Source organism: Molothrus aeneus, chromosome 25 (genome assembly GCF_037042795.1).
Source record: "Molothrus aeneus isolate 106 chromosome 25, BPBGC_Maene_1.0, whole genome shotgun sequence".
Classification (NCBI taxonomy): Eukaryota; Metazoa; Chordata; class Aves; order Passeriformes; family Icteridae; genus Molothrus; species Molothrus aeneus.
Genome location: NC_089670.1, coordinates 2,286,572 through 2,415,746, shown reverse-complemented (window position 1 = coordinate 2,415,746; position 129,175 = coordinate 2,286,572). Strand labels below are relative to the sequence as shown.

Below are 129,175 nucleotides of genomic sequence, written 5' to 3'. Positions count from 1 at the left end.
CAATGACAGCTCCCGTTCCACCCAAATCCTCCATTGATCCCAATAATCTCCTGGGCTTTCCCCCCCTTGAAATCAGACAGAAAGTTCAAGGGCTTTTTGCTTTCAGATTGTAGGAACAGGCATTGTTCTGGAGAGCCATTGAGGTGTGCTGGGAGAGCCCTGGGGCAGGCTGAGGCCAGGGAGGAGCTGCTGCTGTGCCCTGCCGTGTCCCAAACCCTGGGAGGAGCTGCTGCTGCTGTGCCCTGCCATGTCCCCAGCCCTGGGAGGAGCTGCTGCTGTGCCCTGCCATGTCCCAAACCCTGGGAGCTGCTGCTGTGCCCTGCCATGTCCCAAACCCTGGGGGCTGCTGCTGTGCCCTGCCATGTCCCAAACCCTGGGGGCTGCTGCTGTGCCCTGCCATGTCCCCAGCCCTGGGAGCTGCTGCTGTGCCCTGCCATGTCCCCAGCCCTGGGAGCTGCTGCTGTGCCCTGCCATGTCCCCAGTCCTGGGAGGAGCTGCTGCTGTGCCCTGCCATGTCCCAAACCCTGGGGGCTGCTGCTGTGCCCTGCCATGTCCCCAGCCCTGGGAGCTGCTGCTGTGCCCTGCCATGTCCCCAGCCCTGGGAGCTGCTGCTGTGCCCTGCCATGTCCCAAACCCTGGGAGCTGCTGCTGTGCCCTGCCGTGTCCCAAACCCTGGGAGGAGCTGCTGCTGCTGTCCCCTGCCATGTCCCCAGCCCTGGGAGCTGCTGCTGTGCCCTGCCATGTCCCCAGCCCTGGGAGCTGCTGCTGTGCCCTGCTGTGTCCCCAGCCTGGGAGCTGCTGCTGTGCCCTGCCATGTCCCCAGCCCTGGGCTGCCAGTGCTGGCAGGAGCACCCTGGCTGCTGCCCTGCTCCCAGAGCTGCCAAGGGGCTTCCAAACCCACTGGGATTTCTGGGGCATCTCAGATTTTTTCTTGGTCAGAGTGACCCTGAGATGGGTACAAGTCTCTTTTCCCAGCCCGGCAGTTGAAGAAGGAGTCAGGATTCCTCTGTTCTCATTCTCAAGGTTGTTTATTATTTCTTATCTATAACATTCTTTCTCTGACCTGCTGAGGTCTGTCCAGCAGGTCAGTTTGTGGCACAGTCCCTGCCCTTGGGGTGGTGTGTGACCGTGTTCACAGGGGTCTGAGGATGAGGGAAGAGATGAGGATCTGACTCCATGTTTCACGAGGCTTGATTTATTATTTTATGATATATATTACATTAAAACTATACTAAAAGAATAGAAGAAAGGATTTCATCAGAAGGCTGGCTAAGAATAGAAAAAGAAAGAATGATAACAAAGGTTTGTGGCTCAGACTCTCTGTCTGAGCCAGCTGGGCTGTGATTGGCCATTAATTAGAAACAACCACATGAGCCCAATCCCAGATGCACCTGTTGCATTCCACAGCAGCAGATAACCATTGGTTACATTTTGTTCCTGAGGCCTCTCAGCTTCTCAGGAGGAAAAATCCTAAGGAAAGGATTTTCCATAAAAGATGTCTGTGACAGTGGTGTTAGCTTTTTATACTAAAAACTACGTGTACTTTATTTACCATAACTTCCCAATACCTATCACCTATGTTAGTGAGTTTCTACCTTAAACCAATCCAAAAGTGCCAGCATCACCCAAAAGATGGAGGCTAGGAAGAAGAAAGAAGAAGGACAAGGCACACCCAGATTCCTCTATCATGGGACCCTGAGCCCCCATTTTAAAAACCTCAAAAATCTATTTTTCACTCTGTGATAAACTAACTGTCATTCTACTTGAACTTTGATGGCTTGCAGATCCTCATATAAGGTTGGTAGTTATTTCCATGGGTCAAAATCAAAGGCACAGGGGTCTTGGGCTCTGTGCTGGGGTCTCTGAGGCCCCTGGCAGGGTCTGGAGTCCTCCAGGGCAGCCAGAGGGATGTCCTGGGCTCCAGCAGGGGCAGACAAGGTGTGGATGCCCAGAGCCTGGCAGAGTCAAATGCTGCCAAATCATGAAAAATAGGAATTGTGGGGGCACAGGGGGCAGCAGGGGCTCCTTGGGCACAGCACGTGCTGAGGGTGTTCAGGGCAGCAGCAGAGCCATGGGGGCACTGGGAACAGGAGCTGCATCCCCAAGGAGCATCCACAGAGTCCAAGCAGATGGGACAGGTGATGGAGAAGTGCTGGAGACCTGATCATCAACCCAGGCCTGGTAGTTTTGTTGGAAAGGTACCTTGAAATATTGAGGGAGAGACACTAAAAATGTAGGGATGGGATTTTGCTTTGTTTTTTAATATTTTTTTTTCTTTTGGAAGGACAAAAGTACTCACAGGAAATACCATGTAAACCAGGGAAAAAAGAAAAGTTTTGAGAGACTGTTTTCACTCTGCGTTCTCCTAACCTGAGAGAATGACTTGGTCTGCTGTATAATTTGCAATGCCTGTGCCCAAAAGCAAGCAGGGCTGTGAGCAGAAAGCCAGTGAAATCTGAGTCCTGCTGGGGCTGGGGGCCACATATCCCTGTACCTGCTGCCTGCCATGGCACAGAGTGAATGCACCTTGTCCTGACACCTCCTGGCCAGCTGGGACTGGGCCAGCTTGATTAGAGAGCTGGCACAGGGCACGAGGACATCTGGGAGGCCTCAGAGCAGGAACATGAATTAATAAGAACCAGAAAGAGGAGGAGGCTGGACTGGCCTCAGAGCCATGGCAGGAGCCGCACGGTGTCTGGCTGCTGTGGATGGGCTCCTGCCCTTCCCAAGGTGCCCATCCTGCTCAGGGGATGCCTGTGCCATGCAGGAGGGCAGAGCCTGGCTGAGGGCTCAGCCTGCCATGCCAGCAGCAGAGCTTCCCAAAGGCTGGAGAGGGCTATGGAGCCCTGGGGCCAGCAGGACCATGGTCTGTGTTCTGTGTTCTCCCCTCTTGACTGAGCCCAGCTGTGGCTTTGGTGGCCCTCACTGCTGGCATGTGGCACAGCCAGGCAGGGCAGCCTTGTGCTGGGGAAGATGAAACAGCCTTATAAATATGATTATATCTATATCTATATCTATATTTATATTTATATCTATATCTATATCTATATCTATATCTATATCTATATCTATATCTATATCTATATTTATATTTATATCTATATCTATATCTATATCTATATCTATATCTATATCTATTTCGATAAATAGATATATCTATATCTATATCGATATATAGATATAGATATAGACATATATAGATATATAGATATATAGATATAGAGATATATAGATATAGATATATAGATATAGATATAGATATATTAGATATATAGATATATTAGATAGATATATATAGATAGATACATATAGATGTATAGATATATGATTATATATAATCATATATAGATATAAATAATAAATATAAATATAAATAATAAATAATCATATATATAAATATAGATGTAGATATAGAGATATAGATATAGATATATATAGATGTATAGATATATGATTATATATATTATGATTATATATATGATTATAAATATGAAATATAAAAAGCCTCACAGATATGATTGCCTGGCAAAAGATTTTGAGAACATAGAAACTATAAGTGAGATTGAAATGAAAGCAAGCTGTGAGACCCCTCAGTTACTGAACAACAGGAAAACAAGGGTGTGGCCTCTGAAGGTGATCCCCTGCTCTGGACACCCCAAGCTGTGGGGTTCTTGTGGGGCTGGCAGCCTGGAATGTTCCCAACAGCCCTCAGCCACTGCAGGAAAATATTTCCAGGAGCTCTCCAAGGGGAACCTATGAAGTGCTGCCTGGTGTAGCTTGCTGGGGATCACTGCAGACAGCTATATTAGCTGGAACATGAAGTAGTTACACTCCTGCTGCTCTTCTAGTGCTCTGGAAACAGATACTTGTCTCTTTTATTACCTTTGTTTGTGTCTCGTTTTATTTGTGCTTTGCGTGCTTCCTTGTGCTGGGGTTGATACACTTGTGAGTGGAACAACAATAAATACCTTCCAGGCCTTTTGTGCTTTTTAATATTATTCTCCATTAAAAAAAAAAAAAAAAAAAAAACCAAAAAAAACCCCAAAAAATCCAAGTCAGGCAATGAAAACAATACAAGGAAAATTAAACCCTAAATCTGCATTTATGGTTTTTCATTAAACACACAGGGAAGGCTGGCTACTAGCTGCTGATAAAATGTTTTGGTTCTGTTAAAAATGTGCTTTTGGGCAAAGTGGTGTGTTCTGTGGACTGGGGTTGGCTTGGATGAAGATATATACTTGGTAAGGTCTCTCCAGGCCAGGATGGACATTCCAGCTGGAAAAAATGACCCCAACAACTGGAAAGGTGTGCCTTGCATGGGGGTGAGAGCTGCTGACTCCCAGCTTCACTTTGCTCCTCCATAAAATGCTTTGTCTCTCTATGAAGCCTCAACCAAGCAGCTCTGAAGTTAAGGGCAGTCTTTAAATGGATTTAATTTGGTATCAGGTCACGCTTGGAGAGCACTGAGGGCTGAATCAGGCTTCCACAAGGCTGGAAAAAACAGCCAGGGATGCACCAACGAGGGCCTGGGTGGAAAACCCTTCCCAGCAGGTTGGACAAAGAAGGGAAAAGGGAAGCTCAGATGGGAAAAGGGAAGCTCAGGATGTGTGCTGCCAAGGGATTCTCCTCTCTCTGTGTAAATATTTGTGTTCCAGTGCACTCAGGAGCACAGGCAGAGGTGTGGGTGTGTGTTTTGCTGTGGGGGACACCCACGTGGTTGCACTGTGTGAGCTCTGAGCACGTCAGGCATGTTCTCACTGAGGGCTCTGCTTCTTCAGGGGTTTCTCTGCATGGATATCCGCAGAAAAAGAGCCTCACTCTCACTGAAAACACATTTATATCTGAGTGGGCAGCTCAGTGACTACAGCTCCACGATGAAGAACATCTCAGGGAGGATGGAGCCTCACCGCACACCGTGTCACTCTGGGTAGCCATTATATTTTCTGAAAAATCCCTTTGGCCAGGATTTTTCTCCTAAGAAGCTGAGAAGCCTCAGAGGAAAATGTAACCAATGGTTATCTGCTGCTGTGGAATGCAACAGGTGCATCTGGGATTGGTCCACGTTGGTTGTTTCTAATTAATGGCCAATCACAGCCCAGCTGTCTCGGACTGTCCAGTCAGTCACAAGATTTTGTAATCATTCTTTTTTTTTCCTTTCAAGCCTTCTGATGAAACCTTTCTTCTATTCTTTTAGTATCGCTTATATAATATATATAATATATATAATATACAATATATAATATAATATAATATTAATAATGTAATATAATATATAAATGTATATAATATATATAAAATAAATAATAAATTTATGATATATATTATATATATCATATGTATATGATCTATATTATATATATATTCTGAAACATATATGAAATAACTAAATAAATATATGTGTATATATATATATATATGTGTATATATATATATATATATATTCTGAAACATGGAGTCAACATTCTCATCTCTTCCCTCGTCCTGGGAGCCCTGTGAACACCACCCCAGCAGCTCTGGGGTTTTTCTCCTCAGCCTGGTTTCCCCAAGCCCTGCCCTGAGCAATGCAGTGGCAGGGAGGTGATGGGCACCCCCCTCAGGAGTGCCATCAGGTCAGCTCTGCTTTCCAGCCGCCTGTCTCTTTGCTTCAATGGATTTTACTTCTTTCTGGCTGCAAATATCAACAAAACCTGCCAGGGCACCTCGTCGCTGCTGCTCCCCAGGAGCAGACACGGAATACTTGGAGCATGCAGTCAGCTTTTCCAGCCTGTCCACACAGCTGCTGTAAACTGCCTAAGCACCATCAAAAACCACTTTATAAACTGAGGATGGGAAGGGGATGACTGATGGCTCCACACTGGATATGACACAGCTTCCACACTTCCCTGTATTTATAATATTTGTGTATTGCCCCTACCTCAAAGCCCGGCTGGGCTGGTCCAATTCACTCAGAGATAGGAATTTGGCACAGCCTGACATAAACTCCATCACTTTGGGCCACCAAGGGAGAACCATTGTTATAAACTTTCTCCCTCACACCCTGCTTGGCCCCCTTTTTAACCCCATTCCAGTTGCATTATTTCTTTACAAGCCAGCAAGAACAGAAACAAACGTTTCACATCTGTTCTTGCAGCCTGGCCCATTTGCATGAGAATCATGGCCAGGGATTCACTGAGCACAGCTCATGGCCAGCAGTGGGACAGAGCTGGCCACCAGTGGCCCCTCGAGCTTCTGCACAAACCAGACACACCCACAGCATTAGGAAATCACCTTCTTTTGGGGTTTAATCACTCTAGAGATCTGCCAGGTAGTTCTTCTTTCTGGATGGTGCTGTGCAGCTGATCCTCACTCTTGTGTGAACCCTTTGGAATCTTCAGTTTAAGGGGTTTGGTGGAGTTAAGGGGTTAAAACCTCCTGTTTAATGGGTTTGGTGGAGCTAAAGGGGTTAAAACCCCCTGTTTAGGGGGTTTTGGTGGAGTTCAGGGGTTAAAACCTCCAGTTCAAGGATTTGGTGGAAATAAGGGGCTAAAACCTCCTGTTTAAGGGGTTTGGTAGAGTTAAGGGGTTAAAACTCTTGGGTGAGCCCTTTGGAACCTCCTGTTTAAGGGGTTTTGGTGGAGTTAAGGGGTTAAAACCTCCTGTTTAAGGGGTTTGGTGGAGCTAAAGGGGTTAAAACCTCCTGTTTAATGGGTTTGGTGGAGTTAAGGGGTTAAAACCTCCTATTAAATGGGTTTGGTGGAGTTAAAGGGGTTAAAACCCCCTGTTCAAGGGGTTTGGTGGAGTTAAGGTTAATACCTTCATTGGCTGAGGTACTTGAGAGGTTCAGACTTCCCCAAACACCTGATACCAGAGGTTCCCCCCTAATGCACAACCCTCCCTTTTCATTTTTAATTCTTATGGAATTTAGAGGTTTTTCTTCCTCATTGTTTCGTTCATCTTTCACTACCCAGTTTCATTTATCAGCAAAACTAAAGTTTATCTGTAAAAACAAATATCTTTTTCCATTCACCACTCAGTGGAATCCTTCCCATTGTTTCTTTTATCTCCCAGTGCTGGTTTTATCCACCAGCAGCCCCACAGCTGGTTTGGAAAGACAAATCTGCCATTCCTCTCAAGGGCTTGGGGCTGGGATCACACTGAGGGTGAAGATTATTCCAGTTTGGAGCTGCTGGCTCTGTACAGGTGGCTGTGCTGCCTCAGGATGGTAAACTGATATCCCTGTGCTGGCATCCCAGCCCTGCTGTGCCCCTCAATCCTTCCCAAGGGCTGGGAGTCACCCCTGGGGTTACTGGGGACAGGCAGGGTGGCCTCAGAGGAGCAGGCATCTGCCAGGGTCATGAACCCCAGCTGCAGCATCCTCCTTTGGGCCTGGCCCAGCGCTGAACTGGTTTTTGAAGGATTCCCAGGCACAAAGGAGAGACAGATTGTGTATTGATCCAGTCCCTTCATCGATGGCTGCAAACCTCCCCAGCCATGGAGAGCACCCTGCAGGCAGAGGGGGCTGATCTGGGCTGTGAGAGACGCTACTCACTTCCAAAAATGTAAAAGGTTTGTTAAACCTTATCAAAAATACAACAGAAGAGTGAATAGAGGAAATATTATGGCACCAGGAGCAAAGGATTTTCCCCACCACGTGCTCACACACACCATGGAGGTTTTGCCTTTTAACCCTTTAACCCCTCCCAAAGTTCTCTCCATCAGCTCCTCCTTCCCTGCCCTGGGGTGGAGATCATTCCTTAAATCCTGACTGGAGCTCAGGTGTTCCACAGTGACAATCTGACCCTCCCAAATGTCCCAAACCAGGGCACCCCTGACAGCAACACAAGGGGGGTAAAACACAACTAGCAATGTCTAAAACTGCTCTTAACATATATCCATGATATTTGCCTTTTGTGATAAAACATAACTATAAATCTATAAAACAACAACTATAAATCTATACAGCTTCTCTTAACATATGTACATTATATTTGCCATTTAATTGTGATAAAACATAACTATAAATGTATAAAACTTCTCCTAACATCTATACATGAATTTTGCCTTTAAATTGTGATAAAGCATAACTATAAATCCATAAAACTTTTCCTAACATATATACATGATATTTTCCTTTGAATTGTGACAAAACATAACTATACATCTCTAAAACAATAACTATAAATGTATAAAACTCCTCCTAACATATATACATAATATTTAGCTTTAAATTGGGATAAAACATAATTCTAAATCTATACAACAATAACTATGCATCTTTAAAACTTTTCTTAATATATATACATGATATTTGCCTTTTAATTGTGATAAAATATAACTATAAATCTATAAAACTTCTCCTAACAAGTTTTATTGTTTGGGCTCTCTGGTCCCACCTGACAATTCAGAGTTTATTTCTGTGCAATCACAGGATGGATTGAATTGAAATAGCTTTTAAAGGTCATCCAGTGCCATGGGCAGGGACACTTTCCTTTAGACCAGGTTGCTCCAAGTCCACCCTGGCCTTGGATTCTTCCAGCAATGGGGCAGCCACAGCTTCTCCAGGCAGCCAGAGCCAGTGCTTTACCCCTCTGGGTTTGTCACAGAGCAGTTTGGGCATTTGGAGAGAGGAGGGTGATGAGTCTGCAACCCAAAGGGACCTCAGACAGCTCCATCCCCTCCACCTGCCCCAGCTCCTTCCCCTTCAGATGCATTGCAGAAATCCTCCCCGCTCAGAAATAAAGCAGCTGCAAGAGTCACCAACTCCATATTCATGCTGATGGTGATGCTTGAAGTGGCCTTCTGGTACCCAAATTCTCCTCTCTTTCATCCAGTGAAAATAAATCCATCACACTGGGAGGCTGCTGAATATCCTGGTAAGGTCTGAACTCCTATTGAACAAACAAACAAACAAACAAACAAATAAAGAAAGAAGGTGGGCTCATTGTAATGGTGCTGGCTGGAGGCAGGAGAGAGGATGTGCAGTATGTGTTTGTGAGCACAAGAGGGAGAGCAAGGAAGGAGGAGAGAGGAAGGACAGGAGTGAAGGAAATGGACTTGATACCTGTTTGTAAACTAGGCCAGGATTAATAATGGTTTGGGCAGTCTTGGCTCCAGGTCCAGTTTTACAAGTTTTGTGTTGGGATCTCCAGCCGGTCAGAGTGACCCTGGGAAAGTTGGAAAGTCTCTGTTCTTAGCTCGATGCTCGAAGGAGGAGTCAGGGCTCTTCATTTCTCGGTCTCAAGGTTGTTTATTGTTTCTTATCTATAAAATATTTTCTCCTGCCCTGCTGAGGTCCATCCAGCAGGACAGACAGAGGCACTGTGCCTGCCCCAGGGCGGTGTTATGTCTTTACACTAAAAACTACCTGTACAATATTTACCATAGCTTTCCAACACCTATCACCTGTGTTAGACAGTGAGCTTCTACTCTAAACCAATCCAAAAGTGCCAACAGCACAGCAGAAGATGGAGGCCAAGAAGAAGAAGGAGAAAGGCTGGGCACACCCAGTTCCCTCCATCTTGCCTCCTGAACCCTCATGCCAAAAACCCCAAAATCTATTTTTCCACCCCATGATAACTTCACTATTATTCTACCTAAACTGTTGTGGCTTGCTGATCTCCATCTAAGGTTGGTAATTTGCTCCACGGGTCATAATCAAACCCCCAGGTGTTTTGGGCTCTGTGCCAGGGTCTCTGAGCCCCCTGGCAGGGGTCCTGGCCATCCTGGACAGCCAGAGGGATGTGCTGGGTTCCCACAGTTTTGCAAAGACATAGAAAGAAATGACAATTCCTGCCTGGAAGGATGAGCTGTGATTCACACATTCTTCACCTCACACATGCCAGGACCCCAGCACAAACTCCAGCACACGAGCGAGGATCTGCAGGCTCTGGGCAGGGCAGGTTAAATCAGTGCTCTGGTTTAATCCTGCTTATGTCAGTCAGGAAAAGTCTTACCCAAGGAATAAAAAACAACAAACCAAACCCTGCTTGTGAAGTGATGACTTTTATTTCACTGCTTTTTAGTTTATCTGCTTAGCTCTGCCATTCCCTCTCATCGCTGCATCCGAGCAGACGTGGGAGTGACTGTGCCAACAGTTTCACTGACTTAAGGGAAGTGATACCAAAAAATAATAAAGAAAAACTGAATGCTGAGGTTGGTATTTTGCAAGACCAGCTCGGTGTTTGTTCCCTGGACACAAGGTTGAGTAACTGAGCAAAAAAGTCCTCTAGAAAAGAGGGAGTGATGGTGCAAACAGTGCCTGGCATGGGGTGCAAGCCCAGTCCCAGGGCAGCATTCCTGCAGTGCTGGAGAGCCTGATGAGAGGCCTTGAGAGCTATTTAGCACCACTGAATTGGGACTTGAAGCAGAATTAATTGAGCTCAAATTGCATCCTCCCAGCAATCCGCTAATCTGCTGCAGCAGGAGGATAATGACATCTTGAGAAACCGCCTTCAAAAACCAAACTTGCCCAGCTTTCATAAACGGGCTGCTTGAAGAGGGGATTAATGCTTGCATATCAAATATTGCCATTTCAAGTCTTATGTTCGTGTAGGAGTCTTTTCCTTCCAAAAGGAGGGGGCTCTCAAGAGAATTTGTGAGCTGCAGGCACTTGCATACACACACCCAGGAGCACGCAGAACCAAGCTGCTGTCATGTCCCCAAATCACTTTCTTTAAACCCTGTTTATTAGTTTTAGGCAGTTCTTAGCATGCAGGAAGTTTAATAAAAGCTCCTTTCAAACAAAGACCTCAAAATGCTCTGGAAGCAGCAACAAATCAAGTGTCACATCATCCCTGGTGACATGGGGACAGCTCTGCAGCCTCTGGAAATGAGTGGAGTGTGGCAAATACATGGAGCCCAGGAACAGAAGCCTCTTTGAATCCTGCACCTTCTCCCCCTTCATTTCATATCTCCTCTTTGCTGACATCTCTGTCACTGAGAAAGAGTTAAGAAAATGGGATTTTTGCTGTGATTGCAGCAGGATCCCTTTCAGAAAACACCCTGTTGGTTCAGGATGTGCACTCAGACAGCACATGGGTCAGAATCCTGGAAATTATCCCTTTCCTCACTCCATGGTGCCTGCTTGGCTCCAGCAAATGCAAAGTGACTCCTGCCCGTGTCCTCCCAGCAGTTCCCTGCATCCCCTCACTCTCCATCCTTCCTTAGGTTTCTGTGTTAATTCAATGAGACACAACAGAAGTTCCCAACTCCTATGCATCACCCTCAATCTACATTTTATTACCAGGGGTATCCTCAGCAAAGCAAATCCACACCAGCAGGCTGTTCTCTCTGCTGCTGTCAGTAACATTGTCACTGCCACAGACCCAATTAAAAGCATTTGTTGGCATTCAGTAATTAGCTGGGAGCGGGGCTGAGGTCTCTGTCTTTCACCAAAGGGCTCACAGGCTGCTATCAAATATTTATGAATGATCTTGGATGACATCTGTTTGCTATTTTGCTGGTGATGTTCCCGGTGAGTGGCTGACCTGGGGAGCACATGCTGGTCGTGGCAGTGGAGCACTCACTGGTGGGTCAGCAGGAAAAAAAATAAAATAAAATAAAATAAAATAAAATAAAATAAAATAAAATAAAATAAAATAAAATAAAATAAAATAAAATAGAAAAAAGAATAAATATATATATATAAATAAAATAAGAATAAATATATATAAAAATAAAATAAGAAGAAATATATATATATAAATAAAATAAGAATAAATATATATATATAAATAAAATAAAATAAGAATATATATAATAAAATAGAAAAAAGAAGAAATATATATAAAACAAAATAAAATAGAAAAAAAAGAAGAAATATAAATATAAAATAAAATAAAATAGAAAAAAGAAGAAATATAAAAATAAAATAAAATAAAATAAAATAAAATAAAATAAAATAAAATAAAATAAAATAAAATAAAATAAAATAAAATAAAATAAAATAAACCAGGGCTCAGCTGCTCCATCCTCCAGCAGGTCCCAGCTGCTGCCTGGCAGCATGGCCCTGAGCTGGTCCAGACACATCAGGAGCCTCACCCAGGATGAGGTGTCTGAGGCTAAACAAACCTTAAACCTGGATTTGCCAAGATTTCAACTGAACCTGGGGCTGATTTCTTGCACAGAATCACAGAATTAATTAATTAATTCCACAGGCTGGAAAAGACCTTTGAGATCATCAAGTCCAAAATATGACCCAACACCTCCTCATCAACTAAACCCTGGCACTGAGTGTCACATCCAGGCCTTTTTTAAACACCTCAGGGGTGGTGACTCCACCACCCCCCAGGCAGATGATTCCAGTGCCAGTTGCTCTTTCAGGGAAGAATTCTTTCCTGGTGTCCAACCTGAACTTCCCGTGAGCTTTAGACTTTGATGGGCTCAGAAACTTGTGTAGATCCCAGGAGGCTTCCCCTGGAAAGCTTTTGGTGATGCTTCTGGAGGCTTTGTGTTTTGAGCACCCACTGCAAGCTCTGGGTGCCATTCCAGAAGTCAGGAACAGAGAAACAAAAGGAGAAAGGTGTTGTGAGGGTCCCCAGGATGAGGTGAGAGATGAGAATTGATTCTGAGTTCTCAGAAGGCTGATATAATATTATTATATCACATTACATTATATCACATTTCATTATATTATTATATTCTAAAACTATACTAAAGAAAGAGAAAGGAGACATTAGAAGGCTTAAAAAAAAGAATAATAAAAGCTCATGATAGACTCAGAGAGTCTGACACAACTGGACTGTGATTGGTCATTAAATAAAAACAATTCACATGTTGAGGTAAACAATCTCTAAACCACATTCCAGAAGAACAAAACATGGAGAAGCTGAGGCTTCTCATCTTGCCAGGAGAAGAAATCCTGGCGAAGGAATTTTTCATAAAATATCATGGGTGACAGCAAGGAGCAAAGCCCTTCCAGCAGCACCACTCCAGGTGCTCTCCAGGCTTGGCAGAAGGAGCCTCTTCCCACTCCCCCAGCCACCCCATGGAGCTGTTTTAACTGAACCCAGCACAGACAGACAGACAGACAGACCTCTTCACATCTGTTTGCCAGCCAGGCCCTTCCTCATGGTGACTTTGGTGGAGGGTGCTGCCCTCAACACTTTGTTCCAGCTGAAGCCTGTGAGGATGAAAGATAAGCAGAAATCATTTTCCACTGAGGGATATCAGTGAAATGAGTGAAAACTGCCTGTCCCTGCACCATCTGGCTGCCAATAATACAATATTAACAAGCAGAGCCAATGAAGCTGAGCCTCCCTCGGGGAGCAGGGTTTCACTTGGGCAATGTCACAGGAATTGATGTGATCCAAGTTCTGATGCCATTGATAGCAGCTGGCCTGGAAGCCAGAGTGCCCAGGGAGGGGTCCAGGCACAGCCTCAGCTCTCCCAGGAGATGCTTTGCAAGGATCCTGGAAGGAAAAAGTGTTCAAGGTGAGCTGCAGGTGCTCTGGGAGCCCAAGCTGGGCTTCAAAGCCTCCTGTTGTAAGGAAAACCCCTGGAGGTGATGCTGGACACTCTGTGAGGTGCTGGGGGGAGCCTGGGTAGGTCCACAGGCAAAAGGGAAGAGTGTTGCATTACTCACTGGGACTACAGGAGCTGAAAGGGGAGACAGAACTTCCCCTCCTACCTTCCTATCACCTGTAAAACCCTTCTCTTCCAATCCAATGGAACAATCACCTGTGGGTAAGCAATCTCCAAACACATTCCACACGTGAGCAAAACACCGGAGAAGCAAATGAGATAAGAATTGTTTTCCCTGTCTCTGAGGCTTCTCAGCTTCCCAGGAGAAAAATTCTGGGCGAAGGGATTTTTTCAGAAAATGTGAATGAGACACAACTCTTCTTGTTGCTTCTACCCATGGAGTTGGAAGTGGAGTGGAGCTGCAGAGGAGGAGCTGGAACAACCAGGATTTATGGCAGGGGTGACCACTCCCAACATTCTCCATTGGGCAGCAAAGGGAGACCCTGTTTTGGGAAGAGCCAGACGCCCTCAGAGGAGGTGCCCAGCCCCAAAGTGACCTCATTCAGGTCACCCTCTTGCCTAATGAGGCTCTAATTAAACCCTCCCTAACAAAGGTGCCTTCGTGTGAGGATGTGCAGCACCCACAGCAAGGAATCTCTGTGTGATAAAAGGCATTTCAGTAATCCAGAGGAGGAAACAAATGAGTGCAAGCAATTCAGGTGAGTCTTCACACCCCCCAGCTCCTCAGCAGCACCTTCCAAGGGAGCTGAACCTCCTGCTGAAGTCAGGCCAAAGAGCTGTTAAGGAGGGGAAAAAAAGAAAATTGCTTGCATTGAAAATGTATTGTGTGGCTCATTTCACAATGGTTAAAGCAATTTAGAGCCATCAGCAGGATCAGAGAGAGGGATTTGCTCTGTTTGATCAGACAAATCAGCCGTGGCAGGAGATGTCTCTGCCTGCAGAGGTTCAAACACTGGGGCTTCCTCTGTGAATCCCTGCTCTGCTGAGAACCTGGACACATCCCATGCTGGGACAAGCCTTTCTTTCCCAGCCACCCCAGGCAGTCTGTTTCTCTGTTTCCACCATGCTGTTCCTCTAAAGCATAAGATTGGATTAGGCTTTTCTTAGCTTGCACTCACTCTGAATGTAGTGTTGCCAATTTGTACAATTTTCTGCCAAGCTTTGTGATGTTTGGGATTTTTCTTAGAGTGCCAGTTCCTGGAATAAAGTGATTACAGAAGAACCTCTTTAAAAGTAAATTCCTGCCCCATGTTGTTACCAGAAGGGTTGAAATGGGGAAGGAAGATCTTACTTGGGGGAGGTAAAGAGGCCTTTTCCACCGCCCAGCTTTGGGGATTAAAGATTCTGCATGTTGTAAGGAGTGTTCTCTGATCCCCAAGAACCAGAAACACTTCTGCTCAAATTTACCTTGGATTCGCAGCCAAATTTTCTACTTCTCCAGCACATTCAAAAGGGAATTTTCTGGAGCAGTGAGAGAAGATGATCAGAACCCTCTGCTCCTGAGCCACCCCATGTCCTGTGTCTGGGCAAAATGCACCCACAGCCTGGATGCTCTCTGACTCAGAGCCAACCTGATGGACAATGGAACCCATCTCGAGAGGAGATGTCATTTTTACTATGTTATTTTAAGAGGAGATGTTATTTTTTATTTTTCTTTTATTGTTTTATTTATCCACTAGGAGGCCATGGATGGGGATGGAGGGTGTTTAACATGCTGTAATATCCAGGCACACTTGGCCCTGGTGTTTATTGGGGGCTGTTTGCAGCAACATGTAAGATGTGCTCACTGTGGAAATATGTGGCACAAACACAAACCCAGCCCAGATGTGCTGGGAAGTCTTGGGTTTTCTGTGCTTGAAATGGCTCCCAAAGTATTAAAAAGTCTTTTTTCCCAGCCCTGTGACCAAAGAAGAAGTTGAGATTTGTCAGTTCTGCTTTTCAAGGTTATTGTCTCTTATCTGTTCCATTCTTTCTCTGACCTGCTGAGATCTGTCCAGCAGGTTGGGTTGTGGCACAGTCCCTGCCCTTGGGGTGGTGTTGGCTTTTTATACTAATAAATAATTAGAACTACTGCTTTTTATACTAAGAAATAATTTTAACTACGTGTACTTCATTTACAATAATTTTCCAATACCTATCACCTATGTTAGACAGTCTGTCTCTGCTCCAAACCAATCCAAAAGTGTCACCATCCCAGCAGAAGATGGAGGATGAGAAGGACAGGACACACCCAGATTCCTCCATCTTGCCTCTTGAACCTCCATTCTAAAAAACCCAAAAAATCTATTTTTCACCCTGTGACAAGCTAACTATTGTTCTACTTAGACTCTCGTGGCTATAGATCCTCATATAAGGTTGGTCATTTTTTCCATGGGTCATAATCAAAGTCACAGGGGTCCTGGGCTCTGTGCCAGGGTCTCTGAGCCCCCTGGCAGGGGTTTGGGCAATCCAGGACAGCCAGAGGGATGTCCTGAACTCTGACAAAGGACAGGACACACCCAGATTCCTCCATCTTCCTCTTGAACCCCCATTCTAAAACCCCACAATTCTACTTTTTCACCCTGTGACAAATTCACTGTCATTCTACTCAAACTCTTGTGGCTTGTAACTCTTCACACAAAGTTGGGAATTGTTTCTATGGGTTACAATCAAAGGCACAGGTGGTTTTGACTCCGTGCCAAGGTCTCTGAGCCCCTGCCAGGGTCTGGAGCCCTCCAGGGCAGCCAGAGCAATGTCCTGGTTTCTGACAAATCACACAAAATGGTTTTTAATAGCACCAAAAAGCAGCACCAGGGAAGCTGGGCTGGCCCAGGGCATGGGGAGCAGGAGCTGCTGCCTGCAGCCAGGGTGGAGGGAGGGCTGGGAGAGGAGAGGGTTTATCTCCTGATAAACCCTCACCTGCTGGGCTGGCTCTGCTCAGCTGCATCCTGCTTTAATTCCCTGTTTTCTTCTGAGGTTTGGAAATCCCATTGCACAATATTGTAAAAATGCCATAAAATATTTTATTGCAGCGTGCCACTGAAATGCTGCCAAGAGCCTTAACCCTTGCAATGCCTCCTTCCTGGGGGTGCCAAGCATGTTCCCCAGTCAGGAACTGGCTCCCTTTGTTTGGGGGTTGGACTTTGAGGATGGGGAGGGTTTTGGGGGCTCAGATCTGCCAGATCACTGCTCCAGTGAATCTCTCAGACTGGTTTTAACTATTTTTGGGCCTTCCCACACCTCTGTCTGGGGGTTTCAGCTTGATGACAATTAATCTAATCAAATTAAAATTATTAATCATAATTTTAGCTGATTGGTTTTAATCAGCCTATTAATCCAGTTGAAGGTGAGGCTGGTCCTGATGCTTTTGTTCCTCACCTTCACCCCCGGTGAATATCAGTGGAAAAGCAGTCAGTGCCCTGCAGGTTCCCTGAGTGCATCCCAACTGCCTCATGTCATGCTGATCAGCTATAAAATGACTTTTGGAATCATTTGGGGTCAAATCCTAAGGGTAAGGAGGTGAAGGACCAGCCCTAAAGAAGGCAATGGTGGTGCTCATGATCATGCTCAGGATGGATGAACACCAGGATGCTTCAGCCCCCACCCAGGCCACCCATGACATCCACAGGAATCCAGGATTTGTGTGTGTGAGCAGGACAATGCCCAGGTTCCACCAGCAGCTCCCAGGGAATTGTTCTGTGGCTTGTGAGGAGTCTGAGGTGTCACTTTGGGAAGCTCCTCTGCCATGGAGCATGGTGTTTCCCAGCAGAACATTCCTCCAGGATTTTCCAATCAGAGATTCTTTTCTCAAATTTGACTTGAAAAGCAGAGACATTGAGCATTTTAAGGGAAACATAGCTAGGTATGGCTAGGAATTTATTTTTTCCTCAACATTTTGTGAAAAATTTGAATTGGGAACCATTTGACTGGAAAATTCACACTATGAGGAAATTTTGTGCTTTCAAATAACTTTCCCAGTAGCAAAAAAATTCATTTTGGGCTTTCAAATAATAACTTTCCCAGTAGCAAAAAAATTCATTTTGGGCTTTCAAATAATATCTTTCCCAGCAGCAAACAAACACACCAGGACACTTCAGCCCCCAGGCCACCCATGACACCCACAGGTATCCAGGATTTGTGTGTGTGAGCAGGACACTGCCCAGGTTCCACCAGCAGCTCCCAGGGAATTGTTGTGTGGCTTGTGAGGAGTCTGAGGTGTCACTCTGGGAAGCTCCTCTGCCATGGAGCATGGTGTTTTCCAGCAGAACATTCCTCCAGGATTTTCCAATCAGAGATTCTTTTCTCAAATTTGACTTGAAAAGCAGACACATTCAGCATTTTAAGGGAAACATAGCCAGGTATGGCTAGGATATTTTTTATTTTCCTTGACATTTTATGGATGAGCTGGAGAAGCCACTTAACACTAGACCCTGTCCTCCTCAGCTGTGGGGACAAACTGATTTACTGACCTGCTGCACAAAAACTTCTGGGGTCTTTGCTGCTGAGAAAAACCAAAAATCAGTGTTTCTGGTAGATCTTTGTAGGGCAGTGGGGACATGGCAGTGACACCAGACCCTTCCCACAAATCATGGAGCAAACTTGACACATCCAACATGAGACAAGGAGGATTTTGTTCCTTGAACAGACCCAGAAAGAAAACCTGGCTCCTTGGAGCATGATTGTGGAGTCCATCTCTGCACCAGGTTGGGTTTTCCCTCAATCACTTGCCCTGTGACACCCAGCTGTGCATCCAAAAAATGACCACTGGTCACCCGGTCCCCACCTCAACAGCCTGACATTAACTGGGGAATTATCTCCCATTTAGCTGGGGAAATATCTCCCATTAACTGAGTAATTATCCCCCATTAACTGGAGAAATATCTGCCTTTTTCTAGAAAATTCCAGCAAGCTGGGGAGGGCAGAGGCCTCTCCTCCTGCAGATGTTGGGGCTCTGCTTGCCAGGAATCAGATGTTGACCTGAGTTGTTATAAATAAAGAGCAAAAATTAGCCAGCTGCTCTCAGTGGAGATCTTCATCCCTTCTTGTAGCCCTTTAATGAAAGGAATAATAACTGCACAAAAGGCTTGGGCAGAACTGATTTAGACCCAGGGGAAATTCACCCTGCTCAGAGGTACAGATACCAATTAATTCTCACTTAAAGCCTATTTTGAGTGGTACAACACGGGTATAAGTCTTTTTTTCTGGTGTTCATGTAGAAATGAATTATCAACCTGCCCTGAAGGGCAGAACTGGAAACTCTTTCTTATTTTATAGTTCTTGAGGACACAGTGCAAACAATCTCAGCTTTTCTAACCTTCTGAGCTGTAGGCAGGCTGTGGGTTTGAGATATGGGCAAGAAGAGTCCTTCAAAGAGGAATTTCTGCTGTCATGGATCTCCGGGTAACTTTGGTTTGCAGGCTGCAAACTCTTATTTTGTATTCTTGGGGACACAGTGGAAGCAATCTCAGCTTTTGGGTGGGTTTGAGTCCTTCAAAGAGGAATTTCTGCTGTCATGGATCTCCGGGTAACCTTGGTTTGCAGGCTGCAAACTCTTATTTTGTATTCTTGAGGACACAGTGGAAGCAATCTCAGCTTTTGGGTGGGTTCAAGTCCTTCAAATAGGAATTTCTGCCGTGATGGATCTCAGGATAACCTTGGTTTGCAGGCTGCAAACCCTTATTTTGTATTCTTGGGGACACAGTGGAAGCAATCTCAGCTTTTGGGTGGGTTTGAGTCCTTCAAATAGGAATTTCTGCCGTGATGGATCTCAGGATAACCTTGGTTTGCAGGCTGCAGACTCTTATTTCACAGTTCTTGAGGACACAATGCAAGCAATCTCAGCTTTTTGAGATTGAGTCCTCAAACCCACCCAAGTCTGCTGTCATGGATCTCAGGGTAACTCTTGGTTTGCAGGCTCCAAACTCTTATTTTGTATTCTTGGGGACACAGTGTAAGCAATCTCAGCTTTTCTAACCTTCTGAGCTGTAGGCAGGCTGTGGGTCTGAGTCCTTCAAAGAGGAATTTCTGCTGTCATGGATCTCAGGGTAACTCTTGGTTTGCAGGCTGCAAACCCTTATTTTGTATTCTTGAGGACACAGTGGAAGCAATCTCAGCTTTTGGGTGGGTTTGAGTCCTTCAAAGAGGAATTTCTGCTGTGATGGATCTCAGGATAACCTTGGTTTGCAGGCTGCACCACCCTCTCCCACCACCCAAACCAGGCTGTGCTGCCTCTGCCCCACACACACACAGCCAGGGGGTAATAAAGGATTAATAATGCAAATTTCCCTCGATTTTGTGCTAAATCTCCATCCCAGGGGCTGGCTGAGATGTGCCAGAGAGGAATGTGGGGATTTGCTTATTTGATTTTTATCTAAACAAAATGCTTTCCCATAAACAGGGAGGAGGAAACCCCACTTGGCTGAGCCCCTTGGAAGAAGTGTCTTCACTGGGAATGTTTACATGTTGCCTTTGAAACTTAAACTAAATCAAACTGAGGCTTTGAGCAGCAGCTGCCCCAGCTGTGAGCAGCACCAGGGCTCTGCTGCAGGCCTCAGCTGGGCTTTTCATACATTGATTTCATAAATGTAAATACGATCTGAGATATAGAAAGTTACAAATTATGAAATAGAAAATAGTTATAAAGTGTCACACTGAAATGGTGTGATGAATATAAAATTACAAATTATAAAATATAAAATAATTATGGAATATCACACTGAAATGGAGTGATAAATAATGTTTTTATCACACAAAGTGGGTTTTTATCACATCAAAATTGTGTGATAACTTATGAAATATCAAATAATCATTATATATAATTATAAATATAAAAATATATAAAAATTATAAATTATAAATAATTATAAAATATCACAATGAAATAGCATAAATAATGTGGTTTTTATCACAATAAAATGGTGTGATAAATATAAAATTATTATTAAATAATTTAAAAATACTATATTTCAATATAATAAATAAATATTATTATATTTAATATTATTATAAAATATTTATAAAATATCACGTGATACAGACAGAAGGCTAAAATATACTAATGAATCTTGTGATTCTTTTTTCCAGAGTCCCAACACAGCTTGGCCCCAATTGGCCAATAAGTCAAAATAATTCACAGCAGAAACCAATGAATCAACCACCAGTTGGTAAACGATGTCCAAACACATTCCAAAGCAGCAAAACACAGGAGAAGCAAATGAGATAATTATTGTTTCCATTTTTCTCTGGGGCTTCCCAGGAGAAGAATCCTGGGCGAAGAGATTTTTCAGAAAATGTGACAGTGCCACAAAGGGCCAGCTGCTCTGAAAGGTGAGCAAGGAGAGGATAAAGCTGCTCCAGGAGTGCAAAGCTCCTCCACATCAAACACTGATGGGGGGAGATGCTGCAGTCAGTGCCAGCTCCCATCGCCTTTTTTTTGTAAGGTTTATTTATGAAATCTGGGAGTGAAAGCAGAGTCCAAGATGGGATGCACAGCACAACTCACAGAGGTGAAAGCAGATGGTGGCAGTTAACAGGGGAAGAGCAAACAGAAATATAAATAAACTCATGGCTCTCAGGGATTCAGCAGAGATTCACGTAGGCACGAGAAGATGGATCTTCAAGGGGAGGCTAAAGCAAAAAGCAACACAGATTTTATGGTCTCTTGCTGTTAACTGCTATGAAATTGCAGCGCTTTACAGCACTCAGGTCTTTATGTTCTCTCTGGAGGTGCTGCCACGTGGAAGCAAAGCTGATCAGCCAGCTCTGCTGAGCCTGGCAATCCAAAGCTGCTCTCTGAGTAAAGCCCTGCTGCACCCTGCTCTGCCTCTGTCTCGCTCTCTGCTCACATTGATGCTGCACCAACACAAAACCTGAGCTTGTCTGCCATGAAGAATTGCCTCTCCCCTTGGGGCCAGCACTGTGTTACTGGTGAGCAGTTCCCATCTTCCATCATGTGAAGGGAAATGATTAAAAGAGAATTACCCGAATTCCCTGTATCTCCATCAGATATCAGACTTGGTCAGTTGGAAAATTAGCAGCGAAGATCATTTGTTAATGTCACTATTAAGTGATGAAGTTTTTTATGTTTAACATGCCAGGGTTATTTTCTCTTCATTTCCACCTTTGTTTTTGAACTTGCTAATTTAATTAAATCTCTCCTGTTGAGCAGCCATTAAAGGTGACCAACCATGCAAGATCCCTGCTGTGGTGCAGGTAAATTAAACAGCAGATAATTAAAGTGAATGGGAGGCAGCTTGGGGGAGAGAAGGAGATCCCTGAGTTCTACCAGGGGAACACCTGGGTTTATGGGATCATGCCCTGCAGAAGGAGTTATAGGATATTTCATCACATTGCACAGGATATTCTAATTCCCTTCTGGTCCTAAGGCAATGCTCTAAAAATCCCCCCCGGAGGGTTTTGGCCCTAAACAGTCAGCATTTTGTTTAATATGTAAGATCACTTGTGTCTCACTGTGTGAAAAGGCTTTTTTATCTTTCCATCCAAAGGAAAAAACACCTGGAATGAAACAAATATATATTTGTATATTTTGCTTTGAGCATCCCCTCCATGCAAAGTCAGGGAAAAAAAAAAGGGAAGGAAGGGGAGGCACCAGATACAACCCCAGAGTGCCCTTTTCCTCCTCCCCTGACCTTCTCAATTACCTGCAGCTTCAAGGAATTAACAGAATTATTCTGTTATTAGCAGAAATCAGAATGCTCTGAGATTCCAAAACCAGCCTCAGCAGCCTCACATATTTTATATTTTGTGACAAGGAAAGTGTTAACCCTGTGGACAGCACTCCTTGTAACCCACACCCATGAGCTTCAGCACTGCATTTGTGGGGTCCCAGATGAAGGCAGGAATGATGCATCTGACCCCATGTTCTCAGAAGGCTAATTAAGTATTTTAAGATACTAAATTATATTAAAGAATACTAAACTAAACTATACTAAAGAATACATAAAGGATAATTACAGAAGGCTAAAAAGATAATAATGAAAACTTGTGACTCTTTCCAGAGCCCAGCATGGGCTGGATGGCAATTTCTCTCCTCCCAGCCTTTGGTAGCTCCATTAATTCCTAGAAGGAGCTGGTGAGAACCGTGCTGAGCAGAAAGCCAGGCTGTTTCCTGCATCCTTTGTGATGCTCTTTGCTGAAGCCACCACAATTTCTCCAGCTCTAAAAATCTCTGAACTTCTGTGAGTGCCTGTGCTCAGTTTGAAAGCAGAGGAGCTGCAGTGCTGCTGGTGAAAATGGGATGTCCAAGGTGGTTTTCCTTGGCTCTCAGCCTTCCATGGTGTGCAATGTTCCCTCAGCAGCATCCCTGCCTGCTGGGCAGAGCCCAGGGACCTCAGGTGGTACCACGAGTGGCCCCAAATAATGTTTTTATCACACAAAATGGTTTTTCTCGCACCAAAACGGTGTGATAAATTATAAAATAGAAAATAATAATAAAATATATTAAAAATGTAAATATATTAGGTACCAGTCCAGCACAGACCACAGCTTGGACACTTCAGTAAGGCTGCCAAGTGCCAGTGCCTTTTTAGAAAAGGACAACTGATGCCTTTTTTGCTGGTTCTAGAATTATGAGCCAGACACAGTTAGGGTGATAGAAGGGGTTACCTTTATATAAGGATTCTCAGATGCATCATTTGTGAGGTGGAAAACACCAAAAATGCACACCCTGCATAACACATATGCAATTTTTATATTATATATTTAGATTTTGCAAATGATCATATCTGACAATAATCCCCAATTAGAAGCACACTCAGTGAAGTCATCCCCCGGTTCTAAATCTTCCTCCCTCTGCTAAGGACTAAATGTTGTTTATAAAAAAGATGCCTTGAAGAGCTGGTGTTAACCTTGATTTCTAAGGAGAGCCAAGATAGGACAGGGGTTTTGGAATGTGTTTTGTCTTTCTGCCTTGGGAAACAAGGCTAAGCTACAATAATAGACTACAAAGCTACAAATCTATGTGAAATAAAGAATATATAAAATATATAAAAAAGAATATATAAAATATTTATATATAATATACATTATATAAATATATATTATATATATAATTTATATATTCTAAAGAATATATAAAATATATTAAAAAGTATATATAAAATATTTATATATAATATATATATTATAAAACCATATATATTTTATATAGAATTTATATATTCTAAAGAATCTATAAAATATTTTTAAAAGTATACATAAAATATTTATATATATAATATATATTACATAAAAATATATATTGTATATATATTGTTATATATTCTAAAGTATATATAACAATATAAAAAGTATATATAAAATATTTATATATATAATATAGATATTATATAAAAATATATATCTTATATATAGAATTTATATATTCTAAAGAACATGTAAAAATATTAAAAAAGTATAAATAAAATATTTATATATTATATAAATAAATACGTATTAGATATAGAATTTATATATTCTAAAGAATATATAAAATATATAAAAAAGTGTATATAAAATATTTATATATTAGATATAGAATTTATATATTCTAAAGAATACATAAAATATATTAAAAATCCACTCAGTGCCACAAGCAAAGCAGGAGGTGCAGGTGTGTGTCCTGCAAAAAGACCCCAGGTCCCCCCTCTGCCAGGGCAATGCACCTTCTTTGTACCAGGCCTGGAGCTGGCCAAATCTCCTCAGGAAGCCAAAACTGAAAATGTAAATAGCTGCTTTAAAAGCACTGGAATATACACAAGCTGCAGCAGGAATGTGGGGAGCAGCTGCCGTGGTTCTCCCTGGCTCTCTGCTGATGTACACAGGCACATTTTGTTGTTGTAAATGTTTAGAGAAAACAGCTACTATTGGATTGTTTGAGGAACGCTTTGAATCAGCTGGGCACATGTAGGAGGACAGTGCTGGTGATGAGCTGCACATGTAGAGCTCAGAGCTTTTACCCAAAGCAGGCTCAGCCCAGCTCCTTTTGTGTCACTGCTACTTCAGCATCACTGACCAGGAGCAAACAGAAATCAAGCTGTTAAAATGATTGCCCTTACCCTAAGAGGGCGTCCCTAAGCTCTGTCTGAATTGAGTGATCATCCCACAGAGTTGGGGAGATGATCACTGAATCAGCAGTGATCCAGCATCAGAATTCTGAGAATTCAGGAGAATTCTGCTGGCCCAGTGGGCAGCTTGTTCTGCTTACCCTTATCCTGCTTATGGCCCAGAAGCATAAATGGGCTGAAAGCAAAATCTCTGGGTCCAGGCAGCCTTGGATGCTGTTGGCAAAACTCTTCTCTGTCCATCCCTTAGATCCTTCTCACCCATTCAAGAATTGCCAGCCAACTCAGGATGTGCAGCACCTCAAGGAGTGAGTTATGGAGAAAGGGTGGGTTTGTGAGAACATTGATGGGTTGATGTCCTTAAGGGTAATGCAGAGAGGCAGGAACACCCTTAACCCTCATTTAGACTCCCTTGTTTCCACACTGGCCTTTCCTAGACACCTCACATGCCTGGAGATACAGGAGGGCATCCAGTGAACTGAAAGTGACTGAAGATGAGAATTTGGGCCAAAGGGAAAGGAGAGAAGCAAGAGGAAAGAGAAAAATAAAAAATCTCCAGGAGCTGTTGCAGAGCCCAGCTGAAAACCTGTGCAGCCTTCCCTTCCTGTGCAGCAAGTTCTTCATCCCTTTGGGCTCTCTGCAAAGCCTTCCCAGCTCACCCTGGCCAAGGCTGGAGCTCTCTCTCTCTCTTTTTCCAGCTGGGAAAAAGTCAGGCAAAGCAGAAAAAGCCCCTCCTAATTGCAAGTGGCACCTCCTGCTGCGGGTGGTCTCCAGGCAGAGAAGTGTGACATTGTCTGGGAGCCCCTGCTCCGAGTGGAGCCCAGCCTGTCCCAGGCCCTGGGCTCCATCCTGCTGCTGGATAATAGGGGTTTAATGCTGGAAAGGATGCACTGGACTGTGCAGCAATCAGCCAGGGGCTGGCTGGCTGCAGTGGGCATCATTAGATGTGCACAACTGTCTCCTGGAGAACAAAACCCTGTCTCTCCCCATCCCAGCCCTCCCAGCACAGTTCTGGTGTTGGGCCAGGGCAGTGCAATTGTTGCTTTGATGGACACTGATTCAAAACAAGCCCTCAGTCAGTAATGAGGCTTCTTCAAATTGCCTGGAACTTCATTTGTTCTCCTCTCAATTAACGCTTTCAGAGGAATAATGCAAATTCTTTCCTGATTTGGGGGACAAAGTGGGGGGGGGGTGAGATGCAGATAGTGCTGAGAGAAGGTGGCCGGTTCATCAGAGGGAAGCACAAACCTCTAACTCTTTGTGTCCAACCCAGCTTTGCCTCTTGGACACTGAAACTGCTTCATGTCGACAAGTGAGCTCATAATTAATAACATTTGAACGCAATTAACGAGAAAAGTTATGGCAAATTCCAACCCCAGCATTCATCAGCCCCCAACCATGTGAGTGCTGCTCCCTGCTGCAGCTCTCAGCCTCTGCACAGGGCAGGCAGAAAGCTCTGGGAGGACAACTGTGACATCTGTGACACTGAGATGCCTTGGGTGTGTCAGCAGAGAGGCCAGCTAGCTCTGACACTCAAGTGGGTCACAGCAGACAGTTTTTTGTGCTTAGGCAAGGTCTGAAATAAGCCAAGGTTGGGTTTCCCCTGACAGAGTTCAGCCTAGAGTGAACTGGGAGAAGTCTGGATGTTCCCACCAAGGACTGTTCAGGTGGGTGCCCAAGGGTTGTTGGAGTTGAGACAGTCACAATACAAACCAACACTCCATTTTCAGAAGGCTTCAAACTGTTTTTATTCTAGCATGCATGCTTTTTATACATTCTTAAAAAAACTCCTAAGTTTACTGTCAGTTTCTCTGGGTCTGGAGTGAAGACATATGAGACAGTAGTTCATGTTGGGACTCAGGTGTTTATTATTTCCTATCAGTAAAACAGCCTCACTACTGTGAGTTCTGCAGCTTTTCATTAGAAGGCACAAAATGGCCAACAATCTCTTGGTACAAGGTCTTTTAAAACTAAACTATCCAATTAAGAACTGACACCTGGATTATTTCCCCTTTTAACCCAATAACTGATCCCAAAGAGCCCCCAATGAGGACTTTTCTGCCCAATTACAAAATGCCACCCAAACCCATGGAGAAGAAGGAAGAAGCAGCATGAAGAAGAAGCCCAGGATGACACCCTGTGCCCTCCATCTTGCTGCCATCCACAGCACACTAAAAATCCCAAAACCTCAATTTCTCACCAAGTGATTCACCTACACTGCTCTCTATAATCTATTGCACACTTTTGTGGGTTCCAGTCTATTCTGGAGTTCAGGAAACTTTCTCCATGGATGAGGGTCAGACTCAGTGTTTCCCTGGGGGTCAGGGCACCCCAGAGCAGACACAGAAATATTCCTGTGGTGCCCTGGGTTTGCACAGTTCACCCTTCACTCATTGGTCAGGAAAGACAAACAAAGTGCTCATTGGAACAGGCAGTTGCAGGTTTCTCTTATTTATCCTTCTTTCTTTCTGGGTTTCTGTGTCAACGACCTTGGTAGGAAATTCTTTCAGGGTAAACATGGATCCTCTTATTAAACATGGATCCTCTCATCAAACACTGATCCTCCTATCAAACATGGATCCTCTGATCAAACACGGATCCTCTTATTGAACATGGATCCTCTCATCAAACACGGATCCTCTTATCAAACATGGATCCTCTCATCAAACATGGATCCTCTGATCAAACATGGATCCTCTCATCAAACATGGATCCTCTGATCAAACACGGATCCTCTGATCAAACATGGATCCTCTCATCAAACATGGATCCTCTCATCAAACACGGATCCTCTCATCAAACACGGATCCTCTTCTCAAACACGGATCCTCTCATCAAACATGGATCCTCTCATTGAACATGGATCCTCTTCTCAAACATGGATCCTCTTCTCAAACATGGATCCTCTTATCAAACATGGATCCTCTCATCAAACACGGATCCTCTCATCAAACATGGATCCTCTTCTCAAACATGGATCCTCTCATCAAACATGGATCCTCTGATCAAACACGGATCCTCTCATTGAACATGGATCCTCTCATCAAACATGGATCCTCTGATCAAACACGGATCCTCTCATTGAACATGGATCCTCTCATCAAACAAGGATCCTCTGATCAAACATGGATCCTCTGATCAAACACAGATCCTCTGATCAAGTTTCTCTCTGGCTCACAGAGGTTGCTGTAAAACCTCTTCCACCAAGAGCCACCTGCTGCCCCTCCCTGGTGTCCCCTGTGTCCACATCTGCCCCATCCCTCCTTCCCTTTTCCTGGGGTGGAAATTCCCATCTGCTGTTTGCCCATCCTTTACACTTGTGCCAAGGCAAACCACAACCTGCTCCAGCTCTGATTTGTCATATGAGAAAACCTAGAATTGGGGTTTTATTGTTGGAATCCAAAATGCAGGGAACTCTCAGAACTTGGCCAAAGCTTAGAATTAAACCCAGGATTTGATCTGAGACCTTGGAAAACCTTCCAAGAAGCCAGAATGCGGATTTGTGGTTTAAAGCAGAGACAGGTAAAGCTAAGTAAAAGAAAGTTTAGGCTTTTAGTGTTTAAAATATAGAAAAAATAAAGTAGTTATGGAGGCAAACAAGGAGTTTAGAATGCAGTGCTGTAGGTTTATGTGCTGTAACAAGATTGGCTAGGAAAGTTTACACTGCAGCATGGGTCCATAAGACAAAATATTTAAAAATTGGGTAAAAAGCATAAATATCCTTGTTTGCAGTGTTTTATTGGTCAATAACTCCTTAAAAGGTCTTGTAACTGAGGGTCTTGTGGCCTTCTGAGCCGTGCTGTGAAGATGTGAGCCAAACTCACCCCTCCTGCCTAGGTAGAAAATAAGAAAAATAAACCCCATCATCAAAAACAACTCCGAGATCCCATCTCAAATTCCTTCCAAAATTCCCCACGAGTGACTTATCACATTTTACCTGTTTTCTGGTGGCTTCACTCTGATAAAACACATCTCCTTTCTCTCAACCCCTCTCCCCTTCCCTTCTGCCTGACCCAAGGCACCTGGAGCTCCCCAGAGGACTCGGTGCTCTGGCACTGACAGAGATTTCTGAGCTTTCACATCACACAAAAACCAATATTTTGGGGGCTGCAAGGTCTGAATGGACAATCCTGGGATTCCAGCCTAAATTTGGGCCCTCAAATTCCTGCTGGCCCTGGGCTGAACCAGGCAGAGAAATGCTGTGGAGCGTGGTGGGATGAAGGCACATGGGGAGCCAGGAGGGGCTCGGTGCCCAGCAAGGAGGGCTCAGAGAGGGAAGCGGTATGGAAAGGAAAGAAGGAAAAGCACTGCTTTGCTTTTGGGGTGAAATACAAAGGAGTCTAAATTAACTGCAGCCTGCTCAGTTCTTAAAGCTGATCCTCTCTGCAGGAAAAACAAACAGTTCTGATTTTTTTTTAGTCTGTGCTCGGTTCCTTCTGTGCTCAGTTCTCTCCATCCAAAATGCTCTTTGCACCCTGTGCTTGATGGTCATTTTTTAATTAGGAAAACGCCTTTTGGGATTTTTATTTTCCCCCAAAATGAAAACTCAGTTCTCCTGGATAATTTAACTTCTTATAAAATATTGAGAATTAGGACCTAATGGGAAAAAATAAAAACTAAAATAAATACTTCATGGCTCTGAAAAGCTCCCTGACTCCAGCATGGAAAGCTCTTAGATACTGCTGTTTCTTTTTTCCATTTTTGTGTTTTTTTCAAAGAAGAAAGTTTACTGCTTGGAAAAACTCATAACTAATTTATTTACGTCCCTGGTGGTCAGGGACAGCAGACTGTGATGAGGGAAGGCAATGGGCATTGGGTGGATTTTAGGAAAAAAACATAAAGAATTTTGATATTTTAAAATATCAAATGTTGATCTGTCTCGATTGACACTTTTGTCACACAAAAAAATTTTAAAAATCCTGATGCTGGGAAAGCCCAAGCTTTGTCTTTGAGATGTTTGAAGGATCTCAGTCTCCTTGTAGGAGAGAGCTGAGTGCTGGTCATGGGTCAGGAGAGCTGCTGCTTGCACTGATGAGGCCTCAGGTTTTGGCTTTTCTATTTTTCACATTCTGTGCTGCTTTAGTGTGTGGGCGTGGGTTCACATCAGGGGATGCTGAGCTCTGTGCACAGAGCAGGGAGACAAAACAATTCCTGCTCCAGCTGGGGACCAAGGACAAATGATCCAAATCTCAGCCCAGGAGCACAAACCCCGTGGGCTGGAGAGAGAAAAACAAGGATGGGACTGGATGGGCTAAAGCTGGAATGGGACAATGAACTGCAAGATGCAAATGAAGCAGAACTGATCACAGTGAGAGACCTCGTGTCCATTTTGTGACCATTTTGGTTCATCTTGGGTGCAGCCCTGGCTGGGCTCTTGTGCTGCCCAAGGTGGATCCATGGAGGAGATGCTTTGAATAAATCCCTGCTTTATTCTGGAGCTCTGCCCAGCCTCTGCTCCAGCTCAGCCTGCACAAGGCTGGGAATCACTGAACACCTCTGAATTCCTGCTGGGGACAGGGAGTGAAGGTCACACTCATGGCCTTGGGTTGTGCAGGGAAATTCCTACACCCATGTGGTGTGAATCCATCCAGCTGCTTTTGAATGCAAAGATTTAGGAATGTTTTCCTGCATGAGCTGCTCAGTGTTCATCCTGCTTTTGCACTAGAGTTTGAAAAATGGAAGAAGTGCAGATTTTGTGGAAAATCCCCTTTTCTGCACAACCTCTTGGCTAAGGGCAGCCCTGCCTTTCCCTGATCCCTGTCACAGGCTGGCCAAGGAAGAGGATCTGAGAGGTGATGGTGTCAGGGAGAGGTCAAGGAAAGTTTAAAAAGTGCTTTAATTAAGATTAGCCCATTTTTCTTTCTACCCAATCAATGAGGTTCTCTGTGTGGATGGACACAAAGGCATTTTCTAGGCAGGAGGCTGGGTCTGTGTGAGGAATGTGGGTCTGGACAGATCATCCTGAACAAGGATGGCCCCAGAGCATCCCAAGGAATGGCAGCTGATGGGAGGGCAGCCAGGAGAGCCCTGGAGAGGGAAAGTGAAGGATATTCCCATTATCTGCAGGCATGCTCTGGAGACAGGATTCCCTTTTGTTTTTAATTATTATTTTGAATCTCTAGCCAGAGAGAGCTGGGTATAAAAGGGAAAACTGTTCAGTTCATTATCGCTTAATTATTGAAGTGAATGATTTGGGTAAAATGGAAGAAATTGAAAACATGGAGATGATATTCCAGTCCATTAGGCAACCTTGGCTTCCTAAATCAGGATCTTTAGACTGGCAGAAGTTTTTTTAATTTATTCTGTCTTCTGCAAACAGAGAGAACTGTGTCATTACAGAAAGGACTTTTCAAAAGCTGCACATTTTATCCTCCTGTTCTTCTCTCCTTAACAATAATCTTCCTGTGGTTCCCACCCCTGAGCTGCTGGTTTCTGTTTTAGTTGGGGGTTTAATTTAAAGAAAAAAGACCAGCCTGGCATTTTAAAGGATTGCTCTGCTAATCATTGTACCTCACCTCCCCAGAAATGGGAAACACTAAAAGCCCAGCAGCACAAAAAGAAAGAAAAGCTTTCACTGTGGTTAGAAAATACTCAATAAGAAACAATATTATCACAAAGAAACAAACATTTGCGCTAAAAATAAATTGGTATAATGAAAATGCTCCAGATGAAGAATCCTAGAATCAGAAAACCATTAAGTTTTGTGATTAAGACAAAAGTGGTGGACAGACATTAAGTGGTGGCACTGCCCAGTCCTTGCTGGGACCTTTGCTGCCAGGGCCAGAGCCAGGAGAGCATCCCCACATCTCCCTGCTGCCCACCTGGGAACGGCACCAGGAGCTTCTCCAAGGAGTTTTCCAGAGAAAGGGAAGAGATTCAGCCCCTCCACTGCCCCACCAGGCTGCAGACCCCCAGCAATTAACATTGGTTAATTAGTGCCTGCAGGGTGAGGGCACCACTTGGGCACCGACCTCCCCCAGCCCCTCTTTGTGTCACAGTCCCCTCCTGCCCCTCTCTGAGCCAAACCTTGACCTTCCTCATCTGCCCCTCCTGCACTTCACAGCTCTCCTGAGCTCAGCCTGGAGCTCCCCTCCTGCAGCTGTGCTGGGTTCAGAGCGGGATGTGGTGTTTGGGATGAGCCTCTGTGGAAGGGGCTGGCAGCAGGCCTGTTAGCTAAAGGAGCCAGAAGAAGCTGAGAAGCAAGAAGAAGCTGATGAGGAGCTCTCTCCAAGGCTGTAAGCAAAGAGACCAAGAGAAGTGAAGAACTGAAGAAAAAGATAAGAGAACCTTGCAGCTGGACAAAGCATTTTCAGAAAGTTAGTTGAAGTCACTGTAACTTTTCACCAATAGTGTTATGTTGACTTATTGTGGCCAATAGTTAAGGTAGAAGAAGCATAAACAACTGGAAAGTTTATAAAAGTCAGCCATGTTTGATAATAAAGAGTTGACATCCGAGACTGCTTGTGGTCTCTGCTTTGTGTCGTGCCCACCTCAACAGCAACAAGCCTCAAACACACTCAGGAGCAAAGAAGTTTTCTTCATCCATCCCTGACTGAGATTTCACTGAGGATTTGCATTATATTGCGATTTTGGCCCATGTTTAACTTGTGATCCATTTTTATGCCAGGCCATTTTTCAGTCAATTAGTTTTGATGTGGTACTTGTGCATTTGTGTTCTTTTAAAATGTCCTGTTTTACACTTCTCACTAAATGCTGCATTGCTGGGTTCCTAATCAGCCACATGGCTTGTTAAGATCATTTTTGTTCTTGTGAGCTGTTTTCAACCAAGTGTATACTGAAATTCCATCTTTCACTTGGTCTTTTCCTCCAGACAGAACTGCCCTGAGTTAGGAGAGCATCAATCCAAACACTGCCAAAAGCCTCCTTATTCCAAAGCCATCACTTGGCTCTCATTCCCAAGGAGGAAATGAAATTAATTTGACATGTCAGCATAGATTTAGGTAAAACTGAGGGCTATTTTTAGCGTGGGAGAGTTGTTGAGTTGTTTAGGAGGTTTTTAGCACAGAGCACAACTCCTTAAGTAGATTTACTTGACAAGACTCCAGAAGAATGTGATAACAGACTGTTGATACACCAGTGATTTTGTCTGATGAAGATAAGATCTCAATGTGTCTTAAATAAAGATATGAGTTCTTGGTAAAACTCATCTGCCTTCAGAGTCCATTAGACTCAAACACCAGAAAAATTTTAAACCTCTTCAGCTGCTCTCCCTCTGTGGTTTACCTTGTTCCTTTCTATTCTTCTCTAAAACCACAAACAGCTTGATAATTTTCTCATGCAAAAGCCAACACAGAGCCTACATTTTTTTTCCTGAGAGAGACAAAAATTCATCAATTGTGTTGCTCTTTTTCAGACACTCGTTTTCTGAAGTGGCTTCAATAACAGAGATGAGCTGTGGACATAATGTCACTGTGTTTGTGGCTGCCCCACAGTGTACATTGCTGATGTTTGGCCTTATTTTCCTTTCTTTTTTCTTCATCTGCAGTAAACACCACGTCCTTCTAATTTCTGTTCATTGCCTCTTACACGATTACCCCCAACTCACACACACATTTGTGAAGGTGTTTTTTTCTTTTTTTTCCATGTCTAGTCTGAGTCAAATCCAGTCTGGAGCAAGTTTTGTTACATCTTTGGAAGCCCATGAAAGATTTCTGAAAGCCAGACTTGTGCCTTATTGGCTGGATCAAACATATTGACACCAAAAATAAAAATCTGGTTTTAAATGAGTGGTTGAAGATTGAAAGCATAAAAGAGCTTCCTCTCAACATCTACTTTTTATGGATGCTTTTGCCTTTTGCTGCAAACAGCTCCTGGAGCTGCCTCTACCATCATACCTGAGAAATTTCACATTAAAAAAAACCCCAAAAAACTATTTCTCTGCAAAGACACAATGCAGTGTCCCCAGGATTTTGTTTCTATCAACAGTAAATTACGTGTTACAACCTTAAGAAGTATTTTTACAAAGTAAATATAAAAAAAAAATATGATGGACCAGCTCCAAAAGTTGTGAAAGGACCCTTAGTTTGCCTTGTGCTTGTAAACCACCTTAAAAATATATACAGGGTTGAGACAAAGTTGACAGTTTTTCCTAACAAGTAAAGAAAACATGCTGCACTCAGACCCTGCAATAAGAAACACATAAAGGTTTTGGGTCTGATCCACAGCTGGTAAATTAAAATAAAATATTTCAAACCTACTCCTTCCCACAAGAAGGTACAGACTTTTAAGATCTATTTTTACCCAGCTAAATCAGGATGATAATAGTTTGACAACAGTTTCCCATGAAGGGTGACTGACAGTGAGTCCCCCAAAAATACCAGTTCAAGTGCTGCAAGCTCCAAATTTAGGTGCAAATGACCTTCTTCTCATAAAGGGAAAAAAAAAACTGGGGGGAGGTTTCTAGCACATCTTTCAAACAATGTCAGCCTGCCAGTTTTCAGGCTGTAATTTTTTCCAGCTGTAAATCAATCATTTTATTAACTCTTCTCTCAAGTCTCCCACTGAGTTATCTGGGGCTGGCAGCTCGAGGAGCCCTTCTGGAGGAGCTGTGAGAATAAAGTTTCTCTTGTGCACTGCTGTGATGTCATGAGCACTCACTCCTGGCTCTCCCTGATCCTCCCTCACAAAAGCCTCTTTCTTTGCTCACAGCAATTATTCAGCCATTAAAGCACATTACATGAAGTTTCTTATTTTAAGAGTGATATCACTCCTTGCTTTAATGTCCAGCCCATGGAGCAATTTGTACTGACTTCCCCTGACACTGTGCTGCTGCTCCAGCCCCCAGGTTCTGCTCCTGCCTGCATAAAGCTGCCATTGATGGGCTCTACATGTGGGGAAGGCATGGAGAGCGACTGATTTAAACATGTAAACATGGAATATGAGGTGCTCACTCCACTGAAGCAGCGTTGCCAGAGTCACCACTGAGCTCTGCTTGACAAAGCTTTGAGCCTTTCCTCCACGTCTCTCCATCCTGGATGCTCCAGAGGACGAAGCTTTGAGCCTTTCTTCCATCTCTCTCCATCCTGGCTGTTCTACAGGATGAAGCTTTGAGCCTTTCCTCCATTCTCTCCATCCTGGATGCTCTGGAGGATGAAGCTTTGAGCCTTTCCTCCATGTCTCTCCATTCTGGATGCTCCAGAGGACGAAGCTTTGAGCTTTTCCTCCACGTCTCTCCATCCTGGATGCTCTGGAGGATGAAGCTTTGAGCCTTTCCTCCACATCTCTCCATCCTGGGTGCTCCAGAGGATGAAGCTTTGAGCCTTTCCTCCATGTCTCTCCATCCTGGATGCTCTAGAGAATGAAGCTTTGAGCCTTTCCTCCATGCCTCTCCATCCTGGGTGCTCTAGAGGATGAGGCTCAGGAGCTTTCCTGTGTGTGTGGATGTCTCCTCTCCACTTCTGGGCCATCATCTCTTCCAGACTGGCCCAGGCCATTGCTGCTACAGGTCTGCAGCTCCCACCAGCTCTGCAAAACCAGAGAGAAACAAGCAAAGAGAAGCTCAGCCCTCCTAGCAGGGAGCTGCCATGAAAGGGGAGATGCAGAGGGAGTTTCCCCTGAGCCTGCAGCTCCTTATGAACCACAACCTCTGCACACAGTGCTGTGCTGATCTGACACTTGCCTCCCTCCAGCCCATCACCATCCAAACTGCAGGCAGTGATTTTCTCTCCTGATGGAAGCAGAAACAAGTGAGCACTGGGTTAGTGGGGCCAGCAGAGCACTCCCTGTGATGGAGTCCCTGCAGCTCCATGGAGCCACAGCAAAGTACATTTACATATTTATTTAAATCAGTCACAAGCTCCATGGCCTGAGCCCCAGTGCTCTGAGGACCAGCTGCTCATGTCCTCACTGCTTTGTTGCACTCCCTCTTCCTCCTTCCCTGCAAAGTCAGCTTCCTCCCTCCACCTGACATATTAATCTCTGGTTTTTCAACTTTCCATCAAAGCTCCTCTTCCCTTCTCCCCTTTGTGGCATTCACATTTTCTGAAAAAATCCCCTCACCCAGGATTTTTCTCCTGGGAATCTGAAAAGCCTCAGAGAAAAAGGAAAACAATTCTTATCTCATTTGCTTCTCCTGTGTTGTGCTCACATGTGGAATGTGTTTGGAGATTGTTTACCCACAGGTGATTGTTCCATTGGATTCTGCTGGGAGTTGTTTTCACTCTTTGGCCAATCAGGGCCAACTCTGGAAAGAGTCACAAGTTTTCATTGTTATCTTTTTGGCATTTGATAAGTATCCTTTCTGTATTCTTCAGTGTAGTATAGTATTCTTTAATATAGTATCATAAAATACTAAATTAGCCTTCTGAGAACATGGGGCTCAGATTCATCATTCCTGCCATGGGGCACCCCACAAATCCAACACCTGTGCACCCTCCTGCCTGGGAGCTGCAGCTGCATCCCAAGGGGCAGCCCCCAGCCCCTGCCTGTCCATGAGGGCACACTCAGCTCTTTCTGCCCCCTGGGAGGGAGCTCTGCCTGCTCTGCTCACAGCCACAGGGGCTGGAGCTGCTCAGCTCTGCTTTCCTTGCAGGTGGTCCATGCTCAGCAGGCCCAGGTGTAAATATAAGACTTGCTATTTATAGGAGTCCTTAATTTCCCAGTTCCACTGTGAATTAACCACAAATCAAGCAAAACATGCAGCAATCTGTTATTTCTGCTACGTCTTACTCACAAGGTGTGGAGCTCAGAGGCCACTGAAGGACTTTGCACTGAAAAATGCCTGTCAAGAGCAGCAGGGTTTAAAGAGCCAGCAAGGGTTTAAAAACTGTTTGCATGACCAGCTGCAAATGCCAGATGAAGACAGATATACTGATGGTTTGACACTGAGTTTTGCATGGCATAACCAGGGAAGAAATGCCTACCTGGTAATTCAACTTTCCAGTCCCTCTCAAAAGCCTGAGCTTGTGATCTGATCAGACTAAATTTAAATGATCAGCTGATGAGATCACCTTGTGATCAGCCTAAGTGCAGCACTGCTATCTTGTCTAGTCTGAATTAAGAGTTAGCAAGATGTTATCATCACTATTAACATCACTGTTCAAAGTGCAACTCATGATGTCCAGGAAAATGTCAAATGGAGGTGTCAGTGGTTAAACATTACACTGAATTCTTAAGTCCCAGCAGGCTGGAAATAGCAGGAGCTGAAAAGAAATAAGCACTTTTCAGAAAGTGTTTCATCCAGACCTAAACCATTTGGAGTGAATTGCTCTCTGGACAACCCTTTTCACAACTGAATGAAAGAAAATAAATGATCATTAAAGTCCACTAGCCCCTGCTAAGCTGCACAGGCCAGTTTAATGCAATATCATACAACCATTTTTTTTCCAGACTATATTGGCATGCAACAGGACAGTGAAGAGAGAAAAAAGTTTAAAAAGTAAAAGGCTTCTTTCAAGTATGTAGCTGAGAAGAAGTAGGTGCTATTAAATGCTTGGACAATATAGTTAGTGAGAAAAACAGCCCAAAATTTCCAGGAAATAGAACGGAAGCAGCAGAAAGGATGAGGAAGCCTTGGGAAGGATTTGGTTGTGGTTTCATGTAAAAGAAGCTCAGAAAGCTCAGAAATCACAAAAAGGGAAAAGGTGTTGTAGGGGAAAGTGGCAAAGAAAAACTTGACAAGCTGCAAGAACAGGAGTTGGAAAGGGGCTCGTGGGACAAGATGTTATGAAGCAGCTCTGGGATAACAGGATTATAAAGCATAACCTGGAGATTGGAGCAATCACACAGCAGCAGAAATCCAAGCAGAGGACTGGGGTTTGGGTTAGCTCCCAGCAAAACACCCCAGACAATGATCTGAAACCTGAAGATCTGTGTTGTGTGGGTTTGCAGGGGTCCCAGGACGAGGGAAGAGGTGAGAATCTTGACTCCGTGTTTCAGAAGGCTGATTTATTATTTTATGATATATATTCTATTAAAAGAAAATTATATATTAAAACTATACTAAAAGAAGAAAGGATTTCATCAGAAGGCTTGAAAGGAATAATAATAAAATCTTGTGACTGCTCACAGCCTCGACACAGGTGGCTGTCATTGGTCATCAAGTAAAAAACAATTTCACATGCTGGGTAAACAATTCTCCAAATCACATTCCAAAGCAGCAAAACAAAAAAGAAGCTTCTCCAAAGCAGTAAAAACAAAAATGAAGCTTCTCAGCTTCTCAGGAGAAAAGATGCTGGCAAAAGGATTTTTCATCGAATATGTCTGTGACACTGTGTCACTGGTTCCCCCTGGGCTGTGACACGGGGCAGCCACTCAGCAGCACAGGCCAGTGCTGCAGGAAGGATTTGAAGAGGCTGGAAAGTCCAGAATGGGCTCAGCTGTAACTGCATGGAAAACGTGGAGCACGTTCCTGCTGCCCTGGGAATGCTGCTCTGGTGGGAACACACACGGGCAGGCATGGCAGCCAGCTCCCAGAAATGAAATTAAATGGAATGAAGGGGTGCATCGACATTATTGACTTAATTTTGGCCAAAAAAACCCCAAATCCTGAAGGATTTTAGGTTGCAGAGTCTTCTCTGAGGTTTCCACCTGCATGATGTGCTGTGGGATTGTTTCTGTGTGGCAGATTCTGGATTCTGTCACCTCTGGGACCAACAGACCCTCTGCAGGACTCACCTTCCCTCCCCTGAACATCTGACTCACCTAATGGAGAGTGAGCCCTGCAAATTCACATAAATATTCATGTGAGAAGGGTCTATCAAGGATGAGAAGCCTCCTGCCAGACTGGTTCTGATGGCTCTGGGCAACAGTCAGACCTGCCAGTGGAAAGAAAATGAAAAAGGGAAAGGGAAGAGGAAGGAAAGAAAGAGAAGGAAAAAAAAAAAGAGAAGGAAAAGAGAAGGGAAGGAAAAGAGAAGAGAAGGAAAAGAGAAGGAAGGAAAAGAGAAGGAAGGAAAAGAGAAGGAAGGAAAAGAGAAGGAAGGAAAAGAGAAGGAAAAGATAAGGAAGGAAAAGAGAAGGAAAAGAGAAGGGAAGGAAAAGAGAAGGGAAGGAAAAGAGAAGGGAAGGAAAAGAGAAGGGAAGGAAAAGAGAAGAGAAGGAAAAGAGAAGAGAAGGAAAAGAGAAGAGAAGGAAAAGAGAAGGAAGGAAAAGAGAAGGAAGGAAAAGAGAAGGAAAAGATAAGGAAGGAAAAGAGAAGGGAAGGAAAAGAGAAGGAAAAAAGAAGGGAAGGAAAAGAGAAGGAAAAGAGAAGGGAAGGAAAAGAGAAGGAAAAGAGAATGAAAAAGGGAAGGGAAAGGGAAGGGAAAGGGAAGGGAAAGGGAAGGGAAAGGGAAGGGAAAGGGAAGGGAAAGGGAAGGGAAAGGGAAGGGAAAGGGAAGGGAAAGGGAAGGGAAAGGGAAGGGAAAGGGAAGGGAAAGGGAAGGGAAAGGGAAGGGAAAGGGAAGGGAAAGGGAAGGGAAAGGGAAGGGAAAGGGAAGGGAAAGGGAAGGGAAAGGGAAGGGAAAGGGAAGGGAAAGGGAAGGGAAGAGAGAAAGAGAAAGAAAGGAAAGAGAGAAAGAGAAAGAAAGGAAAGAGAGAGAAAGGAAAGAGAAAGGAAAGGAAAGAGAAAGGAAAGGGAAGGAAAGAGAAGATGCATTTAAATGAAATAAAATGTTTGCTGTTGAAGTTCTGAGAAATCCAATTAGCAATTTTCAGGGTGAATGCACCCCAAAATCAGCATTTTTAGAGTATTGTTTGTCTTGGAGAAGAAGCGCTCATAAATCTATGGTTTATGCCGCTGCAAAAAAAAAAAAAAAAAAAAATCTCAGCTAATTTCAGGCCCAAACTAATTAATCAGCACTTGTTGCCATATTAATTAGCCAAAAGTGACCTCAGACCTATTTGGCCTTTTCCAGTCACTTAAACCTAATGGGAGAGAATGCACCTGAGGCAAACCTGGGTAGAAATAGATGAGAAGCCTGCTTCCAGCTGGGTAAATACAGCCCAGACTTCCCAGTTCTGTGACATGAACTGAGCCCCAGCTCTGCCTCTCTTTGCTCTCTGGCCTTCAGGAACATCCACGACTCTCTGGGCTTTAAATCCACCTTTTGCAACGTGCTATTTATGCACCAGCAGCCTTGGAAAACTTTACAGCTGGGTTTTGGGCACTGCTGAGGTTTATTTTTGCAGCATTTCCTTCAGGGAAGGTTTGTTCCATTGGCAATAAACCACTGCCAGGCTGAGCCTGTGCAGCTCCTCCAGCAGCAAGGTCCCTCCTGCTCCTCGTGCCTTTTTCTCTGGTCCTAGAAATGTGAGCCAGACAGAGTTAGGGTGGTAGAGACAGGACAAGTAAGAGTTAAAAGATTTTATTCTGTTATTGTAAAGATTTTATTCTATTATCAGCCTGGATAAAAAGTAAAGCATGAGAGATATGAAACTCAACACTCTTCTATTAGAAGTCAACTTATTTCTTAGTTATAATACTTCATAAGTTAATACTTATTTAAAAGTTTCTGGTCTCAAAAAAGTCTCTTGATTTTTAAAGTGATTTTTAATGTACTGGAATATTTTGCCTTCTAAAGAAGCTGCGATTCCCACTCTGAAGTGTTTAAGCAAAATACCAGTTTTCCTCTTTTCTCTGGGTCTCTCTGACTCCTCCAAACTTGCTTCAAGAACCTCCTCAACTGAACCATCCCCAGCTGAAATTGCTCACTGCTGCTCTTAAACAGCCATTAGCATTTCAAAAAGCTGTTTGAAAACACCAAATCTCTCTTGAGCCACTTCCAAGAAACTTTTATGAATCATGGTCTGTATCATATCACACCATTCAGCAAGACACGGGCTGGAACAAAGGTATTCATGGGCATGACCAATCTTTAAAATATCCACATGAGGAGTAACAATTGAACACTGTGAAGGTTACAGCTGGGGATGAAGGAAGCCAGAGGTGAGCTTGTGGCTGCTGCTTAAAGAATCTTTCATTTTCTCCATTCTGCAAAGACTGAAATATTCGGTGTGAATTATTTTCTGAAATTGCACTCATGCCTCTTAGAGTGGTTCTTATTTCTGGAAAATGACCCTGTAACTCAAAATAAGAAAATTCAAACTCAAAATAAGAAAACTCAAAATAAGAAAACTCAAAACTCATAGTAATTGAAAATAAGAACAAATGATGTCGGTCCCTCTTGGGACCATGTCAGAGCAGGTTATGTTTTGAACTGCAGAGTTCAAAATCACAGAGTTCATAGCTTGAAATCAGTCTCTAGGGCATCTGTAGGAATTCTTTAAGGACTTCTTCAAACGTGGTGAATTTAAAAGCAAGATTACAATTAACCACTTCACTCTTCTAGCCCAGCTCACTTCATTATTTCAGCACCACAAGTTGCAGAGGGAAGGCTCCTCATTTCTTTCTAAATGAATGGAGACGCCCTGTTGCTTTTGGAAAGGCTGATTATTTTGTTTATAAATTTTAAAAATGCTCATTTAACTCCCTCTGACACCTCACTTCTCTAATATTAATTAATATATTTTCCCCAAATCCTCTCCTTGGGCCTTCCCTGTAACCCTGCAGGCTCTGATACTTTTCCATCACTGAAAGATATCTTTTTTAATTGAGAATCATCACGGAATCTTTCCAAGCAGTGGGTTAAGGCTGAAATTTAAATTCTAGATCAACAGGGACCTGTTTGTTTAATGGCAAGTTGTTGATTCAATATTGATATACAGACAGAAAGCAGAAAAATAACCTCAAACAAGGTCAGTGGGAGCAAATCTGGTCAGGCTCTGCTGCAAACTAAAGATGAGCAATCATTTCAGTCTGGAACTCTGCTAAGAGACACCTCAAGGTTATTCCTTTGAAAATTGGTCCCTTGAAGTCAGCAGCAGTGCAAAAGGGAGGTAGGAATGTCCCCTTTGGAGACAAGGGGTTTGGGGAGGAGATGGTGCTTTTGCCCTGGAGTTGGAAGTTTGCCTTCACTAAAAGGTTGTTTCCTCTGCTCAGGGGTACAAAGGTGCTGATAAAATAAAATGAGGAGGAAAAATTCCCTCCAAGGGGGTGAAGGGAGGGGAAGGGTTTGTGCACAGCTTTTCCTAGCCCCGGTCACGATCCTGAGTTTCAAAACGTGTCCCTCAAAAGCTACAAACTAAAAGGGAAATAAAAACTAGCCAAAGATTCAGCTGCATTTCCCACTAGCTCAACATTTAGAAGATTGACACGCGATTTCCAAAGGCTTTGAGCTGGCAGTATTAATAAAGCTGCTTCCATTGTCAGCATTTCAGCGTCAGGTTCATTGGAGCAAGGGCTGGAACTGAGCAATTGTGGCTCCCAAAAGCCCACCCTGAGCACCAGGCTGGAGAATCTGCCTTATGCTCACTTTCTAGCTGAGTGGATTCTGAAATAGCCCATGCAAGAGACTTCACAGAGCAAGGACCAAAAGGTCTCTCTCATATTTTGATGGAGAATCTCTCCCACAGAGCAGAGCTCAAACCTGCTAACATTCCAGCAACAGAGCATTAATTACTGATTTAATGTCTGGAAAAAGGCTGTAGCAGCAATAACATAAACCTTCAATTACCAAGGCATGGAAACAAAAGGTTGCATTTCAGGCTGCAGCAAAAATAAAAATTTTCTGGGCTTTCATTTTGGGGAGGGGAAAAAACAAGCAAACAGGCAAACAAACAAATTACTGCAGACTAATCACAGGCATTAAAAAATATCATTTCCTCCCTCCAGATGGAGAAGAGTGTATTTGTACAGTCCATATTCAGTGTTTCTTCCCTTTGAAAGGCCATCAGAGAGCTAATGAAAAACACAAAGGCAAAAACAGTGTCTGGTACTACCTTGAAGATCTACTGCAATCCTCAGAGAGTCTGGGACAGCAAAAATATTGATCCTGCAGACTGCCAGACTTCTCCACCTCGATCTCCTCCATGATTTCTGCAATACAGGAAGAATGGGCCAAGAGGAAGCAAAACAGCTCCTTTCCAGGTCTGGGTATTCTTAAATATCTAGATGTGATGTTCAAAGACCCAAATCAGTGAATTTGGCATGTTACCCATCAATACTAGTGAAAATATCCTGCAGGTTATATGAAGTCCTGAGAATTGGTTTGAAGTTAAATCAAAATCAGGTGTAAAGTCCATTCACCACAATAGGAATCCTAACTTTAGCTTCTGGACTTTGTCAGTTATTGGGTTAAAAGGGAAAATGATCTAGGTGTCAGTTCTTAATTGGATAGTTTAGTCTTAAAAGACCTTGGACCAAGAGATTGTTGGCCATTTTGTGCCCTCTAATGAAAAACTGCCAAACTCACAGTAATGAGACTGCTTTACTGATAAGAAATAATAAACACCTGAGTCCAAACATGAACTCCTGTCTCAAGTGCCTTCAATCCAGACCCAGAGAAACCCACAACTGGTACCCCCACTGTACAGTATTTCTTTGATACAGTAGAGTTATAATATAGTATTAATATGATATAACAGTGTTAATAAAGCAATTGTTCAGCATTCTGAATCATAGAGCCAGAGCACATTATTCCCAACTTTGGGGCCATCCTGCAACAATACCTTTCCAACCCCAACCCCTCCATGATTCTGGAAGGGCCATCCCCGGGCTGTTTGAGGCCACTGCAAGTGCTGCCCACCCCGTAAGGTGCTGCACAGTGAGAATGACACAGCTGAGGGTGCCAAGCTGTGCAGGGCTGTGAGGGACAGAGCAGCCTCAGCTGCAGCCCTTCCTGCCCCTCTGCAAGAGGGAATATCCCATTTTCATCCCCCTTAATTAAAGGGGGTAGCACACTCACAAAGGGAAGCAGGAGGTTATGCTCAGCACACGGTGCCTCTCAAATTGCTCCTTTTTAATGCTCCTCAGAAGCACAGAGCAGGGGAGCCAAGTGTTTCATTTACCCTCTGCTGCCTTTTATCCAGACCTGGTTCACACCACAGGTCTCTGTGGCTCCTCCTTCTCACACCCACCCCGTTGTGGGTTTATCTGGGTCTGGATTGAAGGCACTTGAGACAGTAATTCATGTTGGCACTCAGGGGTTTATTATTTTTTATGAGTAAAACAGCCTCACTACTGTGAGTTCAGCACCAAGGCACAAAATGGCCAACAATCTCTTGGTACAAGGTCTTTTAAAACTAAATTATCCAATTAAGAATTGACACCTGGATTGTTTTCCTTTTTAACCCAATAACTGATCCCAAAGAGCCCCCAATGAGGACTTTTCTGCCCAATTACAAAATGCCACCCAAACCCATGGAGAAGAAGGAAGAAGAAGCATGAAGAAGATGAAGCCCAGGATGACACCCTGTGCCCTCCATCTTGCTGCCATCCACAGCACACTAAAAACCCCAAAACCTCAATTTCTCACCAAGTGATTCACCTGCACTGCTCTCTATAATCTATTGCACACTTCTGTGGGTTCCAGTCTATTCTGGAGTTTAGGAAACTTTCTCCATGGATGAGGGTCAGAGTCAGTGCAACATACTAAAACACCACATACATCCACAACATACTAAAAATCCCAAAACCTCAGTTTCTCACCAAGTGATACAGCTACTCTGCTCCCTATAATCTATTTCACACTTCTGTGGGTTCCAGTCTATTCTGGAGTTCAGGAAACTTTCTCCATGGATGAGGGTCAGAGTCAGTGCTGCCCTGGGGCTCAGGGCAGCCCAGAGCAGACACAGAAATATTCCCTGTGGTGATTTGGGTTTCCACAACCCACCCTGGAGATCAAAACTTGCCCAGAGTGAACGCCTTTGATGCTGTGAGCTTCCCAAAGCTGTCCCAGCAAGGCAGAGACCCACAGCAAACGGGTCCAACAGCACAGGCAGCTGCCCATGGTTTCATGAGGTTTCATGCACAAAGAAGGAATTGCTGAAATGAAAACTTCCCCATGCTAAAGGCATTCCTGCTCATGAGTCACCTCAGAAGGGAGAGCTGTGGCTTTCCCTCTTATCTGTGGGTGCTTAATAACAGCTTGGGGCTATGGGATGAGCAGGATTTTTAATCTTTAGCTGCTCTTTGCCAGTGTTGCAATTCTCTCTTGCAAGCTGGCAAGTTTGTTTTGCAATGGCTTCCTCAGCCAGCTATCAAGATCATCTTTCATTTAAACAAAATAATAGGTTTCCAGTCAGGTTGAACAAAAAATCCCAAGCAGAACGGGCTCAAAAGGCAAGAGCCAAATGGAAATCTTGTGTTATCAGTTCCCCAAATTTTTTTTTTTAATTTTAATTTTTTTTAAATTTAAATATAAAAATTTTAAAGTCAAATTTTAAAAAATAAATTTTAAAAATTAAATTTTAAAAATTAAATTTTAAAAATTTAAATATAAATTTTAAAATTAAATTTTAAAAATTAAATATAAATTTTAAAATTAAATTTTAAAAATTAAAATTAAAAAATATAAATTTTAAAAATGAAATTTTAAAAAATTAAATATAGATTTTAAAATTAAATTTTGAAATTTAATTTAAGTTTTTTTTTTAAGTTTTTTTTCCCCTCTGGTTCACAGTTCTCAGTTCACTTGGATAGGCAACTCTGCTCTGTTCCTTAGTCCATTTCCCTTCTGCCCTCATTAAAAGCAGAAAATCCCAAGCTGGCTGGTTTCACTTGTCCTGTCCCCACCACACCTGCTGGGACAGCAAGGCCAAAGCTGATGGGCCCACCCTGAGCCTCTGCCTCCATCCCTGGCCCACACAGGAATGGGGTTTTGGTTTTTTTTGGTGTAAAGCACCAAAACCTGCCATGAGCTGAGGGTGTGGCCTCATCAAAACCTGACACCCAGCTCCCCAGGCCCTTTGGGAGCAATTCCCATGGCCTGTGTGATTTATTGTGACCATCAGGATGATCAGGATGATTTATTTGTCCTTCCAAGCACATTTTCCACATGCCAGGTGCTGAGCACAAAGAGGACAAACCAGAAAACGTCAGACACCTGAAAGGCCATTAAAGCTGGAGTTTGAAGTCTGAAAGGAGGTTCTGGGACTTCTGCCTGGAGAAGGAAGGAGCCACATCCCCAACTTCCCATCCCCAACTTCCCATCCCCAACTTCCCATCCCCAACTTCCCATCCCCAACTTCCCATCCAGGCCCCAGGAGGTGCCACAAGGCTTGGGAGAAGTTCTTTGCCATTATTCTGGGAGGCAGCAGAAACCACAAAGTTTGGCAGCATCCAAAACTCCCCAGCACAGCCTTTCCTTGGAGACAGCGTCACTGGAGCACCAGGTGGAGAAAAGATTCCAAAAAAATATATATAAAAAAAAAAAGTATTTAAAAACCTGGAAGAAAGCAGCAAGTGAATATAGAGCAATTGCAGAGTAGAAAATGGATACACAATTCCTGGAATTTGGCTCCATTTCACACAACAGACTGCTCAATGGCAGATGTCAAGTGTATTTATGGTGTGGGAACATTTCCAGCCCCTTCCTGGGGTCTTGGTAAGATCTCTGGGATTTGCCTGAGAGAAACTGTTGCCTTGTTAGAGATGAAAAGGTTTTTTTTTATATATATTTACAACTCCAGTCTCCACCTTCCATCAACTGTGCTGTGCTGTCAGAAGGCAATACTCAAAATACTGCCACAAGCATTGTTTCCTCCCCCTTCCTCTGTTTTCAAGGGAAAGCATTTCTTTTTTAAAAAATTGAATTAGAATTGAATGAAACTAATAGCAAGCTCACATTAAATTAATTGGGTTATTTGACAACAAAATCAGGAAGAAACATAGGACATACCAAATGGAACTATTGATATATTCCTCTGGAATATGCCAAAATGGAAAATACCAAAACATTTTTTCCTTGGTATTTTCAAGGAAAACTTTTTGACATTTCATTTGGAAACCAAGCTCTGCTTCAAAAGATACTTGTGTTTAATAATTAAAAAGAGGAAACAGAAAGAATCAAATGCAGCAGGCTGAGACCAACAAAATGTTTTCCTGACAAAAAACCAAACAAACAAAAAACCCCAAATCGACAAAAACAAAACAAAAAACCCCTTAAAAATATATATTTAACTTTTCTTGCAAGAAATGAATTAAGATAAACTCAGAAAGAATCTTATCTTGGGAAGAGGGTGGTCCCATGAAATAAAAAGTCAGCAGCTTGCACAGACCCCATCTCCAATATTTCTATAAGGGGAGTTGCTTTTGTGGTGAGGTTTTGGTAAGCTACAAATCGTTAGAAAATAAACAAACAGGGCAGAGATGGAGCCTGTTGACACAAACCCCATAGGAGAAGTCATCCACAGCCTCCTCAGGCACCAGAGGGAGGAAGGAGAGCTGGGTCAGGGCACAGGGCCCCAAATCAAACACAGACAGGAGGAAGAGAAGACCCTCAGCACCCATCAGCCCCAATCTGCTGTCCTGGCTGAGGGTGGCTCCAGGCTCTGGAGTGGGAGATAAACCCAGGGAAAAACTTTCCCTGCTGTGAGAGACGCTACTCACTTCCAAAAATGTAAAAGGTTTGTTAAACCTTACCAAAAATACAACAGAAGAGTGAATAGAGGAAATATTATGGCACCAGGAGCAAAGGATTTTCCCCACCATGTGCTCACCCACACCATGGAGGTTTTGCCTTTTAACCCTTTAACCCCTCCCAAAGTTCTCTCCATCAGCTCCTCCTTCCCTGCCCTGGGGTGGAGATCATTCCTTAAATCCTGACTGGAGCTCAGGTGTTCCACAGTGACAATCTGACCCTCCCAAATGTCCCAAACCAGGGCACCCCTGACAGCAACACAAGGGGGGTAAAACACAACTAGCAATGTCTAAAACTGCTCCTAACATATATCCATGATATTTGCCTTTTAATTGTGATAAAACAGAACTATAAATCTATAAAACAGTAACTATACTATATCTATAAAACTTTTCTTAACATATATCCATGATATTTGCCTTTTAATCGTGATAAAACATAAATCCATAAAACAGTAACTATAAATGTATGAAACTTCTCTTAATATATATCCATGATATTTGCCTTTTAATTGTGACAAAACATAACTATAAATCTATAAAACAGTAACTGTACATCTATAAAACTTTTCTCAACATATATACATGATATTTGCCTTTTAATCATGATAAAACATAAATCCATAAAACAGTAACTATAAATGTATGAAACTTCTCTTAATATATATCCATGATATTTGCCTTTTAATTGTGACAAAACATAACTATAAATCTATAAAACAGTAACTGTACATCTATAAAACTTTTCTCAACATATATACATGATATTTGCCTTTTAATCATGATAAAACATAAATCCATAAAACAGTAACTATAAAGGTATGAAACTTCTCTTAATATATATCCATGATATTTACTTTTTAATTGTGATAAATCATAACTATAAATCTATAAAAAATTAACTATAAGTGTATAGAACTCCTCCTAACATGTATACATGAGATTTGCTTTTAATTGTGATAAAACATAAATCTATAAAACAGTAACTATAAATGTATAGAACTTCTCTTAACATATATCCATGATATTTGCCTTTTAATTGTGATAAAACAGAACTATAAATCTATAAAACAGTAACTGTACATCTATAAAACTTTTCTTAACATATATACATGATATTTGCCTTTTAATCATGATAAAACATAAATCCATAAAACAGTAACTATAAATGTATGAAACTTCTCTTAATATATATCCATGATATTTGCCTTTTAATTGTGATAAAACATAACTATAAATCTATAAAAAAATAACTATAGGTCTATAGAACTCCTCCTAACATGTATACATGAGATTTGCTTTTAATTGTGATAAAACATAAATCTATAAAACAGTAACTGTACATCTATAAAACTTTTCTCAACATATATACATGATATTTGCCTTTTAATCATGATAAAACATAAATCTATAAAACAGCAACTATAAATGTATAGAACTTCTCTTAACATATATCCATGATATTTGCCTTTTAATTGTGATAAAACATAACTATAAATCTATAAAAAAATAACTATAGGTCTATAGAACTCCTCCTAACATGTATACATGAGATTTGCTTTTAATTGTGATAAAACATAACTATAAATCTATAGAACAATAACTATAAATGTATAAAACTTCTCCTTACATATATACATGATATTTGCCTTTTAATTGTGATAAAACATAGTTATAAATCTATAAAATAATAGCTATAAATCTATACAACTTCTCCTTACATATATCCATGATATTTGCCTTTGAATTGTGATAAAACATAATTATAAATCTATAAAATAATAACTATAAATGTATAAAACTTCTCCTTACATATATACATGATATTTGCCTTTGAATTGTGATAAAACAGTTATAAATCTATAAAACAATAACTATATATCTATAAGAAGTTCTATAACTTCTTAAATAAAGAAGTGATGATATATACGTTATATATATATATATAAATATCATGTATATATTAACATATACACATTATATTTGCCATTTATTTGTGAGAGTCACCCATGGCATTGCCCATCTCTCACTCTGCTGTGCCAGAGCTCCTGGCAGAGCCTGTGGCAAACCAGGGATGGGGTGAGGTAGCCCAGGAGTGATTGATTTCCCTTTCCTGCGAGCCCAGACCTCTCCCACCTTGGGGCTGGCAGTTCATTGTCATGCAGCAGCATGGGAGCCCCAAATCTCACTCTTTCAAAGCGCAGTTCTTTATTACTCGCTGTCAAAACCACCCCGGGCCAGCTACAATTCCTCCCAGCTGCTCCCCATTCCCAATTCTGCCTGGAAACCTCCAGGGGCCCCAGTCCCATCCTTTTGTCTGTGCTGGAGCAAACTGGGAGGTGTCAGCATCAGGTGGGCTCAGGAGGTTCAGGAGCTGCTTGCTGCCACCCAAACCTGTGACATTTGAATGTGAATACAAAATTCCACCCCCACCACTCCACCCTGGGATTTTTCACCCCCCCCTCAGGCTCAGAAAAAATGATGAGGGTGCAGCAAATGGGGGGGGTCTCCTGAGGCCAATTAGCAGAGATTTGGGCAGCATCCAGACACTTCTGGGGGTCACTGAAAAGCCTTGAATTTGCAGCTGCCTCCCCTCCCCTCCCCATTCATTTCCCAGGCACGCAGTGGGCACAGGTGGGGCTGGAGCCCAAATCAGAGTTTTGTTCATCCAGACAGCAGGGCTGGGCACTGGTCGTGGCAACCTGCATTGTGTGTTTGCATCCCAATAAAGCCCGGGCAGCAGGGATCGAGGCTGGAATGCAAACACGGGATGGGACAAAGGCAGGGAGCTGCCGATGCTGCAGGGACCGTGGCACCTGGGCCAGGGCGGCACCGGCGCCTTCCTGGGATGTGCTTTGCATTTCTTTGCCCATGCAAACCAGAGGAGAGGGTGAGGAGGGTGAACCGGCTCTTCCTGCTAGGATGGGCAGGGGAAAGGGGAGAAATCTGATTTTTCTGGAGCTCTGGATTGGCGGGCAGTGTCACTGGCTGTACAAATCACAAACAGGACGGGACTGCTGGGAACGTGCCTTGAGCTGGTTTATTTTCCAGCATCACTCCCATTCCATGGCTATGACAATGGGAAGATGCCAGCAGCTCACATCCCAGGCAGCAGACACAGAACTCAATGTCACAACTCACTTTATGAGTTTTGTGACCAATCACCCAAAGCAAAAGCACATTGACAGTAGTTCCATCCAACCACTATAAGCACAGGTACCTTTGGTTAAACAATGCCTGCTTATTTCAAATACAATACCTGCTTGTGAGCCTTCAAACACAATGCACAGAGCTCCATTATTGAGCTTAGAACTTCCCAATATCTCACTGAATAAACTTTTCTCCAGCTTAGGGAGTTATTCCAGACAAGCATTAATACACAGACCATTGTTCTATTTGTCCTTACTTTTCTACTTCTTACATAATTTTTCTGCTGACCAATCTCATGGCTGCTGCTTAGCTCCAAACACAGTTCTGCTGTCTCTGAGGCTGCCTTTTGCAGCTTTCCCAAAACCCTCTGATTTTATGGATTCCCACAGACAGCACTTGGGTACCTGCTACTGCACTCACTCAATCAAATTAATAAAAACAATTGTAAAGGACAACCAGGTTGTGCCTCTGCTAAGGCTGATTGTTGTATTGCCCTAAACAGTTATTTAGTTGTTTTGCACTGGGGTCTGTAATATTGCACAGAATAGTTTGTATCTTCATGGGATTCCCCTCTTATATCACATTATTGCACAGAATAGTATGTTTGTATCTTCATGGGAATCCTCTCTTATATCACATGTTCTTTCCATGGCCCACGTGCTGCCCAAACCCTCCCTGGAAAACCAGACATTATTTTTTTCTCCTTGTTTTTCCACTCACAGGGATGCTCAAGTGCTCCTTGTAGCTCCAGAGCAGCAATTTTTCTGCAGGAGCATGATGTTTTCGAGGTGATGGTATGTTTTTATGAGGCCAGGAGGGAAACATTTCGGCCACGACTACGAATTTGCTGTCTAGACACATATTTGACAAAAAAGGGGACACTTTAACACAACCCTTACAGAGTATTGAGCACAGCTACTCAAAGACCCTTTGAAGCCTCATGCCCCAAAAGCCTTTCTGCCCACAAGCAAGCTTCAGCCAAAATACACAAATTTCATGGACACCCCAAATGCTGCCCCTGTGCCAGGCACTGCCCCCACACATCCAGCATGGATTAAGGGCTGGGGATGAAGGCTGCAGTTAACAGAAACACTCCCAGCTTCAAACCCTGCTAGAGACAGAAGGAATATCTGAATTTCCACACCACAACCAGAGGAAACACTCTATGTGTCAGAGAAAGCACTGCTCATGGAGCACAAGACTGAATAAAGTCTCAAGTGCAACTTGTTGTGCATGGAATTTCCAGAAAACATCCTTTTTGGCTGTTCAAGGGCATCTCTGCTGTCCCCTTTGATTTCTGCTGGTTTCTCTAATTGTGACTGTGTTCACAGGGGTCTGAGGATGAGGGAAGAGATGAGGATCTGACTCCATGTTTCAGAAGGCTGATTTCTTATTTTATGATATATATTATATTAAAACTATACTAAAGGAATAGAAGAAAGGATTTCATCAGCAGGCTGGCTAAGAATAGAAAAAGAAGGAATGAATAACAAAGGTTTGTGGCTCGTACAGAGAGTCCGAGCCAGCTGGGCTGTGATTGACCATTAATTAGAAACAACCACATGAGCCCAATCCCAGATGCACCTGTTGCATTCCACAGCAGCAGATAACCATTGGTTACATTTTGTTCCTGAGGCCTCTCAGCTTCTCAGGAGGAAAAAATCCTAAAGAAAGGATTTTCCATAAAAGATGTCTGTGACAGGTGGTGCCTTCAGAAGGCTGGCCTAGAACAGAGTTAAAGAATAAAGCAGGGATTTATTAAAAGGCCTCAATGGATCCACCTTGGGTAGAACAAGAGCCCAAAGGCTGCAACACACGAGATGAACCAAAATGGTCATAAAATGGATTACAGGTCCTCAAAGGAAATGATGGATAAAGAATAAAGCAGGGATTTATTAAAAGGCCTCAATGGATCCACCTTGGGTAGAACAAGAGCCCAAAGGCTACAACACACAAGATGAACCAAAATGGTCATAAAATGGATGACAGGGCCTCAAAGGGAATGGTGGATCCTGCACAGTGGTGGGACAGTAAGGGGAATGGGTTTTAGGATCAAAATGACACGTGGAAACACCTCCAGGATGGCTGGAAGTGCTTGTTTGTCTGTTGTTGCTGCTGTCTCAAGCTGGCTGGAAGTTGTTCACCGTGGCTCCTTTAGCATCTCTCCATCCCATGGGATACGTGGCATTTGAGCTTCCACAGACTCATTAAACAGACTTGGTTAACATTTGTCATCAGGACCCTTCAGATCCCAGCATTAGAGACCACACGTGGAGCAGACAGCAATCCAAACACTAAGCTAGTGGAGAACTGAGCAGAACTACAGGTTACTCCAATAAACAGCAGAAAATTGGGGTGAAAAAAATGTTACAGACTAGACTTCTACCCAAAAACATAGTGGGTGCTAACTCCAGAAGCCTGTAAAATGTCTTAACTGCAATATTTTCACTTGGGGGGAAAAAAAAAAAAAAAACAAAACCAAGAAACAGAAAGAATTATTTTGCTTTTCATCAAAATGTCAAAATTAGTGGTGAGACTGAAGCAAGTCGCTCTTTTCTCACCCAGGGCAGCAGTAAAAGTGCCACTGCCTGAAGGGTTGCAGCATCCTGAAGGGCCCCCTTGGCCCAGCACACCCCTTAAACTGGGGAGCAGCAAAGGTCTGTGCTGACACCCAGCACCCCCTGGAAGCTGCCAGCTCAGGACAGGAGTGACAGTGATGCAGGAACCCAGGACATGGCTCTGGCTGCCCTGGAGGGCTCCAGACCCTGGCAGGGGGCTCAGAGACCTTGGCACAGAGTCACAAACACCTGTGGGTTTGATTTTAACCCACGGAAACAAATTACCAACTTTGTGTGAGGATTTACAAGCCACAAGAGTTTGTGTAGAATGATAGGGAATTTGTCACAGGGTGAAAAAGTAGAATTTTGGGGATTTAGAATGGGGGTTCATGGGGCAAGATGGAGGAATCTGGGTGTGTCCTGTCCTTCTTCTCCTCCTTCTTCTCCTCCATCTTCTGCTGTGATGGTGACACTTCTGGGTTGGTTTAGAGCAGAGACAGACTGTCTAACACAGGTGATAGGTATTGGAAAATTATTTTAAATAAAGTACACGTAGTTAAAATTATTTCTCAGTATAAAAAGCAGTAGTTCTGATTATTTCTTAGTATAAAAAGCCAACGCCACCCCAAGGGCAGGGACTGTGCCCTGTGGACAGATCTCAGCAGGTCAGAGAAAGCATAGCTAGAGAATAATAGATAAGGGAGTATAGATAATAGTATAGATTATAGTAATAGATAAGAGAAAATAAACAACCTTGAAAAGCAGAACTGACGAATCTCGACTCCTTCTTTGGTCATGGGGCTGGGCAAAAGAGACTTTTTAATACCTCAGGAGCCATTTCAACCCCAGAAAGCCGCGACGCTGTCACTTCAGGACAAAGCCAAGCAGAGCACGTGCCCCAGGAAGGCTGATGGAGCAAAGTGGAGGTCCCAGGAGCTGCAGGCAGGTGGCTGAGGCTCCCCGTGCCCCCAGCGGGGTCTGGTTTGCCAGAAGGAGCTCGAAAGCCCCGCTCAGGCTGCGGCAGCCCCAGCCCCCGGGGCTGGCACTAATGAAGCTGCCGGGCCCTCCTTCCCTTTCTTCCTTCTTTTCCCAGGTTGGAGCACCCCATCCCATCAGAGTGCACTTGAAAGCACAGGATAGTTCCTTTGTGTGGGGAAACAAATGAAGATTAATGTGTTGGTTGTAATTAATCTGCGATGACAGATTAGCAGAGCGGTGGCAGCGCCTCGCGCTGCTGCAGGAGCCAGCGCTGATAGGACAGCTGGTGAGAGGGGACACCAAATTCAATTTGCTCCTCATTTGCATACATATGACAACCATCTGTGCTAATAGCACTGCAATGTCTCTATTAGGCTCTGTTCTAGTGTGCCAGCTCACCTAGACACCAATTAGGCCTTTCAGCGAGAAAGCTTCAAGCATAAATATTTGCTGAGGGGAAGGCAGGGGCTGCACAGCTCCTGCTCTGGGTGCTGCAGCCCGAGCCCTCCTCACTCCCTGCCCCAGGATGTTCTGCTGCCATTCAGCACTTGCTGATGAGATGCTCAGCTCCATCAGCCCCAGCCCCAGAAATGCTTTAAGCCATGGGAGAAAGCCCAAAGGAGCAGCAGAGGATGGATGAGGATCAGTCCTGCAGTGAGGAGGAAGCCCTGGCCAGCACAGGGTGCTTCTCTGCCCCCTGTTTTCACCCAGATTTGGGAGCTGTGACTCAAATGCTGCCCCCAAGGGTGGAAGAGGCTGTTGGAAGCCATGGAGAGGTCGTGTGGGGGATGTCACCCCTGCAAATTTGTCCCCTGCCAGGGTCTCAGCTGAGACCCCACTCACCAGCTGCTGCTGTGGGCCACCAGCACAGCCCCAGCTCCACTGTGCCACAGGCATTTGTTCCAAGTGGCCCTTTATTTCTGTGTACACATTGCAATTGGCAGTCCCAGACTCCCCTGAAGCTAATGAGTTAATTAACCACTTAATTAACGAGCTGGCTCACCTACCCAGCTCTTCCTATTCTTCCCACCCAAGGTGATTTTTACAGTTTTGAGTTTACTTTTTGTTTTCCAGCCATAATACCTGAACTCTCCAGAACTGAAAGCATAAAACAAAGCCTAACACCAGACCTGACACTAAACTTTACCCTAAATGTTAATCTCACTCTAAACATAGTAACAACACTCGTGGTAACCTGAGGTCTCAGCCTAAACTTAGCCTAAAGCTATCACACCCATAAACCTCACACAATCCTAGCCCAAAACCTTCAATAACCCCAAAATGAACCATAACGCAAAACATAATCATAACCCATGTCCTAAATAAAAAAATACCCAAACCTTAACCCTTGCAAAGACATAAATCTAACCATAACCAAAAACACACCCTGAACTAACACCAACACCAACTTTATCCTGATTCATTACAAGAGCCTAATGCTAAACCCAGACCTAAACCAATCCCAAATCCTAAAATTAGCCCTAACCCTAATTTGGAATGTAAAAAACTCCATTATTCCCAACACTAACCATAACCCCAAGCCTTACATAACCCTAAAAATTATCCTTAAACAACCCTAAACCAAACCACTACATAAACAGTCTGAAACCCTAACCCTATCCCAAACCCTAACCCTTCCCTAAACCTAATCCTAACTTTCATTTAACCCTAACTATAACCCTAATCCTTGCATAAATGTAATCCTAACCCCCTAACCCTAACCTCCCATGGGTTTCTCCTGTGCACGTGAAACCCTGGGGCTGTGTTCTTTCCTTTCCGTGCAGAGGAAATCTCATTCTCATCCAGGAGACCAAAATCTTTTATTGCATCTCCAAAATTCAGTACCTCCAAGGACTGCTCCCAGAAAATAACCAGATGGGTTTTGCTGGCCTTGACCTCCCCTGAGATGTCTCACCTGGAACACCAGGGCCATGAGATTTCTTTCCTGTGGCAAAGAACTGCCACTGTCATCCAGAAGCTCTTGGCTGAAAGTGGGATTCCAGCTCCAAGATTCAGCACATGCAAGGATTGCTAGGACAGAGGAGTCTGGGTGGCCTTGTCCTCCTGTGGGCCTCCTCTCACCCCCACCTCGAGCACTGGGGTTTCATTATTTTCCTCCTGTGGAAAGAGCTGCCCTTCCCATCCAGAAGCCCATGGCAAAATTTGCATTGCACCTCCAAATCTGAGCACATCCAAGGATTTCTCCCAGAAAAAGCAGCTAGCAGAGACAGCCCTGGCTGGCTTTGGCCTCCCCTGGGCCAGCTCCCATCTGCACTGGGGTTACAGGATTTCTTTCTTGGGGAAAAAAAAACCCCTCTCATTTTCTTTTTTTCAGAAACCATGACTTCTTACCTCTTTCTTCCCTGCCCTTGCCTTGTTTTTACTACCCTGCCATTGATTCTCCTTGCTTACCCATCCCTGGGCTTGCCTTGCTCTGCCCTGCTTTTCCTAAAAACTCTGGGCTTTCAGCCAATCTATTGCCTTGCCTTGCCATTCCTGCCAAACCTTGCTTTTCCTTGTAATTCCTACAAAACCTTGCTTTTCCTGCCATTCCTACCAAACCTTGCTTTTCCTTGTAATCCCTACCAAACCTTGCTTTTCCTGCCATTCCTACCAAACCTTGCTTTTCCTTGCCATTCCTGCCAAACCTTGCTTTTCCTGCCATTCCTACCAAACCTTGCTTTTCCTGCCATCCCTACCAAACCTTGCTTTTCCTTGTAATTCCTACAAAACCTTGCTTTTCCTGCCATTCCTACCAAACATTGCTTCTCCTTGTAATCCCTACCAAACCTTGCTTTTCCTTGCCATTCCTGCCAAACCTTGCTTTTCCTGCCATTCCTACCAAACCTTGCTTTTCGTTGCCATTCCTACCAAACCTTGCTTTTCCTGCCATTCCTTTCCACCCCCTACTTTGTCTTGCCTTGCCTACACATCTGGCTTTGTATGGGTGCCATTTTCACCCATCCCTCCCCTTTACCTGCCTGCTCTTTCCTCCCTCACCTTGCCTTGCCCTGCCTGCTCCTCCTGACTCTCCCTCCTTTCCTATCTCTCATTTCCTTGCCTTGCAATGCCCCCCTGATCCTCCCTGCCCTTCCTACCCACTCCCTTCCTTTCTGCTGCTTTTCAAACCTTCACCAGCCTGCTCCTTTCTTCCCTTGCCTTTCAAAGCCTTGCCTTCTTCTTCTTTGCCTTGCCTTGCCTTTCTGACCCCTCTGTGTTCTTGCCTTGCCTTTCTGACCCCTCTGTGTCCTCCTCTTGACTTTGACTGCTTTGTGTCCTTGCCTTGCCTTTCTGACCCCTCTGTGTCCCTGCCTTGCCTTGCCTGCCTGTTCCTTGCATTTCATGGCCTTCTGTGCCTATTCCCTGCCTTGCCTTTCCTTTCTTACCCTTCTGTGTTCCTGCCTTGCCTTTCTGACCCCTCTCTGTCCTTGCCTTGACTTTCTGACTGCTCTGTGTCCTTGACTGCCTGTCCCTTGCTTGGCATGACCTTGTGTGCCCATTCCCTGCCTTGCCTTTCCTTTCTTACCCTTCTGTGTCCTTGCCTTGCCTTTCTAACCCCTCTATGTCCTTGCCTTGCTTTTCTGACCCCTCTGTGTCCTTGCCTTGCTTTTCTGACCCCTCTGTGTCCTTGCCTTGCCTTTCTGACCCCTCTATATTCTTGCCCTGCCTTTCTGACCCCTCTGTGCCCTTGCCTTGCCTGCCCATCCCTTGTGTATCCATTCCCTGCCTTGCCTTGCCTGGCCCTTTCTCCCCTGGCCTCTCCTTGCCTCCCTGCCCCTGCCCACCCTACCAGGGCAGGTAGAGCCCAGTAACAACCTTTTTATGGGATCAACCCCTGCATGTTTTCTATTTTGGAGGAGGGAATCCCATTTCTGCCTATAGTCCCTCTCTTCAGCAAAGAAACCAGTTTTGATTGCACACATTGGGTGGTCCTTGGTGAATTTAATTGCTTTTCCTAGCAAGGAGCTCTATGGGCCAGACCTGTTGAAGTGTTATGGTGGGAATGCAATCTCCAGGCTGCTGAGTTTTCAGTCCTGGTACCTTTGGGTGTGTGAGCAGTGCCTGGTGCTTTCTATTTGCCTGTTGAAGTGTTGTGGTGGGAATGTGAACTCCAGGCTGTTGAGCTCTTAGTCCTGGTAACTTTAGCGTGTGAGCAGAGCCTGGTGCTGTTCTGTTTGCATCCTGACTCTGTGAGGCTGCAGGGTTATGACAGGACCCAGTGCTGAGAAGGAAAGGGAACACACCAGGGTGGTTCGATGGGTGCAGCTGAAGCTGGAGGCAGCAGGAGCTCTCTCTCTCTCTCCGCTGAGCACTTTTGTCAGCTCTGTTTTCACCGGATGTTTTCAAGTCTGTAGGCAGCCTCTGGGAGAGTGAAAAGACTTCTTAGAGCCCAGGAATTCACGCTGTGTCCCACCCTTTGGGTGTGCTGTAAATAAGAGTCTGTACTTAGAAGGGGAAGGGCAGTGAACACTTGCTGTCCTGACAAAGGTTATTTGGGAGCAGGGACACTTCCAGCTCTGCCCTCGGGCTGTTTCCGAGCTGATCTCCGTGCTTCTCCTCCTTTTGTGAGCCGGCAGCGCTCTCGTGTGGTTGTTCTGATGGGCTCTGACAGTGCCCAGTGTTAGGAAAATTAATCTACAAACACCCGAGGTTTATGTCTGAAAAGGAGACAGAGGAGCCCTTTTTGGCTTTATTCGAATAAAGGGAGAGGCCATGGGGCATTCCCCTGCGATCTCTCAAATTTTTGGAGGATGCAGCCTCCTTTTTATCCCAATTTCCCAGCTGCATTTCCCTTCTCTCTTTCCCCATTGACTGAGGTACTTGAGAGGTACAGACTTCCCAAAACACCTGATAGCAGAGATTCCCCTCTCATGTTCAACCCTCCCTTTTAATCTTTAATTCTTATGGAATTTAAGGGTTTATTCGAATAAAGGGAGAGGCCATGGGGCATTCCCCTGCGATCTCTCAAATTTTTGGAGGATGCAGCCTCCTTTTTATCCCAATTTCCCAGCTGCATTTCCCTTCTCTCTTTCCCCATTAACTGAGGTACTTGAGAGGTTCAGACTTCCCAAAACACCTGATCCCAAAGATTCCCCTCTAATGTTCCTCCTTTTTCATTTTTAATTCTTATGGGATTTAAGGGTTTTTCTTCCCCATTATTTCTTTCATCTCTCAATGTCTAATTTCATTTATCAGCAAACCTAAAGTTTATTTGTAGAAGCAAATATCTTTTTTCATTCACCAATCAGTGGAATCCTTCCCACTGTTTCTTTTATCTTCCAGTGCTGGTTTTACCAACCACAGCTGGTTTGGAAATACAAATCTGCCATTCCTCTTACCAGGAAAAACCCAAGGTTTTTTCTGTCCCAGCACAGTTCCATGCACCTTCAGGCATTTTCAGTCTCATGGAGTCCTGTTACAAAACACAGAACATTCAACAGCTGGTCCCACACAAAATGTTCTAGAGGGAAGAGGCAGTGCTGGAATTCACTTTTCTTCAAAAAGCCCAAAAAACCAACTTGCAAAATAAGGAAACACTCTGAGCCCAGCTCAAAATTCCCCCATTTCTGGAGGTAGCACAGAGCCAAGCTGCAAACTTTTCCTGCTCTCAAATCAGCAGTGTCAGGACTGAAAGTTTTCACTGACCTTCCCCTTCTAAGTACAAACTCACTTACATCACACCCAAAGGGCAACAGGAATTAATTTGTTTTAAGACATTTTTTCACTCTCACAGAGCCTCTCTACAAAGTTGAGGTGAAGCTGCTGGTTCCTCTCTGGACTCAAAAAACAATGTCAATGTCTAGTCAGCTTTGATGCTGACTAGAGGGCTTTAGGCATCCTAGTGGAAGCTCTGAGCTGTAAAAGAGGGCTCTGGACCCTCCAAAAGGGGCTTTGGGTCTTCAAACTGGGTCTGTGAGAACTGAAAATGGGCTTTTGGAAATGAAAATGTCACCCTGATTTTTTAAGATTTTCTAAGCCTTCTGATGTTTACATTTTTGTAATGAACTTTCTCACACACTTTCTGTAAATAACTGATTGTTTTGCATTCTTTTATGGAGGAGGAGAAATGTGATGAGCTGTTGGTTTGTCCAGTGTCATTGGAGAGGTGGCACTGTCACCCTCCAATCCGATGTCACTTTTGGAAATCTTTAAATGTTGGAGTCAGAAAATGAAATTCCCTTTTTTCACCTTCAGAGCAGCGGTGTGTGCACATCATGTTGTTTTGTGTCCTATAGTGACAGCCTTGAAGTGAGGTTTGTGCCCTCAAAGGATGCTTCACTGCCACAGCCAAATGCTCTTCCTCCAAAAAGGGATTTTTAGGGGCTTAAAAGCCTGGAAGAAGCTGGGAAGAGTGGAACAGAAACCCCCAGCACTCCAAGTGTGCCAACTTAAACCACGACCAGGCTCATTTGCAGCCCTCAGCAAATTGAGGCCTCTGGCTGCTGGAGCTCCTGGAGGAGGCGGGAGCTCTGCTGACAGACAGACAGACAGACAGACAGCATCTGCTCCAGTGACTTCCAGCTGTGAGAAGTGCCTGGGCTGTGAAACCAGGGGGTTCTGTGGCCTCATGTCACAAAGAGGCAGAGATATGGCACTGGCCCAGCAATTGTGATCTCACCTGCCCAGAGTTTGGCATCCTGAGGAGAGAGCCACTGAAAGCTGCCTGGGCTGAGCTGGCCTTCAGGATATCTAGGCTCCTTCCACTGTGGACCTGCCTTTTTCCAAAAAATCTTCATCCTTGACAACAGCTACAAGCACCACCCAAGCTTTTTTTGATAGCTGAAGGTGCTTTGTGGGTCATGTTTGGGGTTTCTAAATAAGTTTGTTGAGCTGCAATTGTTTCCTTTCCCTTCAAGTGATGGGATTGGTGCTGAGCTGATCTTTTTGGAGGAGATCTTCCTGGAGCTTTGTCTTCCAAAGGTCTCCCCTCTGTTCCCGAGAGGAGCGATGACTGCATAGTGGAACAGCTCCTGTGAGTCCTGGAAATACAAGATTCCAAAGGGAAAGGAAGGCCCAGAAATCAGAGTGGGTTTGATGGATTTTTGGCAGAGTACACAGGGGAACAGAGAGTTTTCCAAAACTGCTTCCCTACCAGTAGATGTCAGCAGGGTTTTAGGCTTTCCCTGATGTTTCTGAGTTGGTGACTGGAGCTGTTGTCCTTGGTGCTCCTGCAGACAACTTAACATTTGAATATGGTTCTAAGGAACAACTTGAAAATTGTCTCACCTCTTTTCAAATGTTGTTTCCCTGCAGGCAGTGCTGAGGGAATGGCTCTGCCACAAAGGATTTTGCCCCCAGAGAAGATTTCCATGGACTGGCAGCAAAGACAGACACCTGGAGCAGGACTCTTCAACCTGGGCAATACTTGCTACATCAATGTCATCCTGCAGTGCCTGACATACACACCCCCTCTGGCCAACTACCTGCTCTCTTGCCAGCACAGCCAGTCCTGTGAGTGCTTCTAGGAACATCTCCTTGTAAATCTCTTGGGCACATCCCAAGGATTCCCAGAACCTGGAATCAGGTTTAGGAGAACAGCAGCCCTTCTCTGTCAGCCCCATGAGCTTGTCCTTTGAGCATCATCTAAAAGATGCTTGTCCTATCAAGGGGCACCTCTTTCTAGCCCCAAGTTTCTACCCCTGCAAGTTGAACTCTCTTGGCTTATTGCACAGAATCTTTCTGCACAGAAACATTTCTGTGAGTGCTTCTAGGAACATCTCCTTGTAAATCTCTTGGGCACATCCCGAGGATTCCCAGAACCTGGAATCAGGTTTAGGAGAACAGCAGCCCTTCTTTGTCAGCCCCACGAGTTTATGTCCTTTGAGCATCATCTAAAAGATGCTTGTCCTATCAAGGGGCACCTCTTTCTAGCCCCAAGTTTCTACCCCTGCAAGTTGAACTCACTTGCCTTATTGCACAGAACATTTCTGCACAGAAACATTTATGTTTTCTTTGGACTCAGATGTCCTGGGCTTGTTGGGACACTGGCAGTTGGGGGAGTAAAGAAGTGGAGACTGTTCTTAGAACTTCAAGATCTCCATTAGGAAGCTTCTGTCCCTCCCTTCCTTGCTCCCTCCCCTGTTCAGGCCAGCAGCAAGGCTTCTGTATGATGTGCACCATGGAAGCACACGTCAGGAAGGTCCTGTGCTCCTCAGCCACCGCCATCCTGCCTGGAGCTGTCCTCAGGGACCTCAAATGTAAGTTGTTTCGGGCACTCCAAGAGGTTTTCTTCTTTGTCTTCCCTCCTTCTAGGGGAGAGCTACTAAATTCTTTCTCAGTCATAGGGGAAGAGTTTGAGTATGGCAGGCAGGAGAATGCCTACGAGTTCTTGCGCTGCACACTCGATGCCATGCACAGAGCTTGTCTGAGCTGCCAGTAAGCACCAGCAAACTGCAAGTTTCAGTTTTCCCAACCCCACTGGACTCCTTGATGTGCTCCCATCAAGGAAAACTGATGTCCAGACCTTTTAGTGCTAAACCCTCAGAGGAGGTGACTCTGCCTTGCCATTTGTTTCCAGCTTGGACGTCTCTTCACAAGAAACGACCATCGTGCATCAAATATTTGGGGGCTTCATGAAATCTAGAGGTAGGTTTCCACAACTGCTGCTTTATTTGGCTTGTCTGTGCCCTTCTGTCCATCTTTGACAAGCAGCTGGTGCTGTGATAGCTGGTGTAGGAAACCCCACGAGAACAGTCAATTAATTTCACTCAGAATTTTGATTTTCCTTCCAGTCACGTGCTTGAGCTGCCAAGCAGTTGTCGATTCCTACAAGGCCTTCCTGGATGTCTCTTTGGATATCAGAGTAAGAGGTTTGCAACTGAGCTTCAAGACATCCCAAGGCCCCTGTAGCTTTCCAGAACCAAAGCATTTGTCTTAAAAACCTACACTAAGAGCACAAGGGAGCTTGGTGGTGAGTGGGAAGGGGGAAGCACAGAGTCCTCAGTGTCCTGCAGAGGCCATGGCACTGCTCTCCCCATGGTGCTGCTTTGGGCTGGACTAGCAAGCATTAACCCCCCTGCACCCTTGGCATATTCTCCCACTCCTTCCCTCTGCCCTCCCTCAACACTCACCTGGCTCCCAGGCTCGCAGGCAGGATCAGTTTTCACTGCTGATGCCCCTGTGTCACAGACATCTTTTATGGAAAATCCTTTCCTTAGGATTTTTCCTCCTGAGAAGCTGAGAGGCCTCAGGAACAAAATGTAACCAATGGTTATCTGCTGCTGTGGAATGCAACAGGGGCATCTGGGATTGGTCACATGTGGTTGTTTCTAATTAATGGTCAATCACAGCCCAGCTGGCTCGGACAGAGAGTCTGAGCCACAAACCTTTGTTATTCATTCCTTCTTTTTCTATTCTTAGCCAGCCTTCTGATGAAACCCTTTCTTCTATTCTTTTAGTATAGTTTTAATATAATATATATCATAAAATAATAAATCAGCCTTCTGAAACATGGAGTCAGATCCTCATCTCTTCCCTCATCCTCAGACCCTGTGAACACAGTCACACCCCTGCCTGCCTTTGGTAGCTGAACTGAGTGGTGCCAACACAGAGGGGACTCTGGGAGCCCCTGGGACATGAGGGAAATGTTCACTGTCACACCCTCAGTCCTCCTCAGCATCAGCTGCCTCAGTCTTCTTGTCCTGGGAAGTGTTTGGGTGAGAGAATTTCCTGCAGCTCCTCTCTCCCTCCTCCAGGCAGCCTCAACCCTCATCACAGTTCTGGAGGACTGTGTGACACCCAAGCAGCTGGATCAGACAGAGTGCTTCAGATGTAGCAAGTAAGATGATTCCACATGCCACAAAAACACCAGGTCCTGCGTGAGGGGCTGCACAGCACTGAACTCATCTTCTCAAGGAGGTTGAATGCACAATAACAAGGCACAACTTTTTTAATATGCCTCTGAATAACCTTAAAATAGCATAAGGATGTGTGAGACAGGGGAAAGGCTGCCTGGCCTTCTTGGGGGAAGATGGGGTGCGTTTCAGCACTTGGTCTGTGCTTGGTTTCAAGGTGTAAGAAGCAAGCTGCTGCCTCCAAGAAGGTCACAGTCCATCGTGCACCCCGAGTCCTCACGCTGTGCCTGGAAAGGGCTGACCAGTGGACTGGCACAAAGATCAGCAAGGTGTGCAAGCAAGTGGAGTGCAAACTTTCTCTTTCCAAAGCAGAAGATTCCCCAAAGCTCTGCCACAAGATGCTCACATTGGAATTCTTGTGCTCCCTTCTGGGCAGAGGAGAATTGCCATGAAAAGACAAGGCTGGACTCTGTTCTCAGCCAAAGCACCTCTGCCAGAGCAGTTTGCTGCCACCCAAGCCATTACAAGCTGAGGGATATTTACTGTGGTAGCTGAGGATCGTGTCTGAGCCCTCTTGGTCTCTCTGCAGTTCGTGGAGTATCCTGAGTACCTGGACCTTCGGCCATACATGTCAGACACAGCTGGAGAACCCCTCCTCTGCTCCCTTTATGCCATCGTGGTCCACAGTGGGGACACCTGTCTTGAAGGACACTTCTTGTGCTATGCAAAGGTAAAGAGCAACTCCCCTCCTGTGTGTTGGGAAAGACAAACCTCCCCAGGAGAGTTACTGGCAGCCAAGGTTTGGGGGGAGAAGGTCTCCTGTGGGGCTTGATTGGATTTGTGTACTCCTGGTTTGGCAGTTTTCTGCCTTTGGTGCTGTGGAGATGTGGATGTGACAGTCTGGTCAGAGAGAGAGAAAGCTAGATAAGCTTTCCCATGAGTTGCTCTGGGAGGCTTTAGGGAGCTGGAGAGAAATAATGATAATCAAATGGAAACCACCCACAGGTGCTGTTTGTAATAAGCTGTTTTCCTCATAAGGTTGTTTACCAAAAGGGTGGTTTCTTAATTAGCCATGGTGACAGTGCTTTGATTAAAGGACCAATCAGGTCCTCCTGAAGCTAACTAGAGTACAAAAAGGAATGGGTTCCTGATAAAATTGTTATTAGCTTTCTGAAAAAGCATGGAGTATGTCACTGTTATCTGTATGTCCTTTAATCTGTGTCATTTGTGACCCAGACAAACCCTGCAGTTCTCCCAGAGCTGGGTGCCTTTCTTTGCAGGCCAGCAATGGGCTGTGGTACAAGATGGACGATGAGTCTGTGGATAATTGTGACATCCACACAGTTCTAGGGCAGCAAGCCTACTTGCTGTTTTATGCCAGGTAAGAACCAGGATCGTGTGGTCAGAAAACATTTCCTTATCCTGAATTAGCTGTTTGTCCTCTCATCCTCCTGAGTGTTTCTGCCATAGGGGACAATTCCTTCCTGCACCCTTCAATGCTGTCACTCCTATGCTATCCCACTCCAGTCCTCCTCTTTCCCTGCTGGGGTTTAGGGTGAAAACATTTCCTTATCCTGAATTAGCTGTTTGTCCTCTCATCCTCCTGAGTGTTTCTGCCATAGGAGACAATTCCTTCCTGCACCCTTCAATGCTGTCACTTCTGAACTCTCCCACTCCAGTCCTCCTTTTCCCTGCTGGGGTTTAGGGTGCTGCCCTGTGCAAACTGTCTATTGTCTGCTCTTTGAAGATGACTCCTGTAGAGAAGAGGACTTAAAGGGAGCCCCTGGGAAAGATGGGGAGAGACTCCTTGGCAGGGAGGGTAGTGATGGGGCAAGGGGAAATGATTTTAAAGTGAAAGAGGCAAGATTTAGTTTAGATATTAGGCAGAAATTCTTCCCTGTGAGGATGGTGAGGCCCTGGCACAGGTGCTCAGAGCAGCTGTGGCTGCCCCTGGAAGTGTCCAAGGCCAGGATGGATGGGGCTTGGAGCAATCTGGGATAGTGTAAAGTGTCCCTGCCCATGGCATGGGGGTGGGAATGAGATTTCTTTCATCCAAATTCCAGGATTCTGTGAAGTGGAGGCCATAGGGGGTAAAAAGATGAGGACTCACTCTGACAGTGGCAGACATGGTGGGAGGACTTTAATTAAACTCACCACTGGTGACCTCGGTGAAATCTCTCTGTTGCTCCAAGAAAATGACTGAGTCCCAGAGGAACCTACAAGGAATGCCTGAAGCAGAGATAACTCTTTTCTCCTCCAGGTGCTCGGATTTGAAGATGAGAGAAACGACAGCTTCCTCACCAGCACCAGCAAATGCCCATTCCATGCTGGGCCAGGGAGGTTCTCCAGCACCACAGGCTGTGCCTGGCAGGATTAAAGTGATGCACAGCCAGAGGAACCATGCCAGGGAGAGAGCCAGGAGCAGATCCCCACAGTGGGGCAGTGATCTCTGCAGCTGGATCACGAGCGGCACCAACGGCGGCAATTTAACAGGGAGGAGGAGGAAGAGAAGCAGTCCTTTAGGCCTGGACCATGCTCCCAGGAGTGCCACAGCTCCAGGGCTCTCTGACAGGATCTGCCAGGAGGTGCCTGCACCAAGCCTTGCTTGGGTGCAAGCCTTGCCAGTAGAGAGGGAGCTGGGCAGGTCCTCCTCATGGCAGGACTACAGCCTCTGGAGCCAGGCTGTGGAGATCACAAACTCTTACCTATCAGTGTGGAGGTCTGAGCATCCCAGAGGTGCATGTCAGACAAGCACAGCCTGGATGCTGCAGCAGCACAGCATCTGAAGGGAACAAAGTCCCACCTGTTTGGAACCAACAGGCAGAAAGGCCAAAGCCAGAATTAAAAGCCCTTGTTGGCCTGTGGAGGACCAGATCTAAGCATGCTTTGTCTCAAACATTCTGATTATTACAATAGGAAAGGTCATTGGAGAAGACTGAGGCAAATTCCTGCTCTGCTTTGACACTTATGCTCACTTCCCAGAAGAGCTGGCTGTGCATGCATGAAGAAAACAGCACAAAACATTTAGTCAGTGTCAGAGGTAGGCACCAAGTTAACTATAAAAGGAAGCCAATTGGCCCCCCTGGCTCTTTATCCTCTTTCTCTCTGGCTTTTTTTGTCTTGCAATGCCTGCTCCAGACCATCCACAGTAGAACCAACATGGGATCTATGGACTGGTGATGAGCTTTGTTCTCTCTCTCCCTTTTCTGCCTTTATTACCTCCTCCCTTGCTTTGTCTGGGCAAGGCATGGCAATGATTCTACCCCATGCTCCACACTGAGGTTTGTTGTGGGAGCTTGTGGAAGTGTGTTGGGGCTTGTTAGCCAGCACTTCTGAGGAGCTGAGAAATCATTGAAGTGCTCTATACAAAACTAAGGGCTTGTCAGCCACCACTCGTGGAAGCCTAATGTAGAATTTAAGGGTTTGTTACCCAACATCTTTTGGGCCTAAATATTTGGCTGGTTGCCAGAGTTATGGCAAGAATAAAACATAAAGAATTCCCTGACACATCATCTTGTGTTTTTATTGAGCCTGATGACAATTTCCAGTGACCATCATGCCTCTGACTGGTGGGCTGTGACATGGTATGAATAATTTACAGGGTGTTTCCTTCTTTGTAGGTTTTGAGGCAGCTGCTGGAAATGCCCACAGTGTGATGTTTGTGTGATGGGATTTTGGGAGCTGTGTGCTTGCATGTGCCCATCCAGCAATTTTAAACATGGAGTTTAAGTCACTGGAAGGGACGTGGGCTGGATGTGACAGTAGTGGCTGAAAAGGGCTGAGGGCAGGCCCTGAGGGGGCTGCCCAGTGACACCATGTCAGGTATGGAGCCAGGAACAAACAGCACCTCCCAAGGGTCAGGGGCTGGTCCTCGTTAATGTCTTTCCTAACTGGATGCTGGGGCAGAGAGGACGCTCAGCAAGCTGGCAGAGGACACCAGGAGCGGTGCTTGGCTCAGGGGACTCGTGCCACCACAGAGGGGACAAGGGCAGATTGTCAGCCTGGAGGAGGGAGGAGCAGGTGATGGGACTTGTGCAATGCCAGAGAGGAAGAAGAGGAGTGCAGGAAGTACCAAAAGTGTCTCTAGTAGGGAGCAGCTTGCACAAAGAGCACCAGCAGACTGCCCTGATGTGGTCAGAAAGGGAAGAGATGAGAATCTTGACTCCATGTTTCAGAAGGCTGATTTGTTATTTTATGATATATTTTATAGTGAAAGAAAATGATATATTAAAACTGTACTAAAAGAACAGAAGAAAGGATTTCATCAGAAGGCTTGAAAGGAATAGTGTGACTGTGTTCACAGGGGTCCTAGGTTGAGGGAAGAGATGAGGATCTGACTCCATGTTTAGAAGGCTTGATTTATTATTTTATGATATATATTACATTAAAACTATACTAAAGGAATAGAAGAAATGATTTCATCAGAAGGCTGGCTAAGAATAGAATAAGAAGGATAACAAAAGCTTGTGTGTTGGACAGAGAGTCCGAGCCAGCTGGGCTGTGATTGGCCATTAATTAAAAACAACTAACATGGGCTAATCAAAGATCCACCTGTTGCATTCCACAGCAGCAGATAACCATTGTTTGCATTTTGTTCTTGAAGCTTCTCAGGAAGAAAAATCCCAAAGAAAGGATTTTTCATAAAAGATGTCTGTGACAGAATAGAAAGGAATGAAATGATAATAAAATCTTGTGAGTGACCAGAGAGTCCGAGCCAGCTGGGCTGTGATTGGCCATTAATTAGAAACAACCACATGAGCCCAATCCCAGCTGCACCTGTTGCATTCCACAGCAGCAGATAACCACTGGTTACATTTTGTTCCTGAGGCCTCTCAGCTTCTCAGGAGAAAAGATCCTAAGGAAAGGATTTTCCATAAAAGGTGTCGGTGACACCCTGGGTCTGCTGTGAGTGCTGCCCCCAGTAAGGGACCCCTCAGACACTGCAGAAACCTGCCCAGCCCTGCCAGCTGCTCCCTGCCCACTCTGAGGCTGGGACACGAGGAGCAGGAGTCCCTTCAGGAGTTCCCTGCTCCTCCAGGCCTGTTGTCACCCCCAAGAGCTCCTCCTGCAGCCCACAGGGACAGCCTGCTGCTCTGCCTTCAAGATGACTTTCTTGAAGAGCATCCATCCTTCCTGGACCCCTTCTGTTTTTAAGGGCTGCTTCCCAAGGAAGTTTCCAAATCAGCTTCTTGAAAAGGTCAAACTCTGCCCTCCAGAAGTTTTGTTGGTGCTCTCCTGGTTTCACCAATTACTGAGAATTCTGTTATTTCATGATCATCAACCTGGAGGTTATGAAACAGTAAACTTCCCTTCAGGACCAAACCTGTCTGAGTAGCACTTTAATTTCTGTAGAGTGTGACCAAGCAAGAAAGAACAGGGCTTTGCTTGTTGGTTTTTTTTTTTTTTTTTGTTTGGTTGGTTGGTTGGTTGGGTTTTTTTTAGCTGGGAAAAGAGCCAAATTGCCTGAAAAGAAGGCTTTGGAGAGGAAAAACCCTGCTTGGAACTCACAAAAGAGAAGTTGTGAGCTGAAACATTCTTTGGATACTAAAAATGAGACTTTGTAGCCTAAAAGGAGCCTGATTAGGAAGCCAGAACTAAGAGCTTCAGAAGGAAACATGGGGTTTAGGACCATCCCAATGTGGATTTGTAGCCTAGGCAGGATTTCTGTCCAATAAATGAGGGTTTGGATACAGAAGATGAAACTCTGTGCCCTAAAAAAAGCAACAGCTAATATAAGAGAGATTGGGAGGCCAAAAATTAGGATTTTGGCCCCAAAATAGAGGCTTTAGGCATGAAAAAAATTAATAGGTGAGATACTACAAATGACCTTGTGGACCCTGCAATGGAGGTGAACCTCTCTTGCCCCAAGAAGTGAAGCTTTGGCCCTGACTAGAGGGGTTCAGGCAGTGGAACCTTTGAGTGGTAAAAGAGGGTTTTAGACCCTGCAACAGAAGGTTTGGGTCTTAAAAAAATGGCTTGGGGCCCTGAAAATTCAGCTTTGAAAACACTTTGAACCCTGAAGTTAGGTTTTGTGCCCTCAGAGGATGCTTTGTTACCACAGTTTAAAGCTTTGTCCCTAAAAAGAGATTTGGGGCCCCCGGAGCCTCTCTTTCCCTCTGCCCCTGGAGTCCCTCCCTGCTTTCTCCCTCTCACTGTGGGGGCAGCAGCCCTGCACCCCACATCCCCGGGGTGTTCTGGTCCCCTTAAGGGCCCCTGGCCAGCACTGGCCCCGTGCCCTGACCCTGACAGGCGTTCCCAGCTGCTGCACCATGGAGGAGAGGTGAGTGCATGGGATCCCTGGGGCTTCCCCTGCTGCTGGCACCCCTGAGCCCTCTGCTCAGAGAGGGCTCACCCTGAACACCCTGAACCCTCTGATCAGAGAGGGCTCACCCTGAACCCTCTGCTCAGAGAGGGCTCACCCTGAACCCTCTGCTCAGAGAGGGCTCACCCTGCACACCCTGAGCCCTCTGCTCAGAGAGGGCTCACCCTGGCACCCCTGAGCCCTCTGTTCCCTCCAGGTTCCCCCTGAACACCCTGGCACCCCCTGGTACCCCTGAGCCCTCTGTTCCCTCCAGGTTCCCCCTGAACACCCTGGCACCCCCTGGCACCCCCTGAGCCCTCTGTCCCCCCAGGGTGCCCTCGGTGGAGGCCTACGAGGCAGCCATGGTGCTGAGCGGGGTCGGGGATGCCCTGGGCTATCGGGGGGCCCGCTGGGAGTACTGCACCTCGGGCCCCCAGATCCACGCCGAGCTGGCTGAGCTGGGGGGGCTGGCAGCCATCAGCCTGGAGCCCCCCGAGTGGCCCGTCAGCGATGACACCGTGCTGCACCTCGCCACCGCCGAGGGGCTGGCCACAGGTGGGGGACACCATGACCAAAAGGGAGGGGTTCATGGGGTTGGGGTCCCCGTTGTACCCCAGGCTGGCACTGGAGGGGGTGTCCTTGTATGTCCCCTGAGGAGTGGGGGGTCTCTGTTGTGTTCCTTGGGCTGTGTGGTTGGTGTCTGGGTGCTCCCTTACAGCCTGGGATGTGTCAGGGAGGTCCCCATGACATCCCTGACTCAATTGGAGGATTGCTGGGATTGTCCAGTTCTGTGGGGGCCTTTGGGGCATCTTTATTACACTTTCCCCCACTTTTTAGGGGTTTTCAGGGGGCTTGGGGGGATGTGTATCCTTGTTTCCTCTAGGTGGGGGTGGCATGGGGACTGTCAGTGTGTCTGTGTGGTTCTCCTCATTTATGTGCCCTTTCCTCCCCTATTGGGTGCTGGAGATGGGGACATTTCCCCCTCCCTCTTTGGGAACCTGGCAGGGTCCCCCTTTCTCACTCAGTCTGCAGTGCTCAGGAAGATTCCCCATTTCCCCACTAAACTCATCCTGCTTCCCCTCCAGTTTTGGAGGCTCTGTGGGGCAGTGTTCCCTTTCCCCACATTTTTGGGGGTGGTGCAATGAGGATCTTATTCCCCCCTTTCATATTTGGGGGGTTCATGGGGCCTCTCCCTGCCAGCCTGGGTAACCTGGGTGGGTTCCTCACTCCCACCCTGCACAGGCCTGGAGGGGGATCCCCTCCTGCACGAGCTGGCTCGCCGCTACGTGGCCGCCATGGGGGACATGGAGGGACGCAAGCCCGGACCCAGCAGCATCCTAGGTGAGCAGGGCCCAAGGAGCCAGGGAGGGGCAGGGGGGCTCAGGGAGCCTCACACCCCCGTGTCCCCCTCCCCAGGCACCTCCCAGCTGCGGCCGGGGGAGCCCCAGGGCTTCCGCATCCCCTTCAACCCCCGCGGCACCGGCTGTGGGGCTGCCATGCGCAGCCTGGCCATCGGCCTCAGGTGGGCACGGGGACACCAGGGACACCTGGGGACACTGGGGACACTCAGGGACAGGGATGTGGGTGTCAGAATGAGTGGAAGGGGGGATACAGGGAGGGACACAGGATGGGGATAAGGGGGTGTCAGAACTGGGGGAGTGGGGACGTGAGGATGTTTGGGGCTGGGGAAATGGGGGTGTCAGAGCTGGAGGGAAGGGGATGTGAAGGGATGGGAGTAGGGTAAGAGGGACATGAGGATGTCAGAGGGAGAGGAGTGGGGTGGGTGACATGGATGGGGTTGGTGGAGCTGGAGAGGACAAGGTCCAGGGCTTGGGGACGTGTGGTGCTGGAGCTGGGAGGCTGGGGATGGAGAACATGGGGACAGCAATAGGGAAGAGGGACACAGGTCACAGAGCAGGTAAGAGTGGGATGTGGACGTGATGGGGCTGGGAGAATGGGCACAGCAGGGACAAAGGTTGGTGGTATGGGAATGGGGACATTCCTGGAGATACAGGAGCAGGGGCGTGGGGACTGGTCTGATGCCAGTGCAGGTACCCACATGCCTCAGAGCTGCCAACTCTGATCCGGGTGAGCATCGAGAGCGGGCGCATGACCCACCACCACCCCACTGGTGAGTGCCAGCCTGGCAGGGGAGGGCAGGAGGGGACAGCAGAACCCCCCTGAAACTCCTGTCCCCACAGGGTACCTTGGAGCACTGACCGTGGCCCTCTTTGGGGCACTGGGGGCTCGGGGTGAACCCCCAGAGCACTGGGGGGCTGAGCTGCTGCGGGTCCTGCCCCTGGCACGGGCCTACGTGGAGGGCACCGGGGTGTCTGTGGAGGACAATGCTGCTGCCTGGCCATTCTTTGGAGAGGCGTGGCACCGGTGAGCAGGCACTGGGAGGGTTCTGGGGGGACACCGGGAGCACAAGGAGGGGCTGGGGAGGAGACTGAGAAGGGCTCAGGGATCCATTAATGCCACTGGTGCCAGCCAGGCTCTCTGATGGTCCTGGCAGGGCATTCCAGGGGTGTCACTGGTGCCACTGCTGACCCTGACTGATGCCCAGTCTGTCCCTGCTGCACCCAGTGTCCCAAGGTGCCATCCTTGGGGACAGTGACCTCTGTGTCCCTGGGGTTCCTGGGGCACTTAGTGTTCTTGGTGGTACTGGTATCCAGTGCCTTGCTGGAAACCACCAGGTTTCCTGACTGTCCCCAGTGTCCCCACAGCTATCTGGGGTCACAGGGGCTGCTGAAAAGCCACAGCCCAGTGACCCCCAGCGTCACTGCTTACCCCATTGCCTGTGACAGCAGTGTCCCCGGTGAGCTCGATGTCCCCATGTCTCTGCAGGTACCTGGAGTCCCGCGGGCTCCTGGCAGGCGGTGGCCCTCCGCGGGTGCCATCGCTGCCGTCCCCAGCCGAGCGGGACACAGAGTACCTGGGCTGGGCGCTGGACGCCTGGCCGGGGCGCAGCGGCCACGACGCGCCCATGGTGGCGCTGGAGGCGCTGCTGGCAGCGGGGGACAGCTGGGAGGAGCTGTGTGCCAGGGCGGCGCTGCACGGCGGCGACAGCGACTCCACGGGCACCATCGCTGCGGGCTGCTGGGGGCTGCTGCGGGGGCTGGCGGCCGTGCCCCCGGGGCTGCACCGCCGCCTCGAGTACCGCGGGCGGCTCAGCGACGCTGCCCGGAGCCTGCACACGCTGGCCTGGGGGGCACGGCTGTGAGAAATGAAACCCGGGAGATGAGAGCGCTTTTTCACAGTAGTAATTGCTACTTGATGTTAATGACGTTGATAGGGTCTTAATTTGAAGTGTCGGTCTGTTGTTAAATATTGAATGTTAGAGTTCTAGGACTTGCCTTTAGTTGCCGCTGTTAAGTGTTACTGTTTTATCCTGGATTTGTAGCTCTCCCTGTCATACACGGAGTATTTGTACCCCTTTCTGTCTCACCCCGGATTTGTATCTATTCCCGTCGGGAACCACTTTCCCTGCTCCCCTGCTCCCAGGAGGACTTGCACCCGGACTGAATTTAAATGAGAGGCTGTGGGAACTGTATGAACCCTCTCAAAACAACAAACCAGCACATAAACTATGACTTTAACCCAGCAAAACCACACTAAATCGCCCAGCCTCGACCAGAGCCAGATTCTGTCCTGCCACCAGACCTTCAGAGTACTCAGCTTGGAGGATACCTCTAAACTACGAGCCAACATTGTCTTCCTAAGGACTTTTGTGAGGATGGAAGCTCCAGCTCTCCCGAAAGATAAAGTTTCACTCATCCTCCTCCCCAGTGTCGTCCTGTGGGAGCAGTGGCGGTGTGTGCAACCCCTTGGGTTCTCCACCCATAGCTGTCTTTAATAAAGGCCTTTTTAAAGGAGCTGCTCTCCTGGCCCTGTTTATCTGTGACCACCACTGTGGAGCCTTCATGTTCACCTTTAATCTGATACCCAGGCCCTGGGGAAATGACTTCTTTTTCCCACAGAAAATAGCCTCTATTTGCAGCCACTCGCCCTTGCCGACAGGGCAGTGCCAAGCTAGAAATTGGCCAACTTTGCTGGATTTCTCCAAAACTAAAGCTTTAGTAATCTGAGTTTAAGACTCCTTTGTCCCTGCAAGGCCCTTCAGGGTGTGCTGGGGTGCATGGCAAGCCCCAGGGTGACCACCAGCTCTTAGTGCTGCCCAGGTGGAGAGCTCAGAACCTGCCCAAGGAGCCTCAGTCACCCCCAGAGTAAAAAACATCTCCCGAGTCACTCTGGGTCTGGATTTGAGCCCTGTGCCTCTCGTCCTGCCTCTGCCTGTGCTTCAGGTCCAAAGGGTTACTCTTCAGATTCAGCCCCAAGCTTTTCAAACCTTTATTTACATAATGCAATCCTTAAAAGTAAGGAAAACAGCACCGGTGCTTTGGTGATTTTAAATCACCAAATAGTCAATTCAAGGTCCAAACCGGCATTTTAATGCTACAAAACCACATTTATACATTCCAAGATTTACGTTTTTAAACTTTCAAAGAGTCATTTAGAGGGCCCAGAGGGTCATTTTGAAGGCCCCAATTTTGACCTGGGGTGCTCACAATGCCCTCAGTGTCACCCACTGCACAGACAGACCCACAGACAATGTTCTGCCTAAATAAGGCTGCCTGAAGTCCCAGGGGCAGTTTTGGGGTGTGCTGAGGAGTGCTGTATTTGCTCTCTTCCGCAATATTTTATGGGGGCCAACCTCCTGAAACATTCTGGGGCGGATCTGGAGCCTTGGGGCTGCCCCTTCCAACCATTTCAGGGTGAAAGTTTGCAATTTGGGGGGCGATCCTCCCAAACACTGGGGCCCTCTAGTGGAGTCCTGCGGCCTCTAGGGGCATCCCCCAGCTTCTCACTGGTTAATAAAAACAGGTTCGAGGTCCAGTTGCTCCACAACTTGTCGGTGCCCTCCTGCACTACCTCGGGTTCTGTGCTGCCCCATATCCAGCCCAGACCTCCTGCCCCAGGCCCAGTGACCCGCCCCGTTCCGTATCTCCCGTCAGAGCCGACCTCGGCCATGATTAATGGCGGGTAAGGTCCCTCAGGGACCATGAGAAAGGGCGGGGCCTACACAGGCAGGCGTGGCTCCACCTCTGCCCCAAAATGAGCGACAGCTCCAATAACCAATAGTGCAGCGGGAGCAGGAGGCGGGCTTTGCCTGACAACCAATGGTAGCGGGAGGCTGGCGGGCAGGGCGGAGCGGCTAACGGCATTGCGATGACGGGCAGCGCCAACAGCCAATGAGCGGCGGAGAGTGGTGAGACCAGCCAATGAGGAGGCAGGGCGTGGCGCGGCCAGCCAATGAGCTGTGGCGGTGCGGCGGAGCGGGGCGCGGCCAGGCGCGGAGGATCGCGGCGGGCGGTGAGGCTCCCCCGATGCGGCACGGCTGCTCTCGGTACCTGTGGGCTGAGCGGCACCGCGGGCCCGGCCACCCCCAGCTCCCCTCCCTCGGTACCCCACGAACAGCCCCGCCACGCCCTGGGATCCCCGCAGGCCGCAGGTCCAAACCCACGGCTCTCCCTTTGTTCCGCTGTGTTCTCTCCACCCCTTCGCGCTGCGCCCGCCCCCAGCCGAGCCCAAGTCAACAAAAGCCCCGAGGTCCGCTCTGCTCACCGCTCGTGGGGCTGTGGGCTCCCCTTCTCGCCCCGTCCGTTCCCCGTAATTTTGCTCCCGCCCGGCCCTCACCAGCCCGGACCCCACCCCAGCTCAGCTGTCCCGAGCCCTCCAGCCGGGCACCCCTTTCCCCTCTGTGCTGCTGGGGTGCCCGGGTGTGCCAAGGGTGCCCCGGTGTGCTAAGGGTTCCCTGTGCCCGCAGAGCCCCCGGCGCCATGGCGGAGCCGCGGTACCTGCAGGCCGAGTGCGCTTTCCGGCCCGGGGCACACACGGTGCGGGTGACCCAGACCCGCAGCACCTTGCGGGTGGAGGTGGAGGCTCACGGCACCAGCGACCTGTGGAGGGGCGAGTTCGATGCCGCCTGTGAGTGCTGGAGGGAGCCTGGGGGATGAGGGGATCTCCCACGGCTGCCACTGACCAAATACCCTCTGCTCCTTGCAGTCATCGAGGACCTGACCCGCAAAACGGGGAATTTCAAGCAGTTTGGCATTTTCTGCAGCATGCTGGAGTCGGCACTGACACAGGTGTGGCTGTGCTGCTCCCCTACACGGCGTTTTGGGGGTACCTGGGGTGGGGTGTGTGTCCCACCGAGCCCTCCTGCTTTTCAAACTTCCTGCAGAGCAGCGACTCCGTCAGCCTGGAGCTGCTCACCTTCACCGACCTGGAGACCCTGCATAGCCGGAAAGTGGGGGCAGTCACCCGGCCTTCCCCTTCCACCTCTTCACCCCTCAACAGCAAGCGCTACCTCATCCTGGTCTACTCTGTGGAGTTCGACAGGTGACAGGGGACAGCAGGCAGGGGTCACGGGGAAGTGACTCCAGCCTCACCTCGTGCTCTCCTCCAGGATCCATTACCCGCTGCCGCTGCCCTACGCGGGCCGGCCGGACCTCGTGGCGCTGGTGCGGGAGCTGCAGGAGCAGCTGGGGCAGCTCCGTGCGCGGCGCCTGGAGGAGACCCAGCACTTGCGGGATGCGTGAGTGGGGCTAGGGCACCCGGAAGGGTTTGGGGGTTCCTGTCTCTCAGGGTGAGGAGGGAACCCCCAGACCACCCCCTGGCATTCCCCCCAGGCTGTGGCAGGCACTGGAGGAGAAGCGGGCAGCAGAGAGCCGGCACCAGCGCGAGTACCGGCAGCTGGCTGCAGAGGTGGGCTGGGAGGGTGGGAGCTGCTCTGGGGAGGGACAGGGGCTGCCAGATGCACAGTGAGCCTTTTTTGTCCCCCTTGAAGCTGGCCCAGGCAAAGGCGTCAGAGCAGAAGCTGCAGCTGCGGGTGAAGAACTTGACAGCTGAACTGGCCTCCTGCAGGAGGGGGTGAGGCCGGGGTGAACTCTGCAGGATGACCCTCAGGACTGTGGGGTGTCCCCCTGTCCCCCCCTGATGGTGCTGGTCCTCTTGGCAGCCGCCAGAAATCTGCCAGCCCAGCCCCACGCGCCCAGGAGCGACGCTCAGCATCCCTGGAGAGCCACAGGAGCAGCCGAGGCCAGCCCTCGCCAAAGTCCCTGTCACCTGCAGGTGTGGGACACTTGGGGACACACCCAGGAGTGGAGACATTACACAGCTCATCCCCTCCTCACCCTGAACCCCTCCTCTGCCTCCCCCTGCCAGGCTCCCGCCCACCACGCTTCGACCCCACTGCCTTTGTCAGGGCCCGGCAGCGCCGGCAGAAGGAGGCTGAGCTCAGAAAGTAAGTGGTGCTGACAGCTCCCCACATCCCTCCCTGGTTCTTGGGGGGGTCTCCTCCCCGCTTCGGCCCCATGTTCCCCCTTAGCACCATCTCCCTTGGGTGCAGCCAGCGGCGTGGAGTGGCTTCTGGCAGCAGCAGCCCGGCCAGGAGCCACAGGCGCAGCTCGTCTGGTGAGTGGGGAACAGGAGGAGAGTTGGGGGTGGACCCACTGCAGGCTGGGGCTCCTTCCTCAACTTCCCCCCATCCCCATTTCTCCCTGCAGCTGAAAGCTCCCGGAGCTGGCGCCAGGGAGGAAGCCCTGGCAGCAAAGCCCCTGAGCCCACGCCCTGCAGGTAATGCTGGGGTTGGGCAGGATGCTTGGGCATCCCTTCTAGCACCCTTTAACCCCCCTCCTTGGGCAGGGACAGGAGAGTGACCCGTACACGGAGACCCCTGAGCACCTCACTCTGCAACAGCCCCTGTATGGTGAGTGGCTGCCCCTTTGGGGTTCCCCCACCCCTCCATCCCAAAGCAGGGTGACCAGGAGGTCCATGGTCACCCCCAACCTGCCCCCCAGGCGCCTCGCCCAGCTGCCAGCCACAAGCTGCCAGTGTGCAGGACTGCTGGCAAGCGTCCTGGTAAAGGTGAGGCCCCATCTGAGCCCCTAGATATTTGAGGGACACCCCAAGCCAGACATTTTTAATCCTTTTTTCCTGCACTGCCTCCCCAGAGAACCGCTCCAAGGAGCCCTCAGCTGAGCTGGCTGAGATTGATGCCCGGCTGCAGGCTCTGCAGGAGTACATGGACAGCCTCAACACCCACATGTGACCCCTCCAGCGACACACAGCCTCTCCCTGTGTCCTCTGGAGTTTTGGTACAAGTGTCCCCCCAAATAAACCCTTGTTTGGCGCCACAGTGTGTCCTTCTTGGGATGGGGTGAGGGCAGTGTCCCCTGGGAGGGACACAGTGTTTGGGCTGAAGGCACCAGGGACTTCACAAGAGGGTGACAGTACCAGTGCTTGGGGACATGTGGGATACAGCCCAGGCCACCAATCTTGTCCCCTGGGCTACCAGTGAATCAAAGGCCACTGCAATGTGACACCAGCACCCGTGTCACCCTCCTCTGTGCCCATGCCTGCAACACTACTGTCCTCACAGTGGACTGTCCTCCAAGCTCCTCACTATGGCTCTGACACCACCACGGCTTTATTCAGTTCCATGTCACATAAAACAGTGGCACTTGGGGACAATGGTGATGAGCCAGCACCAGGCTGCAGTTCAGGAATGGTGGCAGCTGGCCAGGAGACCAGCAGTGAAGATGTCACCAGATCATGCAGGTCCTGGGGCACCAGGCTGGTGCCCTCTATGCCAAAGCCACTCTTTGGTGTCACCATAGTACACTGGTGGTGATGCCACCGTGGTCAGGAGGTCTTCAGGGTCAGCATGGGGTGCTGCAAACGCGACTCACAACTCCACCCCCGGCAGGATGCTGCACTGATGATCCTGTCGGTGATGACCCCGCCGTGGCAGATGCGGTACTGGCGATGCCGAGGACAGCAGCGCTGCTGGCAGCTGCCCGTGGATATCTGCCAGGTGTCGGTGCCGCCGCTGGTGCCACTCATGGAGGATGCTGAAGGCGGTGCCCCGGCGGTGCCGCTCAGAGCTGCCCGCGGATGTCGGGCAGGAGGTGACACGCTGTGACGATGTCGATGGTGTCAGCCACAGCCCGCAGATCGCGGCGGGCCAGGCGCAGGCAGTGCGCGGCCGCAGCTGCGGTCACCTGCGCCCGGCCCAGGGCTCCGCCGAGCCCGCCCAGGCTGCGGGCGGCGCTGCCGTAGCTGTGCCGGAGGGCGCTGCCCACCGCGCCCCGCAGCCGCCCCGTCCCCTCCCGCAGCCGCTGCTGCAGCAGCGAGGGGCCGCCTCCCCACACAGCCGCCGGCTCCTCCGCCAGCACCGGCGGCGTCTTCGGCCTCTGCTCCTGCTCCTCCTCCTCCTCGTCCGTCTCGGAGGCTTCGCCCGGCACCTTCAGCCCGGCCCCGAGGGCCTCCCCGGCCGTCTCCACCAGCAGCTCCGGCTCCGAGTCGCTCTCCGAGGCTTCGCCCAGCACCACCCGGGGAGGGCGGGGGGCGGCCATGGCCTGGAGGGGACACGGGCGCGTCAGGGGCCGGCACCGAGGGGAGCGGGGCGCCGCGGGCTTGTCCCTGCGGACCGGTGCCAATGCCCTGTGCCCAGACCCCCCTAACCCGCGCGGCTTTCCCAGCGATCCCCGGGGCTCCCGCGGCCCCACACCGGGGTCCCCTGGGTCCCACAGCCCGGCAGTGTTCCCACAGCACGATCCCCTCGATCCCATGGCAGTGACCCCACTTCCCCACAGCGGGGTCCCCCTCTATCCCATCCATCACATCCCTACACCGGGGTCCTATCGATCCCACATCCCCACAGTGACCCCACATCTCCACAGCACGGTCCCACATCCCCGGCAGTGACCCCAGAGCCCCACAGCAGGGTCCCACATCCCCAGAGCGGGGTCCCCTGGATCCCACAGTCCCGGCAGTGACCCCACACCTCCACAGCACGGCCCCATATCCCCAGAGCGGGGTCCCCTGGATCCCACAGTCCCGGCAGTGACCCCACATCCCCACAGCGGGACCCCCTCGATCCCATATTCCCACTGCAGGATCCCACGGCCCCACAGTGACCCCACACCCCCAGAGCGGGGTCCCCTGGATCCCACATCCCCACAGTGACCCCACACCTCCACAGCACGGCCCCATACCCCCCCAGTGACCCCAGGGCCCCGTCCCGCTCCCACCTCCTGCCCGCAGCGCCGCCGGTCACATGACGCGCTGCCCACGTGACCGCACCCGGAAGCGGCGGCTCCAGCAGGCCCAGGAACGCAAACGAGGGTGGAATAAAGAGAGAAAAACAGCAAGGATGGGACTAATTAACCTAAACCTGTAACTGCACAATTAACTCCAATAAACTAATGGACTAGAACTTATAAAAATGAGAGACACCGTGATCGGTTGTGCATTTTGTGACCATTTTGGTTCATCTTGGGTGCAGCCCTGGCTGGGCTCTTGTGCTGCCCAAGGTGGATCCATTGAGGAGATCCTTTGAATAAATCCCTGCTTTATTCTGTAACTCTGTCCAGCCTCTGTTCTAGGGCAGCCTTCTCAAGGCATTACCGTGTAGAACAATTTTAAATATCCTTGTTCCTCTGGCGTTCCCAGCAGTGCTCTGAAGGTGGCAGTGCACAACACATTTCTCGGGTGTTTCTGAAACTCAGATTTCTGTGCTTTTGAAGATTTGGGTGTTTGGGTTAATGCAGTCACTGCATATCTGTATTTTCCCAGATGACTCTGACAGCTTTCCTTTACAATTTTTCATTATGTTAATGGACATGAGAGGATTTTATCTTTACAGTCTTACACACTGTGGGCTATATTGTTCTTTCAATTGACTTTTTCCTTCCTTTTTTTACTTTTCTTGTGACTTTATTGTAGTTCATTTGGAAACAAATCACTTGGAACTCGTATAAATCCTCTATCTCTACTGTGTGCTTTTTTATTTTATTTTTAATGTTTCAACTTTCCAGGAAAGATGTTTCCAGAGCCCTGACTGAATTAAACAAACAACACATCATGTTCCATAAAAGGAACAAACTGGCTCAGCTGCTGATAGGGAACTGCTCATTTGTTTATTAAAAGCTGATGCTTTAAAAGTAAGAGAAGATAGCTGGGGCTTTAGGAATTATGAAAAATTGGATTTCCTCTATGTTGCTGCAGGTGGCCTGGCATGACTCAATGTTTTTACATTTTCTTACAGAAACTGAGGTCCATTACAGCACACTGTGACCATTTTGCATTGAAAAACGTATTTATTTCTGTCATAGTTTTTTTAGCTATGTGAAAACCACCAATCTTACATAGCATAGTTTCTATTCAGTTTCCTAAAATGTTTCATTTTAACATTATGTTATAATCTAAAACTATATTTAACACACTTCTTAAGAAAATTAATACAGCATCACTTTCTAACCATAACACATATAATATTAATTTTTAATTTTGCCAACTATAAAATATATATTATTATAAACTATAATATAATTATATATATAATAATATATATTTTTATATAAATATATAAGATATAATCTATATATAATAAATAATTATATAACTATATAATATATTTATGTAATAATTATATCTATTTATATATAATAAATATAAATATAAATATAAATATAAATATATATATAAATATATATATAAAATTATAAAATACATATTTTTCACCACAGCTAGAAATGCATGCATTGTGCAGGTGATTTGATTCTGTACCAGGAGCTTTTCTGTGGCTGGTGGGGTGGGAAGGTCAGGCATGCAGATCACTCTGGGCAGGCTAAATTTACTCTGGCGTGCCTCTGTCACCAGCCATACATAGCCACTCTCACTCAGGGCAAGCAGCCTCAACAAATCAGTGCTCTGTGAAACTCTGAAGGATCTTCATTAAATCTGCAATGAAAAAGTTTGCAAAAATACAATAGAATGATCTGTGTGTATCTGGAGTCTTCATAGCCATGGTAAGTGATTCTGTTTTCTCTGTCTTTTAGAACAGAAAAGACTTGTGTTGTGAGTTTTATCTGAAATTTGGATTAGAAACTTTTTCACTGTTTTCTAATAATAGCAATGTGATTAAAAGTTCAGTGTTTATTTCATGTTTTGCTTCAAGGCATAATAGAATATAGATGCATTTATACATACATACATATATATATATACATACACACTCATATATATGTGTGTGTATTTTATTATGGTCTTGCCATCATACAGTAATTTTGCATAAAAGGAAACCAGATTTGCTTAGACCATAAAAAGACAAGGAAAACAGACAAAGAAACAACATTCCCCTGTTCATTAAAAAACAACATTACACCATTGATTGGAAAATCACCTTCCTACTGTTTCAAGTTGCTGCTTTGGCATGCTGATCAGTAGATTTTCTATATCAGAAAACATTGGAATAATTGAAAAATAATCAATGTGCATTGTGATTGCTGTACTCTCAAGTGCTCTTTTGTTTCCCACAGCCATGGGTTTCTTTTCTGTCCTTGCTCTGCCATTGCTGCTCTTGGGGATCAGTGGAATTATTTACATTTACCAGTCAGTCAGGTGGCTGCTGTCCAAGTCAGCAGTGCAGAACAAGGTGGTGGTGATCACAGATGCCATCTCTGGGCTGGGCAAGGGTGAGTTGTCTCATTTCTTCTCAGTGGCACAGAACAGAAGCAGCCAGAGAGGCACCCTCGGGGTGATAAACATGCACACATTGCCTTGGGTGCATTCATAACTGGCTGGATGAAGCAGAAGTTAATCATAAATATTTCTATTTATAAATTATTTCTATTTATATAAATATTTATATAATATAAAATATATATAATATAAAATATTTATATTTTTTATTTATAATAATAAATATTTTCTATTTATAATATGTTTAATATATGTTTATATGTGTTTAATAGATGTCTATGCATGTTTAATATGTTTATATTTATATATGTTTAATGTATATTTATGTTTCATAGATGTTTATATTTTTAATGAATATATTTGACATAATCTATATAATAATTATATTATTACATTTATATTTATTATCATTATTATATTATATTTATATTTATTATCAATATTATATTATTATATATAATATATATATTATATTGGTTAACTAGTAGGAGCTGCAGAGCTTTGTATTTATTTAATTCACTAGAGTGAGAGGTTTTAGAAGAACACTGAGTGCTATTTTTAGCACGTTGCTACTGTAAGATCTCATTTCACAGGCTGTCAGTGCAGGGTGGCTGCATAAACAGGTGTCACCTTACTCTTTACATGTTCCTTTTCAGCCCTGAGAGACTTCAACAGTTCCTGCTTCTTGTGAACAGCAATGCTCACCCCTTTTTCCCTGTTTTTATCTCTTCCCCCTCTAAATATATTTTAAATATCACCCAAATTACTCCTCCAGTGTTTCCAGATGGGCTGCCTGGCTCTGTGCAGTGTGACTTCAGAGGACAAGGAAAAAGTGGCTGCTTAGAACAGAGGCTGGACAGAGTTTGAGAATAAAGTAGGGATTTATTAGGAGGCCTCAATAGAGCCACCTCTTTTAATATTATATATATTATATGTACATTATATATATTATATATATAAATAAATAAATATATATAGTATATATATAGTCTACCTATATATATATATTTTTTTTATATATATTGTCTACCTGTCATATTATTGTATATATTATATATTTATTATATATATTGGACAAGGTTAGGAGAATAAAGTGAGTATTTATCAAAGGCCTTCCACAGATTCACCTTGGGCAGTCAGAAACCTTGCAGAGCCTCCACCCAGGATGGATGATGGTCACCAGGTTTTTATACAGATTTAAGTTTGGTCCATTGCATATCAGAGGTTAATTGTCCAATTGCAGCTTCAGCTAATGAAGTCATATTCTCCCAGTCTGCTCTCCCACAATTCACTTTTGTTTGTACTTTTTGGGGCCTGAGGCTGTAGGGTGTCCTTGGATCTCAGGCCCAGAGGGATTCTTCTGTCTGACCAAAATGTGAAGGCAGTAGCTGACACTTTATATGGATTTCAGAGTCCTACACTAATGGATCTGAAAAACATAAAAGCCAAAACTGAAGGCATCAAGGGTGTGCAATAATTTACCTGTTCAAACAACTGATCTGGGTGGCCAGCCCAGAGCACCCCTGGTCCAGGGGAAGTGACAAAGATGCCAGGCTGGCAGAGTGGGGTGCTCATCCCAGGGAAGGGGAGGCTCTGGCAAACCTTAGAGCCACTTCCAGTGCCTGAAGGGGCTCCAAGAGAGCCAAAAAGGGACTTTGGGCAGGGGCCAGCTGTGGGTGTGGGCTCTAAGGAAACAGACAAATTCTTTTCCTACAAGCCAGAATTTCTGGACTAGAGGCAACATTCATCAAAGTTAAAAAAGAGAAACAAATCTATGATGATTGAAGATGTTTTCAATGGTTTGTGATTGTTGTTGAAACCTAGTTCCTGTTTTTTCTGAGTGCTGAAACTCAGAAAAGTTCTACAGGAGAACATCATTGGTTTCCCTTTCCACCTTTATTGCTGTTCACATAGAAGTTTTTTCTCTTTATTTTTTTCACAAGATTGCCTCAACTGTTGTTTATGGGGAAAATACTGCTCTAATTGTTCTGGCAAATACTCTTTTGGGCATTAAATTAAAAATCCTTCTATGCTAGAAAAAGAAAAAAAGAAGAGAAAATGGAAGGCATTCTTAAAATTACTGTGGTAAATAATGAAAAAGATTGCTTAAAAAAAAGCTTCCAGCTGCACAGGTTTGCAAAACTACAAGGGTGGATCCAGAAATACTTCCATACAGATATTAAGAGTCTAACATGATCATTTAAGAAATCTAAAATGGGTAGATTGGCATAACTGGATTTCAAGTGGGTATTGAAATCTGGAGGAAATGTTTCCTAGAGGACAGCAAGCACTGGGGTTGTTCTGTTGCCCATTCAACACAGGCATTATCCCATTACATTAAATTTAATTTATTACTCACCTATGTACTATCACAAGCCAATGCTTTCTTTTTTTCTCATATTATTTTCAAATTAATGAATTTTAAAGCATGGATTCACCACCCTTAACAAAACCAGCATCCCATTTCAAGCAAAATAAACAAAATCAATTTGCCACTATTGTAATTATTTTTTTTAATGTGTTTCTCTCCTAGAATGTTCTCGTGTGTTTCATGCAGGAGGAGCAAGGCTTGTGCTGTGTGGCAGGACATGGGAAAAGTTGGAAGCCTTGTATGATGCCTTAATTAGTGTGACAGACCCCAGCATGGTAGGTATGCACAGCCTGGGATAAACCTCGCTCAGGGACAGAATGGAATTTTAGATGCAGTAAAAAAAAATGCACAAGAAATGGGATTTGCTATTAATGACGGCTTTGGTCGCCCAGGTAATGACAGCAACAGCCCAGAGAGAGATGATGCCAAAATCCTGCTCTCCTGAGCTATTCCTGTGAAGCATCTGGGTGCTCCTGTGTTCTGAACAAGCCACCCAGCTAGAAATCCTCAGCAGAGCAATTTGCCTGATCATGTGGATGGAAGGGATCCAAATGCTTCATGTAATGACAGGAAATGCCACCAGGTTTTCATATAATTCGTGTGCTCGAGGAGTGGGAGATAGGGCTAAAGATCAAATTCATTTTGAGCTTCTTCACTGTTTGTGGATAAAGTGCCAGGTAGAAGGGATTTGGAGTAAAAAAAGTAAAGAAAACTGCCTTTTCCTCTTGGCCACTGACAGAGGAGATGCAGGACTCCAGCTCTTTGGCAGGTGTTTCTTGAGGCTCCTGGCCAAACTTCCCTTCTGTGACTAATTCAGCTGAACTATTCCAGGACACAGGTGTTCCTGAAGGTATCACATCAATTTTGCAGCCATTGCTCATCAGACCTACAAATATTTGCCCTTTTTTTTTGCAGTGGGCTTCATTCATCTGCATAAATAACCACAAAAGTAATGTGTTCATGTTAGCCTGCACAGATTCAACTAGGGAGAAATATTAAGTATGCCTAAAAGTTCTGCATTACATTCTCTAATTAATGCAGTAAATGGAAAAAATTTGAAGTTCATTCCTCTGTCCCACAGCTGATAAAACCTGGTTTTGCAGAAACCATACAAAAGCAAACTCCATTTGTATGACCTGTAGCAAAACAAACCGTTCCTACCTTCCCTCTGTCCCCATGTGTGTGTAGCTCATCCATCAAAGGAAATAGAAAGAAATAGAAATAGATAGAAATAGAAAGAAATAGAAATAAATATAAAGAAATAGAAATAGAAATAACTATAACTGTAACTATATAACTATAACTATAACTATAACTATAACTATAACTATAACTACAAATACAAATACAAATACAAATACAAATATAAATATAGTTTGTATCTAACAAGTCCCAATGAAATGAGTCTTTTGCTCCCCAGACATATGCCCCAAAGCTGATTCTTCTGGATATCACAGACATAAGCTGCATCAGAGATGTAGCCAAGGAAATCCTGAACTGCTATGGCTGTGTGGATATTCTGATCAACAATGCAAGCATGAAGGTGAAAGGAGCAGTGCAGAGCATTTCCCTGGAGCTTGATAAAAAGATAATGGATGCCAACTATTTTGGACCTATAACATTAACCAAAGGTATTTAATTATATATTTTTTTTCTTTTTTTTGCTGTTACCACTTAAAGCACATTGGCAATTAAGTGTGTTAATTAATACTGCAGCCAACTCTGCATGTAGAATTCAGGTGAAGTCTAGAAGACAATTCCTAGCCATTGGATTTTGTGATACTTTTTCTTGCAGTATTGAGACAACCTTCACTAAATTTGTGCTATTTACACTTCAGCTGTTGCTCCTTTTCACTAAATCAACTTTTACTCATGTGTCTCTTTCTTGTATTTCTCTTTTTGCAGCCATCCTTCCCAATATGATCTCAAGAAGAACTGGCCAAATTGTTCTAATTAATAGCATCCAAGGGAAAATAGGAATTCCATTTCGTGCAGCTTGTAAGTTATACATTGCAAAAACATAAACTCTAATGCATAAGCTGTGAGGAGTCCCTGATTATTAAAAGTGGTTATTAAAAGTGCTAATTTGCATCCAAATTTACCATTACTACAGTATTTGGCTGAAATGTTTTCCAATTGGAACTCAATTGAAAATAGTTAAAATGCTACCTTAGAAATGCATTTTGGTTCATCATTCTATGCTCATTTTCCCAAACATTGGTGCTTTATTATACACCTGCTTCCATGCGAGCATGTATCTAAACATGCACATGTGTGCTTTTTACTTTTAGATGCTGCTTCCAAGCATGCTGCTGTAGGATTTTTTGATTGTCTTCGAGCTGAAATGGAGGAATTTGATATTTCTGTCAGCACTGTGAATCCAACCTTCATCTGCTCCTACCATCGCCAGCCAGCACCAGGCAACTGGGAGGCATCAATCTGGAAATGTAAATTTGGGTGGATGAAGATGAGGCACATAAAGCAGGAGGGAGGCTTTTCCAGGGTTAAAAAAAAAAAAGGAAAAAATGATGGAAATGACAGAAAGGATGAATAGGCATGAGGAGCAAAAGGAAAGAGATATTTCATATCTCTTTATGTAGATATATTCTATATCTATATATAGATCTATATATATCTATATCTATATATAGGTATATTCTATATCTATATATAGATATATATATATATATATATGGATCTATATATATCTATCTATATATAGATATATTCTATATCTATATAGAGTACCTCTATATTCCTCTGTATGGAGGTAATATTGGCCTGTTGAAAAGAGAAGGAGCCTGGAATGAGACAATGTTGTGTGAGAAAATAAATATAATCAGGGCATCAGGAATGGAGGGGGAGGAGAGCACAAAAGTGTCACTATGAGACACGAAACAACTCAACACAGACCCGCTGCTCTTTCCAAGGTAAAAAAGGGACTTTTTATTTTCTGACTCCAACATTTATAGATTTCCAAAAGTGACAGTGGATTGGAGGGTGACAGTGCCACCTCTCCAATGACACTGGACAAACCAACAGCCCATCACATTTCTCCTCCTCCATAAAAGAATGAAAAACAATGAGTTATTAACATAAAGTGTCCGAGAAAGTTTCCTTACAAGAATGTAAACTTAAGAAGGCTTAGAAAATCTTAAAAAAATCAGGGCAACACAAAAGGGACAATTCCAGTACACTCAGGTTGCCCCTTCCCTTAGGGACTGGAAGGACTTTACCTCAATTATGAAAAGATCTTGGCCACATACTGATGAGGAGAATGGAGTGGGGAAGGGATTGAAAGTGCATAGAAATTAAACTGCTTTGACTGATTCACCAGCTGTGTACCTTTCTAACACCATTCCCTCAGAGTACCTGCCTGTTTCTCTGTCTGTGTGTCTGCAGCTCTCACTCCTCTCTCATTTGCAGTCTTTTTCAGGAAGGTGTCCTACGGTGTGCACCCCGTGGAGGTGGCAGAGGAGGTCCTTGCCACGGTGAGCAGGAAGAAGCAGGAGGTGCTAATGGCCAATCCCATCCCCAGAGCAGCAGTTTACATCAGAACATTCTTCCCCGAGCTGTTTTTTGCCATTGTTGCCTCAGGGATTAGGGAAAGGCTGAAGACAGAAGAGGAAAATTGATTTTGATCGGTTATTTCTTTGCTTTTGACCTGAAAAAAAAAAGGTTTTTGTTTTGAATGTCAGTGACTTGGTCTGTTTGCTATGAGTAGAATAACTCCACTATCATTGACACACACAATCTTTTATAGATTTAGGAACTTCAGATGAAACAGAACACCATTGAAAGGTCAGCTGGACTAGCTCCTAAATTTAAATTTAAATAATCTATAAATTGGTTTTAGGGATTATGACAATGTGCTGCTGCTGCTGCAAGTCCCATTGCTCACATAACTTCCAGCACTTACAGACCTCATTCATGATACAATCACCAACCATGACAGGAATTCTGAGGGCAAAGGAATATCTGTCACTTGCAGGGACATGAACCTTTGGCTGTAGCTCTAAATGAATTGCTCTGGCTTCAAGAAACCTGGCTCAGGGAGGTGTTCACCTCTGGGATGGAGGGGTCAGTTCCTGCAGCTCCTGCTGGAGCTCCATCTGCTTTCTGGTCTAGCACTGGGGTTTATTGTAGTGTGAGTGATTATGCCTTCACTGGGAAGTCAAACAATCATTTGTTCAAAATGTTCTTGGTCTTCAGCAGAGCTCTACTCCTTCAAACCAATGGGCATTTGCTGTGATCTCAGTTCTCTTTGTTTCTGTACCTCAGCAACAGCCAAGTCCTCCACATTTCCGTAAGAGCAAGATGCAGAATAAGCATCATTTCATCAGAAAAGGATCAGGCACCACAGGACATCCCAGCTAACCATGTACCAACATTTTTTTGGCTGCCCCATCCCTGGAAGAGTTCATGTCCAGGTTGGATGGGGCTTGGAGTAACCTGGGATAGTGGAAGTTGTCCCTGCCATGGGTGAAATGAGACAGATGCTCATTGAGGTCCCTTCCAACCCAAACCATTCTGTGATTTCTATGATTTCTATTATTGTCATTCTTTTTTTTTTGTAAAACCAAGTGGATTACATGTTAAAATAAGCTGAATAATCCTTCTGCTCCATTTTGCACGTTCTAGAGCTCAGCATAAATTCTTCACACAATTTCACTCCCAAACTGTGAGCAGTTCAAGGAGCCACAGCAGAAGGCAGTGAAAGAGGTAAAATAACACCAGTATCCTGTCAAGAAAGTTTTAAAACCAGATGAATTTTTATCTAGAAAGTTATATCTGAGTGATTTTCAAATTCCTGAAATGTTCTGCAGAGAAGGAAGGACTGAAGTGTTCTCCATGTCTGCTGGAGTAGGACAATGTGCTAAAATTACTGCCAAGGAGATTTACAGGGACAGCATTTTCTGCTAAGAATAGTTAAGCACAAAGGATAAATTGCCACAGAAATTTTCAAATGCCTGTCTTCAGAAGCTTTAAAGAAGAGATTAATGAAACATCTGTAAAAAAGCAATGTAGCTTTAGTTTATCCTGCCTAAAAGAAAAGAGGGATTAGATGACCTTTTAAATGGGTCACACTTTTCTCTAATTCAGTGGCTTTTTCTCATCTTGAAGATGAGGTTTCTCCACTGGTATTTCAGACACAATATTTTTTTTCCTCTCTGGGGAAATCTATTATTTAATCTGAAGTTTTCTATTTCATTTGTTGATCTCTGTTTTGCTGTCTCATCTGTGGATATATGTTGCAAATAAAAATATTATGATAAGAAAAAAAAAATTAAGATGAGTTCAGGATAACAGAATTGCATCCCAGAGGTGCCTCTTTCTCTCATTAAACACCTGGTTTCCAGTGGTAACCAGGACTGCTGTAAATCTGTGTCTGAGATGCAACATTCATCAAAATTGATTGGATCTAATGAATCACAATAAAAAATGCTGCTGGTGCTCTTCCTCTGCTTTCAAACAATGTGGTTCCAGGACTTAGTGGGTGTCAAAAGTTAAAATAATAGGCAGAATATAAAATTGTGGCTTGCAAATAGGGATAAGAAATCTTGCATTTCATCAGGTGAATTTATTTACCAGATGTCCAGCAGAAGACATACAGCTTCTGGAATGGTTAGCATGAGAAAAACAGACAGTTTGAGATTTAGGAATGGATCTGGATGGATTCTTACTGGGATCTGGATGGATTCTTACTGAACAATTATTTTAAAAGCCCTTGCCCACCTATAGCACTTTATGTGTTAGCAAACCAGTGTAAGAAACAATCGTGAGGAAGCAGCATATGGAGAGACTGCCAGGCTGTGTTAGTGACCTGAAGGCTAAGGAAAAAAATGAGGCACTTGCATAAATTTGATTTATCAAAGGACTTGTAGGCATTAGCCAAGTTTGTTCATGGATGAGGTGGAAATTCTTCCATCACACCCAGGAACAGCATGAGATGGGTAAAAATCTGTTGTAAAAAGAGTTAGGGTTGACAAAAACCAGAAAGCCAGATGGAATCAGAAATAATTCCTCTGTTGGTGACGGTGTTAGAAACATATCCATCACAAAGAAATGAGTGAAACAAGGGGAGGAATCAAGATCTTGTGTTTTGGTCAAGGGGTTGAGACTGCTTCTAACAGAGTGGGCACCCAACTGTGGCCACAGCTCTGTTCCCCTGCTGGACTGAAGGTGGCACTTTCAGAGCACTGGAAAGGATAAATACAGACTTTTCTAAAGATTGAAGAGGAAAACTTATTGCTATCTGCAGCCACCCTGGAGGATGGTGTAGGGAATATGGAGCCAGATTCTTCTCAAATATGCACAGTAGAAATAAAAAAGGTAATGGACATGAACTGGAACACATGGCGTTCTGATTTGATATAGGAAATTGTTTTTCTACAATTGCAGCAGTGAAGCTTTGGGACTGTTGCCAATGAGGAAATCTCTTTTTTTTTTTAGTATATTCAATACATACACAAAACCTCTCCTCTCTTACCACTAATGGTTTTCTTCTGATTTAATTTTAATTTTTTTCTTCTGATTTAATTTAATTTTGGGACCTGTTGCCAATGAGGAAATCTCTCTTTTTTTTTTTTTTTCAGTAATTCAATGCATACACAAAAACTCTCCTCTCTTACTACTAATGGTTTTCTTCTGATTTAATGATGCTTCTCTGTTATCAGCTCCAGCTTATCACTGGCCATAACCTGACCTGGTACAGATCCTGCTGGCAGAAGAAGCTCACACTGTATTTATTGCTTGAATAAAGGCAGATAGGGATTTTTCCAAAGCCAGAGCTGCTCAGTAGGCTGTGTAGGACCTGTGCCACCCAGAGTTCACAAGTGTGTTTCCCAAGGGGCTCAATAACAGGAATATTCTGGTGTCCTACCAAGCAGGCACATGGCTCAGTTCCATGAGGAAGCTCCATGCTCCTGATCTGTGATGTTTGCAATCATTTCCACCTCCCCATCTTTAATGTGATTATAGATTCTTTATGTAGAAATGTATAAATCAAATTTTGATTCTTTCTGACTCTGTTCCCAGAATGATTCCTGGGCAATTCCATAGGTGAGTTGTGTTTCTGTCCACAACCAGGTATTTTTCAGATTTCGTTTTGCCTCCTTATGAATCTTCCAGATTTTATTTTGCCTTCTCATTTTATCTAAATGTTTACACTGAAACCTGTTTCCTCTACCAACCTTCCTGTCACAGCAAATCCACCATGTGTAACTCTTGAACCATGAGCTGAGGTCCACAGGTTTTCTTGGAGAGATTGAACCTTTCACCACCAAAAATTATCCAAGCCATGCACCACATGCCTTATTTGCTGCCCTGTGTCACTCTAGTTTTTTAAGATTTTCTACTTGTAGTGAATTTTCTCACACACTTTCTGTAAATAACTCATTGTTTTCCATTCCTTTATAGAAGAAGAGAGAGTTAATAGAATGTTAGTTTAACCAGTGGCATTGGAGAGGTGCCACTGTCACCCTCCAATCCACTGTCACTTTTAGAAAACTATAAATGTTAGAATCAGAAAATAAACGGCCCTTTTTTCTCTTTCACCTTGAAAACAGTGTGAGCGTGTGTTCTTTTGTGTCCTATAGCAACAGCCCTGCTTCTCATGGGTTTTGGTTTCAGGATGGGATTTTTTACAGTCTTTTTAATAAAGAATCAGAATGGAGTGGTGCTCTAAAATTCAAACAAACTCAAATGCTCTCTATTACTTAAAAACTTAAAAACTAGACCTGGGGGGAGCCTGTCTCACTGTTTTTATCTGAACTGAGCCACCTGAATCTTCTTCTCCAATACCAAGACTTCCTTGAAACATCCACGGAAATATAATTTCTTTATTAAGAAAAATAAATAATACTACACATTGATACATTTTATTCATGATACTGTTTTGTTTGGATCTAGGATTATAATTTACAGAATTCTCTGAGATCTGGTTGAGCTTTACAGGACTGAAATAGTGGCCAGGTGACGCAGACTTCTCAATGCATGTGTGGGGTCGTCTGTGGTGTTCTGGAAAGAGTTCACATACACATTGCAAACCTTCTCTGGAGCTGTGTACTCAGGAAACCTGTACTGAATCCTAAAGCTCCTTTCCAGCTTTTTCCTTTTGTGCTTGAATTCCAAGATAGTTTTTGTGTATTTGTTAATCGTGGTGACAGCTGCAGCCATACAGCAAGCGAAGGAGGTCCATGCAAGGCTGTGAACAAAAAAGGAAAAAATTTTCAGAAATTAGCAGGGAATTTTCATATTCAAGCCCTTCAATTTTAGTTTTGAAAACACTGTTTAGGTGTGATTGTGTTGGTGTGTGTTAGGGAAAGATGAAGAGGCCAGGTGAGGAAGAAATACTCTTGGTCAATGACCATTTACAGACCTCTACATATTTATTGCAATATATACATTTAACATACCTGTTTAATGAATTACCTCAAATTTCTCTAGTTTAGCTTTATTTAAGCTTTATTTCTCTATTAAGCTTTATTTCTCTATTAAGCTTATTATTTCTCTATATATGCTTTATTTCTCTATTAACCCTTTCTTAATATCAGAAAGGGTTTTTATTAAAAAAAAAAAAAAGAGGAATACAGAGAAAGTGAAAAGGTGCAGTTATTAAGGGTATAAATCTCACAGAGGACACTGAGAAAAATGTGAGTTACCCAAAAGTGTCAAAAAGAACTATTAAATATCTGGGTAAAGCAGGTCCAGAGCATTGAAATGCATTCCTGAGAAAATGCATGGCACAGTAAAAACAGAGAAAAAAGGACATCAACTCTGAAATGTTAAAACACCTAAGGAGACAGAATTTAAAAAAATTATATTGAATTATATTGAAATACAATTTTTTAAAAAATGTGTGAAATTAAAAGAGGCATGTAAAAGTATGGCCACATGAGCATGAATTGGAGGGTGCAGCCAGGTGGGGTTGGGCTCTTCTCCCAGGGAACAGGGACAGGACAGGAGGACAGAACCAAATATAAGCCAGTACCCATAGGACCAGCCATAATCCCAAGTGTGAGGTCTCCAGTCTTCAGGACCAAGATTTACAGTCATTTGAAACACAGTTGTGTACATCATGTGAGCAACCATGCCCAGAAGACCTAAAAAATACAATGTTATGATGACATTAGTTATTTAGTCCTTGGCAACCAACCTGACAACTAAATGAAAAATGATCAAGTTAAAACAATTAAGTTAAAGATAGCAAAAGCCACAAATCTAAAATTCCAAATAGGCCACATTAAGAAATAATTAATTGAAAAGAATATTTTCCCATAAAATTTGGCTTCACTTTGTGCAATGGAGATGTTTAGCTGTACCTGCTAGCACGGTGACCACTGCAGAGAAGGCGTTGATCTTCAGCCCATCAATGACTGAGCTGTAGTAGCAGATTTCTACTGACATGAGAATGTTCCCAGTCAGGAGCAAAACCACGTAGAGAAGCTCTGCTACAATAGACAGCCATAAAACCCCTGCAAACCAAATCAACAGCACTGAGATTAGCAATCATTTCAGATTTTCACCATTTCCTTCTTCGTTTGTATTGTTCACGCAAAGTTAAACAGAAGCACAAGGGCTATGAGGATGCTGTGATGATGAGAACATCTGTGGAGGACTTCAGTGTCAGTGGACACCCCAAATTTTAATTATTGGAAAAACAGTTGCATGTTTATTTTCACCATTTCCTTCTTCATTTGTATTTTTCATGCAAAGTTAAACCGAAGCAGAAGGGATGTGAGGGTGCTGTGATAATGAGAACATCTGTGGAGGACTTCAGTGTCAATGACAAACTGATTATTATTATTGGAAAGTAATTTCAATTATTTTAAAATTTAATCTTAAGAATTTTAATTAATTAATTAATTAAATTTCAAATTATAATTATTGGAAAAGCAGTTGCATGTTCTTGCTACACACTTAGTGCAAAGTGGGTCAGTGTGGTTTTATACTCAGTAGCTACCCTAAAATCACCATAAACCAAAGGTAATATAAAAAGAACCAAAGTTAATATAAAAAGAAGCAAAGATAATATACAAACAACCAAAGGTAATATAAAAAGAGCTGTTGATGTCATGGTTCTGAGTGCAGAGAGGAGCAGCAGACCCAGCTGACAACCCGGGGGCCATGCACACACCTGCACTGTCAGTGGGTCCAGTCATTCAATAAAACCTTCCCCACAGGCTTAACTTTCAACCCAACAGGATCCTGATTGTTCTGGACAGAGAAACCTTCCTGAGGCCAGGTTTCGCTGAGATTCATTTCCCTGGTTTTCTGCTGATTCCTCTCTTTTTGGAGATCTGGTAATTACATCTTATGCAAGAAGTTAATCCTGCCATGAAAGTCTCTCGGGCTGCTGTCTGACCTTTAGCGCGCTCATGTCCCACAGCCAGGAGCAGGAGGCCTCCTTATGTCCAAATCTGCTGTGGCAAGATCTGGCAAATGCCCTTCCCCAAATGTAAGAGCTGAAATGAGAGATGTGGGACTCCAGGCTGCTCTTCAAAATGCAGTTTATTGTACCAAGGTGTCACAGCAGCCCAGGGCTGTGGGTGACAGAGCTGTGCCCACAGCTGTCAGCTCCAGCTGCAGGCAGGCCTGGACACCCTTAGTTTAGATTACAAATGCATTCTATACTTTTCTTTTGGTTACATTGCATTTTAGACTTTTCTTTGCTGAGCATCTTAATACAGGAGAACCAATCTATCCCTTAACTTTTACCTATAGCCTATCTTAACTACTATAATTACCATATTCATGTTACCATTCTCCATTCAATAAAAGTTAGTACATTGCAGTTTAAGCTAGAAGTTGTTTTTCAGTTTTCTTGCAGAAAACAGAAACTAGAAAGTTTCTGGAATGGCAAGCTGATTTCATTCTAATAATATTTACATATGCAGAGTGAGCCCCAATTAAATGCCACCACTTAGGGCTAGTAAGTCTCCATGTCATGTTTTAGCAGGATGAAAATAATCCTCTTCTGCTTTGACTTGTGCAAGGTGAGATCCTAGTAAGAAAGTAGCAATACTTGTGCTCAAGAGGAAATCCAGGAACTAATTCAGTGGAAAATTCTGAGACCTTTTTTCCACTTGCCACATTTGCTGCCTTGTTTGCCTGTGCTCTCTTTCTGCTTGGTAAAAACATCTTCTTGTTTGGGGTGGGTTTATCCTTTGCTCTAAGCCATAAAAACCCCTTCTAACTCACACACCCTTTGCCTCCTTGGTTATCCAGTGAGACTGGCTCAGCAATTCTTTTCTTCTATATCAAAACTTGCTTTCATTTCTATTCCTTCATCACATTCTACATTCAAAAATCTTTCTGCTAAGCATCCATATCTGTGAGACTTTCTTGTCAAACTTTCATCCTTCCCAACACCCAAACTTTTTAAAAACCAAATATGCCATGAGACACCTGGCTGTAGATACAAGCAGTGATTTCACGTGAAGATGTGCACAAACAATCATAATTTAAAAACTGAAACACTGCTGAGACACATCCTTGGTTACCAGACACCACCTAGGGCAGGAGACAACTTTTGTGAGGTGTAGAACTCCAAATGCTGGCTTGGACAATGTCTGTGGGACTTCTGTGATTCATGGGCCATTCAGACATTAAATTCTTGGGCCAGGCTATGTGTGGGTGTTCTTGGACATGGTTTGTTTCTCCAGAAAATCTGTCCCAGTAAAAAACTGTGATTTTCATCAGGAGCTCCAGATGTTGCATTGCCCAACAGTTCTGCCTGCTCCAGCTGTGAGAGTTTGCATTTTAACATTTTTTGGGCAGTGAGCCATTGTAAGAAATTCCCTGAACAAGGGCGCCCAGCCCTGTGTGTGGGAATTCGGGGAGGCTGAGCCTGCGGCACCCTGAGCTTGGATCCCACAGCACCCCCAGGCATGTGCAGAGCACAAACCCCTTCTGGGCAGGATTTCCACGCAGGATTTCACTACCCCAGGGGGAGATTCCTGGTTTTTAGGTACCAAGATGCTTCTTGGCTGTCTCCACCTGGCCTGCCAGGGCCTGAGACATTCTCTGATGCTGTTCAGAGTCAGTGTCAGCTCTGTGTCCACCCGCAGCTTTCCTTGGGAGGAACTCTCAAAACCACCCCTCACTTCTGTGTGACTACACCCACATCTCATTTATAATTTTTTCTCATGCTACAAAATTCTGTTATTCTGTTAAGACACTGTGATGAGCTGCAGCAGGTAGAAGGAAGAGTGGCCTTCAGAAAATGAGTATTTCTCCTTCTCCAGAGTCTGAAATTGGATATCCAGGCAAATACTCCAGTCCCAAAATGCTGGGAAGAATGAATTTTGGGTTTTTTTTCTGGATCAGCCACTTGTAAACTGATTGGTCTAATCAGATCAGTGATGGACTGATGTTTTCATACTGGGGATCAAGAGGAAGGCACAAAGCAGCATCTGCAGGAATGTTTTATGAGAATATTTGAAATATTCTGTATTAAGAATTATAATTCTTTATTGAGAATTAATTATTCTTAATGAAGAATTATTGAGTAATCTTTGAAAGAAGAGAATGGAAGTGTATCCCCACAGCCCCTAGTAAGGCACAGGGAGGGGACTCAGATTCCACCAAGGCTGGGTTGGTGCACAGCACATCTCCCTCAATCCCCTGGGCACACAAACCTCCTTGGTGGATGTTCACACACTGCCACAGAATTCCTGGCTGCAAATAGGGAGGTATGAGGAGACAGAGGGCAAAAATACACAAATTTTGACTTCCAGTACCCATATTCCAATTTCAAAAGCCATTCATATTCAAGTGGTGTGTCTTCAGAAAGACATAGATTGATATTGTAAGCTGTATTACCTTCATTTTGAAGTTAGAAAACTAAATAAAGGACAAAAAATACTCTTTGTGATTAAAGCAAGCATTTTTGAAATGGATTAATTTAATTTAATGCAGAATACTTATATGGGTAAGTGTGATCAGGAAAGTTTTGACTACAGACAAACAAAGTGCAATATCTACCTCGATCAGAAGCTGGAGTCAGACTGATGAAGCTTCTACATTTCTCACCTAAAAAAGCAAAAAATTAAATCAAATTCAGGATTATTTTGTACTCTGTAATGGTCTAAAGAAATAGAATAATAGAAAGAAAAAAAAATGCAAAATCTATTATATAAGCAGAAAGTGAGAAGATCAGGAAGCTGGCTTTAGTGTACACAAAGAACCTGGTACATCAAATTTCTCCTGGGGTTAAACCAGAGAGTCCTCACAGACTATTTCAAGGTAGAGCCAGAGCCTGGAAGACCCAGAGGAAGGCTGTGAATGGATTTCCATGGGGTGAGAGGCGGGAGAGGAAAATTCCTTTGCAGAAGTGGAATCAGTCCTGGTGTCAGGGCAGAGCTGCTCTCCTCACAGCAGCAGGGCTGCTGCTCACACAAATTCCCTCTAAGCTTCATTCCAATTTCTTCCTGTAAGCTTTGATTTCCAAACCCACATGCCCCCCTGCCCCCCTCACAGATGCTGTGAACAAAGCTCTGGGAATTAATTCTCTGATCTGAACATGCTGGGTGGTTTTTTTCCAGCTCCTAACTGCACCAAGTCAGAAAACATCAGCTTCCAAACTTGAGCTTCCACAGCAGATGCTCAAATTACACAACTCTGGAACCCATGGCGTGGATGAAAGTGTCTTTTGGACAACTTTTGCTCTGATCTTTGACATTTTCCCCTTAAAACTGCGTAACTTAAAAGAATTTTTGGTAAAACTGGTCCTTCAGGACAGGTGACTGTGAAAATATTTGCATTTTTTGGCATAGGTGACAGCTGCTTTGATTTCTCTGAAGTTCTGTTCTAGCTGGGCTTGTAAACTGATCAGGGCAATAAAGGGAAAAACTTAATGTTGATCAGGTTTTACAATAAATGCTGGGATTCTTGGACCAGCAATTCCCTTATACAAAAATACAAAATTTGCTAGAAAGTTTCTGGAATGGCAAGCTAATTTCTTTCTAATAATATTTACATATGCAGAGTGAGCCCTAATTAAATGCCACCACTTATGGCTAGTAAGTCTCCATATCATGTTTTAGCAGGATGAAAATAATCCTCTTCTGCTTTGATTTATGCAAGGTGAGATCCTAGTAAGAAAGTAGAAATACTTGTGCTCAAGAGGAAATCCAGGAATTCATTTAGATCCCAAGGATATATTAGTGGAAATTATTTTAAAAATTAAAAAAGAAATCAGTTGGCATTTTTTGTGTTTTTATGTTTTTTCTGGATCCTTCTGATCCATAGGGGATCAGGAGTTATTTAAAGCAAGTATTCATTTTGGAATAAATGGAATAAAACTACTGGAAAATGAAATGTAAAGTGAGATCACAGGGAAAAAGTAGAAATACTTGTGCTCAAGAGGAAACCCAGGAACCAATTTAGATCCCACAGATATATTAGTGCCAATGATTTAAAAAATAAATTTTAAAAAAATCAGTTTGCATTTTTAATGTTTTTATGTTTTTTATGGATCGTTCTGATCCATAGGGCATTTTATCCATAGGGGATCAGAAGGAGTTATTTAAAGCAAGGATTCATTTTGGACTAATGGAATAAAACCACTGGAAAAATGAAATGCTTTCTTGTTAGAGCCATTTAACTTGCTGTTATGGTGAGTAGAATAAAAACCAAATAATCTTCATCTGTACCACAACCTGTCAGCTAAATCAAAGCCACAACTTGTCAGCTTCATGTTCTTTGCAGAATTTATTAGGAATTTTTTAAGGATTGACTAGACACTGCCCTCTAAGGTCCCTTTTTCCAGAGAAGAGCAACTTTTTAAGGACCCAAACACCCTAAAATACATCGGCGGTAATGAAGCAGAAGGGACGGCCGCACCGAATAAGCAGGAAAAACCCACGATTTCTTCATTAAATAAATTTCCACGGGTTTACTCACCTTCTTCATTGATCATTTCCTCACAGGAGTACCAGATGCCAGCATGGAACTTCTTCTCCACGAATTTGTCGTCGCCAGTCTCCCAGATGTACTGCACAGCCTGGCTGCCGTTGCCGTCGGCGCTGTTGAAGCGGATGCACAGGTCCCCTTTGCTGTCCCCTTTGCAGAAAGGTTTGGCCACTTTCCTGGTGCCCTCGCACCAGTAACTGCTGCTGAAAGCTGTGATGGAGAAGATTAAAGAGAGGAAACTCAGAGAAAATGCTGCTGAGGCTCTGTGCCTCCTGTCTGCCTCTGGGATGGAGGATGGCATCTTCCAGAGATGCGCCAGAAATTATTCCTGAAATTCCTTCCTGCAAATTTCTGCATCTGCCTGATGGAACACCTGCCTTCACCATCTGCCTGCCTTCACCATCCCATTCCTCATCCCTCCCAGAAAATTGTGCTGGCTTAGGAGTTTAAGGCAGAGAGCAGAGATCTGGGCATGACCAGAAGTCATGTGGCAGGGGAGATTAAGAATAAAGGACAGTGTTGCTTGGCAGCGATGTATTGTGGAAGGAATATGAGGAAATGTGGCAATAAATGTTAATTTGCCCCATGAATCATACACAGAACGCAGAAGCATTGGAAGCACCCCAGTGTGCAATCACTGAAGTTTTATTTACACAAACAAAAAATGCCTGTTTACCTTGATCAGAGTCAGACTGATGGAATCTCTGTTTCTTAGCTAAGGAATAAATAAAATCTCACCGTTCCAAATGCTCCTGTGACACTGAGCTCTCTAAATTGAACACAGTTGTGACTCTTGCTATAAAAAATCTTGTAAGGAGCTAAAACTGGTTGGTCAGCCAGAGCATTTCACAGCATGCAGCACTAGAAAGGGAACTGCCTATGTTCAGAGTTCCACCAGTGACAAATAATTATTTGAAAATAATTCAATTACCTGACTTTTGATGGTTTCCAGGGCACTTCCCAGCCTGCCCCCATGAACACACAACACAAGTTTTGCCCAAGGGAGCTGAAACATTAGAGAAAAGGCTGAATTATCCTTATTTCATATTTCACTGTGTGAAATAGAATTTCTTTTTCCTCCATCGAAGAAACATTTCCCACCTTATGTTATATGTATTGTATTTTCTGCCTGTTTGGTGATGCAAGTAAGTTATGCAAAGAACCAAAAGGAGGTGGGTGTTAGAGTAATTCACTGCTTCATTTTACAACTGTGAAGTCAAAATGTGCCCTGGGGGAGGATGGTTCCTCAGGACGGACACTGAAGTCACATGTGTACCTTCTAATGAAAATAATTTGGATTTTCAAGACAGCTCTCTACCCAAAGATGTCCGAGCTGGAGAAGCAGGTGAAACTCAAGGATAACAGGATCAATGCCTGCTTTAGGTTGCCATGAAAAGCTCGGCTTACAGAGTGCAGAGTACAGAGTGCAAGGTACAGAGTGCAGAGTACAGAGTGCTGAACTACCAAGGCAGAGCAAATCTCACAACCCAAAATGCAGGTGTAGCTCCAGCCAGGAGTTATTTTTTCCTAAAGTTAGAAAATTTCCTTTGTCTCCCTGCATTTTCTCAAGGGTGTAGCACATGTGAGAACAGGAGTGGGAGCAAGTGTGAGAGCAGGAGGGAGAAAGGGAGGGAGGGAAATCCTTCTAAGGATTAAACCCTGATCTCTCTTTCTGTTCCTGTGACTAATCTGCATATGGCTGTAATTAAATATATTTTGAGACCTGTGAAACCATTGAGGCCTTCTGGGTGACACCTGCAGTCTGAGATGTTTCACAGAGACAGTTTTTGCTCATTCCCTAGCAATGCTGGTACCACAACTTTCAAATCAATTTTTGATGCAAGAATGGCTCTGTTTAATTGGAGAAATAGGAGAAATTTATTGGTTGGATCTGTCTAAATGTGAAAAAAACAAGGAGCAAATAGGTTTGTGGACCTTCCTTCAAGCTAGGTGTTATGTGTAGTGTTTTTTGCTGAATAAAGTTGAGAGGTGTGTAAACAGAATATGTGCAGGTAACACCAAGGCAGCCACGGTCCACCTGGCAGCTGCACCTTTGAAGAAAACACTGAACATCACAAAAATTCCAGTAAAAATTCACTGCTGGGAGCATAATTTTTTTTTTCACACTTAGATTCTCCCTGATCCTGCACTGGCTGTGCACATTTGACAAAATATGATCAAAAAGCATAAAACCAACTTTTAGTGAGCTGTTTTCTGACAGACAACAACAAGCTTCCTACAAAAAATTTTTCCTGTGTTTTAAAGTTTCATTTATTGGTTTCATGAGGTGTGTGTAAATATATATATCTGCATAAATATATAATTCTATAAATTTATATGTATAAATATATACATATATAGAGATATGTATATATATATGCATAAATATATAAATATAAGTATTGTATATAAATATTAAAGGTAACAGAAATATAAAATAAATATAAATATAAATATAAATATAAATATATTTGTATGAATATATATGTATATAAATATATATATGTATATAAATATATATGTGGATAAATATATATATGTAAAAATATATATGTGGATAAATATATATGGATAAATATTTACATATATAGAGACATGTATAAATATATATGCATAAATATATAAGTATAGTATATAAATATTAAATGTAAAATATAAAATAAAATATATAAAATAAAAATATATATTAAATAAATATAGATATACTTGTATAAATATATATGTGTATAAATATAAATATATAAATATATATAAATATATATATATGTGTATAAATATATGTAAAAATATATATGTGTATAAATATATATGGATAAATATATACATATATAGAGATATGTATAAATATACATGTAAAATATATAAATATAAATAGAAAATAAATATGGTATATAAATATTAAATGTAAATATAAATATAAAATCAATACACATATAAAATAATATAGGTATATTTGTATAAATATATATATATGTGTATAACTATATATGTAAAAATATATATATGTATAAATATATATGGATAAATATATACATATATAGAGATGTGTATAAATATACATGTAAAATATATAAATATAAATAGAAAATAAATATGGTATATAAATATTAAATGTAAATATAAATATTAAATCAATACACATATAAAATAATATAGGTATATTTGTATAAATATATATATATATATGTGTATAAATATATATGTAAAAATATATATGTGTATAAATATATATGGATAAATATATACATATATAGAGATATGTATAAATATACATGTAAAATATATAAATATAAATAGAAAATAAATATGGTATATAAATATTAAATGTAAATATAAATATAAAATCAATACACATATAAAATTAATATAGACATATAAAAATGTATGTATGTATGTATGTATGTATAAATATATATATATGTGTTTTTGTGGAGCTGGATTGCATTCTGGAAAAATCACTGGCAAAATTCCTGTGGTGATTCAAGGGACAGGATCAGCCCTTTCATGTTTTAATAGTTTTCTGCCTCCTTATTGGCTAATGGAGAAGCTGCAGTAAGCAGAGTTTGTGAAGTTTAGACTGAGCTCTCTCTGCCTTTAATCAGAAACACCAAAGCAGAGCTGGAGTCTAGCAAAGCAAAACACTTCAGGAGACTTCCTCACTTATTGGAAAGAGCATTCATGGAACAGTGGCATTCGTAAAAGAAGACACTTTTACTTCTTTTTTTTCTTTTTTTAATTAATATAATTGAACTTTAGAGTGAAATAGCAGCGAATTGGGGACAAGTTTATCCCAAAGGGCATGGTGACACTTCTTGCTCTCTATTCCAGCATGGGACTCTGGTCCAGGATAGCTCCAACCTCTGCCAGCTCCCTCATGGTGTTGTTCCTTGTGAAACAGGTAAGCTAATTCAATAATTAATAATGGACAGTGGCAAAGGGAGTTCCTAGCACGTAGCATTTTAAGTGTCACAAACAAAAAAGATCCTTCTGACACAACAATTTCTTTTTATTGCTGATTAGCCACGAGAAATAATGGCTGCAAAGCTGTAGAGTTTTATATCAGAACTCTCTCTGACTAGGGCATTTATTACCATTTTATTTTATTAATCCTCACTCATGCAGTGAATAAATTATGTTTACAACCGTTTGCACAATCATTTTTCATACCATTATTGATCAGCATTGAATTATATTTGTTTTTTCCGTTTTCCTACCAGATAAAAATACTGTTATGAATCACGTTTATTTTCTATTGGTTTTAAGCTGTTCTAAACCCAGCTTTGATTTGTTTTTGGCACTGACTTGTGAGCATTGAATCTCCAATTTGTGAAATCAGGCTGGTTTTGTTCTGCATCTCACCCTCATGCAGAAAGCAAATTAATCTGTATGAGATTTCTGCCTCTATTTCTTGTATAGATCCACTAAACATTTTTATTTTTATTTTTATTTCTCCCCTAAATCTTTACAAAATTCTAAAGACTTCTTACTTACCTTATAAATAGGAGGGGTTTAGCTACTTAATGAGAAAATATCTCAGTGTAATTCACTTCAAGGAAATTTTCATGTAAATTTTTAGTAATTCTTATTTATTTATTAATATCAATCTTGATTTGAATATTTTTTTAAAACAATGACTGATATTTGGTAAATTTCAATTTAACTGAATAAAATTCACAGATATATTTAGGGTTCATTTCTATGAAGTGTATGAGCGTCAAGACAATAAACTGAAAGCAAAAAGATATTTCTATCCACTTAATCTCCATTTTCTTGGGTTTCTAAGAAAGTGGGTTTGCAGCTGTTTGTGCAGTCAAGCCCATATCTGTGTTTCTAAAATTTTTATAAAGGAAAAATTACCAGGAGACAAATATATATTTTTTAAAGAAAATATTCCTAATATTTTATATAATTAAAATCCAGAACTTCTCTGCACAGAGCTTCTGTTTATAGGACTGAAACAACTCAGATTTGTGAGACACCTCAGCCAAAGCATTAGTTCCATCAATGCTGACAGAAAATCTCCCAAATTCTTTTGTGAAATCAAAATTTGCTAGACTAATCACAGTGAATTAATTTGTCATAGTGGTTCTTGCAATCTGTTTAAAGAAATATGTGCTGTATTTCATTATATTTTTATTTCATAAGAAGGAAACATTTAAAAGAATAATAGCCATAAATCTGTTAAAATATATAAATACACTATATCTGTATTTTCATAAATACGGAAATACACTATATCAAATACACTATATTAAATACATAAATACACTATATCTGTATTTTCTAGCAAAACCTCTATAGATAGGAAAAATATCCATCAGACTTAACCTGGATCAGGGCTGAAAGAATGAATAAATATTTTTCAGCTTTTATTTTTAGTTTATGCCTGAATTGAAGGGGCTTTTTTCTGTCCATAAGAGCATAGCCTGAATAAACAGAAACATTTCATTTCACTGCCAGCTTAGTATGAAAAATTAAAAGGGTGAAATTCTGACTGCACTGTGGTCAGTTATGAAAAACTTAAATTTAAACCAGTCTGCAACCAGATATAATCCATTTCCTAAATGAAAGCTTCAGGCAGCATTTTCTTCTGCATCCAACAAATGTCCAAAGAGTGGGGTCTTCTTGGTGCAATCTCAATAAATGGCCAGAGATTTCCAGGGAATTTTGATTAAATTTCCTCAAGGGTGAACTTCAGAGCAAGCAGGGGCCAGGCTGTCAGGCTGGGGCAGTTCCTTTTTTGCCAAAACCACTTCAGACCACCTGAAATGATGTCCAGTGTAGGGCAAAACACCATGGACTTTCTGAGCTTCTGTCTTAGACATGGGTGTTTAATTTTCCCTGTTTAAAAGCAGTGGCCAAATGGCAACTGAAATGCACCACAGATCAAAGGCTGCTGGTTTCCACTGGTTGAGATCATGGGAAATGTCCCTGGAAGTTTGTATTTCTGCACTGTAGCTAGCCCAAAACCTGGATCATCACAGAACTTCCCTGGGATTTGTAACCACAACCTTTGCTGTGGTATTTGAGGTATTTGTTGGGTGTGGCATTCACATTTTCTGAAAAATCCCTTCACCCAGGATTTTCCTCCTGGGAAGCTGAGAAGCTGCAGAGAAAAAAGAAAACAATTCTTCTCTCATTTGCTTCTCCTGTGCTTTGTTCCTTTGGAATGTGTTTGGAGATTGTTTATCCAACAGGTGATTGTTCCATTGCATTCTGCTGGGAGTTGTTTTCACTCTTTGCCAATCAGGGCCAAGCTGTGTCAGGACTCTGGAAAGAGTCACAAGTTTTTCATTATTATCTTTTTGGCATTCAGTAATTATTCTTTCTGTATTCTTTAGTATAGTTTAGTACAGTATTCTTTAATATAATACAGTATCACAAAATAATAAATTATCCTCTGGGAACATGGAGTCAGATTCATCCCTGACACAAGGGCACCCCACAAATACAATAGTTGGGTCTGTCAGAATGCAGCCAAAGGCTGTGTGACCAAAACAAATTCATCCCACAAATATTTACATCAGTAGTGACCAGGTCACTATTATATACACATATTTGGTCACTGTATGACCAAAACAAATTTATCTCCCAAGTAATTTATATGAAGAGTGACCAGTATTGGCTATGTGACCACCAAAATGAATTTATCTCACAAATATTTACATCAATCGTATTTAGGCATTGGCTGTGTGACCAAAACTAATTTATCTCATAAATATTTACACCAATAGTGACCAGGTCATTATTATATATATAAATATATATATTTAGTCACTACATGACCAAAACAAATTTATCTCACAAGTATTTATATGAAGAATGACCAGGCATTGGCTATGTGACCCCCCAAAACAAATTTACCTCACAGAAATTTACACCAATAGTGACCAGGTATTGGCTATGTGACCAAGACAAATTTATCTCACAGGTATTTATATGAAGAGCGACCAGGTATTGGCTATGTGACTACCAAAACAAATTTATCTCACAAATATTTACATCAATCGTGATTAGGTATTGGCTGTGTGACCAAAACAAATTTATCTTACAAGTATTCATATCAATAGTGACCAGGTATTGGCTGTGTGACCAAAACTAATTTATCTCACAAATATTTACACCAATACTGACCAGATATTGGCTGTGACCAGATATTGGATATTAAAACGTGCAGATTTAAAGAAATGGACAATTCCACCAGGAAATGATGTGGAACTGTCATTTAGACCTAACCTGCTCCTCACTCTTGTTGGGCGAACTTCCCCATGGCTGTGTGTCACTGTTCCTCAGTTCAGGAACATTCCCATGGCTGTGCATCACTGAGTTCCTCAGCTCAGGAACATTCCCATGGCTGTGTGTCACTGAGTTCCTCGGCTCAGGAACATTCCCATGGCTGTGTGTCACTGTTCCTCAGCTCAGGAACATTCCCATGGCTGTGTGTCACTGTTCCTCAGTTCCAGGAACATTCCCATGGCTGTGTGTCACTGTTCCTCAGCTCAGGAACATTCCCATGGCTGTGTGTCACTGTTCCTCAGCTCAGGAATATTCCCATGGCTGTGTGTCACTGTTCCTCAGCTCAGGAACATTCCCATGGCTGTGTGTCACTGTTCCTCAGCTCAGGAACATTCCCATGGCTGTGTGTCACTGTTCCTCAGTTCCAGGAACATTCCCATGGCTGTGTGTCACTGTTCCTCAGCTCAGGAACATTCCCATGGCTGTGTGTCACTGTTCCTCACTTCCAGAACATTCCCATGGCTGTGTGTCACTGTTCCTCACTTCCAGGAACATTCCCATGGCTGTGTGTCACTGTTCCTCAGCTCAGGAACATTCCCATGGCTGTGTGTCACTGTTCCTCAGCTCAGGAATATTCCCATGGCTGTGTGTCACTGTTCCTCACTTCCAGAACATTCCCATGGCTGTGTGTCACTGTTCCTCACTTCCAGGAACATTCCCATGGCTGTGTGTCACTGGGTTCCTCAGCTCAGGAACATTCCCATGGCTGTGCATCACTGAGTTCCTCAGCTCAGGAACATTCCCATGGCTGTGTGTCACTGTTCCTCAGCTCAGGAATATTCCCATGGCTGTGTGTCACTGTTCCTCACTTCCAGAACATTCCCATGGCTGTGTGTCACTGTTCCTCACTTCCAGGAACATTCCCATGGCTGTGTGTCACTGTTCCTCAGCTCAGGAACATTCCCATGGCTGTGTGTCACTGTTCCTCACTTCCAGAACATTCCCATGGCTGTGTGTCACTGTTCCTCAGCTCAGGAACATTCCCATGGCTGTGTGTCACTGTTCCTCACTTCCAGAACATTCCCATGGCTGTGTGTCACTGTTCCTCAGCTCAGGAACATTCCCGTGGCTGTGTGTCACTGTTCCTCACTTCCAGAACATTCCCATGGCTGTGTGTCACTGTTCCTCAGCTCAGGAACATTCCCATGGCTGTGTGTCACTGAGTTCCTCAGCTCAGGAACATTCCCATGGCTGTGTGTCACTGAGTTCCTCAGCTCAGGAACATTCCCATGGCTGTGTGTCACTGTTCCTCAGTTCCAGGAACATTCCCATGGCTGTGTGTCACTGTTCCTCAGTTCCAGGAACATTCCCATGGCTGTGCATCACTGAGTTCCTCAGCTCAGGAACATTCCCATGGCTGTGTGTCACTGTTCCTCAACTCAGGAACATTCCCATGGCTGTGTGTCACTGTTCCTCAGTTCCAGGAACATTCCCATGGCTGTGCATCACTGAGTTCCTCAGCTCAGGAACATTCCCATGGCTGTGTGTCACTGTTCCTCAGTTCCAGGAACATTCCCATGGCTGTGTGTCACTGTTCCTCAGCTCAGGAACATTCCCATGGCTGTGCATCACTGAGTTCCTCAGCTCAGGAACATTCCCATGGCTGTGCATCACTGTTCCTCACTTCCAGGAACATTCCTCCTCTCCAGGAATGGAACCCATTGAGCTGCCAGGTAGCCACGGCGAGGTTTCCTCTGCATTCCCTTGGCTGTTTAACACATTTGTTTATCAGAAACTGGAGTGTTCTTCCTCCAGCCCAGCAGTTCTGTCCCAAATGTGTCATCCCCAAGGCTCTGCCTCTCCAGATGGGGTTCACTGACCCACCAGTGTCTGAGGAATCTCCCCTGGCTCCCAGGATTTGGGGGCCTGCAGGAGGGAAACGTCAAGATGCTTTTTTTTTTTAAATTTATTTTGGAAACATGCATTCCTTTCTCATGGCTGCTGTAAATATTCTCTCCTTATCTTGCAAGCCCATCCACGGAAGAATGATTTTAGTTTTTCTGCTCCCTCAAGCTTCAAGTGGGTGTCTGGAAATGAGATGAGAGACTAAAAGCAGAGTACTGAGCAGACAACATTTACACAGTAAAAACATGCATGAAATAGTGATCCTGCCCAAGAGCTAGACACCAGAACCCTGTTCTTGTTTTGAAAGTAAATAAATATGATTTTCTTCATTAATATAAAAACTAACCATAGGTTTAAGGAACAAAGGTGAAGTCCACAGCCATATATTGTTCTGGTTATGTATCTCAGACAACATCAGGACAACCAGACATGTGTTAAAGGCAGTTTCAAAGAAAGAGTGCAGTCCAGACAAAAAGAAATTGAATTTTTCCTGGAGAACTGAAAGGCATCTTTTAGGAAAAAGATTCTTTAGAATACTTATATTTTGTTTGCTCTCCAAAATTTGCTCATTAGAATTGGCAACATTTTCAACCAATAATGAATTTTTCATTTCTGGTGACTTGTAGTAGCAGTAATCTTTGACTGCTCTGGCCTCTCAAAGCCCTGGTGAGGAGGCCAGGGGGTTTTATTGCACAGAGGATCATGTCCTTTTCTATGGATGAATAATGATCAGATCCCCATGCTAACACTGAGCTGTGAACAGCATCTCCCATTATCCTTCCTGAACTGCTTTGCTCCCAAAAAGGCATTTCTTCACCCAAATCACCAAGCGTTTTTGCATTTAATTCTTCTGGTTTTAGCCATTGCTTTCCTAAACAGCAATTATCAGCTCTTAGAGACCTCTGCAGTCAGATGAGGAGGTGTCTGTCATTTTATTGTGTGAGAATTCTAGGGGGCAAACACTCTTCTCACCTATGGACACAAGGGGAAAGCACAACAGTGCCCTGTTGAGCAAAAAGGGCAACATGGTGCAAATGGCAACTAAAACTAAAATTTACAGAAGTGTTTCTTTTAAAAAAAGTGGAAAAGAAGAATAGAAAGATGTCTATGGCACAGTTGCAGCTGCTGGTAAAAGAAGTGGTCTGTGAAATGCTGGGCAGAACAGAATGCACCAGAGGAAAGGTGTTAGTAGCAAAATAGCATTGTTTATTCATTACTGGCTTATTCAACTTTTTTTTTTTTTGCTCTATTGTTCAACCAGGTGTGCTTGACTGTCTTTAAATATATTCTAAAACCAAAAAGCCCTTTAGACTTTTCTTACCTACCATTTTTTCCTCCACTCTCCTCATTTCATTTTCACCTCTCCTCTTTCTCTCCTCACTCCTTTAGACTTTTTTTACCTATCATTTTTTCCTCCTCTCCTCATTTCTCCTTTCTCTCATTTTGGACCAGAATTTCTTGTAATGGAAAGCAATCTGTCATTTAAGGACTAAAAGGTTCTAACTGATTTTTCTCCTGTACAGTATTTTCATTCCCAGGCCAAAGGTTCTCTGCTGGAAAAAACCACGACTGGATGGAACAAATACAAACAGGAATGCTTGAAAATGCTGCAGGAATCATCTGTAGATAGTGGTAAGGAATTAAACAATGAAGGCATTTATTAAGGTTGATGAATATGCAAATATTTTCCTGCTGTATGTCTGTTCCTAAATGTAGAACAATTCACCTGACACAAATCTTAGCCTGAAGCCCTTGTTTATTTTCCTTTCTCCGTGGTCACACTATCATAAAATCACAGAATCACAGAGCACCCTGAGCTGGAAGGAGCCCCAAGGATCACCCAGTGCAGCTCCTGTCCCTGCCCAGACCCCCAAAAACCCCATCCCTGGCATTCCTGGGGGGCCTGGGCAGTGCCCAGCACCCTCTGGGATAAGAACAAATTCCTGTATTTCCCTATGTCCAACCCAACCCTCCCCAGCCATTCCATGGGTTCTGTCCCTGTCACAGGGCAGAGTTTGGAGCTGTCCCTAAGGAGGAATCTGCACACCCTGCTCGTGGTTTTAAGCAATAAACTTATCTCATACATAACATTTATCTGCAATATCTCATTATTCTGGAGCAGTTCAGAGTGGTTTCCATGACTGACCCTTGTCTGCACGACTTTTTGTAAAACTTTTATTTGCTTCTCTCCCCAGGAGTACATTGCAATGGGACATTTGATCAATTTGTTTGCTGGCCCTACTCACCCCCAGGAAATGTCTCTGTTCCTTGTCCTTCATATTTGCCATGGCTGGAAAATGGTAATGTGAAAGTGGTACTAAAATATATTTTTATATTATCTAATATATATATTAGATAATAATATATTCAATATAAATAATAATAGACTTTTTTATGCTAATAAGCATGAAGTTCCTATCTAATCTCCCAAACTGCTTCTGCTAACCATTTAGGACAAACCCAGCTCTTCATAATAAACAAAAGCATCTTGCCTCCATGGAATGGGGACTCTTTTTTTTTTTTTTTCTCATCTGAATTCCTACAAAAGGGAGATTTCTGATCACATTTCTTGGATGGTTTAAGGTTTTTTCCAGTGTCTAGCATTCATGCAGAGCTCCTGCTCCATCACCACAAACTGTGCTCCCAAAGCAATTTTCTGAGTTCTGAGCTAAGCAAAACAAGATATTCTGGTTTGCTATCACCCTTAAACAATTTCAACTCAAAAATGATTGAAACAGCTCAGGTCTGATCAGAAATAAACAGGTGGGAACTGTTGAGGACAACATCAAGCAAACACCAACCAGGGTCCCCACACCATTCCTCTGATGCTGTGGGCAAATTCCTAATTAGTTTAATTGGGCAAATTCAATGAAAACCAAGAAAAGTTCATCAGTTCACCCCCCCCCGCTGAAGGTGCACAGAAATGAAATATCAGCAGCATCAGATATTACAGAGAAAGATCACTCCCTGATCAAATCCTTGTGCAGTTTTGACTGCACAAACCTGGTCAATGAATTACCCATTCATGAGCTTAATGAGGAAAAATGAATAAAGAGAGATGTCTGTAGGCTTCTCTTTTGGATGTGCTGTGTGGATTTTCTTGTAAAAAACAGGTACATTCTGGGAATTTAATTCTGCTGGACTACGTTCCTCCTTTGTCCTATGTTACTATAAAAAATATATATTGACAAAGACAGAAGAAAAGTGGGTTTAATTCTTTTTTTGAGTATGGGTGGTGTAGAGTCGATTGTGGAGGTAGAAATCTTTCAAACATGTATGAAAAATGAAATCTCTATTTTGACCTTTCAAACTAAAACTCTGTTTACTTTCAGGAAGTGTAGGACATGTATACAGAGTCTGCTTGGATGAAGGGATTTGGCAAACAAAGGAAAATTCCACAGACATTTGGCGGGATAGTTCAGAATGTTCTGAGAAAAATCATTTCCAAAAAAATGTAAGTATGTTTTATATTACAGCTGAAAACTTTAATCTTCTTAGTCCTTTCTTGAGTAACTGACAAAACATTTCCATTTAATACCTGCAAAGCATCTTCAGATTTCATTTAAATTACCAGATGGAAAGCTGTTATTTTATTTATAAGAAGCAGAAAAGCAAATATTAGAGAAGGGGATTCCTGCTTTAGATGCCACATTTTCTGTTCACACTCCGGAGTTCACATGTGCTGATTTTCTCCTAAGAAAACAGAAAACCGCTGCAACTTGTCAAGCAAGTACCATCGCAGCATCTCCCCAAATCACACTGGTCTGTGAAAGTCAGTCAGCTCAGCTTCCCTCCCGAGCCTTTCAGCGTTTAATGAGCTGTTAATTGGTTATTTCAAAGTTAACTGGGCAGAGGCTGCAGGATTCCCCCTCAGCCAATGCCATCCTTCCTGTGTTTCTCATATTGCACCAGGCCAGGGGCTGGGCTTTATCAGCCAAACCGCTTTTACCCCAGAATTCAGAATTAGGTCTCTTAGGTAAGCACTATCACCACTGGTTTTTAATTTTTAATACTGACTGAGTGCTGTTTCTTACCTTATCAAGTAACACTGCTTTACTGATTTGTTATGAAGCATTATTGGTTTAGTAGCTCTGTGTATTACTACATTTTTACTAAGCTCTTTATATGGTAAGTACATGAATTTCCAAACTTTCAGTTTATTTGTGCAAATGTAATAAATATTAATTAGTTCTGAGAGATTTCCAAGGTTTCTTGACTATTCTGGACAGCTTATTTGATATTATTTCATCTTGTGTGACAGCAGACAATTTCTTTGAAAGCTTTAACCAGCTTTCCTACCAACACTAAATGTGGGCTTGTATTATTTTATTTAATTGAATAATTTTTAAATTCAATTTGTTTTGTTTTATTTAATTGAATAATATGGGCAATTTGTTTGTTTTATTTAACTGAAACCCCCCCAAGCTGTTGGAAATCACCCAGAACCAGCATCTTCACACATCAGAGGAATCAGCTTGGTTTCGTGTGCTTTGGTGTGGCAAAATTGAAACAGCCAAGATGATTACTTGAGATTTTCACAAGGTTTTTACCTGCTGGAACGTTTCCATGGAGCAGAGTGACCAGCAGCTGGGAATCTCCTGCACCCACACTGCTTTCCCTGGGCCCTTTCACCCCCTTCAAGAGTGATTTGGTTTTGTTTCTCTAATAATTGGAATTATTAGAGAAAACTGCTGGCAGGAAGAGAGTGCTAAAGTCCTGCTGCTGAGTAGTAGGACAAGAAAAATAGCAAAATCAGCGAGGAAATGACACAGGTTCCAAGAAAAGCTCTGTAGGCCAAATGTGGATTATGAAAGCCACATATTCTGGATCTCATGGGAGATGCTCTCCTTGGGCTGGAAGTTTGAAGAGTTGAGAGGCAGACATAAGCAGCTAAAATGGAAAAAAAAAAATAGGAGAAATAAATGTTAAATTAGGCAAATTGAAAGGAAATTTCTGCATGGCCAAGAGCTGGACTTCAACAATCTTTGTGGGTACCTTCCACCTCAGGATGTTTTTGATAATCTATGAAAGTGTGGGTAGTTCCCTTCCTTCTCTGAGGTCTCATCTGTCATTCAAAGACATTCCAGAGAGCTCTGATTTAATAATTATTAATTTTTCCTTTGAACTCAAGACAGAAGTCAGTCTGTTTCAACAGCTCCAGGCAGGGCTGGCTGCCAGCATTGTGCAGGCACAGCTGGGAGGTGGCTGTGTCCAGACCCCACACACAGGCTCAGTTACCTCTGATTTGGGCTACAAATGGTGTTTGGGCACGAGAAATCTGGGAATAGTCTGGGGGAGCCTTAGGACTTAAAAAGAAACTCAGGGTGCAAGCATCTTTGTCCCACACTGATTTCAAAAGGCAGTGCAGAGGGTGTTATTGTTGTTTTCTGAAAAATCCCTTCCCCAGCACTTTTCTCCTGAGAAGCTGAGAAACCTCAGAAAAGAAATGGAAACAAGAATTATCTGATTGCTTAGAATGTGGTTTAGAGGTTGCTCACCAACAGGTGCATCTTTGATTGGTTCCATGTGATTGTTTTTAATTAATGACCAATCCCAGTCCATCTGTGTCAGACTCTCTGAGTCTGTCAGAGATTTTATTATTCATTCTTGTCCAGCCTTCTGATGTCTCCTTTCTCTTTCTTAGTATAGTTTTAGTATAGCATTATAATATAATATAATTAATATAATATAATATAATCAGCCTTCTGAGAACTTGGAGTCAATTCTCATCTCTCACCTCATCCCAAAAACCCTCACAACACAACAACAATTAGTAACCACAACAATTCGTAACCTGAGCAGGGATCAGAATCCTGCCCTGGCTCCTTGAATGAATATTGTCTTTGTCAATCTATATTTTTTATAGGTACATAGGACAAAGTAGGAATGTGATCCAGCAGCAATAAATTCCCAGACTGTAGCTGTTTTTTACAGGAAAACCCACACAGCACATCCAAAAGAGAAGCCTGCATCTCCCTTTATTCAAAAATGTGACCCCAAAGTTCCTGAGCTGGGTTCCTGCCCTGTCCCCCTGCCCACATAACACATTTCTCTTCTTTGTTCCCAGGAAGAAGAACACAAACTGCTCACCACCCTACAGCTGTTATACACAATAGGATATTACTTTTCTCTCATCTCACTGGTATTAGCTCTGCTTATACTTTCTTTACTCAGGTGAGTAAAAATTCACATGCATTTTAAGTGTACAGAGCCCTGTACTCATATTCTTCTTATGAAATTGAAGTTATCATTTAGTTATGAATGAAATTATCATTTAGTTTCCAGTGTTCCAGTACCTGAAGGGGCTACAAAAAAAAAAACCAAACAGCTGGGGATGAGCTTTGGAAAAGGCCATGGAGTGATAGGACAAGAGGGAAGGAGTGATAGGACGAGAGGGAATGGCTTTAAGTTGAAGATGGCAGATTTAAATTAGGAGTTAGGCAGAAATTCTTTACTGTGAGGCCACCCAGACAAACTGCCCCATTCCTGGAAGATTTTAAGGCCTTGGAGTATCCTGGTGTCCTTGCCCATGGCAGGGGGGATGGAATGAGATGGGCTTTTAGATTCTTTCCAACCCAACCATTCTGTTGGTCCCATGTAAATCATTTGTATTTTTCCAAGGAGCAATACAAATGCAATTTCTAAGCAGAATGCATGGATGGCAACAATGTGAATAAAACAGTTGTTTTGCTGGGGTTTTGTTGGTTTTTAAAACTTTTCTTTCTGCAAATTACACATATTCTGGAGGATTCATACATTATTTTTTTCTCCCCCAGAAAACTTCACTGCACAAGAAACTACATCCATATGAATTTATTTGCATCCTTTATCTTGCGTGCTGCAGCAGTTCTTATTAAAGACTCTGTGTATTACAATATTTACTCCAAAAGACCAAATGATGAAAGTGGATGGATTTTATACCTCAGTCCAGAGGTAATGTGTTGATTCATAGCTGATAATAAATGTGTGCTTCTAGTGGTCACAACAGTTCCAGTTTTGGAATTTTCCCTTCACCATCAAGTGTTGAGGTGTTTGTAAGCTGAAGTTTTGATGATAAAAGTTGGGGTAGTCAACATGAAATCCTGATTGTAAGAGATTTCTTTTAAATTAATAGGAAGAACAAATTAATTAATTGTAATATTTAGAAACAGCCACTTAAGCAAAGCATCTCACACCTTGTAGCCTTTAGGAAGAAGTCTCTGTTTATTTGGCACAGATTATATATATATCTATGTCTATATATTATATAGATATATCTATATAATATATAGACATATATATATAATATAATATATATTATGTATATATTATATAATATTATTATATATTATATAATATTATCATATATTATATTATAGACATAGATATATATATTATAATAATATAATATTATTATATATATTATAATACACATTATTGTAATATATAATATGTATTATTATAGTAGTATAATATATGTATTATGTATATTATTATTTATCTATATATTATTATATATACATTATATATTATATAACTATATAATAGATATAATATATAATATGAATAATGATATATAATATGAATAATTATATATTATATTTCTAATAATTATATATTAGCTATATAAATGATAGTTTTTATATATTAAATAAATTGAATAAAGGCTTATAAATGTTATAATAGTAATTCTAATTCTAATAATAAATAATATTATTGTTATGTATAACAATAATTATAAATATAAATATAATTATAATAATATTTATATTATAATATATAATATAATATATAATTCTAATTCATTATATATTTATAATTATTATATTATAATAATAAATATGATAAATATTTATTATTTCTGTATGTTTTTGTAGGAATAGAGCTTATGCACGTCAACAAGGAACATTATCTGCAAGATAATGAAAGATAACTTTTATTTTAACAGCTCACCAGTAAAAACTCTCACATGCAGATCTTGACATCTACACTTACTCCTGGTTTCTCCTTCCTATAGATTGTAATCATCTGCAGGACTGCCCAGTTTTTCATGCATTACTTTGTTGGGGCCAATTACTTCTGGCTGTTGGTGGAAGGAATTTATCTGCATACCCTGTTGATAACTGTGGTGCTCTCTGAGAGAAGGCTGCTGCAGACTTACATTGTGATAGGATGGGGTGAGTCCAGAACTGCCCCAGCTCTGGTTTTCTTTTGCTTTGCTGAGTCAGTGGAGGATATTTTGTGAAGAAAATGAAAAAAAATCTACTCCTACAAGCTTGGCTGGAAGAGATTCTTCTTTTCTTTTCAGTTGTTCCAATCCTGTTTGTGGGCCCATGGGGAATAAGCAGATCCAAACTGGAGAACACTGGGTAAGTTATTCAAGAAAATGTTCTTTGGAATCCTGACTTTCTGTTTGCTTGGCTGCACTTGACACAAAAACAGACCAGCAAATTATCAGATTATCCAGCACCTATGGGTATTTGTTACACTTTCAAGGTTCCCTTTAGTACTCTTACATTAAAAAAACTTTAAAAAAATAATAATAAAAAGACTTCTGGGAATTTTCAGATATTCCTTATGCATTTAGTAAGGAGTAGAATGAACTTTCACTGTTCCTGAAGTGTTCATCCATTTCCTCCTATTATATATATAATATATAATAGGAGGAAATTGATATTTATATAAAATATATATATGAGGGAATATATATAAATGAGGAAATTGGATATTTTACCTCAGTCCATAGGCAATGTTTTAATTCATAGCTGATAATAAATGTGTGCTTCTAGTGGTCACAACAGTTCCAGTTTTGGGAGTTTGCCCTACAACATCAACTGTTGAGGTGTTTGTAAGCTGAGCTTTGGATGCTGGGATTTTGTTGATGAAAGTTGGGGTAATCAAGATGAAATCCTGATTGTAAGAAATTTCTTTTAAACGAATGGGAAGAACAAATTAATTAATTGTAATGTTTAGAAACAGCCACTTAAGCAAAACAGCTCACACCTTGTAGCCTTACTAACCTGTCAGTAAGGAGAGGAGGCCAGTGCTTTCCTTGGAAAAGGAAATCTACACTACAAAGGAAATCCACCATCTACACTTTGAGCTTATTTCATATTCACTGCCACTTTTTAAAGAAAAAAAGTAATTTTTCATGGAGGCTCATGACCAAACCTGGTAGTGATATTTAGTGAGGGCACCAGGGACAGAAACATGGGCCAGCAAGCACCAGTTCCTGCTCTGAGTGATGCTGTTGGTGACAGCCCATGAACTTTGTGGTGAAAACTGCCAATCACTTGTTTTTAGAATTTTAGAAGTTTAATAGTAATAAAATGGTTATAAAAAGAGTGATATAATTAGAGTAATAAAAATTTTGACAATTTGGGTTTAGGACAATATGAGACAATAGAAACAAAGAGATAGGGACAGTCTGGGTTCCTCTTTCTGGGCAAAATAAGCCTGAAAAAGGACCCACATTAACAGAGGATTAACCCTTAAAACCAGCAGCCTGTTGCATATTCATACACCTCATACATGATGCATAAATTCAATTCAAACAAAGGATTCTGTCTGGGCATTGTCAACTTCTTCCTCTGGATCCTCACAGCTCTTCAGGGTATAACCTAAAACTATATTTAACACACACCATTTAAGAAAATTAATACAGCATCACTTTCTAACATAACACATATTATACTCATTTTAATATTTGCAAAAAGCCAATCATAAAATACACATTTTTCCCATTTGTGCTTTATGTATGGAATCTTTTGCTCTCCTCTTATTTTTTGTGGTTTCTGGAGAATTTTATTTGCAATGCCAACATGGATAATAAGCAAGATCCAAGCCATAACTATGGTCTTACAGAGTCAGATAAATTCTAAATGACAAGCCAAGATCCTACAGAACCTCAGGATAATTAGCAAGAAGAAATAGGACAAATCAGAGGGGTAAAGCAGGAGAAAAAGAGACAGCTGCAAGGAAACCGTGTGCACATTTTTTAGCAGATCAAGAAGCACAGTCACAGTTCCCAGTTCATTCAGTTCCAGTCTCCAGTTTCAGATTGATAATTTAGGTAGGATTAATTCCATTCTGAGGGTTTGGTGTCGTGTTTTGTGGATTCAAAGGCTGAGTTTGCCAGATGGTTCTGAAATTTATGGTCCAGGGAAACCTTTATCAACATTGATGCTGCAAGTTCTTCAGAGCTGCTGGTGAAACTCTTCCGAGTTTTATTCCATTTCTTTTGGGGGCCACCTGAAAATGTTGAACTTCACCAAGTTCCTTTTGAAATAGACAATTATGTGAGCATTCTAACTCTTTTTTTTCTTTTTTTTTATTTCCTATGAAAATAATTATACTTTAAATTATTCTCCAGGTGCTGGGGAACAAATGAACACATGGGGATCTGGTGGATCATCCGAGGACCAATGTTGTTTTCCATTGCAGTAAGAATTATATAACCTGTATTATTTTTCCCTCCTTGGTCTTTGTAATTAGTGCCATTTTTGTCCTTCAAAATTTTGGAACAAATAAGGCACAGTTTCCTACCACAGAAATATCAAAATAATATTTCATGTTTCAATAATTCATATTTCAATAATTTCACAATATTTCAATTTTCACATAAAGTGACAGAAGGGATAAAGTTTTGCTCAAAAAATGAGGAGGCAGGATTCTGTGTTAAAAACATGAAATGTGATTTTGTAGAGGAAGATCGTGTATTGAATTATATGCCAGGCTGAATAAGGCAACACCAAGTTACTCAATTTTGCATATTTAGTATGTTACAATAACCTGATTGTATTCCAAGCTCAACCCAGCTGCATTCCAGTTATTTGCTGGCAGGTTTTGCAAGTGTTTAATATCAATTATACATTTATTTAGTTGTTAACTGATGAGTGCAATAACGTTTGCTCTAAATAAACCAAATGTGTTTTTCTTCAAGGTTAACTTTGTCATCTTCTTAAAAATTCTCAGAATGCTGATTTCCAAACTGAAAGCTCAGCAAATGACCTTCCATGACTACAAATACAGGTATGTAACAAATGACCCAGAAGTCCTGATAGTTTTTTTCCTTGAGTTAGGTCTGATGAGCTCTTATTGAATTTATCTCACTTGAGATAGCTTAGCTACTGTGAATGGTATAAAATTAGTAGGATGGTTTTTGAGGTAGTGTTGGAAACAGAAAAGCTTTAATAGAGGGCAAAATAACAAAGATTTTTTAGAGAAAAACTGAGCTAGAGGTAGGAGATTTTTGTTTTTGTTAAAACACTCTACAAACACTCTACAAACACTCTATTTCTATTGTTCTCTTATTTTCCTCGTGAATAATTTAGATTTTTTGGCCTCTGTCCAGTTGGGTAGCTCTTGGTCTGAGGTGAAGTTTTAAAGGTGTTATGAGGTGTCTTTTTACTAAATTGAGGAGAGAAACTTTTGGGCTTTTTGGTTTTTTAAGTAGACAAAGAATAATTTGGTCACTTTGTTAACAGAGGGTCCATTCCTCCAAAGTCTTGGCCCCTTTTTAAACATTTTGTCACATCAAAAACTTAACAGATATTCAGAGTATGGGAAATAGCTATATTCTGAATAGATATTCTGAATATTCTGAATATTCTGAATAGGCTCCACAGACATTTCCATATCTGGGAGCAAAGGCAGCTCGGCACCTGTGCTGAGTTTTGGGGGCATTTTCACAAAAGCTTTTCTTTTTTCTTTCTTTCTGAGATCTCTGCCCTCAGGTATCTCCTCTCACACCTGTGGCTCTGCTGCTATGACAGATCTTTCCCTTTGTCACCAAAATTTGGGAAGAAAACTAAAAACCCTCTAGAACTATGTTTGTAGCCTGATAGAGAATTGGAATTGCTTTATTCTGGCCAGGATGTGCCATGGAAAACATTTCATTTACACAAGCCTTTTAACTAGACTTTTCAGAGATTTATGCACACATTATTCTCAAAATCACAAAACTGCTGCTACCATTCCAAAGTCAGAATATTGAGGGCATGTTTTTGGAATAATTTCTTTGTCTTTGAGCTTTTGATTTCTGTCAGCAAGGATGTTAAAAAATAAACAGTAATCAAACATTTTCTTTTTAAGATTGGCAAGATCTACGCTAGTGCTGATTCCATTGTTGGGGATCCATGAATTTGTATTTACCTTCATCACTGATGAACAGGTGGAAGGACTTTCAAGACATATAAGACTTTTCATTCAGCTGACAATGAGCTCATTTCATGTAAGTTCTGAAAATTCTGGTTTTTGTGTTTTGCAAATATTGTTTTTAGGGTTCATAGATCCATGTGCATTTGCTGCTCACCACAGTTACAGTGAAATCTGATATAATATTAAATCCCAACCTACAATATCTCTAAATACACTGTTGCAGTGACAAGATAAATCATTCATAAATAAGTATGATAGTCCCAAACACCAAAAAAAGGAGTTTGACATTTAAGAAAAAAAAAGGTGTCCTCTAATAGGCAACAGCTCATCACAGACCCCTAAAATAGGATTAAAATGGTTCATTTAAAACACTCCCAGCCAAAATCACAGCCATGAGAATGTCATCCAAGGCTTGGGCTCCATTTTCCTCAAGGTTTGTTCACCTTACCTGCAAAGTGAACACTGCCAGATGCACACCCACAGAAGTGCTGTACACCTGCATCCATTTCCAGTCAGTTTTAGGAGAAAATTTGTCAGAGCCCTCAGATGATGGAACAGAAAAATGGAGCAGCATCTGCAGGTGGAGAAGAGGTTTCTCACCCACCCAGTCAGGAGTGTTTTACAGTGTTCAGGCACTTGGCTCCTCTTCAGTCCCCCTGTGGCAGGTTTTGCAAGTGTTTAATATCAATTATACATTTATTTAGTTGTTAATTAATTAATATCAATGTTAAAATAAATATTAATTAATTATGTTAATTTAATATCAATTATACATTTATTTAGGTGTTCACAGGGGTTCCAGGACGAGGGAAGAGATGAGAATCTTGACTCCATGTTTCAGAAGTCTGATTTATTATTTTAGGATATATATTATATTAAAAGAAAATGATATATTAAAACTATACTAAAAGAATAGAAGAAAAGATTTCGTCAGAAGGCTTGAAAGGAATGGAATGATGATAAAATCTTGTGACTGACCAGAGAGTCCAAGCCAGCTGGGCTGTGATTGGCCATTAATTAAAAACAACCACATGAGCCCAATCCCAGATGCACCTGTTGCATTCCACAGCAGCAGATAACCATTGGTTACATTTCATTTCTGAGGACTCTCACCTTCTCAGGAGAAAAGTCTTAGCAAAAGGATTTTTCATAAAATATGTCCGTGACACCCCTGCCTTTATCTTCATTTTGCTACCACATAATGTTGGGGTTTTTTCCAAACTGTTGTGTTATACTGTGACTGCTGCTATTTGCAAATGTGGTAAAATAACAAAAAAAAATGCAGCTTGGTTACTCATATTATCTATATGCTTGTTTGGGTTTGTGAATGATTCTACTGAGATCTCATTTGGGCTCTTTTTACAAATTATTTCTATATTAAATGATTAGTGTTAGTTCAAAGTCCAGCTATATTGAGTGTTATGGCCATTTGGAATTGCTGTTTTTCCTTTGAAACGGATTCAGATAAACACCTTAAAAAATCCTACAGACACCACTTGTTTTCAACCAAAATCCCAAAATTATAATTTCCATGGTTTGGCTTGAGCAGCAAAAGCTGAGGCGAGGGAGGGCGGGCAGCTGTGGATCTCAGCTGCAGCACTGTGGGGTGAGGGAGCCACATTCCAACCAAACCGAGTTCCAAGGAGCCCAGAGCCCAAGGTGAGCTGGTCTGGAGCTCAGGGTGATTCTCAGATGGTCGCTCATGCCCAGCCTGTGCTCCCTGGAACCGTCTGCTCTCCTTTGCCAAGCACGGGGCACTGGCACAAACATCTCTGCCTGCCTGTCTGCAGTGCTGCAGCCCTGCTGAATATTGAATTTTTGAGAGACTGCTAAAGCTGTCCTGTACCCACATCTCCCTGCCCTGCCAGGACAGCAATTTCCAGATCTTCATTTGCTGCAAAGCCCAGGAATCTCTCTGGCTCCAGTGGCTGCTCCTCAGCAATTCACAGCCCTGACACTGCTGCCCTCTTCTGCAGCCTGAGGCCACCTGAGCCTTCTTTTGCTGCCCTTTCCCCACAATTTATCACAATCCTGGGTTTTTCCCTTTGCATAAATGCACCTGTGCTCTGGTACATGTGTGCATCGGTGTTTTGGCACTGTTATTGAGGCTGTAATTTAAAATTTACACCACAGCTTGAGGGGAAAAAGGTCCCAGTGACAGCAGAAAATTCCTGGAGAGCCACAACCCTGAGGAGCCTGCTGACATGGTGTTCACAAAATCCCAGGATTATTTGGGTTGGAAGGGACCTTAATGTTGGAGTATAAGTTCCTTGGTTAGAAATATCCTTACTTGGAGAGGCTGCAGTGCCTAGATGTTATTTTAAAAGTGCAGAATCATTTTAAGTGAAGATTTTATTTACTGGCTTGTCCAGAGAAATCTGATATATAAACCAGCTTACTCATCCTTGCTAAAGAACACAAACTTCATTCCTTTTAGAGAAACGTGCATGAGCTTGGCAGCATGTCATGCTTTAGAAGCAAAGCTCCATTAAAAAATACCCAGAGATCTCAGCCAGTGTTTATTGCAGATTCTCTTTTTTAGCTGCAGCATTATTTATGAAGGGATTAGCCAAAAAGCACATAAACTGTACCCAATTACATTTGTTTAGTCTGTAAATCTTCTCAGTAGTTTAAAAAGGCAGTTAAACTGTTTTGTTAAAGAAAAACAATTATCCCTGGGATCCCAGCTGAAGGTTTAACTCAAACATTTTCAAGGAGCACAAAATTAAATTCTAAATAGGAGTTCTGTTGTAGGTAGGATGCTGATTTGCCTTAGGAAATGGGGAAATCTAAACATCTTGGCTCCCTTGTGCATGGAAATTGTTTCCCTCAGGAAAAAACACTGGTTTCTGGTGGAGAGAACCCAGTTATTTGATGAGTAATTTCTCACATTCCAATCGTCATTAGAAGAGCTTTGAAGAACTTTGAAGCTTAGGTGTGCATCTGTCCTTTCCTGTTGGTGTTTCTGCTAAGGAGCATTTATTTATTCTGAATTTCTGATTCTCCGTTTTCACTCACACTGGGAGAATTCTGAAAACGTGTGTTTGACAAGTCACAACACGTCGGGGAGCTTTCTAAGTGTGAAGATCAATTCACTGGGAGAAACATGAGTAAGCATTAAAGAAAACAGTATTTAATGAGGTGAGCATCAAATGTAAATAATCAGTGAAGTTTTCCACCTTCTGGGGGGGTTTTACAGCGCTTGTCACTCCTGCTCTGGCCCTGCAGCAGCAGGGAAGGAGATTCCCAGAGGATTTCCAAACTGAAACCAGCCCAGGGAGCCTCGCAGGCAGCTGAGCCTCTGCCTTTCTCCCAGTGCCCATCACCAGGCTCAGGAGTGCAATTTAAATCCTCTCTCTGCTTCTGGTGAGGCCAAATTTACAGTTTGTACCCATAACAGGAATCCCCCAAACCACCCAGCAGAGTCAGGAACTTTCTACCCCCCAAAAAAGAGAACTGCTTCAAGGAGCAGGAGAAGCTCTGCATAAAAAGTGGCTTTTTAAGCTTGTAAATTTGTATTTAATATAATATATTTAAATATTCAAAATATTAGATGAAAAGACATTATATATTTATGTGATATATATGTCACATAAATATCATCTATTAATATCACCTATTAACTCTATAATCACCTAATATCATTAATTTCACCTATTATTAACACCCATTTTTAACTCTATAATCACTTATTAATATCACCCATTAACTAATATTGCTTATTATTAACACCTGTTAATAACACCTGTTAATATCACCTATTATTAACTCTATAATCACCTATTATTAACTCTATAATCTATTATCATTAATATCAGCTATTAACTAATATCAGCTATAATTAACACCAATTATCACCTATTAATATCACCTATTATTAACTCTAATTAACCATATCTTCCTACATTAACCCAGGTGAAGCATGAAAAATGACAGAAATAAAATACATGGAGACAGCAATTTTGTTTGCTGTTTCTCCTGTCCCCAATTCCAGTGGTGTGGCAGATAAACTGCACATATGCTGAAGGAATTAATGACTCCAAATTATTCAGGACTGCTGGGAAATTAACAGCAGGCTCAGAAGGCTGTTGGTTAATTTTAGGTATAATGAAAAATGTTGAAGATTCTGTGTATGTGGATTTCTTTTTAAACTTTTGTCTGAGCAAAGCCGAAATATTTCTGGAAAAATGAGTGTGGGAACCATCAAATGCTGTCAGCTGAGTTGCACCTTTGTAGCTGTGATATAAATATTGCCTTGGGACTCAGAGTATTTATTCTCTTTATCAGAACTTGTGTCTCAGATGCCTTTAGACAACCAAAAAAGGGCATTTCCTGAAGCAGGGGGAATGAATCTGCATCTCTGTGGGGCTGAGATGCAGCCTGTAAGCTGCTTTGGTCTGAGACCAAACCCAGACAGAAAGAGGCAAATGGAAATTATAATTTTGGGATTTTGGTTGAAAACAAGTGGTGTCTGTAGGATTTTTTAAGGTGTTTATCTGAATCAGTTTCAAAGGAAAAACAGCAATTCCAAATGGCCATAACACTCAATATAGCTGGACTTTGAATTAACACTAATCATTTAATATAGAAATAATTTGTAAAAAGAGCCCAAATGAGATCTCAGTAGAATCATTCACAAACCCAGACAAGCATATAGATAATATGAGAAACCAAGCTGCATTTTTTTTTTATTTTACCACATTTGCAAATAGCAGCAGTCACAGTATAACACAATAGTTTGGGAAAAACCCCAACATTATGTGGTAGCAAAATGAAGATAAAACTGGGGTTTATAATCTGTAAATATTATATATACATATATGTAACAATATATAAAAATTTAATTATGTATATATTTTATTTATCATTATATATAAATTATATATATAATTTATATATAACGATAAATAAAATATTTTTATATTTTAATACACATACATACATATATATATTTACAAAATATATAATAGTTATATATAATATATATATTTAAATATATAAAAATAAATCTATATAAATCTATATTTATATATAAAAATATAAAAGAAATTTATAGTCTTCAGCATCTGCACAAAATGTGCCCTGCACTTGCCAAGGAACTGCCCAAAAACAAGTGACTGGGTACTTAATTAATTAATAATAAATAAATAAATGCAGGCAACCAGTTTCCTTCTTGAACATTAAGGAGCACGGTTTATATTTATGGTTTTAACACTAATGTCACCTTTAAATTAGAGCTTCAGGTATTTCCTGCACACTGACTTTTTCCTCTCACTCCTTTTCTCTTACAGGGATTTTTGGTAGCAGTTCTCTATTGCTTTGCTAATGGAGAGGTAAGACTCAATGCTGTGAGAGAAGCTTTTAGCTCCTTTTAGTAAAATGCTTTTAGTTCATTTTAATACATTTTAGTAAAAGGTATTAATGCAAAATGTATTAATGACACCAAGAAGGATGAACACACTGACCAGCTCTGCTTATTGAGAGCATTTGTGCATTCTTTTGAGCTGGTAAAATTGTTTTGAGTGAAGAGAACAGCAAGAACTACCACAGGTTTGGACTCAAATGCAAAATATTCTGTCTTCTTGTAGTTTAAAACCATGCCCCTCCTTGTCCTATCACTATTTGCATGTGTAAAAATGTCTCTCAGCTTTTTTGTCTGTCCCCTTTAGGCACTAGAAGGGACTCTAAGATCTCCCCAGAGCCTTCTCTTCCCCAGGCTGAACAACCCCAGCTCTCTCAGCCTGACTTGCTGCAAGCTACCCTGGACAATGATGTTATCTCAGTTCATTTTAAATGTTTTCTACACTGAATCTGTCTGCTCTCCCTGACATTTGGCCCAGGTGCAGACTGCCACTACTCACACACATCAGATTTGCCGAGGAAAAACTTTCCTGAGTCAGGGTGAAGAGGTTGGACTCTTCAGATTGATTTAGCAAACAAATCTGTTCCCACCCTACGAGCACCAGGTGCACCCAAACCCTGTAGGGGAAGATGAAACAGGAAAGCCTTATCAATATGATTGCCTGGCAAAAGATTTGGAGAATATGGAAGCTATAAGTGAGATTGAAATGAAAGCAAGCTTTGAGATCCCTCAGTTACTGAACAACTGGGAAACAATGGTGTGGCTGCTGAAGGTGATCCCCTTTTGATGGAACAACACCCTCTGCTTGCAGACAGGCCCAAGGGGCAGAGCAGACCCTACAGCTTGGCAGAAGGGGCCCAAAGAGGAGTTTTTAGGGTTTAAAACTACTGCAAAAAGTAGTTTTTAGGGTTTCCAAAGAGTAGTTTTTAGGCCCAAAGAGTAGTTTTTAGGGTTTTTTAGGGTAACACAGTATGGTAATGTAATGATTCTTATAGGCTGTATGGAAATGCTACAGGATTTGCATCTTGTACTAGATTGGTGAGTGAGAATTAGAATATTCAATACAGAAGAAGATTTATTGTATTGGAACAGGAACCTTGCTTTCTCATCCCCTTTACCACGCTCTTGCCTTCTCTCTCTTTACCTGTCTCTTCTCTTTCCGTGTCCAAGCTGTGCTGGCAGCTCCAGCAGGGCCCTGCACTTGGCCCTTTGCAATAAACCACAAATTCCAAGCCCTGGCTTCAGGGATCTCTGGTCCCCATCCATCCTGACCATCCCACCCCCCCATTCACTCCTACAAATCCCCAAAGGGGCAGGAAGCTCAGCACTTCACAGCTCCTCTCATTTTACACCTGGGATTTGTGTCAGTGAGCAGCAGGTGCTCACATGCCATTACATGATTATTTTCTCCTCTCCTCAGGTGAAAGCAGAGCTGCAGAAGCACTGGTCCCGTTTCCTGCTGGCAGATCCCTTTGGCTGCAAGCTCTGCTTTCTAGGGGAAAACATCAAATACCTCAGGAAATGTTCCCAGAAAAGGCAAAAGCAGCACCTCAGCAGCAGGCACCGCCGCTGCCTGGAGGTGAGCACGCCCTGGGAGCTGCGGCTGCAGCAGAGGCAGAGCCCAGGGGCCAAGGCAGGCCCTCCCCAGATGAGCATGTCTGACAGCAGCGAGGGAGAGGTCACCACTGCAGAGACCACCGAGGAAGTCTTTGAGGAAAGTGAAATTTAGGGAGCCGTCCCCTGGGGCAGCAGCAGGGCTCAGGAAAAGGGAGCGTTCATCTCTCAGCTGCACCCGTGCAGAGCTCTGAGACGGAGCAGTTGATGTCCCAGGCGTTCCAGGTGTCTCGGGCTGAGAAAAATGAGATTTGTCTGGAGGGTGCTAAGCTGTGTGCCTGGGAGAAGAGGTCCTCTGGATGGAGCATTTTTGCATTGAGCTGCCATTTCTGTAGCATACACAAGGAAGCAGGATGAGCTCTGGAAAGCAGCAGGCTCTGGAGACACATTTTGTCAGCTTCATCCATAAGTGACTGGCGTGAGTCACAGCATGAGAAGTCAATTTTTCTCTTTCATAGGAGTGGATCATAAAAAGAGAGATCCGTGTGAAAGACTCCTTCCTTCACAGACTGAAATCTTGCCCCATCCCAAGAAAAAACACCCCACTTTTAGAACAAACCAGACCAAACACACACACATATACATATATAGATATGCATCTGTATATATATATGCATATATATATTTATATGTACATGCATATATATATATACACATACATATATATATGTATGTATCTAGATATAGGTATATGTGTGTGTGTGTGTATATATATATATATATCTATATATATATATATATATATATATATCCAAAAAAACGAAAAAACAAACTTGGGAAAAACCAAGCTTTTCCTTGCATTTTTGAGCATCTTCACTTAAAGATAAATTTCCATTTACTGCTGGAAATGTCATTATGAGATGAAAAGCCAAAATACTTCCATGGAATGTGCCCAAATGAAATGTTCTGATACAATTTTTGTTATTTTTGTTACCTTTTTTTTTTTTTTTTTACACAAGTCACTGTGACTTCTGGTTTGCCCTACATGTGTCCTTAAGGACAAAACAGTGGTGAGTGCTGCCTCCACCTTCCTCCCAGGGGACCCAAAATGGATAAAAACATGGAATTGTGACAGCACCAACAGTATTGCAAAGTCATTCTTCTTCCATTTAACAAGAGCCATGGTGAAGTTTTATTTCTCACATCCAAACTCATCCAGAGACCTATGAAATGCAATCAAGTTTATCAAGAATATCCTATCAAGAATACAATAAATATTCTATGATTCCACTTCCAAACCTTACCAATGCTTTGCTGATTATTTATCCGGCTACAAAGGTTTAGCCATGCAACCTGTGGCATTTATGCTCTTCTATTGCAAAGAACAGATAAATTCACTGACTAGCACTAGTTCAAGAACCTATTTCTGGCACTTTAAAAAAGTAT

At 43.4% G+C, this 129,175-nt stretch overlaps 6 protein-coding genes and 1 long non-coding RNA gene across 11 annotated transcripts; 5 read left to right on the top strand and 2 right to left on the bottom strand.

The window, feature by feature from the left end:
- Positions 1 to 69,651: 69,651 nt before the first annotated feature.
- LOC136566443 (ADP-ribosylhydrolase ARH1-like) lies at positions 69,652 to 73,573 on the top strand. The gene is made up of 7 exons (XM_066565586.1): positions 69,652 to 69,677; positions 70,030 to 70,253; positions 70,941 to 71,039; positions 71,115 to 71,220; positions 71,750 to 71,829; positions 71,900 to 72,083; positions 72,546 to 73,573. The coding sequence occupies exons 1-7, from the start codon at positions 69,667 to 69,669 to the stop codon at positions 72,919 to 72,921; spliced, it is 1,080 nt and encodes a 359-aa protein (XP_066421683.1). The 5' UTR covers positions 69,652 to 69,666; the 3' UTR covers positions 72,922 to 73,573.
- Positions 73,574 to 75,044: 1,471 nt separating this feature from the next.
- Positions 75,045 to 77,896, top strand: CCDC61 (coiled-coil domain containing 61). Of its 5 annotated transcripts, none has more exons than XM_066565743.1 (14): positions 75,045 to 75,105; positions 75,526 to 75,686; positions 75,765 to 75,847; positions 75,943 to 76,100; positions 76,168 to 76,296; positions 76,391 to 76,466; positions 76,549 to 76,631; positions 76,720 to 76,832; positions 76,926 to 77,004; positions 77,110 to 77,174; positions 77,267 to 77,336; positions 77,406 to 77,469; positions 77,561 to 77,627; positions 77,714 to 77,896. In XM_066565743.1, the coding sequence occupies exons 1-14, from the start codon at positions 75,086 to 75,088 to the stop codon at positions 77,809 to 77,811; spliced, it is 1,266 nt and encodes a 421-aa protein (XP_066421840.1). In that variant the 5' UTR covers positions 75,045 to 75,085; the 3' UTR covers positions 77,812 to 77,896. The 5 variants fall into 5 exon arrangements, with proteins under 5 accessions (XP_066421840.1, XP_066421839.1, XP_066421843.1 ...); XM_066565742.1 differs by having other exon boundaries at positions 77,089 to 77,174; XM_066565745.1 differs by having other exon boundaries at positions 75,057 to 75,071; positions 77,089 to 77,174.
- Positions 77,897 to 78,171: 275 nt separating this feature from the next.
- On the bottom strand, positions 78,172 to 79,836 carry BLOC1S3 (biogenesis of lysosomal organelles complex 1 subunit 3). Its single transcript, XM_066565748.1, has 2 exons — positions 79,796 to 79,836; positions 78,172 to 79,120 (listed from the first exon to the last, which is right to left on the bottom strand). Exon 2 carries the CDS (start codon positions 79,115 to 79,117, stop codon positions 78,641 to 78,643), a length of 477 nt encoding a protein of 158 aa, XP_066421845.1. The 5' UTR covers positions 79,118 to 79,120; positions 79,796 to 79,836; the 3' UTR covers positions 78,172 to 78,640.
- LOC136566563 (uncharacterized) lies at positions 78,899 to 80,127 on the top strand. The gene is made up of 2 exons (XR_010785042.1): positions 78,899 to 79,527; positions 79,600 to 80,127. It is a non-coding gene; the product is annotated as an uncharacterized lncRNA (long non-coding RNA).
- Positions 80,128 to 82,086: 1,959 nt separating this feature from the next.
- On the top strand, positions 82,087 to 88,253 carry DHRS7C (dehydrogenase/reductase 7C). The gene is made up of 6 exons (XM_066565734.1): positions 82,087 to 82,240; positions 84,781 to 84,893; positions 86,039 to 86,249; positions 86,524 to 86,616; positions 86,910 to 87,065; positions 88,045 to 88,253. Exons 1-6 carry the CDS (start codon positions 82,087 to 82,089, stop codon positions 88,251 to 88,253), a joined length of 936 nt encoding a protein of 311 aa, XP_066421831.1.
- Positions 88,254 to 92,439: 4,186 nt separating this feature from the next.
- On the bottom strand, positions 92,440 to 99,942 carry LOC136566452 (germ cell-specific gene 1-like protein). The gene is made up of 5 exons (XM_066565601.1): positions 99,526 to 99,942; positions 97,606 to 97,653; positions 93,942 to 94,094; positions 93,611 to 93,722; positions 92,440 to 92,824 (listed from the first exon to the last, which is right to left on the bottom strand). Exons 1-5 carry the CDS (start codon positions 99,833 to 99,835, stop codon positions 92,569 to 92,571), a joined length of 879 nt encoding a protein of 292 aa, XP_066421698.1. The 5' UTR covers positions 99,836 to 99,942; the 3' UTR covers positions 92,440 to 92,568.
- Positions 99,943 to 103,333: 3,391 nt separating this feature from the next.
- Positions 103,334 to 127,904, top strand: GLP2R (glucagon like peptide 2 receptor). The gene is made up of 13 exons (XM_066565602.1): positions 103,334 to 103,432; positions 110,214 to 110,307; positions 110,871 to 110,975; positions 112,008 to 112,129; positions 114,743 to 114,849; positions 115,452 to 115,608; positions 116,672 to 116,831; positions 116,963 to 117,023; positions 119,027 to 119,096; positions 119,597 to 119,685; positions 120,748 to 120,886; positions 126,105 to 126,146; positions 127,596 to 127,904. Exons 1-13 carry the CDS (start codon positions 103,334 to 103,336, stop codon positions 127,902 to 127,904), a joined length of 1,554 nt encoding a protein of 517 aa, XP_066421699.1.
- Positions 127,905 to 129,175: the final 1,271 nt, after the last annotated feature.

Bases quoted from the DNA above. Each gene is read 5' to 3' on its own strand.
- LOC136566443 (XM_066565586.1), top strand. The intron at 70,254-70,940 runs GTGGGGGACACC...CACCCTGCACAG, and splicing joins CGCCGAGGGGCTGGCCACAG to GCCTGGAGGGGGATCCCCTC. The intron at 72,084-72,545 runs GTGAGCAGGCAC...ATGTCTCTGCAG, and splicing joins TTTGGAGAGGCGTGGCACCG to GTACCTGGAGTCCCGCGGGC.
- CCDC61 (XM_066565742.1), top strand. From the start codon at position 75,086: ATGCGGCACGGCTGCTCTCG. The intron at 75,848-75,942 runs GTGTGGCTGTGC...AACTTCCTGCAG, and splicing joins TGGAGTCGGCACTGACACAG to AGCAGCGACTCCGTCAGCCT. The intron at 77,337-77,405 runs GTAATGCTGGGG...CTCCTTGGGCAG, and splicing joins CCTGAGCCCACGCCCTGCAG to GGACAGGAGAGTGACCCGTA.
- LOC136566452 (XM_066565601.1), bottom strand. From the start codon at position 99,835: ATGCCATCCTCCATCCCAGAGGCAGACAGGAGGCACAGAGCCTCAGCA. The intron at 97,654-99,525 runs GTGAGTAAACCC...TTGCTTTTTTAG, and splicing joins GGAAATGATCAATGAAGAAG to GTGAGAAATGTAGAAGCTTC. The intron at 93,723-93,941 runs GTACAGCTAAAC...TGTATTTTTTAG, and splicing joins AGTGGTCACCGTGCTAGCAG to GTCTTCTGGGCATGGTTGCT.
- BLOC1S3 (XM_066565748.1), bottom strand. From the start codon at position 79,117: ATGGCCGCCCCCCGCCCTCCCCGGGTGGTGCTGGGCGAAGCCTCGGAG.
- GLP2R (XM_066565602.1), top strand. From the start codon at position 103,334: ATGGTGACACTTCTTGCTCTCTATTCCAGCATGGGACTCTGGTCCAGG. The intron at 110,308-110,870 runs GTAAGGAATTAA...TTCTCTCCCCAG, and splicing joins GGAATCATCTGTAGATAGTG to GAGTACATTGCAATGGGACA. The intron at 114,850-115,451 runs GTGAGTAAAAAT...TTTCTCCCCCAG, and splicing joins CTTATACTTTCTTTACTCAG to AAAACTTCACTGCACAAGAA.
- DHRS7C (XM_066565734.1), top strand. From the start codon at position 82,087: ATGGGTTTCTTTTCTGTCCTTGCTCTGCCATTGCTGCTCTTGGGGATC. The intron at 82,241-84,780 runs GTGAGTTGTCTC...TTTCTCTCCTAG, and splicing joins CATCTCTGGGCTGGGCAAGG to AATGTTCTCGTGTGTTTCAT. The intron at 86,617-86,909 runs GTAAGTTATACA...TTTTACTTTTAG, and splicing joins AATTCCATTTCGTGCAGCTT to ATGCTGCTTCCAAGCATGCT.